Source organism: Panthera uncia, chromosome C2 (assembly GCF_023721935.1).
Source record: "Panthera uncia isolate 11264 chromosome C2, Puncia_PCG_1.0, whole genome shotgun sequence".
Lineage (NCBI taxonomy): Eukaryota > Metazoa > Chordata > Mammalia > Carnivora > Felidae > Panthera > Panthera uncia.
The window spans coordinates 78,519,805-78,663,983 of NC_064810.1; the positions used below are offsets into that span (position 1 = coordinate 78,519,805).

Sequence of the window (144,179 nt, forward strand, 5' to 3'; positions counted from 1 at the left end):
TAAATAGTATCCTAACACATGTATATCATCCTTCAACCTTCCCTTTTCACTCAGTGCTAAGTCTTGGAGATAAATTCTTGTTGCTGTACATAGATCTTTCCCATTTTCTCTCACTGGTGCTCCATACTACATCTAACCACTATTTTACCGAGGCTCATTTTTCACCTTACAAACGATGCCACAAGGAACATGCTCGCCCATGTGAGTGTTTCTCTAAGACGGATATCCTGAAGTAACATTCTTGATTTGTAAGCTATGCACATTTTTGTTTTACCGATACCCCCAGCTTGCCCTCCAAGTGGCCATGCCACTGTCTGTTCCTACAAGCAATATACGAGTGTGCCTATTTCTCCACAGTTTCGTCAACACTAACCATCTCCAACATCCTCCGGTGATTCTTTCCGAAAAGACCTGCAAGTGATAAGCTTTTAGAGCCTGAGTATGTCTGTATTTCAGCTTCACTTACATAATCCTCCGGCTAGTGTAGAATGACAGGCTCAAAGGATTTTTCTTTTGCACATTAAGATATTTTTTCCTTCCCTCTCGTTTCCAGGTGGCTGGCAGAAAATCTGGATATTAGTCTGGTTTTCATTATTTCTTTTTGGTAATTTTTAAGATTTTAACTCTACCTCTGATATACTGAAATTTCACAGCAAGGAATCGATGTATAATTTTATGTATGTATCTCACATGAGGCTCGGGAGATCCTTTCGGTCTGAGATTCATGGTTTCGTCTCAATTCTGGGAAAACTGAGACGAATGTTTCTTTCTTTCTTTCTTTTAAAATGTTTATTTATTTTTGAGAGAGAGAGACAGAGACAGAGACAAAGAGTGGAGGAGTGGGGGCAGAGAGAGAAGGAGACACAGAATCCGAAGCAGGCTCCAGGCTCTGAGCTATCAGCACAGAGCCCGACACGGGGCTTGAACTCACAGACTGAGAGATCATGACCTGAGCCGAAGTCAGGTGCTCAACCAACTGAGCCACCCAGGAGCCCCATGAGACCAATATTTCTTCAAAGATTTCTTCCTTTCCCTTCTCTTTATTCCATTTGTAATGAAAATTCCACTAGACACACATAGGATCTTCTGATTCTATACTCCCTTTACTTTTCCATACTTCTGATCTCTTTATCTGGGGAAATTCCTCAGCTGGATTCTTCAGATCATTCACTTGTGACCATTCATCCATCATATTAGTACTGCATTTTATTTTTAATTTTAATACGTGTACTTAACATAATTATATTTAATGAATACAAAATTATTGGTTTAGTTTCACTGATTATCCAATTACTTCCTTTTGTGTTTCAATCTATTCTTTTTTCAGATCTTTCTCCTCTTCTTGTTTCATAGATGATACACCCTCCTTTAGCACTCCAGAGATAGCTTACTTTAAAATGCTGCTCTTACATTTCTGTTAACCCTATTTCCTTACATAACATTCTTCTCTTATTGAATTTATGATCCTTTTTCCATATACAATCTTTAAAAAAAATATCTGTTGATGCTTGCTCGGTGCCCTTTCTGTGTTGGTGGTTTCTATTTCTTAACAAGTGACTTCATGATACAGCCTTGTCAGAATCCAGCTTCCCCATGGGACCTTGATGGCTTTCCACATGGTCAGGATGGGTTCCCACAGGATGAGTTCCCATGGTCAGGATGGGTTCCCCGGATCACTGCTACAAATTCTCATCTACAGACCTCCTTGTACAGACTTTCTCATCCACAGATCTTTCCTTTTCTTGCTTCTGAGTGCAGCCGTTCATTTATTTCTCTCATTTCTAGTCTTTCTTAGTATGTCTATGGATTGGGTACAGAAATTGGAAATTTCCATTTCTCTTGATGTCCAGGTAATATAGTCCCCCTTCTGAACCCACCAACCCTTCCTTAGCTGACGTGTACTCATTCTATTCAGCTGCCATATCACCATGACTTTGCTGACCACTTTTATAATGTAACACATGCAATAATGTAAAGTATGTATAAGGAACAAAGGTAGTATTTACTTCTCCACTGGGTGATCAGAGAAGATCTCCCAGAAAAGCTGACATTTACGCAAGATTTCGAAGGATAAATTAGAGAACGTTCTACAAGAAAATGAGGAAGAAAATAGCAGTAAAGAGCAAGAGAACCAAGTATATAAGTTCACGCATGCATGAAAGAGCGTAATGGAATCTGGAATAAACTATGAGTTTGGTACCAGTTCTAGACATTAAAGTGTGTGTGCCTAAGTGAGGGGAAGAATATAGACGTGAAAAGAGCAATTCGACATAAGAGCATCGTGTGAGTTGGGCTAGGCTAGATCATCTACAGAAACAAACAAAAACCAAAAGCTCTGTGGCTTTATACAACAGTTTTTTTTTTTCTCACTCATGCAAAGTGTGCTGTGGACCCAGCGCACTTGCCAATGCAGCTGTCCTCCACATGCTGTCTCAACACTGCAGACTATTTCAATCTCATGGCACCTCATGTCAACATGAGGCTTCAGGGTTCAAATGTTATTTTGAGACACTCTTATTTGCCTCTTTAAGCAAAGGAGGGCGTTTAGGAAAAGGTTTAACAAAGGAGAGAATTAATGAGTTTGTTTTTTTTTTTGTTTTTTTTTTTTAAGAATGGTGCTGTAGAGAGAAAAACCAATTAGGAGGTTATTGAGACAAGCCAGTGTGAATTAATGAAGCCTTCCACTAGGATGCTGGATTTGCAAAAGACTTACATGCAAATAATGGGACTTATTGATTAATGGCACATGAGGAGAAAGGAAAAAAATACATCAGAGCTGACTCTCAAATATCTGGCGTGAGTTTCTGAGCTAATGGTGGTTCACGAACATAGGTGGTGCAGGAGAAAGAGCAAACTGAGAATGGAAAGATAGTAACCTCTGCCCAGTAGAAACCTCAGATGGAGGTGTGAACAGACACTTGATCGGTGGGCGAGGAACTGTGGGGAGATAATAGACTACAGAAATAGATTTGTAAGTAATCAGTATACAACAGCATTTAAAATTGTAGTCATGAAGTGCATGAGAAATATTCAGGAAGAAGGGTTAACACTAAGCTTCTGAGTTTCAGGGCCTCAGAAAGGCCATCAAGACCCAGACATTGTATGCTAAGTTTTAAGAGTATGTGCATATTTAAATTTTTCCCTGGGAGGAAAGACCATTCCACAAATGTTTATTAAGGTCCTACTAAGTACAAATCAAAGGCAGTGGCCTGGAATTGGAAACAGAGCAGTAAACAAAAAATACAAAACTACTTGTCCACCTGGAGATTATGCTATTCCAATGGGATGGGAAGGGAGCAACAAACAAATAATAATTAAAATAAATTGTACCTTAGCTGGTGATCAGTGCCATGAAAAAAACTGGAACCAGGTCTGGGGGTTGTGAGTGTGAGTCGAAATACAAGCGATAGAATAGAGTGGTCAGGAAGGGTATCACTAAGAAGGTGACACTTTTAGAAAGAGTTGAAGGAGTTGAGGGATGGAACTATGGGGCTTTATGGGGGGTATTCCAGACAGGAGATCTAGCTTTCATTAGATTCGTAATGATTCACTAGGAAGATAAAGAATCATTCCTCTGAAGCAAGAGGAGAGCTGAGAAAACAGGGAGAGAAAGAATAGAATCATCTGGGGTCGCCTGGGTGGCTCAGTCGGTTAAGCGACTGACTTCGGCTCAGGTCATGATCTCGCGGTCCGTGGGTTCAAGCCCGGCGTCGGGCTCTGTGCTGACAGCTCAGAGCCTGGAGCCTGTTTCAGATTCTGTGTCTCCCTCTTTCTCTGACCCTTCCCTGTTCATGCTCTCTCTCTGTCTCAAAAATAAATAAATGTTAAAATTTTTTTTTAAAGAAAAGAACAGAATCATCTGCAAAAGAATGCTGGCGATTGGTTGTGGGATTCAGAAAAGATGTAAAGGCAGGAGGACCTGATAGACTGAAAATAGAGTGGTGTCGAAGAACAGTATGTCCTGATGAGATTGAAGTCTACTGTTACTGCAATCTGTAGGGTGATGGAAGGAGCAAACGACCTAGAAAGATAGGACATGGTGGTCAGAAAATGGGGCGTTTCTTATGAGCTGAGGACTTCAGAGGTGGATGTGACTATGGATGTAGTAGGTGGTTAGGGTCAAGTGGAAGAAGTCATCATTGAGGATGAGGATGTTAAAGGATGAAGGCCTAGGGTCACTCAGGATGTCAGGAGGAACGCGGAAGGAAAGGTAAGCAATGGTGCCACACGCCTAAGTTCTTAAAGAAAGGAGCAAAGGATGGGAACAAGAGATTGGAAGGTGGCAGTAACAGCGATGAGCAGTTTGCCAGAGTGATAGAAGGGCAGGGGAATTTGGAAGGAGGGTGGAAAAGTAATAGTCATGAAATAGCAGTAGAGAGTTAGGGAAGTAAGGACCCTGACTCATCCACGATCCGAGTCTGCCCCCCAACAGCACCCCACGGTCTTACCCCAACTGTCCATTTGCTTCTTATGGTCTAAACAACTCTGTCCTGTGGTTGGATCTGCTTGGTCCCTGTGGCCTTAGCATCCGGGGAACCTCTGGGAGAGGGAAGACATAATGAGTGAATAGAAACTACTGTTGATATAAAATGGACTTAGGTGAGCAAGGGTAAGGAAGGTTGGGAGGGCTTATTGGTTTCCTAGGACTTCCATAACAAAATACCACAGACTGGGTTACTTACACAGCAGAAATGTATTTTCTCACAGTTCTGGAGGCTGGAAGTCTAAGATCAATGCGTTGGCAGGTTTGGGTTCTTTTGACACCTCTCTCCTCGGCTCGCAGATGGTTACCTTTTTACTGTGTCCTCACATGGTTGTCCCTAGGTGTCATCTGTGTCCTAATCTCCATTTCTTAAAAGGACACCAGTCATGCTGGATTAGGGACCACCCAACAGCACTTTTTTAACTTTAATTACCTTTTTCTTTTAATTCGAGGGAGAGAGAGAGAGAGTGAGCACAAGCAGGGGGGAGGGGCAGAAGGAGAGAAAGAATCTTAAGCAGGCTCCACACTCAGCACTGGAGCTCAACATGGGGCTTTATCTCCCCACCCTGGGATCATGACCGGAGCCAAAATCAAGAGCCAGATGCTTAGCCAACTGAGCCACCCAGGTGCCCCAACTTTAATTACCTTTTCAAGGCCATATCTTTAGGGGCGCCTGGGTGGCTCAGTCGGTTACGTGTCCGACTTCGGCTCAGGTCATGATCTCGTGGTCCGGGAGTTCGAGCCCCACGTCGGGCTCTGTGCTGACAGCTCAGAGCCTGGAGCCTGTTTCAGATTCTGTGTCTCCCTCTCTCTCTGCTCCTCCCCTGTTCATGCTCTGTCTCTCTCTGTCTCAAAAATAAACAAACGTTAAAAATTTTTTAAAAAATAAATAAATAAATAAATAAACAAATAAATAAATAAAGGCCGTATCTTTAAATGTTATCCTATTCTGAGATATTGGGGGTTGGGACTTCAACAAATGAATTTGGGAGGGGCAAAATCTCTGCCCAAACAGATGGTGTATGTCTCAACCACTTAAGAATCCCAGGATCATTCCTGAAACGTCACCTGTCCTCCTGCAAGGTCATCAAACAGAAAACCAGGTACCCTGTGTTACCAATGAGGCTAGTTCCTGGTTCCACAGACTTGAGCCCTCCAGTAAAGCTGGGCTAGATGACAGGGCTTCCTTGAGTCAGAAGTTTCAGTAGAGCACGCCCACCCCCTGCCAGAGTTTAAATCCTAACATCCTCCCCTTATCACTCTTTGGCAAGGAGCATAAAGAAGAGTAAAGAGAGAGCCAGAAGACCTAAAGAAGGCTAGTTCTTAGTTGTTGGTTTTTTTTACTGAATAAAAGAAGGCAGGAAGCAAGAGAAGCTGATGTGTATGACCAGTTGACTCATTTCCACCCATAAACTTAGACTCCAGCCTAAAGAATAAGGAAGAAGGTGGGAATCAGGTTGGGCTGAGAGGTGGGAAAAGGGGAGGGGTATCCTCTCTGATACAGAGCCCAAAGTAGATTCTAGAATCTATAAGCCTACTGGCAACTGATGAAGATTTTGCTCTTAAAGGGAGGTCCAAACACCTCAGCATACCTCTTTGTTCAATAAAACTGTGCAATAGAGAGCCAGCTGTGCTGGCCAGGCAAGGGTCATTTGGGGTCTTCCGAAAAACAAGCAAGTTTCTTTTTAAAGTACTCAGTTTCAAATAGAGTGGCCTACAACCTAACATAAAAGAGCACTGGAGTAGGAAACTCTGACTCATATCTCAGCTCACCACCTAATTTCAGTGTGACCCTGGACAACACATTTCTCTCTCTAGGCCTCTGTTACGTCACCTCAATATTATTAATCATACACATAAAATGCCGATAATAAGGCATGCCCTTTAATGGTTATTTTCAAGAGGAAAGCGTTCTTCTCGAAAATACTTTCTTCTGTTATATCCCAGAGTACACCCTCTTTGTAAAGCCACTTTGAGATCTAAAACATTAGTCCAGGATGGATAGTAATGCATCGGGTATGGTTCCACACACTGAAACAAAGCGATCTTAAAGTGTTCGAGAAAGGATACCCTTTAAAAAAAATAAAACAAAAACGAAAACAAGACAGCTAATCCAACATCATCATTGTGAATTAGAAATCCAAAGCCTAAGGAGGACAGACAAAAAGCTCAGGACTTCTCAGTGGGTTAGGGCAGAATGTGACCTCTGTTCTCAGCATCCTGACTCATAGGCCATGCCAGGCTGCTTCTATTGTGTCCCCCCTCTAGAGCAATGCTTCCAATATTTGGCCACATTTATAATTTTTTTCATATACATGAAAACATGTTTATTGTTATTTATTTGATATTTTTATTTAAATCTACTCCAGATTTGTTTTCTTTTTTAACTGAAATCCATATATGTGAAAGTATGTTGCCGCTCTAAATATAAAAATAAAAATAATGAATAAAACGTTGCTAAACTCTAGAAGAATAATATGGCCTCTGCAAGACTATGAATTTGGGACCCACCTGTCCTTGATAAAAGGGTAATTAGCATTTATGGCATAATGGCATCACCCTCAGACTTTCTTCTCAATACTATCAGGAGTGAAAGGGAAATGAAGAAGGCAGGACTTTCTTGGCATATGGTGTGACAGACACCGAAGGTTGACTCATGCAATTTCCGTTTCCAACCCCTGTCTTCCTTGCTGCCTGTCTCGGCTATGTAAGCTGTAAAACTAAAAATTGGACTTCCCGTGTGACCCAACTCTGGTCTGTGGGACATAAGGAGAAGTCCACCAATTCCCTTTCCCTCTTCTTCCTTTTTTTCTGTTTAGAATGTAGACGTGACATGTAGAGTTACAGCAGCCTTTTTGTGACCATGAGGTGGCAAGCATGAGACTAAAAGCCCATATCCTAAGGCTGGCAGAGCAAAAAGAAAGAAAACAATGACCAGCAGCTGCCCCAGACCTATGTCCCTCCTCACTTCTTGCTATGTGAGGAAAATAACTTCTCTTTGAACATTAGTCAAGGTTTCTCTTCTTATCTACCAAACAGAATATCAGCTTCCCTGGCACTTTTGAATCCCATGTCTGTGGCATCTGAAATCGGCCTGACACCCTGCTGGCATGTGCTTCCTGCTTTTCAAGACCCTTGTGTAAGAGAACATGGGCTAGGGCTGCCGTGACAAAGTACCACATATTTGGTGGCTTAAACAGCATAAATTTATTTCCTTATAGTTTTGGAAACCAGCACTTCAAACTCGAGGTGTGGGCAGGTGTTTTCCAGTGAAAGCTCAAGGTGTTCTTTTAAGGCACCTCTCCTTGGCTTGCAGATAGCCACTTCCTCACTGTGTCCTCACATGGTCTTTTCCTCTGTGGTGTCTGTGTCCTAATCTCCTCTTATCATAAGGACGCCAGTTACCGGTAAGATCGCCCCCCCCCCACCCGCCGCAATGGTCCCATTTGAGCTTAATCACCTCTTCAAGTCTCTATCTCCAAATTGTCACATTCTGAGGTCCTGGGGGTTAGGGCTTCAACGTACGAATTTAGGAAGGACACACTTCAGCTCATAACAGAGCCTGATAGTTTATTTTTCAACAGATACACTTTTTGCCTTCCCTGAACTCTTGCAGACACGTGATAGCATGGCTCGTGGGTGTTCAAAGTCCACAGGCAGGATCGGGAGCCTGCAGGTGAAGGGAAAGAGTCCTGGATCCGGGGTCAGGGGGCCTAGACTCCACATGGCAGTTGTCCTCTTACTGGCACGGTCTCTCTGAGCCTCAGTGTCTTCCTCTATAAAAATATGTGACTACTACATGTAATAATGTATATGGAAGCATCTGGCACATGCTAAGGATACTTCATCAAATCTAAAATGCCATCAATTTCTGTTTGGATGATCCGTCCATTGTTGTAAGTAGGGTGTTTAAGTCCCCTACCAATATCGTATTGTCATCAATTTCTTCCTCTATGTTAATAGTTGCTTTATGTTTGGGTCCTCCCATGTTGGGTGCATAAATATTTACAATTGTTAAAAAATATATATACAAAACTAAAAACTAAAATAAAATGCCATCAATGATAAGATGTACCATTATGGTGTATGTACCCAGATAGGCAAAAACATGCCATGATGACTTTTATTTTTTAATGTTTTTTTTTTAATTTATTGTTGAGAGAGAACACAAGCCGGGGAGGGGCGGGGGGGGGGGCAGATAATCCAAAGCAGGCTCTGCGCTGACAGCAGCGAGCTCCATGTGGGCTTGGGCCCACGAACCATGAGATCATGACCTGAGCTGAAGTCGGCCGCTCAACCGCTGAACCGACTGAGCCACCCAGGTGCCCCTAGGAGAGCTTTTAAAATTAGAGATTCAGGCTCTCCACCCCAAATTCACTGAATTTGAATCTCCTGGGACGAAGTTTAGGGATTGGTATTTCTTTAATCCCCCCCCCCATATTATTCTGAAAATATGATAGGCTCTGAAGCAATGGCTTTCAACATAGTCAATGTATTGTATAACCCAAAATATAATTATAAGGTGCCATCTTTGGGGCTATTTACCAGTTTCTTAGATATTCTATAGGAAGCCTGGATTTCAGACTTTGCCAACAAAATCCCATTGCCCAAATACTTGACATTTTCTAGCACATTCATGGGATTCCAGAAAGTCTCGGCTCAGGAGTCGTATATAATAAATACTCGGTACAACATATAAACCAAGCCCGGTTCTAGTGGTAGGAATGCTGTCACATTTACCCTCTTAGTGCTGTATTTCTGACCCCTGTCTTGCACTCTAACCTGGGGCTGTTGAGCCCACCTCTGTTGTTCTACATTTTAGGATTCTAAATGAGGTACTGTTAGTTGATTGGATGTATATTTTAAGCATTTTGTCAAACTTTTAAAAACCTAGGTGAATCTTCTTAAAAATTATTTTTCTGAATAACCACGACAGAATCCTGAGCAATGTCATGTGCGATGATCACAGATAAAGCAAGTGTCGAGATTAGTTGGCCGCTCTAGACTCGACTCTCTTCGTAGGTCATGAGAGCAACCCTCGCAACTACCTTCACTGCAGGGTTATTCCACAGTTCTCACATCCACATTCATAGGTGTTCCATCATCTCAACGGGGTCCAATCCCTGAGTTTATAGTGGAGCAAAGAGATGACCCTCCCCTCCCTCCCCCCAGCCGGGAAAGTCGCTGCCCAAGGTCACATACACGTTAGCCTACTGACACCGAGCCTACTCCCAGACCAATCTCCCTTGTGTTCCTCCCACTTCTCATGGTCTGTTAATGATACTTCAGAGAGTGTTTTTTTTTTTTAAATCAAAAGGTCAGGACAACATCACCAATGTCTTCTAGTCTAATGGGAAACTTCCCTGAATCTCACCCAGATCATTCACTGAGCCAGCCACACACAGTTCCTGTTTTCATGCAGATTCCATCTGAGCCTTGGCGAACTCCCAGGGAAACACATATCAGATCTGCTGTCTATTGGCAGAACTTTGGCTTAGAACGTATTTCAAATGCCTCCCATTGAACATTGGCAGCCTTGAAAAAATCTGGCCAGGAAATTATTCTGGGAAACTCAAGTGCTCTATGACACTTACAAGGAGACGCTGATGGCTTTCTCTCCCAAGCTCTTCCCTCTGTGCCCAGAACAAATGATTGCATATTCCTGTATGTGCCCTAAATTAGGAGAGGGCCAGTCCTGCTGCCACATGAATAGAGGGAATGTCTGTGACGGGCAGGGCCCTCTGCATAGCACACTGTGCTTTGAGCCAAGTTCTTTCTCCTTCGGTTTAAAAACCCTGGGGTATTCCAAGAGAAATGCAATCCATGTGTTTCTGATTCATTTACACTTAAATCATTAAAATGTTGTTTTGCGAGAGTTATTTGATGTCTGAGGAGCCTATGAGGCTTCTTAATGGGACTTTTAAACGTTTTTTTCCCCCTACCCTGCCTGAAACAGAAAGCAACATTTTGCTAAAACAGTGCCTGAGTTCAAACATATTCTCTCATCTCATATATTTGCACCCACATTATCGACCACAGCCTCTCACTAATGCCAGGCCTGGCAAGACTGACATTTGAAAGTGTTAAAATAGAGAAACTGGAGAGAAAACGGAGGCAAGAAGAATTCTGGGGGGGGGGGGGATTCAAACCCCTGTTCCCCCAAATCTGCCAAGGCAGCAGTACCCGAGCGTGGAGAGTACCTGTGTCCGTGACCTGGGTTAGACCAGGTGGGGGTCCCTCTCTCAGATACACCACCAGGCAGCTAGCAAAGCACTTCCACAAACATAATCACCCTGAAGCCTCGTAGCAAGCCTCCTTTCCCTGACACAAAGCAGGATCAGAGATGTTAATAAAGTATTGGGCCCAACGGTGCACAGTCAGCTCGCACAGAAAGGAAAGATTACAGCTAAATTCGGACTCCGAGCCTACTGCTCTTTCCAGAATGCCTCAAGTCAAGCTTCCCTGTGGATGCTGTATTTGAAATGCCAGACACATTATAATATATGAGTGAGGAGCAGTTCAAGACTGTGGGTAAGGTCTCAAATTTGTCCCCTGTCGCTTTCTAACTGTGTGATCTTGGGTATACTACTTAATCTCTCTGGGCGGTTTCCTCATCTGTAAAATGGGGCTAAGCCTACTACCCAACTCTACGAGATATAAAGATGATTGAAGGAAATTAACACATTACTAGAACAGTCCCCGACACAGAGGGCTCAACAAATGTCAACTCTTGGCGGTAGTAGCAAAGGAGTAAAGAAGAGCTGGATGATCTTGGCACCGTGTAGAACCTCTCTGAGCCTCAGTTTTCTCATCTGTAAAATGAGTACAATAGGGTGACCCTTACAAATCCTCGGGAGTACTTGAGACCATGCTTATGCTTAGCGCTGTTCCTAACACAGAAAAGCTTCTCCGCAAAATCTATTTTTCACGCCCAGACGTCTCTCTCCGTATTGAGTATTGGTTGCCATTGTCGTGGGGAAGTAACTGTCTTATTCAGCTCGACTTAGATCTGGTGCTGCATTTCTCCACAATCTCAGGGTGTAGGCTGGTACACAGGCCCAGGTGTTTCTATCCCCATAGGGTGCGGGCTCTCCTGCTGTTGATGGACCCGCACTGGGCTGAATTAGATCTCCACACACTGAGCTGGTAAACAGCACAAGTTTTGCTTTTAGGTGGAGGAGAACCACTAGCCAACTGTAGGACTTGGGGCTCCCTCCCATTCCTGGCCAGTGGCTCTGTTCGCAGGAAAATCTGTTGCTGTTTGCAGGCTGTCTGAGGCTTTGGGATTTGGACCTTTTTTCTTTCCTAGTGTAGATGTCAGAATTGCCTTCTTAGTGGGTTGTTTCTGCTTCACTGGTGTCTTTTTGCCGGTGTCCTGAAGACGAGCAGAAAACTATAGCCATCTGGCAGGGGAGACTAAAGAGAAATTAGACTTTGTCCCTCTCCACCATTCACACACACACACACACACACACACACACACACACATTCTCTCTCTCTCTCTCCCTCTGTCTCTCTCACACACACACACAGATACAAATACCTTTTTGAGCTTCCCAGTTATTTTCTCTGAAGAGCTGGGGCCAGCCACACAGGATAAAGGAAGGAACTGGGAGAGCAGATCTTTTCAGGAAGAAGACAGATTCTGTTCTGTCAGGTTCCTATGAGTGTATGTAAGTGAGAGTCAGAGGAGAGAGGGAGAGAGAGGAGGGAGAGAGAGAGAGAGAGAGAGAGAGAGGGAGAGACAGAGAGGAGAGAGAGGAAAAGGCAGAGGGAGAGAGGGGGAGAGGGGATCTGTTGCAGGCAGGGGAAGGCGTGACCTGAATGGAGAATGCCAGCCAATTCCAGAGACACACAGGGACCTCAGAACAAAGATAAGGCATCGCTGACACCACACCGGGGACAAGCTCACAGGAAAGTCAGACCGGGGGGACCAAGGCCAGGCAGCTAGGAGCACCCAAGGCTGGAAAATGAGGTGAGTGCCAGGGCAGGAGTGGGCACGGGTGCCCTTTCAGGAACCAGGTATCAAGCAGCCCTGGAGAGTTTGACCTTGTCTCTAGGCAGACTCACCTGGGCGTCCTGGGGGTGTTGCAGGGGGTTCTTGTCAATCCTTGGGGCTTTGAGAAGGGAGATGCGGGCTGGGCGCTGCCCTGGGACGGCGGGGACACCCCAGCTCGAAACAGGAGACTTTGTGCAAATCCTGCTGGGACACTGCTGAAGCTCAGTTTCCCCCTCTGCCAGCACAGGGTGCTGTCTGCTGGCAGATGTGACTTTCCTCCGGTGCCCGCAAGGCTGATTTTTTGTTTTCCTCCTCTGCAAAGAGCACTGATTTATCTCTTCCAACACTTTGTGAGTTAGGTATGTGTTTGTGTGTTTATTTGTTCGGACCGGAAAAGAAACCAGCTTCCCACAGCTCAGCTCTGTGGTTTCTTAAACCTTCAGAAGTTTGCCAGTCAAAACCTCAATTTAGAAGACGAAAAACCTGTCCCCATTTTACAGTTCCTTATAAATTTCTGCATTTCTCACTGAAATCAGAGGCAGCTGGTGGTATGAATCAGGCTATGAATTGCACCGAATGGCTCTTAAAGGGATACCACAAATTAAAAAAAAAAAAAAAAAGAAAGAAAGAAAAAAAAAGGAGTCTTTGGCGTTCTAAATCTAGGACTCTAAATTCTAATTGTTTTTAAACTCTTCAAGATTTCCTATTCCTCAGCTTATACTTAAGAGTTACTTGATCCTTCTTACCAGGCATTTCTTCTAAGTTTTCCTCTGCGAGTCTCAAAACCCAGCCAGTGCAATTATTTTTACTATTTCTAAGCGTTAATGCTGTTAAAAATACAGGGGGGAAAAAGACAGAAAAAGAAAAACACCCTGCAGATGTGTTAAGTCCCCGAGCACCTCTTTTCCCATTGATTTTCTTCTCAATTGGAAAAAGAGTTTCTATTTGTTTCTCTTCTGCAAAGTCACCTAGCAACTTTTCTGGGTCTGGGGCCACTGGGGGGCTTCAGACTGTGTTAACTCTTTGGGCTCAGATTACCTGTGGTTCAGAGAAATAATCAGGTGTTTACGATTCATTCGATCTGTTCTTTTAAAATCCATTGTAGCGTTAAGCTTCCCATCGAACTTCGTTTTCCTTTATCCTGCAAAAAGATAGGATTTCTGTTCATCTACGTGGAGTGACAATTTGACTGATGTGTCACTATTCAAATCCTGCTGTACCAGCCAATGCCCCAGCATGCCAACATACAGGCTGATTTACAGTTCTGTATCATCCCTTAGTGCAGAACCTCTCTCCTCCTTATTTTCCACCTGAAGCACCCGACTGTTCAAGCCACAGCTCAAACATGATGTCCTCTGCCCTGGCCAACATCCCCAACATAAGCATCCTGTCCTTTGCACGGTCTCTGTTCCTGGGAGCTACATCTCTTTTCGTCTTTGCAATATTTCACCGCTCAATTATCTATCTCCTCGTCCAAGACTGAATGCTCCTTAAGGTATAGGATCTAGGTCTGTTTATCTTAGTGTGCCCAGCCCCTAGCATAATGTCTGTTTCCTATTAGGCATTCAAAAAATAGTAGCTGAGCAGAATTCAGTTGGCGACCAGTGGAGACGTGCTCTGTGAGAAGTCTCCAAAGGGTCTTGCCTCTCGGGGACACAGCCCTTCAGAGTTTGAGAAGCACTTTTATAGGCCTGTCTCATCTGGTCTTCAGATTTTAGATGAGATGAGGATTCACGGAGAAGTGGGGATAAAAGCAGTTAAGCAACTTGCCCGAGGCCACCCTGATGATCTTGAAAAGGCTCCGACTCATACTTGGGTCTTTGGACTCCCAGTCCAAGATTTTTTTCTGCTACATTCCACCAGACTCTCAACCAAGTGTATTATCCTATACCAAGAGCTCTTGATTCTAGCTGTACATTAGGATCATATGTGATGCTTTCAAAAGGGCCGATGACCAGACCTCACTCCAGACCAATTAAACTAGAATTTGTTGGGGAGGGGCTTTGTTATTAGTATCTTTTCTTTTAATTTCTACGTAAAGCCATGAGTTTTTTAATTATTTTTCACAGGATTAATTGCTTTGGCCAAATGCCTGGGCATGATATGGGCATGGACCCAGCAGGTTCCTCTGTTAGCTTTTGTGATTCCCTTCTTCTGTGGAAGCTAATTCACCATCTGCTGTTGGGCATTACATACCACTTCTTGGGATATCCTTTTCATCATCCGTCAAATAAGGGCATTGTCCAAGGGATCTACCTATACAGTGGCTTTCAAATCTTCTACTTAAAAAAGTTTTGGTGCAGTGTAGGTTGAAGTGAGGGGAGGGAATAAAGAGGATAGAAAGTGCTATTTCTTCTGTGATCATTGACACACACACAGGCATTTTGTGCACTCCGGAGAGCCTCCTCGTGCAGGGGGGTCCATCAAGTCCCAGCTTTATGTATTATGTTTGACATCTCAAGCAAATGTAGCTAAACTTTTTGATTAGCTCAAGAATAGGTCGCAGGTGTGGGGAATTGTACAGCCAGTGCGTGGTGTGTAAGAAGCAAAAAACATTCAGAGAGTGTCACGGGAAACAAAAGCGTCCACTTGTGTTCTTCGATCAGCAGCCCCTAAAGCAAGCAAGCATATGCTCAAACCCATTATGTGCAAGGAGGTATTTGTTTCCTATGTTTGAAACTGTCTTGAGATGCAAACAAAATAGAACAGAAAGCTTGGCAGGCCTTCCTCCCACACTGGCTGGTTACCTACCACGTGTGGGCCTTTGAGGCTGAATGGGGCTGTCAGCCGTCAACTCTTGACAAAACCAGCATTAGGAGGCTCCGAGTCTCCTCCATGCGGTCTGGAAAAAGCAGGCATGGAGAAAGTTGACCTTTCAGCCTTGCATAATCTGGGTGTCGCTATTGCAGGAAAGTCCAGCTTGGGAGCCAAAGCTCTTTCCTAACCGCTGCTTTTCGGGAAGCAGCATGATGGGAGTAATTATCACTAACATTTGCTGAGGGCTGGACGGTTAACAAAGTACTTTCTAATCCTCCTTTACTCTGATAGCAGCCCTAAGGGAAGTCGTTATTACCACTACGGGATGAGGAAACTGAGGCATTACCTGGCTTCCCCAAGATGGGGCAGAGAAATCAAGTCAAAGGCTGGACTTGAATCTAGCTCTTCTGACCCAAGACCAGTGCCCTCCCCTCCCCAGGCGGAACTGAACCAGAACTCCCCGCCCTGGTAGCATCGGTACATTTCCTCGCTTGAATGTGGGGCTGCCTGGGCCCTGAAAGATAGAGTTTCTGGACTCCACTTTCCTGTGAGCGCACTGGAGAGCTTGGACTTAGGCCTTCCCTTCTGTCTGCCTTGGAGGCCCTCCCTCCTAGATTGGTTTTTAGAAAATATTGACACTGGCAACTGGATTAAAACATTTTGTTTCCTTTGTTGAAATCTTACATGTTACTATTGTAGGGACCTTGGAAAAAATTTAAATAACTTCATTATTTTCTTTTTCTTGAAAAAACAGTACAGCGGGGCGCCTGGGTGGCTCAGTGGGTTAAGCGTCCGACTTCGCTCAGGTCATGATCTCACAGTTCGTGGGTTCGAGCCCTGCATGGGGCTTGTGCTGACAGCTCGGAGCCTGGAGCCTGCTTCAGATTCTGTGTCTCCCTCTCTGCCTGTCCCCCACTCACACTCTGTCTCTCTCTGTCTCTCAAACATAAATAAACATTAAAAAAAAAATTTTTAAAAGAAAGAAAAAACAGTACAAGGTCCTTCCTGACAAGTGTGAACATTTCATATACACAAAGATGACATTTAAAATATTTATATTCCCATTTTAGAGATAACCACTGTTAATATCCTGTTAATATCCTTCTAGGCCTTTTGCATTTACCTATTTACCTTTTATGTAAATACAATATTGAGATGGCTAGATAATCTATATTTACAGTTATCTTGTGTTACATCTTCAAAAATTCATATATGTGTATATATGCATCTGTGTGCTGTGGAGGGAGAGTTGGTAGAAAAAATTTTCTGATTAGCAATGATGGAATCATTACAACAGTACTGTTTATGCCTGGAGGATAGTTTCCTAGACCCTCCCTGGATACCTGAAACCACAGATAGCAGGGAACCCTGCTAGCAAATACAATGTATTTCCTCTATATACATACCTAGGATCAGGTTTAATTTATAAATTGGGCACAGTAAGAGGGGCCCTGGATGGTTCAGTCAGTTAAGTGATCGACTCTTGATTTCAGCTCAGGTCATGACCTCACAGTTCGTGAGTTCCATCACCTAGTCCAGCTCTGTGCTGACAATGGGGAGTCTGCTTGGAATTCTCTCTCCCTGCTCCTCTCCTGCTCTCTCGCTCTCTCCCTCTTTCTCAAAATAAATAAACTTTAAAAATTAGACACAAGAAGAGATTAACAATAGTAACTAATAATAAAATAGAACACTTACAATATACTGCAATAAAATCACCTGCATGTGATTTCTCAAAGTATCTTTAAAATTTTTTTAATGTTTATTAATTTTTGAGAGAGAGAGAGAGAGTGAACAGGGGAGGAGCAGAGAGAGAGGGAGACAGAATCCGGAGCAGGCTCCAGGCTCCGAGCTGCCAGCACAGAGCCCGACGCGGGGCTCGAACTCACAAGCCGCGAGATCATGACCTGAGCTGAAGCTGGATGCCCAACCGACTGAGTCACCCAGACGCCCCGATATAAGTCTTTCTCAAAATATCTTAACTGTACTGTACTCATCCTTCTTAGGATATGGAGATGATAAAATGCCTATGTGATGAGATGAAATGAGGAAAATGATGTAGGCACTGTGATGTAGCATTAGGTTATTACTGACCTTTGGACAATATGTCAAAAGGAGGATCATCTTGCTTCTGAACTGGGTCTGACCAAGGGTAACTGAAACCACAAAAAATAAGGTCGTAGATAAAGCGGGATTACTGTCATCCAAAGATGCTGGTATAATTTCCCAGTATTGACTTAGGCTGTAGAAGACTCAGGCACACTTTCATCCATCCATCCATCCATTCATTCATTCATTCATTTTATTCACCCATCACCTATTTTATACCAGGCTGTATACTAGGTCCTTTATATACATCATCTCTAATGCTCATGGGAGTCCTATAATTAGAGATCATACTCCCCACGTAACAGATGAAGAAACTGGGGCTCAGAGAGACTTATCTGGTATTTCACAGCCAGTGAGTAGAAGAGTTGGGATTTGAACCCAAATATCCGTCGCTCCAGGGGCTGCATCTGAAGCAGCCCAGGGTGATGCAGGCAGAAAGGAAGCATGTACGGGGAGCTGTGGGATCTGGAGGCGTGATGAGCGCACCATAGCCTGGGAAGCTGTGAGCTGGGTGGTGGAAGATAAATAAGACAAGCAGACGAAGAATGGGGATGGTACACGCAAGGGGACCGAGGCGTGGACAGGCATGGCATGCTTTCAGAATGACATGCCAGGGCACAGCTGGCCCCGAGCTGAGGCTGGACCCGCAGATCAGCCCTAGATCAGAACGGGCTAGTCCACGATCCCAGGGACAGAAGCCTGAGACCACAGCCACAGTGAAGCCTCATGGTCATGTGTGTTTTGGAAAATCAACTTCAGCAGCAAAGGGCTTAATGGTATCAAGTGGGGGACAGGGAGATTACTTAGGGTGCAATAACAATAGGTCAGATAAGAATGTGTAACGTAATTGACAGAAGAGAAGCAGATGGCCTGACATATGAAGCAGAATAAAGAGGACTTAGGCAAGACGTTCATGAGCCAGGTTTGGGGTGTTTGAGCTCAAGGTCCTCGGGTCTTGCAGAGGAACAATCTATTAGAGGCCTGCTGTGGTGCATATTGACCATTCGGGTTTTGACTAGCTGTGGACATTCTGCCTCGCCATTGCCTCCGCCACTTGGGGTGTGTTCTGTGAGTTTTACTGGGTTTTCCTTGCCCCCGAAGCAATTTTTTTTAACAGTCCGTTATCTCTGATTCCTACAGCTGGAAATAAGTTGCAGGGTTTTGATCCTTTCATCGGAACACTTACCCAAGGGGGGAACATGTTTTGCTTACTCTTTCTTAATTCCAAACTTTGCGTACCTTGACCGATTTTGTCGAATCTGTTCGAGGTCCTGCAAGATCCCATCCTGGAGCATAAATCTCCTCCCAACATTACCACGTCACTGTTACTCACTTTTGACAAAACTGAATCCAGAGTCCAAGATCCTTAAATGAAGCTGAGTTGAAGGAAGGACATCCACTTTTACCTAATCATGAAACTTAAGTTTTCAACAGTAACATGATACGTGTCAGAGTCGCGACTAGGGGACTTTCTAGGAGAGCTGGATACTGTTAACAAACCTTCAGAAGAGCACAGCTAGAAGAAACTTTAGGAATCATGGAGTTACCATCTCCCTGTTGAATAGACTGGGTAGGCAAGCCCAGAGCGGGGAAGAGTACCCACAACACGTCAGCGGCAGAGATCTGCCAACAATGTGGTCTCCTGGCTGCAGACTTAGTTAAGTGGTGAGGACCTGTGTCCATGAACGTAAGTAGATCCATTCATGTCTTTCAGGTGGCTCCTTCTCTGTCACGCTCTGTGCCTCTCCTTGTTGAAAGCTTCGGCCCACACCGTGGAACTTAACAATATGTTTGGTCAGATCCAGTCACCTGGCTATCCAGACTCCTATCCGAGTGATTCAGAGGTGACTTGGAATATCACTGTCCCAGAGGGATTTCGGATCAAGCTTTACTTCATGCACTTCAACTTGGAGTCCTCCTACCTTTGTGAATATGACTATGTGAAGGTGAGACCCCCTGATATTCCCTCACTGCGCCAGGTTCTCTACTGGGAGTCAGAGAAGAATTAAACACTGTGTTTTCCCTCCCAGGGTAGCAGTCCAGTGAGGAAGGCACACAAAGTTACAACATGATGAACGAAGGTTGGGATGATATGCTAGGTGCAGGCTGAGTGGGAGATCTAGAAAGGACCACAAGGGAAACTGAGGCAGGCAAGGTGTAACTCAGCCAAACGTAACCTCCCCTGTTTTCTTTCTGTTCTCAAAGTCCTTAACGTTTCCACTAACCTCTGCTCCAAGGTCACCTTTACAAGCAGCGAGAAAAGGGCAGAGACCCCAGAGTAAGCATAACCAGACTGACACACAGCCATAATCATGTCCAAAGCTGAGGCATTTGAAAGCCTTGCCTACTTCCCTAAGTAATGATCAGGTATTTGGGAAGGCTGGGTATACAGTAGCAGACAGTGGGAGGTGAGGTCCGGTTGGATTGGGGTGAGATTCTGAAGGGTCTTGAACGTGATGCTGAGAAGTTTAGGTTTTCTCTGCAAAGGGTGTGGGCAAGGTTGGGGGGTCAGAATCAGAAGTGCATGTAAAGATCATGTGGAAGAGGAACAGGAAATGATTACAGCATCCAAGCAATATTGCCTCAACTTTAGAGGGACCCCACAAACATTTCCATGGATGGGAAGCTGTTCTCTGAAAGTAGGGCTGAGAAAGGTTGGAGTACGTCTGGGAGATCAAGTTTATTAAGGTTGTATCTGGCTCAAAAAGATGTAGAGACCTACTAATCTACTTTCTAAGCTCTCTCTGGCTTTCTGGAAAAGTTCTCACCAAATCACTCCAGAGTAGATTTTATATATTTTCAGTCTTATCGTAGTCTCTGTTTTCTACAGCCAGGAATTCAACAAGAGTTAACCTTGTATTAACCAGAATGTTTGACAACAGCAAAGCAGTGAGTTTACAATGTACATGGATACTTGAAATCTCATTCAATCTTTAAAAAAAATTCTATAAGACAGACACTTCACAGGCAAAGAAACAAACCCAAGAAGGTGAAGCGGTGGGTCAATTTACAAACCCATGTCTTGTGACTTTCATTTCCATGTTCTTTTGGCTACACCAAACGAACGGCTCTCAGGTCACACTCCGCTGGGCCCCAGGATACTGCAGGGGCTTATAAGACCACTGTGGGGGTAGAGGAGGCTGATAAGTGGGACTATGAATCCCCACCCTGTTTAAATTTATTTTAAATGTTGTGTATTGCTTATTTTATACATTGGGTCTCCACCAACTATCTCATTTACGGCAAGGTTTCTAAGATTAAAAACTTTCCCAAATTGGTGGTCTACGACAGAGTGTCTTAGCTTCAGCGCTGTGGATATTTTGAGCCAGATCATTCTTTGCTGAGGAAAACCGTTTTGCGAATTTTAGGATTGTTAGCAGCATCCCTGGTTTCTACTCACTAGATGCCAATAGCACTCCCCCTCCAGTTGCGACAACCAAAAACACCTCTGGAAGTTGCCTATATCTCCAGAGGGACAGCATCTCCTAGTTTGAGAACCACTGCTCATTGTGATGCCGCCCCTCTGTGAATGTCCTATGCTAGGGACTATGAGAATTTAAAGATACAAAAGATCTGGTCCCTCACAGAGAGATGTGAGCCTAGAAGAGTGGCCATTGCATAAGATGGAAAAGAATAATGACAATAAAAGATTGACAGATCAAGAATGAGAAGAGGTAGATCTGGATGCTCTAGGAGATGATGTGGGTTGGCAATCTAGACTGACATATAGTTTCCCTAAATTAATTAAAAATGGAGCCAACTGGTCAGAGTCACAGGGATCCAGCAGGCAGTATTGAGCAAGACGTGAAGTGTTCATCATCCTAAATTGAAATTTCTGACAAATACATTAGTTATGTCTTCCAGGATGTAATCTAGCCTCTCCCATAGCCAGACTCCAGGAGAAGATGCATTATGGGTAGGGGACATTAGGTTGGCAGACTCTTCCAGGCCATTCCCCCAACTAATGCTGGTCATAAAACCATGGCATCCTCAAATATTTGCATTAGAAAGTGGTCTTAACCAGAAGGAAAATGACGAAACATTGGCTTAATACAACAGTAGGTTCCATAGGTTTAAACAAGGTTAGATGTGAACTTCCTAACTGCTTTCTTCTTATTTTCAAACATGTCAACCATCTAGAATTTTTTTGCAGTGGAAAAAAAGAAAAAAACTTGCTTTTGCTAGTAGCTGAGGCCTTAAGACTGTGGAAATTACAGAATTTTTTTCGTTAGCTGTAACAATGACTTACTTTCATTATCCACCCCCCTTCCTCCACCCGGAGAATTGACTCTCAATTCATATACACTGAGCAATCATTTCTCACCAGTTTTCCTCTTGTTCAGACAGATGCCAAGCTTGACCTTGTTAGGACTCCTTTATAGAGATAATAAACACACAGCAGAGGATTTAACTCATTCCTTTGTCCCAAATAAATGGAGTCTCCTGGCAAGGCAGATTAAGGAGCTGACATCAGCTGCATTTTGTAATGGGAAAAAAACGACAAGGCACTTTTCCAGTCCAACAATAGAACCCAAAGACCTCTTCTGACACTGAATTAAGGACCCTGGAGTATTCTACCCAAAGCTTGACCTTTCTAGCTGAAGACTACTTGGGAAACTAACTGATAGTTTCTATCAGGGACTGTGAGACACCTTCAAGAAAGTCCAGGCAGATGGAGGTAGGTCCTCTGGAAGGGCAGCATGGTCCTGGATGCTTGCCCGGGATCCAGGAAATGCCTGGTCTAGTCCCCAGTCTGCCACTGACTCCTGAATGAAGGAAACGTTATAGCACTCTCTTCACTCCAGAATAAGACTGTGACCCCTGGACATAGCAAGGAAGCAGTCTGCTACCTGAAGTGCCCCACAGTCCTCGCGTCTCTGGTTCAGACACCTTTTCCCAATTCGAAAAGGGATTCATGTAGTGGGCAGGGAGGGCAAGATGTATCTCTCTTCTTGTGCTGACTGCCTTCCAGAATGTTATCCCGGGCATCAGCATTAGCCTCCCTACAGAGGTTCCAACGGCCACGGGACCTGAGCAGGCCTCCCCTCGCAGGACGTTGCACCCTCGTTGGCTGGTAACTCATGCTAACATAGCAACACGCTCTGTGCCCCTGCCCACAGGCACCTGGCGGAGTTCCTGTCTGGAGTCATGAACTCCCAGAATGTCAAGTTGCCTCGGCCCTCAGGAGACTCAGTTAATCCCCCACTGTTGTTGTTATTATTGTTTTTCAAACATTTCCGCCCCGTGAAAGTTTTCATCTAACAAATTTCTGGGAGGCGCGATAGAGAAAACACAAGAGTGGCCGGTGGGTGGAAGGTGGCTCTGAAGCTCACTCATCCTCCTGGAGCACCCTGAAGGTCAGCATTTATGACTTGAATACTGCTTTAGTCCCCACCAGACAGAAGAGGAGACTGGGAGCTCCAAATTCTGGCACAAGGCTAGTACTCTGGCCTCTGAACTTCCAAACCCAGAAGCCTTCCACATACAGTTGAAATCCATTCACTTCTAACTGCCCCCCTCCCTCTGCCCTCCAGAAAAGGTGCCTTTCCTGGCTATGAATGAGAGGGAAGCTCCTTCCCTTCCATCTGAATAAAGCAGGAACATGCCATGTCACTCCTGGGTAAGTCAACATTCCTCTCCAAAGTTCTATTTTCTCATCTGTTCCACGATGGGGTGACATGAGATGATCCCTAAAGTCTCTTAAATTCCTAGACTCTAACCCTAATGCTCCTCACCAGAAATTTCCAGATGACCCCACCAAACCCTCATTGTCCTAGTTAGGATAATGCCAGAAAATGGTAATCATATGTTACAACATCCACTTCTCCAAGTTCTGTGGCCATAAGCATTCCAATGAGAGCCTACCGTCTGCGGGGGATGTCATTTAGAGAAAACTTGTAAACACGCCATGCCACCACTGTCCTTTCCCAAGCAACTTTAAATATCCCTGATGTCCCTTTGGTGGGACATTATCCCCTATTTTGAGGCTTTTACACTCTGTGACTGAATTCCCCTGGCAGGCCTAGGAGTAGATTTAAAGCACCCTCGAGCTCACAGGGACCCTTGCTGGCCCAGCCTAAACTCACAGACACAGACTGTCCTTCCCACCCAGGCCCATCAGGGTAACAATAATGGAACTGCTGACTCCATAGTTCAGAGGCTTGAAGAAGAGCAGGACCCCAAGGCTGTGGTCCGGATGCTCTCATTTTATGAAAATTCCTCTCTGGCCTGATTTCCCGCAGTCCTTGGTCTTCGAGGCGTGTGCACATCTGCACGACAGCATCTGCCTCCTTGGAATGTGGCTGCAATGTGTGGATTCCTGCAGCGCACAGATGAGGCAGATGAGTCACAGCTGGTTAGCACTGCAGGCACGGGACACAGCACGGACGCTGGCTGTGGTGGAGTCAGAAGGGTTGGACTCTTGGGGTCATTCTCCACTCACTAGCCTTGGGCAAGTGAGTATTTCTAGAGGGGATTCAACTTCCTCTTTTCTCATACAAGGCAAGTTGAAACAGACGGTCTCCAAAGCCACCCCGGCCTGGATATTCTATGCATCTAAGACCTCAGAAATCATGGTTCAACTCCACGACCAGACCAGCATGACCGAAGCCTAGGGAAGGGGCCATTCGTTGGCCAGGGCCACACTGAGAATTTGTATCTCAAGACTCTCAGTCTTTTCTTCTTTAAAAAAAAAAAAAATTGGGGCGCCTGGGCGGCTTGGTCGGTTAAGCGTCCGACTTCAGCTCAGGTCACGATCTCACAGTTCATGAGTTCGAGCCCCGCGTCGGGCTCTGTGCTGACAGCTCAGAGCCTGGAGCCTGTTTCAGATTCTGTGTCTCCCTCTCGCTGACCCTCCCACGTTCATGCTCTGTCTCTCTCTGTCTCAAAAATAAATAAACATTAAAAAAAAAAAAATTAACAGTGAAGTCCCACCGGGTGGGTGCTTAGGTTTTTAACATAATGTAAATGTAAGTAAGTGCCATGAAGGCCAACATTGTCTCTAGTCAATCCTATTTGGTCTCTTCAGTACAATAGAGCACAGAAGAACCTTTTGTCGCAGGAATACAGCAAATTAGGTCCTTTGGTTGGGCATCAGATGAAGTGGTGACTTGTGCCTAGAGAAGGTCCCCGGAGCCATGGTCACTGGAAAAGGTCCTGAGAAACCAGAACCCCCAAGGGAACACCAAAGTCACACACCCTATCTTCAAGTTCACTTCGCAACATCTGTTCACTGGAAAAAGAGACAATAACAACCTACATTTGGTTTCTATTCTCTCTCTTTTTCTCACTGAGTACATATAGCTCAGTTGGCATCTGCCAGATGCTCCTGTGACGTCTCACCAGTGTTCTCCTGTTAACCCTCTGTCCTCGACGCGCTCGGCGTTTCCTCCATTCTTCCCACTGTTGGCACCTCCATTCTAATTCTTATTCCTCTCACCACGTCTACTGCAATTGCTTCCTAAACGTCTACCAGCTGTCAGTCTTTCCCCATCCAGTCCACCTTCTGCCTGTGTCCAGAGGTATCTTTTTTTAAAACAATTTTTTTAGTGTTTATTTTTTTTTTGAGAGAGACAGAGACAGAGTGCAAGTGGGGGAGGGTCAGAGAGAGAGGGAAACACAGAATCTGAAGCAGGCTCCAGGCTCCGAGCTGTCAGCACAGAGCCTGACACAGGGCTCGAACTCACAAACCAGGAGATCATGACCCGAGCCGAAGCGGGACGCTCAACTGACTAAGCCACCCAGACGCCCTCAGAGAGATCTTCTTAAAACACCTTTTTGACTGTGACACTCTCTAATCTTTCAGTGACTCCCCATGGCCTATGGAATACAGTCCAAGAATCCCATTGAAAACCTACTGTAAGCAGGACACTGCACCAAAGACAGGGCGCACGAAGATGAGTGAGACAGTATCTGCCCTCCAGGAATTGGCAGTTTCATAGCGAGTCATGAGACAAATATCTAATTAATACATCAAAGCTGTGCAAGTAACACAAAGGGGGTGAGGCAGTATACAAGTCAGGGAGCAGTCATTTCCAGGTGTTCAGGAAAGACTGGGGAATAGGAATAATACTAAATAACAATAAATAGGAATTCACAGCGCAACTCCCTAAGCTTCTCGATCTCCCTAAGCACTGGTTTTATCGCTAGTACAACAACAACCAAAAGAAGTTTATCATGACATGATACCTTCCTGGAAGGTGGTGGGAGGGTTTAAACGAAATGTTGGCTGGAAGTAGAATTCATAGCGCAAGGGGCAAGCACACTCAGTGGTTCCGAGATCAGGCTTTAGAGCAAGTCAGACGGCGGGGGCCGGGGCTGGGGCGGGGGGGGGGGGGGAGTCCTGCCTCCACCCACCTCTTACAGCAAAATGGGGGATAATATAATGCCTACCTCATGGGCTTATCGCAAATGCCAAATGAGGCAGAATTTTTAATGACATCTGTCCAACACGTATGGAATTCACTCAGTAATGTTGTCATAGCAGTAACGATGGCAACCGTGTGCATAATAAAGTGCCTGCTGGTATCGCCAGGTGCTGCATGAGCATCGCGTTTCTCATCCACTCTGCCCGTACCACTAACTGGCTACCCATGACCTTGCTCGTGCCCCTCGGTTTCTTCAGGCAACTTATGGGGAAATATTTCGAAAGGACTGGTCAGATGCGAGAGGTCATTTCTCCTGTGTGTTTACCTTTCAGTCACGCACATTTGTGTGTTACCTTTCAGTTACCTTTCAGTAACACACATTTGTTCCCCATGTATTGCGGCATTTGATTCTTGGGGGAAGAGGGGGGATCATTACACCTACTTTACAGAAAAAGAAATCGTGCAAAGAACCCAGATGGACTTGTCCAGTCTTTACAGAAAGCCAGTTCTCAGGCCCTGGTCTGCTTACCCCCAAGTCATAATTTTGTCTCTCCATTTAGTCATTCTGTTAGAACAGGCTTTGTCCTAGAAGAGACCTTTTGGTATGCTTCCTGGCTATGTATTACTCCTAAGGCAACCCTGCCCGTCATGGTAATTTAGTAAAATTTGGTAAAACAGAAGGACTTTGAGGGTCCTGGTATTGTCTAGAATCTGTTAAATAACTTTCTCTTTTATCCTCACTTGGAGACGACATCTATTTTACAAAACTATCAGGAAATGGAGACTGAGCTGTGAGGGATGAGGGCTTGATTTATCTGTGTGTGGTACACACGCCCTAACAGTGAACTCCAGGTCGTTTCACTAGACCGTCAGCGCTGGCACCTTAGGACCCATGTCTAGATTTGTTTCCAGCGGCGAGAGCAGGCAGAGCAGGAAAAGGCCTATGTGTCCCATTAGTGAGCATAAGGAAAGGGCCCTGGCCTAGAAGGCAGCCACTGACTCCTGCTGAGATGCTGGACGAGTGAGCTCCCTGCTCTGGGCCTCAGTTTCCCCAGCTGCCCAGTGAGGGAAGAGGACTTGTGGGCGTCTCCAACCCCTCCCAGTTCTGACGGCCTACAGCTCTCAGTCCAGTGCTCCCTTCTCCAGGCCTCATAGGGTCAGTCTGCATCCTGCTGTGGAATGGCAAGATAAGTCCCTCCCATGGCCCTGCTCCAAGCCCGAATCCCCTGACCCCCGGGCTCCTAATTTCTGTGCAGTGCTCTGTGTTTACTCAGAACATGCCCTCGACCTTCAGGCTGTGGCTGACCCCAGCTACCGCAGCAGCTCTGCTAATTCTCTGGGAGTGGACAGGCGGCCTTGGCCTCTGAAGGAAACGAGAGGAGGGGAGATGTTTCTCATGAATCTCGGTTGTAGTCCCTGGGGGTATTCTTCCATTCCTGAGATAGTGGGTTCCAATGCTAGAGACATAGAACCCTGGAAGTGGAAATGAGCTTCAGAGAAGTGTGACAAACGCTCATTTTATGCAGGAAGGTCAAACAGCATAGGCTCTGGGGATGGAAAACAGAAGGAAGGTCCCAATGCTGGGGCAGGGCACACAGGCACACTCAGATGGGTGTGAAGCGGGGGTGCTCTGGGGTGCCGGGGCACCTGGTACACAAATCTGCATGCCTGTGTGTGCGCAGACCGATCTCTGCTCCACCTCGGTGAACAGCAGAGTTTGAATCTACTTTGGTGTGCTCAAAGAGGGAAAACTAGTTACTAGAGCTTGGGGTACAGCAATAATTAAAACATACTGGAATCCCTGCCTGCAGGGTGCTTATATTGCCCTGGGGGAGACAGATAATACACACCAAACATAATCCATAGATAAATTATACAGGGCGTAGTAAGGCAATAGGCAGAGACACGCAATGCAGCAGGATAAAGGTCACGGTGAGGCAGGGCAAGGGTTGTGATTTAAACGCGTTGGTCAGGGGGTGCCTGGGCAGCTCAGTTGGTTAAGTGTCACTGTGGATTTCGGCTCAGGTCATGATCTCATGGTTCGTGAGTTCGAGCCCCACGTCGGGTTCACCGTGTAGAGCCTGCTTGGGATCTCTGTCCCCCTCTCTCCGTGCCCCTCCGCCACTCGCTCACACACACTCTCTCTCTCAAAAATAAATACACACACACTTTTTTTTTTTTTCAACGTTTTTTTTTTTTTTTTTTTTTTTTTTTTTTTTGGGACAGAGAGAAACAGAGCATGAACGGGGGAGGGGCAGAGAGAGGGAGACACAGAATCGGAAACAGGCTCCAGGCTCCGGGCCATCAGCCCAGAGCCTGACGTGGGGCTCGAACTCACGGACCGTGAGATCGTGACCTGGCTGAAGTCGGACTCTTAACCGACTGCGCCACCCAGGCGCCCCAACACACACTTTTTAAAAATACAAAATTAAAATAAATAAACACGTCGGTCAGGGTAGTCCTCATTGACAGGGTGACCCTTGAGCAAAGACTTGGAGGAGTTGAGGAAGTTAGCCATGTGGCTTGCTGGGGAAAAGCCTTCCACCCAGAAGGAACAGCCAGGGCGCAGACCCTGAAGGGGGCACGTGGCCAGTCTGTCTAAAGAACAGCAAGGAAAGCAGTGTGACCGGAGCAGGAGGTACAGGGATGAGAAATGGAGACAGGTGCAGGAAGGGAGCCGGGAAGGACGGCCAGACCAGGCGGCTGGAAATAGGGTCCCTGCTCAGCGCCCACAGCAATGACAGACTTTACAAGCTGTTTTCATGCCAGTGTTTCATGACCTCTCAACTCCTAGAAGACACTATTAACATCCTGCCCCCACCTTAGATGCTTGTGAACACTGAGGCCTGATGACAGAGGTGTGCTTGTCAATGATTAACAAGTGGCTCTGGACTTGGGGGTAGGCGGGGAGGGCAGGGAGAAGAGATGCTCAGAATTCACACACCGTTCACCATTCAGGTACCCTACACACTCATTACCTCCAGGGCATAGGTAACCAGTTAAATACTGACAATGGGAGGTGATGACCTTCTGTATAAGTTGTCTCCAATATAATTTAATTAATTGCAACTTTCCGAAACGGAATTGTTAACGATGGCTGTGTTTTAACAACCGGCTGCAAAATCTCCGAAAAGTTGACCCTTTGCACTTATAAACTGGTGGCAGCCAGCTCTGCCACCCTACTGTCTGGGGAGGTTAGGGTGACACATGCCATGAGAGGCAGGGCGGGCACCCAGGTCCTTTGGTCCTTGTTCCTGTGCTCTGCAGGAGTTTTCCCGTGAAGATCTGAGGATGTTCATGAGGGCCAGGGCTGGACAGGGTCCTTGGCAGGAGCAGAATATGCCAGCTCACACATTCCTGGGAACTCTGCCTGGGGACCCTGGCCTGTGGCAGGCCCCTTCGCTGCGCTCAGCCCTTACTCAATCACGGCTTACACCCCCAGCCTGACTGTGACATACCTTGAGCCAGGCTGCCTCTGCTGCAGAACACAACCCTGCTGTGTTTTCTTGCCCTTGGACTGTTTTCGGGCTCCAAACAGTTTGAGGCCCAGCCCCCCCCACCCCCACCCCCAGTCTCTGAGAGGATTTGCATGTGAATGAGCCTGGCTCTGAAGTTCCAGAAGGCACGGGGTGGGGAGTCTTTCACAAGCTGGAGAGAGTGAATCCTTCCTGGCCCTCCTGCCCAGCCCCAGTTCCCAGACTCTCCCGCCTACCCCCTCTCTACCCCGCTCCTGCTGGGACAGTGGGCATTGCCAGTTTCCCACCTGCGGGACGCCCCGCTTCCCAGGCTCTTAGAGCCCCTCCCTGCCAGCCCTCTTTTTCTCCCCATGCTCCTGCTGCCTGGAGACCATCCCCTTTTCTGTCCAGAGCCCTTCTTGCAAAAGGGCAATCCTTCCCGGGAGCAGTGGGAGTCTTGGACTCCGAGGACCCGCCAGCCATGGCTCAGGCCCCCACGCCGTTAATGGTGTGTGCCATTTCCATGGACACAATACCTTCTTAGGGGCTTACCCAGCTCTGTTAGGAGCTTTTTACTGTGATGAACACATAAGTAAGAATACCGTACTGGGACTATGGGACACACCCCTGCCGTTATCAGGCCATGTGGCTTTGAAGGGGTTACTCCATTTCCCTGAGCCTCACTTTCCCCACGTAAGAAAGAGAAGAGATAAACTTGGTAGCCTTTCATATCCTTTCTATCTCTGACCTTCTGTGGTTCTCTGGTTCCAGTGACTGGACCAGGGCTGGAAGTCAGGATATCAGGATTTTGTCTCAGGTCTGCTACTCCTAGGCTGTGTTCCCTTGGGCACTCATGTCACCTCTCTGGGCTCAGAATCACAATGTGTGCCTGAAGTGCATTCCTTGCAAGAGAGCCAGCAGAGGCAAATATAATAAAGAAGGTGAAAATACCTGTCAGCTGGAAAGTTCCACACAGAGGACGGAAATGACTGTTACCAGTGCTATTATTACTATTATTATTATTATTATTACCTTATGACCAAATGACTTGGCTGAAACCCAAGCATCAACCTCCAGCCCCTCTTGGGTAAGGCCAACTTGAGCCTTAGACCCACCAGCTGTGCTATTTTACTTCCATGGCTTTCAAGAGCTTCCAGAATGCAATACACAAAACGCACTCATACGGACACACACACCTCCTTTCTTCTCCAGTCCCAGGCTCTTGTCTGGAATCCAGTACCCGTAATTTGCTCCTTGTCGTGATCTTTAACTGAAATCTGGGCAAGTGTGTAAAGTAGAAGATTGAGCTGTCGAGCCCTGGCCGGGTCCCTGGAGGTGATAGACTTACTGAGAGGGTGGCTTCAGGAGCACAGAGCACTCTCTTGCGAGTCAGAAGTCCTAGCCCAGGGCTGCAAGTGAATCCCCGACCTAAATTCCCACATCTAGAGCAATCCTTTGTTTTTTGTTTTTGTTGTTGTTTTTTAAATATAATTTATCATCAAATTGGCTACCATAGAGTGTGTAAACTGTCCTCTCGGTCTTTGGGGTAGATTTCCGTGGTTCATCGCTTACATACAACACCCAATGCTCATCCCAACAAGTGACCTCCTCAATGCCCATCAGCCATTTTCCCTCTCCCCACCACCCCCCCGTCCACCTTCAGTTTGTTCTCTGTATTTAAGAGTCTTTTGTGGTTTGACTCCCTCCCTCTCTGTTTGAAACTATTTATTCCCCTTCCCTTCCCCCATGGAATAGAACAGTCCTTTGAAACACAGGGAAGTGAGGAGATTCCTGGACTTATATTCCCTTGCGGGATGGAAACTTTGAGAGCTCCCTCACATTCCTCTGTGAAATCAGTGTAATATCCTCTGTCTGTCACCCACCTCCCGGGATTGCCAGGAGACACCTCGAGTGCAGAGGGCCAAAGGAACTTAAGATAGACGCCACCTGCCAAATGAAGTGGCTGGGCTGTAAGGGGTCTCAAGGTGCCCCTCCCTCTCCATCGGCCTGGGCTCTAGGGTCCTCACAGGATGAGATGTCTGTGCTGATGGCTTCAGTGAGATCGGGAATGAAGGTGTGAAATTGGAAACCAGAGGGGATACGGGGACAGTTCCAGTCTCTCCCTCTTCTTCAAACAGTGAAATTACCCATGCCCACCCAGCAGGGAGTGCAGAAGGGGGTCATCTTGGATGACCGGATCTCAGCAGTCTTGTTCTTCTCACTGATATCCTGAGAGCTGACTAGATTCCAGGTGCCCTTCTAAGTGTTCTACGCGTATTAACTCATGTCACTTTCACAACAGTCCTGTGATATTAACGCTATCGCTGTCACCATTTCCCAGATGAGAAAACCTGTATACAGAGCGTAGCCGTTTCCTAGGGCTGCCATCACAAAGCACCACAAACTAGGTGGCTTATAACAGGAATGTATTGTCTCACAGCTCTGGAGGCTTCAAGTCTGAAATCAAGGTGTTAGCAAAGCCACTCTTCCTCTGAACGCTCTAGGGAAGAATCCTTCCTTGCCCCTTCTGGCTTTTTGGTGGTTGACTGCAATCCCCGGCATTCCCTGTGTGTGGCAGAATGTCTCCAATCTTGGCCTCTGCCTTCACACTTGACTCCGTGTGTGTCTCTGTGAACAAACGTCCCCCTTATAAGGACACCAGTCTTTGAATTATGGGTCTACCCTAAGCCAGTATGAGGTCATCTTACCTTGACTACATCTGCAAAGACCTACTTCCGGATAAGGTCGAATCAAATCCAAGGGTTAAGACTTGAATATATCTTATGGGGGAGGGGGGGCCACAATTCACCTACAACACAGAGAGTTTGAATGATTTTCCCAGCATCTAATAACTGGTGAAGACTCATGTGCAACTCATGTAAAGATGAGGTCCCACATGATCCAGTGTCAGTAAGGGATTACGTTAAAAAAAAGAAGAAGAAGAAGAAAGGAAAAATTTTGGTGGCGTCTGGGTGGCTCAATTGGTTAAGAACCCAACTCTTGATTTCGGCTCCGGTCATGATCTCATGATTCATGGGATTGAGTCCCACATTGGGCTCTGCACTGACAGCACAGAGCCTGCTTGGGATTCTCTGTCCCCCCCTCCCCTGCTAGAGCTCACTCTTTCCCTCTCTAAGTAAACAAACACTTTATATATATATCTATATATCTATATATAGATAGATATATAGATATATAGATATATAGATATATATGTGTGTGTGTGTGTGTGTGTATAGAGAGAGAGAGAAATTTAAAAATTGAAAGCAATTCACAACTCAACTCACTTTCTTGAGAAACCAAACCCAAACAGAAATGCTTTTACTATACTCTTATATGCCCCCACCTCGCTTTCTCTCTCTCAATCTGTCTCTCTCTCCCCCTTCTATTTCTTCCCCCAGTCTCCAAGAACTCCACACCAAAGAACTCTTCTGTCTCCCCTCCTCCATCCACTTACACACCATCCACTGACTCCCCCTTGGACTTCATGATCACAAAAACCATTTATGCACTTCCATATGTGAATTTTAGTTATTCTGAGTTTCTTGATTGTTTAATCAGAGTTCTACTTCTTACCATATTATCTGTGTGGAATTAAAGCAAAGAGCCTCACCTCTTTTTCAGCTCTGTTGGGACCCAAGGGCTAGAAGAAAACGTTAGGAGGTGACAGAGTGGGGAGGAGTCACCATACCAGAGATTCGGGTGGTTATGAGAGACAGAGGGACTGCAAACCAACCCTGAACTTCCAGGCTGGGTTAGTTGCCGCTCTTGTGTGTTCCGTGTTTGTTGACCTAAACTGACCAATTTTATGCCACTGGTAGAATGAGAAGGAAGTAGCTTTGGGCCCAGGTTTCTTTTTAAAATACTTTTAAAATATAGAAACTGAAGAAAGAAAAATTACCTGCAGTTCAACTAGCCATTGTTAACAGTTTGCTCTAATTCTTTCTCCTTTTTATTTTCAATGCATTTCTTCGACATAATGCATTGTGGTAATTACGCCATGTATATGTTTAATATGCGTAATATAACCTACTAAGTTTCCAGATCATTGCAAATTCTTCACTAATGTGATAATTAATGCCTAATATTTATTAAGTTAAGGCTCATTTAGACTGTTTCCCCTAGAATTGGATATTTACCATTTTTTTTTTAGTTTTCTATTATTATACATGACTGCTATAAACATCTTTGTCACAAAAGGTTTTTCCACATTTAGGGTATCTTCCCCTAAGTTTTATTCCCAGATAGGAGACCAAGCAAGAACTTTGTAAGTGGAGGATAATCCAAACAGCCTGATCTGTCTTAGAAGGTAGTGAGTTTCTCATCTTTGCAATTGATCTCAAGAAGGCGGCATGATTTTTTGATAGGGGTGTGATAGGGAGATAAGGAGTCAAGCCAAGTAGCTTTCAAGGCCCCAAGAACCTATGAGATGGTAATTCTCCAAGTATCACTTCATAAATGTCACTCTTTCCCTTTGTCCCAAATCGCTTCCTACTCCCCATAGCATATCTATTCTTGTGCAACAAACCACTGTAAAACTTAGTAGCTAAAACAACATCCATTTTACTTGCTCAGATCCTTTGTTCAGAAGTCTGGGCTAGGCTCACAGGATGGTCTTTGGCTGGATTTGCCTGAGGTCATTCGAGTAGCTCTAGTCATTTAGAAGCTTAACTGAAGCTGGAAGGTCCAAGATGACCTTGCAGATGGTGGTAGCTGTCAGCTGGCTGGTCTAGAGACTTCAATTGGGATAATCCCTCTCTGGCCTGTGTGACCTTTGCTTCTCCAGTAGGCGTGACAGGGCTTCCTCACATGGAGGCACACAGGGAAAGAGCTACAAGGCCCCCTGATGCCTGCAAGAGCCACAGGGCCCCTTGGAAGTGGCACACCAGCTCCACATGTCACATGCCTTTTGTCAAGGCAAGTCACAAGGCTTGCACACTGAAGGACTACTCCTTCCAGAAGCGCCTTGCCACGTACAGCTAGAAACACATACTGACGCTTTCAACACTGTCCAGAGATCTCCTTAGCAGATCCACAAGTGCACTGTGTACATTTTTCTGCCATCTACATTGCCACGGGCAGGTTGTACCAATCGTCTCGCCACTACGTGACACAGGTTGTCTTTGTCAAGCTCCCCCCGTGGCGGTTTGCTCATAGCTCTTCTAACCTCTACTTGCTAGCCAGTCCCAAAACCCAAGCCAAGGGTCCTGTTTGCTACAGCCCCGTACTTCTGAAGCCGGTACCTGTATCAGCCAGAGTTCAGTGAGGAAAGCAGAGTGAGAAATTGCTCTGTGAGCACTGAGACGTAAGAGCTATTTGGGGCCTCAGAAATCACATGACTAGAGGAGAAGCCGGGAAAGTGAAAGCAGAACTGGGGAGCCGGAGGACCACGGTCACTAATCAGTGCTCCTGAAAACCGGACGTGGGTGGAGATGTTGGCACCTGCAGGGGAATGTGAGAATCCAAGACCTTCTAGGAAGCCAAAGTAGGCCCATGAAGGGGGGCCCATGGGGAGAGGTCTGCGAGAAGCTGTTGACTCTGAACACCTCTGAACCACCCACAGAGGTGGAAGCTGTTCAGAGTGGGTGGTGGGTCTGAGCCACTGTTGGTCAGCAGAGCCAGTAGTCGGAAAGAAGCGCTGACTGCAGAGTGGAGGAGAGTGAGGGCAAGTGGGAACCCACTGGGCGCATCTATGTCTGTTCATTCTCCGTAGCTGATCACAAAACAGCCTTCAGAGAGTAAGGACTGTTGTGTTCTAAACTCACACAAGCCTCTCTTTTGGCCCCCTCTACCCTGGAGCTATACAGAAAGGGAGATTCTGAGAAATATCGTTCCCAGATTAACTAAATTGACCGCAGAATAATCCAGCACATTTCCTGAATATCTGCCTAATTAAAATATCTGCTGGCCTGTCTTAGTTTTGCCAAGGTTTGTGCTGTTTCTACTAAGTTGAAAATTCATAGAAAACAGACCCTGGCTTCTCTTCCTTAGATCTCTCTTCCCAGCTCCCTGTCCTCAACACCTTTCCTATGGCAGGTGGTGATGGGAAAGGAGGGATGGTTGAGTCTCTGAATACCCCCAGGACTTCACTATTCCCTTAGCCTAGAAGCTCCTCCTGCTTTCCCCAACTCTACCTACTATTTCTACCTCCCTAATTCCTATTCATCTTTCAGGCCTCAGTTCAAAGAACATTCTGTTCTTCCTAAATGTTTTATGATTCCCCTCAGCTGGATGGAATTTGTTTCCTTCTTTAAACCCCTGGGGCTTCCTATCTTTCATTGCTATAACTATGCCCTGACAGTTCCTGAACACATACCCATTTGAGTACTTATCTTACTGTCCTACTAAATTTCACATTCCCAGAGGCAGGGGACTTGCTCATTAAGCTCATGCAACAAATAAGTAATTTTTGGCATCCTCCACATTACAGTCCAGACAGAATTTGGTACATAAATATTTTTTGAATTGAGTTGAAAGAAAACAAATTGAGGACATGCATCCATGTGTTGGGGCCCTAAATAACAATAGCCTGAAAGGGTATGGTTGCCATAATAAGAAATAGAAAAATGAAGAGTCTGTGATCCCTGGCCAGATGGTTCTCTATTATTATGAATTTTGTGTCTTCATTTGATAAGGTACTTCCCATCATCACATTCACATGATGACCCTAGAAATGGGACAGTCCGAACAGAAGCCAGGGCTCAATCTTTTGCCTGTGCTCAGAGGTAAATGATTTTTTGTAGAATTTTACAATTGTTAGCAGGGGCTGCAAATATTAACCAAGGTCAATGACCCCTCTGTTTAGGTTATGACTGGAGCTGTCACTGAGCCACATCCTCTCTGGGAGACAGTCCATGCCCCCAAGATAAAGTTTCAAGAGGCCCTCGAGCCAGAAAAGTTGTTTGGCAAAGTGCCTATGTCTTTTGTCATGTACTCTCTGGGCTGGTGGGTTCCTTTCTCCAGGGTCAGAATAGTTCCAAAAGCAAAAGTGCTATCAGGAAATGCTCATGGTTATCTGTCTACTCCTGAGCAAGTCACTGGCCCACTCTGGACCTCAGGTTCCTCTAGAAGGAGGGGGATTGAAATAGCTCTTACAGGTCCTTCTCTCCCAGCTCTGATATTCCAGGACTCTATTCTGAGCAGCAGGCTGAATTCCCAGGCTTCCAGAGCCTTCTATCCCCTGCTCCTAAAGATATAGATGGCTGAGATTTTCCCATGGGCCTCAGCCAGAACATGCTTACCTGTTGTCTGGAATAGTGTGGCTCTGTACATGATGACTGTTTATCTGCCATCATGAAAATGTCTTTTATCCTGCAAGTTATGAGGGAGTTTGTTATCACAGACCCTCATTATGTCTCCCCGTGATCCAAGTTATCCCTGGTTGATTTCACTTGAAAGTGTCCATGCCCCAGGCACTATAGGATCCAAGAGACTTTGGGGGATACCAAAGTACAAGCAGGAAGCTGCTGGGGCGCCTGGGTGGCTCAGTCGGTTAAGCCGCCGACTTCAGCTCAGGTCATGATCTCGCGGTCCGTGAGTTCAAGCCCCGCGTCGGGCTCTGTGCTGACAGCTCAGAGCCTGGAGCCTGTTTCAGATTCTGTGTCTCCCTCTCTCTGACCCTCCCCTGTTCATGCTCTGTCTCTCTCTGTCTCAAAAATAAATAAACGCTAAAAAAAAAAAAAAAAAAAAAAAAAAAAAAAAAAAAAAAAAAAAAAAAGGAAGCTGCTGAGTCTGGAAGTGTTAATGCTCAAGTCATATGACTACTCGTTAACTAACTGACTTTGTATGGCATGGTTATAGACCACAAACAAGTTCAAGTTCACCAAGTTCTTCAGCAGAAAACAATTGGTGTCTTGAAAATTCTGCTCACCATCCTCCAGTTGGCCTATTGAATGTGTGGATGTAACGATTTGTTAGAATACTAGTATGTCACAATTAGAAGAGAACATATATATAGCTCAGCTAGTTCAAACCCCTGTTTTATCAGGTGGATAACTGAGAGTAGAGAGGAGGCAGCCCTGTGACGGTTTATGGTAGAGTCAGGAATAGAGCTCAGGACCTTCAACTGCCAGGTCAGGATATCTTATATTATCAATATTAGAACTCAGAGTTAGAGGTCACCAAGATAGGGTCCTCCAGTTCACGCCTTTCCTAGGCCTTTACTCTGGTTTCCATTTTACAACATATTTCAGTTAATAAACTGATTTTTAAAAAGACACAAAATAAAACACTACATAAAGGAGACCTAAGAATTGCAAAGGCATTATAGTCCAGGAATATTCGATGCAGGGCATGCAACATTAAACAACTCAATATCCCCAGAATGATTGACATTCATAATAATGTCCTTGGGTCGCCAAGAAAGGGTTAGCATGTTTCACCTACAAAAGCAGGGATTTGTATAAAGCACTTTAAAAAGCATTACACTAAATAATAATGATGATGATGATGATGATGGTTATTATTAATTATGGTCAGGTAAAACTTCGGCTATCTGGAAAACTCAGATAACCAAAATAACAAACAAGCCATGGTGGTCAAGGAAGTGACTGTGTACAGATAGGTACATTCTACAGTAACAAGGCTGGTGTGAGTTTGGCTAGTATCTGCAGAGAAGAGGAATAAACAGCAAAGCCATGATCTCATCTTCTGTTTACACTTCAATTCCCAAAGTTAGTGATTAATTGTCCTTGTGTTTTGTTGCCAGGGCAAATTGTTTTTCTTTAAAACTCCCACTTATCTTAAATAAATAAATCATTAGTTTCAAAACAGAAGTGTCAAATGTCAAGATACTTCTGACATACTAGGCTAATGAACAAAACAATGAATGCATTAGAAGCTACTAGAGGTACGCAGAGCCTTTGAGAACTTTCCCTTAATGACTTTAAAAGGCATCAGAATCATTCTTGGTAAGAGATTTTCTCACGCATCTTGGCTAAAATGTCAATCTAGAGGTTGCAAACACAAATACAGCCTCAAAAGAATCCAGTCAGTGTAATGATAGAGTGGTAGGTAGGCCAAGTATTCATAGTCAAATAAACATACCAACCAGCTACCGTATTGTACTTCCCAAACCAAACTCACACAAAATCAGCTTTAGGCACCCAATTTAGGCTCTCTGCTGGGGTCTCTGAATTTACACAGGGTCTCTGGCTCCTCCAAGGAAGGGAATTCTTTTAGCAAACAGGTAATTTTTGCATCTGAGTCTTAACACAAACACAAATGTTTCAGGGATGATTCCAGTCATTTCTGAATTATTAAGACTACCTACTAAATATAGTTCTAATTATATAATTTCCCTGTTCAAAAGTTTCCAGTGTCTTTTCTTTACTCAGAATTAAGAGTCACATAGTGTTCTTATGGTATTCAAAGTCAGTCATAATCTCGTTTCAACCTTTCCTACGACTTTATGTTCCCACAGACTCCCTGGCTTCTTGTTCTCAGAAAGAGCCTCACACTTTAGTTCTTGGTAACAAACATTTGTTGGGTAATTGCTAGGTGCCAGGTCCTGCTCCATGAACTAAAAACACATCTACAAAGAAAACAAAGTCTCGTTCTCCTGTAGTTTCCATTCTGATGGGATCTTTCATCTTCTGAGTGCCAGTGCGTTCCCAGTGACCGCATTCCCGTTAAAGCACTTGTCACACCGTATAACAGCTCTGTCTGTGTTTTCATCAGTCTGAATATTGGCTCCCCAGGCACAGCTCCCATGCTTTACTCAGTGGCAGGCACACACTGAATGCTCAGTGAATGCCTCGGAGTTCGTTTCTCGTCTTTGGTAATGTGGTCAGTTTCTGTTGCATATGGAATCCATCTGTGAGGTTATCTAAGTCTGAGTTCTAATAGTGAGTTAGTTTTGACAGATGAGTCATTTTTTTGTCCATAGGATGACAAATGTTAAGCTACTTCTGATGGACCTAAACAAAGGAATGAGGCAGTGACTATGCAGCCACATGGACTTAACCTGCACTGGGTCTTTCCTCAAGTCCCAGAGTCCCAAATCCTCTTTCTCTGGGTTTCCCAGGCTGCCTGGTCTGTTCGTGGGCAGCCCCTCCCTCTTTTCGTTTAGAGACCAGCAGGGAAGCTAATTTTGGAAGCTACTCATCTTGTTCCCTTCCTCTTTGATCCCAAAGGTAGAAACCGAAGAGCAGGTGCTGGCAACCTTCTGTGGCAGGGAGACCACAGACACGGAGCAGACCCCTGGCCAGGAAGTAGTGTTCTCCCCGGGCTCCTTCATGTCCATCACTTTCCGGTCAGATTTCTCCAATGAGGAGCGATTCACGGGTTTTGATGCCCACTACATGGCTGTAGGTAAGTTGGAGAAATGGGTGGCTCACCCCAGGTCTCCCCTTCTCTCTAAAGATTAAAAGTACCTCATGCTCGTTTCTTTACAATGAACACCTACATACTCACCATAGAGATTCTGCCATTAATATCTTCCTGCATTTGCTTTATCATATATCTACCCATCTATCCATCCTCAATCTAGCTATTAATCCCCTCTTTTTGATGAATTTCAAAGTAAGTTGCAGACAGACAGTGGTACACTTTTTCCTAAATACTTACTTGTGCATTTCATTTTGCTGAAGTTCAATATCTATTCACAATTTCCTTTCTTTTAAAGTAAAATGTACAGGGGCGCCTGGGTGGCTCAGTCGGTTAAGCGTCCGACTTCAGCTCAGGTCATGATCTCGCGGTCCGTGAGTTCGAGCCCCGCATCAGGCTCTGTGCTGACAGCTCAGAGCCTGGAGCCCGTTTCAGATTCTGTGTCTCCCTCTCTCTCTGCCCCTCCTCTGTTCATGCTCTGTCTCTCTGTCTCAAAAATAAATAAACGTTAAAAAAAATTTTTTTAAATAAAGTAAAATGTACATTCAGTGAAATGCATAAACCTTCAGTACATTTGTTGAGTTTCAAAAATTTTATATTGTATGTAACCCAATCCCCTAACAAGATGTTGAGCTTTACCATTAACCCAGAAAGTTCCTTTATGCTCCTTCTCAGTCACAGTCTGGTCCCATCTACCTTAGAGGTGACAACTGTTCTGATTTTTTTTTCCACTATAGATGAGTTTTGCCTCTTCTTAAACTCCATATAAATGAACGTACACAAAATATATTTTGGAAGTGAGGATTCTTTACTCAGAATAAAGTTTTTGAGTTTCAATCATGTTGTAATGCATCGGTAACTTGCTCCTTTCCTGGCAGAGTAATTTCCCATTGTATGAATATCATACTGTCTGTTTATCCATTCTTTCATTGGTAGACACCTGCACTCTATCCGTTTTTTGACTCTCACTAATAAAGTTTCTATGCACTCTTGTACAACTCTTTTTGTAAACATATGTTTTCACTTCTGTTGGGTAAATAGGTAGGAGCAGCATTGTTGGGTCATAGGGCAGGTGTATATTTAATTTTATAAGAAATTACCAGGCCTTTCCCAAAGTGTTTTTGTACTATTTTATATTCCTTCACCAATGTACAAGAGTTTGATGTCAATTTTTTAATTTCTAAAATTTAAAATTCTGATGGGGTATGTAGTGGTACCTCATTATGGTTTTGATTTACATTTCCCTGGTGACTAGTGATGTTCAGCATCCTTTCATGTGCCTGTTGGCCATTCTTTTAGCTTTTAGGGGGAAATGTATGATCAAAATTTTTTTGATGTGTATCTATTTGTTTTGAAAGAGAAGGAGTGTGGGAGTGGTGTAGAGACAGAGAGAGAGGCGAGAGAGAATCCGAAGTAGGCTTCCAAGCTGACAGCATGGAGCCCAATGTGGGGCTTGATCTCACAACCATGAGATCGTGACCTGAGCTGAAATCAAGAGTTGGGTGCTTAACTGACTGAGCAACACAGGTGCCCTTGCATGATCAAATTTTTAAATTGGGTTGAGAACATGCCTTTCTTTAATGTCTACGTTCCCACTGCCCAGGGAAGTGGGATATATATAGAGAGAGAGGGGCTGCATGGACTAGAAAGAAAGAATGGGTTCTGGAGCTACCCTACCTGGGAGTGAATACTGACTCCACCTTTTATCATCTCTATGACTTGGAGTAAGTTCTTTAAAGGCCCCAACTGTCTGTTTCACCGTCTGTGGAAAGGGGATGGTAAGAGTTCTACCTGCTATTATCACAACTCTTACGGGGTAGTGGCACCCGTGAGAGGCAGCTTGCCTGGCCTCAAACCTGGCTTTCGACGGTCTTGGATAAGTTGCCTCCGTTCTCTGAGTTCCAGTTGCTTCATTTGTAAATGGAGACAATGGCTACTTTGGGGATTTATGTGAGGCTAACACAGGGAGTGGCCCATACTGTGTGCTCTGTACATGGCTGTTGTCTTCATCGTCCCACATGGACCAACTGACCAAAAGGCTCTACCTGCCCTGCAGATGTAGACGAGTGCACTGAGCGGGAGGACGAGGAGCTGTCCTGCGACCACTACTGCCATAACTACATCGGCGGCTACTACTGCTCCTGCCGCTTTGGCTACCTCCTCCACACGGACAACAGGACCTGCCGAGGTGGGGCCCAAGGATGACTCCGTATATCACCACTTTGTGCCATGTTTCTCGATAAGATTAGGGGAGGCTCAGAGGCGGAACAGATATGGAGTAGAAACAAGTAAAAATGAAGCCAGAGAGCTCTGCCTCAGATACCCTATGCCTGAAGATGCTGAAATGCCCGCCAGCCGGGAAGTCTGCGTTCAGGTTCTCAAAGGACCACATTTGTGAAGCCTCTAGGCCATCTTTCTTCCTGGACAGCAGGAACTTCTGCTCTCCTACTGTAGGTAACTGGCCTGGCCTCAGTTATGGGAAAAGCTGGGTTCCCAGTCCTTTTTCAGCCATGCACCCGGCCTCACCCAGCCGTTCCTTTACCTCTTCACTCCCCTGGCCTCACAAGTTCCTCTGTGATCGAGAGAACCTCAGTCCAGAGAAAAGATGAGGAAGGAGAGAGGCAAAGACAGAGACAGTGAGGAACATGCCCCATTCCTTCCATCTCTGGTTTCCTGTCTTAATCAACACGCTCACCCTGCTGCCACCTCCGGGCAGGGCGAGGATGGAGAAATGGAAGACTTCAGCCACTTTCCATGAGGGCCTCCCTGACTCGTGGGGTTATCAGCACAGAAGCAAGTGGTGAAATGTAGCAAATGCTGTGGGCTCAGCACAAGTGACCTAAGTCTGCACGGTACCGTGAGCAGACATGTCCCAGAGATGGTGGCCCTTGGCAGAGTGGGAAAAAGAAGGAAAAGGAGAGTGCTCCAGGCAGAGGGAACAAATGTTCAGAGTCCTGATAGAACTTGGCATGTTTGGGGCATTGCCATCAGATCAGTATGGCTGCAGGGTAAAGACCTGTGTTTTAGGAAGGTCACTTGGAAGCTGAGTGGGGGATCATTGGAGGAGAGAAAGGCTGGAAACAAGACTTCTTTTCCTTCCTCCTTAAAAAATTTCTACTTTCTTCTGAATAAAACCCTCATGTGATCCATCAGTATAAAGGAGGCACATACAGGAGTTTTCTTCAAGAGGGCTGTATTTTCCTTGGTTTTTATTCAGTAGGTATTTATTGAGTATCTACTACATACGAAGTCCGGTGGGGACTAAGAATGAGCAAGTCTTCTCAGTCTTTGTTTTCATTTTCTTCTCTGCCTCCAGGAGCCTTTTAAAACATTATCTTCCTAATTTCCCCTACCCATGAAATTTTAATACCACAGATAATACCGTATATATGTTTATATACTGTATGTCCCGTTTGTGTATTATGCATAAAAAGAGTAGCCCTGCCTTAAAAAAAAAAAAAAAAAAAGCCTCCATGGGCTAAATGCCACCCCCCAGAGAGTGCTTGGGGTAAGAAATGAAAAGAGGTGGGAATTCAAGAGGCCTCATCCTAACCATACTCTGCAGCTCACAGCTATAGGACTTTAGGTTAGCCATGCCCCCTCTCTGAGCCACAATTTTCTCATATTCAAATGAGCAGGATAAACAAGGGTTCAGAAAGGATTGACATCCCAGATCTGGGAGGGGTCAGCCCAAGGACAAAGGTTCAGTGGCAGATAAAGGGCCTTGGTAGGGCTAAGCCATGACCAGGGTCCCAGGACACTGGATCCTTGGTTACAGCTACAGTGGCGAACAAAGCAGAATCCCTGAGCTCAGGGAACTTACAGTCAACTGGGGGCAAGAAAATCCCCCAACAAATACATTGCACAATGTCAAGCAGTGGTCAGCTGCATGAGGAGAAACAGAACAAGGTCAGGGGCCAGAGAGTACGGATATGTGTGAGTGTCCCGTGTTGGATGAGGGATCAGGAAGGCTTTGAACAGAGACCTAATGGAGTTCTGGGCTGAGGGGAGAACAGACAAAGGAGGTCTAGAGGTTTCCCCCTACCACTCTATCTCAAAACTTTTCCTTCTCAGACCCCTCTGCCCCACACCAATACCAGAGAAGCTGATGAGGTTTATCACACTCACTGCCTTTGAGTCTTGACTCTGAATATTATGAGGTATGTGACCTTGGATACATCACTTCTCCCTGAACTTCAGTCTACCCATCCATAACATGGGGCTAATGATGCCTTCCCATTGCCTCTCAGGACCAGTGGGAAAGTCATACAGTAACCGATGAGAAAGGGGTTGCTGTGGCCATGGCTGTAGTGTGCCACTTTGCTCTGGTATGTTTCCCACAGTGGAGTGCAGTGATAACCTCTTTACCCAGAGGACCGGCGTGATCACCAGCCCCGACTTCCCCAACCCTTATCCTAAGAGCTCGGAATGTTTCTACACGATAGAGCTAGAGGAGGGTTTCATGGTCAGCCTCCAGTTTGAGGACATTTTCGACATTGAGGACCACCCTGAGGTGCCCTGCCCCTATGACTACATCAAGGTAAGCCTACAATGGACATTTGCCCTGGCCATGCTGGGAAATCTTGGCTGAATTGGGAAAATTGATATTCTTGGTCCTCCAGTTTCTCCCAGGATAGAAGACCAAGACCAAAAATTACTTAAAATAGTGTCTACCAGCTTCATCAGCTCCAGCCTAGGGATCTTCCCTGATCCAACACTAGCTCCTTGGCCACCTGTAAAATCCCTTTTGCCATGTCACGTGATATCACCATGAAGGAACACCAGAGGTGAAGGTCACGAGGACCATCTTAGACTTCTGCCTACCACGCGTAGTATCCCAGGAGCTATGCTGTAAACCTTCTCCAGGCACTTAACCTCATGGGGCTTCACTTTTCCCCCATTCACAATAAGATGACAAGATGGAGATATCACCCAAGATTGTGGAAGTCACCAGATGAAGGGTCAGGAGTCCTTGTCCTCGGAGGTGGAAGAAAACACGAGTTAGAGGCACAGGAAGGACCCATACCTGGTAGTCAGGAAATATAGATCAGCTAATAGTGCCTACTTCTTTCTCTCCATCCCCACTGACTCCATTCCAGGAAAATCCCTCTTATCTCCTGGCCTGGCAAGGCTTCTAGCTGTTTTTCTTGCTTCTAGCCTTGCCCTACACAGTCTGTTCTCCATGACATCAAGGCTGATCTTTATAAAATCCAGATCCAATTAGGATGGCTCTTGGAAGTAAACATAAACCCCTCAATATCATGTGGTGCATACCTGCCTTTCCAACCTCATGCTATGGCACTCCTTCTGTTCCAGCCACTCTGGCTTCCTTCCCTGCTCTTAATGCTGGGCTCTTTCCCACCTTCGGCCTTGACCTTTACATATACTGTTTTCTCTGCCTGAAAAGTATTCTTCCCTCTTCCTCAAGTGACAATCTTCTACTCATTCTCCATGTCTCAAATCCAGTGTCACCTCTTTGAAGAAACTTTCCCTGACCATCTATTTAAAGTTTTGTCTACAAATAAACAAATAAATATTTTATCTATTATATAAATGATGAATTATATAGGTTACATAGATTTTACTACATACATTAGAAATATATAGCATATACTTGTATTTTATATATATATATATATATATACACACACACACACCATCATGATTATTTTTTATAATTATTTTGCTTATTTATTGTTAGTCCCCCCCTCGCCTCCATCCTCGACTAGACTGCAGTTTCTTTAAGAGCAGAAGCCTTTTATATCCTATGCACCTAGACAGGACTCTGTCCCATTCTGAGACATAGTATGTTCATCTTGGAGCAGAGGACTGCCTTGTCCACTTCCAAGTCCATTGTAATCTACAAGTGAGAGAGTAGAGATGGAACTGTTTGGTGAATGCTAATGCCCGCTAAAAACATGAGTGAATACTATGGGTTCACATGGAAGCTTCCAGAAAGCCAGAGTTCAGTACAGAGATGGTCCCAGCAGCTGCCACCACAGCTCAGATGTGACCTTTTTCTCTATCTTGCCCCTCACAGATTAAAGCTGACCCAAAAGTTTGGGGGCCCTTCTGTGGAGAGAGAGCCCCAGAACCCATCAATACCCAGAGCCACAGTGTCCAGATCCTGTTCCGCAGCGACAACTCTGGCGAGAACCGGGGCTGGAGGCTCTCGTACAGGGCAACAGGTAATACAGCCTCTTCCCCCATGGGTCACACTTAGTCACCATGCTCAGCCCTCATGGGACAATAGCTGAGGGATGAGGGATGCAGGCCTGGGACTCCTCTGGGGACGTGACAGGACCCTCAGCTCCGCTATAAAGGAGGTTGGGGCCAAGTACATTCTGTCTCCTGACTCAGTTTACCATCCAGAAAATGGGGGCAAGGGCAGCAATAATGGTGGGATTAGACTAGACATAGTTTTCAAACTTGCCGCACTTCAGAATCACATAAAGAGATTTAAACAAGAACAATAATAAGCAAACTAACTAACTAACAAAAAAAACCCTTATTTCCTGAACTCTACTCTTTCACACTGATTCATTGGGCCTGGAGAGAACCCTCCCAGCTCAGCCCTCTCCAAGTCTGGGGCAGGAATTTGAGTGCGGGCCTATAGCTCAAAACGTTTCCTCATGGCGGTTTGCCTCCTGTGGCCCCCAGACTGGCAGCCTCCATAGGCCTCATTCCCTAGTACCCCAAGGCAGCCAGTCCTGGCCCAAAGCCTGATAGAGCCATGTGCCCCAGGGGTCTGCAGTAAGCCGAGGAAAAAGAGGGTACTTATTGTGGCTGATCTCATAGATCTGATATCCTGGCCTTGCCTGCATTATCACATCAATGCCTGGTTCTGGGGAGGGGAATGGAGAGTGTATTAACAGAGAGTTTGTCCAGGAAAAAATGTCAGGGGAGGAGCCAGGCTTGGGAATCCTGTCCAATTTAGGCTTCGGAAGGGCGGACTCAGAAGCATATGGTCACAGTCTCTCTCTAACACTCTGAAGAACGGTCTTGGGGAGAAAGAGCAATTAAGTCATACTAAGCTGCCCAAGAGAATAAACTTTGCCCAGTGAGTGCCAATGACAAGGATATAAATTTCAGTGAAATAGGAAAACACTGTTCCTTTCATCAGAGGAGTCCAATAGGAAAGGTACAGGTTTGGGAGGTATTAAGCTCCCTGTCACTGTAGGAATGCAAATAGATGTTTGACATCTACCACGGAAGATGTTGTAAAGGAGGCCTCAGACAAGGGTTGCACTCAATGACATTTAATATCCTTCCTACCATGTGTTGTGATTAAATCATTTGGCCAACCCACTCATTTTACCGATGAGGACATAGAGGTCCAAGTTGGAAAGTGACCTGCTCAAGGTTCCAGAATAAGTCTTCAGAACCTAGTAGGTACAGACCCCCAACACCTAGTTCTGTGGGTCTCCCCTGCACCATACCTTGCACTGCAGGGGCTCGCCACCTGATGCAGCCTTTTCCTTGTTTTCTCACCCACCGCTCTTTCATTGCTCCCCACCAGGGAATGAGTGCCCAGACCTACAACCTCCTGTCCACGGGAAAATCGAGCCCTTGCAAGCCAAGTATTCCTTCAAAGATCAGGTGCTCATCAGCTGTGACACAGGCTACAAAGTGCTAAAGGTACAGGGTCCTGCTGGGGGAGGAAGGGCCACCAGGCCAGAGAGATGCTCCTGTGCCTCCCAGGCCAGACGGGCTTCCCGGAGCTTGCCATGGCCCCTCCACAGTATTTACCAACTTCCCCATAAACCTCCAGCATGTTCCAGAAATGCCAGCCCTCTGAAAATCCAAAGCATGCATCCCAGACTCTCACTTCTAGAAATGGCACAAAAGTCATTTATCAGAGCTTGGGCTGGTTTGAATTGCAAAAACAAATCAAGATCCATTCAGCCCTACAATCAGGACAAACAACCTTAACGGAGTTCATCAGTCAGGCCGATTGGGGGAAACTGGGATGGGAAGCAGAGATTTGAGAGGTGGCACATGGCTCACTCTTCCCAGGAGCCTCCTGGCTACCTTGGAAAATAGAAACAAAAGCACCTCCTAGGCCTCACCTGAGATGAATTAAAGCGGGATCTCTGGGGCAGGGCCAGTGATTGGTTTTTCTGTTATGTTACCCAGGTGAGTCCAGCGCGAGCCAAGCTGGAGGAGCTCTCACGGAATGGGTCTCCACGTGGGGTCCCCACCACAGCATCACGTCACTCGTTAGAAATGCAAACAGCAGTCTCCAAGCCAGGCCCACTGAATCAGAAACTCCGGGGGTGGGGCCAAGCAGTTTGTGCAAAAGCCTTTAGGCATATGGATGCTTATGCACATTTGAGAGGCCCTGCTCTGGAAAGAGAGTCAAGGGTACAGATTTCCCCTCCAGGACAGTTGCCCCAGCCCTTCCTCACACACAGCCCTTGCCCCTTTCCGCGGTCAGAATGGGCACCATGAATTCAGAGTCTGTCTTTTCCATGAAGTCAAGCTTGCCCTTGGAAGCCAGTGGTTGGAAAATGTTAGTCGAGGACAACTGGGTATGGAATTTGAGCCGGTTGTACTGGGGAACAACCACCAACCCCACCCCTCCTCCCTCTTGCCACATCTTCTTCCTGTTTCTTCCTAGGATAATGTGGAGATGGACACATTCCAGATCGAGTGTCTGAAGGATGGGACATGGAGTAACAAGATTCCCACCTGTAAAAGTAAGAGAACAAAACTGGTCTATGATAAGGATAATGAGCTCCCCAGCATTGGTGGGTTCCAATCAGAGACCACACAAGGGTGAAAACCTGACGGGTGTGCTCAACGAGGGGTAGGGCCAGTAACTCAGCAGACACGTGAGGGCTGGACCGAAAGACTATTGTTTGTTTAGGGAATACGACATTAGGATTCCAAAAGAAACTTCTTGTTGGTCCCAGTTTACTTCCCAAATACTAACTTTACCTCTGCCTGCAGGCAAGTTGCCAAACTTGCTAAAGAAGTAGCTTGTCCCCAGCTCTGAAACTAGCTCTGGCAATTACTAATTCAGGAAACTATTTTAGCACCGGTGCCCAGAGCCAAATGACCTTGCCAATCTCTATGTGGTCATCAGCCATACCCACTAAGGTTTCTACAACAGCTCATGATTTAGGGCCCGTCGGGAAAGGCTGTGAGGTCAGTAGAACTGTGCGAAGCAGGGGCCAGGGGCACAGCTCTGTACTGGCTCTTGAGACCCTGAGATTTTGCATTGACTCTGCTCCTAACCCACCCCGTGATCATGGACAAAATCCTTCTCCTCAAATGTGCAATAAAAAGTTGAACTAGCTTTCATACTTTAGAATACATTGGGGCGTTTCTCAAATAATATATTCCACATAAATCACCTAGTGTGCACTGTGAAAGTATAGATTACCAGCCACCACCCTGTCCCCTACCCAGGTCGCTCCAGTTAGAGACTTGTGAAGACCACAGTTTTAGGAAACTCATTATGGCAGCATGGGGGAAGGGAGGTGTGGTGACAGGAGGGTGGGAAGGGAAGAAAGGGAAGGGGCAAAGAGAGGGTTGGCTTTAGGAGGGAGAGGTAAAAGGCAAGAGTTGGTCCTGCCCACCCCCGTTTCATGGCTTGCCATAAACAGTGGAGTAGTATCCCACTTCCCTGTAGTTAGGAGAACTAAATGGCTCAAATTCTCTAGGCAGGCAGATCCACTCCCAAAGCCCCAGGGGGGGACTCTGTCAGTAGGAGCTCTCTTGAGGCAAATCCCAGACAGAATTTTAGAAAATACACTTGCTTTTCAAATCTTTCTTTTTTATATGACAACGTGGCTGGAGTCAGAGCCCAGGGTGGGAAAAGGCAGGGCAGGGGGGTGCATTTTATGGCTTCCACTAGTTGGATGCCTATAGGAAACAGAAAATTCAGGTAGAAAAGAAAGGTCCAGAAACTGAGGAACTCAAAGGCCAGCAGACATGTCCACCACCTTCTCCAAAGCCTGGCTCATGTGTAGTGCTGCGACTAAGTTCTGTGTGAATACTGTACAAGGCAAAGCAAGGGCACATTGTGAAGGAGGAAGCAAAAGAGAATGTGGTGTGGAGAAGACAGGATGTTTGTAAAGTCAGAAAGTTCTAGATCAAACCCAGACTTGACCAGTTGAGTGTCCCTAAGCAATTTACTCAGACTTCCGGCCTCAGTTTCCTACACTCTTGATTTTTCTCAAGACCAGTTGGGCTAATGTACCTACTGTGCCAGTGGAGCACCAGGAATAAGTGAAGGTTCATAAAAGCTTCTCTCTTCCCTCCCCACCCCCCACATCCAAACTCCTCACTAGGCAGAGGTTTGGTTTCTCTCATTCATACTTTTGGAAGGTAGAAAAGTTTAATAGTAATTTTTCCCCAATGAAGCATGCACACTTCGATTACAACAGAAGTACTTCATTTGATGGTACTATTTTAAGTGACTTACTTTAGTATACAAAAGAATGGCCATCATTTTGTACTAAAGAAGAGGAATATTTTTTTTTCTCCTGAATATGGCCTGGTTCTCCCAACATAGCCCAGATTAGGGTTATTAGAATCCCAATTCAGGCATACCTGGCACCTGTACTCATTCACTGAATAGGTTTTCACCGAGCATCTCTGCGTCCCAGACATATGCTGGGTCCTAGGTGCAAAGATGAGTAGGACTAAGAAATTCCAAGTCCCTAGGGAATGTGGGGCAAGAGTTTGGGAACAGGAAGTGTGCATGTGTAGTGAAGAAACTTGCACTGGAACAGGAAGTGGAAATGATGGAGGGTTGTCCTGACCCTGCCTCCACCTTGCCATGGCCACCCAACACAAGTACTCTCCATGCTGAATGCCATATGTCAAATGAAGGTTCAAACCAGATGAAAACAAAGCTCGCTTCAGGGGCAGAATGCTGGAATCCTTGTGAGCCAGGACTTATGACCCTGCAAATTCTCAGAATGGTACAAATTCCACAATCCCAAACTGTCATCCACACTGGCTGTACCTAAACTGCATTCTTAATCAATCTGGTGGAGCGATTTCTGTATTTCCTGCATGAACTGTTTCTGCTTTGCTTGCTAATTTTTCTCTTTCTCTCCTTTCTCTCTCTCCCTCTCTTCCTCTCTCTGCTTTCTTTCTCTGCACCTCCTGACCCCTCTTTGATCTTCACCACGGTGGCAGAAACTGAAATGGATGAGGAGAACGAACTTGGGTCAGAGCAAGAGACAGAGTGAATGACGGGACCCCTCAGAGTGCAGACATCCAGGAATGGACCATACCCAAGACCCTGGGGCCCCAGAGCTACTCCACCCCTCCCTACCCCACCAACGCTCCATTTCCAATTTCTGTGCGGATTAGTGTGGATGCTGAACAAGGCAACACAGCGTCAAGCAGTCGAAACTGCTGTGTAATGGAGAACGGTTCCCTCCTGGAGGGCCCACCCATCATTCAAACATTACTCTGGAAAATAATGAAAAGCCAAGGGGGATTTTTTTTAGCACCCTCCAAGCGGACCGTACAATTCTCAAAGGAAAAATGACTTTGGTTCCAGAGACACAAGATTTCATATACAATCACATGGCCCTAGGCTGACCAGGTCAAAGTGAGCCCTGGTTCCTCATCCACTCCACACTTCAAGTTGAACTGGGCCAGAAGGCCTGTGACTTTATGACTTTAGTATTTTTATCTGTTGCTACTTTCTAACCATAAGTAGGTGTGAAACTAACCATAACTCCCAGAGCATGGCTTTTTAGGAAATCTAGACCTATTCTCATCCACAGAAGTTTTGCTTCCACCTAGACCTAACACGGGACTGAAAGCCCATTATCATTATCATTATTAGTATTCTTTCCTCTGGACCAGGGCTTACAAATTTTGCATCTCTGAAAATTCCCTGATTAAAGGTTTCAAAAGATAGGTATCACGCTTGAAAGCACAGTCTTCAGCTCTCGCGCCATGGGCCATCAATGGGTCACGATAAAGGGCTCTGTTAGTGGCAGCAGGAATCTCTGCTTCAGCCTGAACAAAATCAGAATAGACGCATCTGAGAAACCCTTCATTACTGTGACCAGTCAGTCAGTCTATGTGGTGATTAATGAGGGCAGAATCCTGCACAGGTGGACAATGGCAGGTCCGGAGACGGCAGTGCCAGCCTAGGGCAGGGGTGCCCCCGAGAGCGGAGATGAGGTGGGCAGTCAAGACGGGCATCAGTTAAGTCAATACATTTAAGCCCACAATGTGTAACAGATATTTTACTCAGTGTGATAGAGGGGATCCTAACTTAGTCAGAAGATCCGATATGGACCCAAATAATTGCAACACTGGGCAACATAAGATGCACGCATCAGAGAGATGAACAGAGGCCTCAGCAAGGGGAAATAGGGAGGCAGCCCTCTCCAAGTAGAAGATGGAGAAAAGGCTTTCAAGAAGAAGCAGCGCTTGATCAAGGCCTCAAGGGTGGCCAGAGCGTGGACCACATGGTTTCCCGTGTGGGGAAAGCAGGCGAGTGAGCAGCACAGTGAGGGTGTGTGATGCTGGAGCACAGGTGCACCGAGGGTGGGGACCAAGAGATGCTGGGGTGAGTGCCAGGGGAGCCCATGGTGCATTGTTCTGCAGGAAGCCCCAGATTGTGGCAAAGCACACTCAGGATGGCAGGTCAAGAAAGATGTGTCGAAGGAAAATCAATGGCAGCCAGTAGTGACAGCAGAGACAGGGTGTGGGGTGCGTCCCATCCCAGGGAATGATGAGAAAGGGCGTCCACGGGAATGGAAAAAAGGAAGCGCGTTTTGATTCCAGAGTGGGGAAGTGGCCAGAGGGAGTGTGAGAGAAAGGATGAGACCCCTTCCAAAGCAAAGAGGCTAGGCTAGCTGAGGAAGGAGGCTCTGGGTATAGCATCTTTGATTGCACCAGGTGGGGCTCAAGGCCCCTGGGAAAGGGAAGTTGTCTCCAGGTCCCAGAGAGGCATGGCTCTTCACCTGATACTATAGACTTGGGAGAAGTCCCAAGCTGAAGTGACCCTCTATTATATACTATTTATCACCTCCATCTGCCTAGAGGGCCAGCAAAGTTCCTTCTCTAGAGTGATGAGAAAGCAGGTACTCAAGAAATATCTCCCCACCATTGCTGGCCAAGTAACAGTCTCTCAATAGACTGAACTTCTAGCCAGGGCTTCTAGGATCTAAGCCCAACCCTGCAATTCCTCCCCCTGGAACTAGGTATTAGGTCCAGAGGATAGGTAAAATGAACCAAAGCTCAGAGACACAACAGTAATACCAAGGTCCAGGCACCAGTGAATGGTATTTCCTAAAAAAGGAAGAAAGATCTGCTTTGAGACTCAGCAGGAAAGCACATTTAAAACTGTTTTATAGCTTTAAATAATAGATGTTATCACCTCTGGTGACCCTAGTGCTGACCTTCATCATACAGAGTAGAACAGTGTCTTTAGTTTTGGGTTATCAAAATGAGTGGGAACGATTTGTCTAGGGAGACTAGAGGTCAAGACAAAACATTAGCCAGTTCTCTTGGCTTTTGCCTTCCTTGTGGATAGGAGACACCTGCTGTTACCCTCAGCTGTCACCGCTCTCCTCCACATTGAAGGGCCTTGGAGCCATCTATGTTTTAAATTAGGTAACTCTTTATTCGATCAAAATGATAAATTTAGAGTTCTAAACTTAAAAATCACAAATCCTGGGTAGCATCTCAGGGGGAAATTGCCCTCTCTCTGCTTCCCAAGGAGGGGGGATTCTGGAAGTTCTGCTCTGTGGAATGCTGTCCTCTGAAATTATCAGAAGATTAATAGTTAATGTCCATCATTACCCAGCTAATACTGATTTTAAGTCATTTTACCTAGAAAACAGATCCTTAGGAATTGTTAGTTGGTTTTCTCAAAAGAAACCTGAATTCAAAATCAGGTCTAGTTTTCTGATTGTACCTTGTTGTGTGACCTTAGGCCAGTCAAGTCTTCTCTCTGGGCTCATCTGTAAAGTAAAGATATTCTGGATTGTCCACCTTTGGGGTTCCTTATGAACTGCAAAGTTCTATCTATGACTTTTCTGTGATTCTTCAACTCTGACATAGGCTGTTAGCCCTAAAATGAAGATGCCCTTAGAAATGAGCACCACCCCCTAAAAGAAGTCCCTGAAGAGACCGTTTGATAAATTGGGTCCTCAGCCCATGACCTGGGCTTCTGACAGACTTGTACTGGACTTTGTGCTGGCAACCCCCTAAGACCACCTCTGAGGAGCAGGCATCCTACCGCCAAGCCCAACATCCAGCCCCAACAATTGGAGAACATAAGCAGGTGAACGATTCAAACTTAGCCCACCCTGGGCCCCACCTCCCGCCTTCTGTGGCCAAGATGCCCACAGAAAGCCAGCAGGGTGGGGCTGTGTGTTCATGCAGGAGCTGCTGTATTTCTGTTTGTTTTTGGTATTTTTATGCCAGGCACCAATGTGAGCACATTAACTGCTCTTGCTCAGCATGTGGTCGGGTCTGGAAGAACTGATGATTCCTTGGTTCATGTCAGCCAGAGTTTTTTCAATGAGCTACAGGCTTCATTCTTGGGCAGGAGAGACTAAGAGGATTGCACAATAGAACTGGAAGTCAAAGAAAGGACTATGTGGGGAAGAGACAGGGGTCTGCTTAAATCTCAGCAGCCCTGCCCCTGCCCTGGAGTTGACACGAGGCCAGGTGAGTTGGCCACACAGTAGTGCCACAGTAGATGGAAGAGACCCCAAAAGCACAGCTACTCATGGTGGCAAAGGCCCTGTAAAATCTCTAGGGTACCATTCTCATAGACTAGAGCACTGCTCTCTGAACTTGTGTGCAGTGCACAACCTGCACATCTATATGAGACAGATCCTTCATATGGCCCCAAGGAGAAGAGCACAGGGTAATTAAGAGGTGTTACTCTCTTCTCTCAGTTGCAGACTGTGGAGCCCCAGCAGAGCTGAAACATGGGCAAATCACCTTCTCCACCAGGAACAAACTTACCACATACAAATCTGAGATCCGATACTCCTGCCAGCAGCCCTACTACAAGATGCTCCACAATATCACAGGTGAGCCCTCCATGCTAAACCAGCCCACTCCCACCTTGTACCATTTGGGCCTCAGGGTTGGACGGGGGGATGAGGCAGCCAGTCTACTGGCCAAAGTTTGGGAGGAATTGGAAGGAGAAACACCTGGGGGCATGTCTTACCTCTCCCTGCCTCAAGCTGACATCCCACGGGTTAGGCCACATGGCACCCCCAAAACCCTCACATGCACACTCAGAGCCCCTGGCAGAGAAGGAACCCTCAGGGAGACGGTAAAGCCAATCAGTTTTGCCTCTGCCACAGACTGGTACTAAGAAAATTCTCTAAGCTTCAAAGCCCTCACTTTTCAAAAGGGGAACTCGTAGAGCTAATGTGAGACTCAGATGAGATGGCGGACACGAGTGTGGACACGAGTTTATTAAGTGGGGAGAGGAGGGCAGACAAGTGCACCACGGGGAACTGCAGGAGCAAAGGGCTGGTGACTGAGGAGGAGGAAGTGCCTTCCAGGGGCTGGGCTGGATCAAAGGAAGGGGGCAGCCCCAGACAGACAGGAGTCAGATTGTACAGAGCTTTGGACACCATGCTGAGGAGTGTGCTGTTTGTTTGTGAGGGCAATGGGGAGCTCTTGGTGATTGTGAGCAGAGGGAAGGCATAGATTCTAATTTTAGAAAGGTCCTTCAGGGTGAAGAGAGGACTGGCCTAAAGAGAATGGCATCAGAGAGACCCCTTGCAATGGCCTACTATAAAAGAATCAAGAACCCAGATCTATTTTCCATATGCTACAAATCAACAATTCTCTCCCTTTTCTCCCATCTATTTTCACTCTCCCAGGTATATATACCTGTTCTGCCCAAGGAGTCTGGATGAATGAAGTACTGGGGAGAAGCCAGCCCACATGTCTACCAGGTACCTGACCCTCAAGTCCTCTGCCTCCAGTTCTCCCATCCAAGGCTATTGTTGGAGAGTGGATGGGGAACATGATGCTTTGGTCCTTTGTTAAGGGCTACCTCAGAGAGCCCAAGATCAGGTCTTGGCAAACCATCCAGCCTCTACATTCAGCCTCTGTTATCACGCCAAGAGCCTTCCTGTCTCTTCTCTCTGCAGTTCTGCTCCATTCCCACCAGGCTTTCCCTCCAACAGTTTGTGTGTGCACTTCCTGTGCACCAGGGAAATCAAGAAAGTGGGCACTCTGTCCTCAGTACTCACTGTGTTGTAGAGATGAGCAACATAGGACAAATAACGGACAACTATAGGACAGAATAAGAAGTTCCTCCAAAGAGCAATGTATTCAAGTCTTACTGACCACTGCAGCCCCATGGCTCACCTACTCACCCCACTCTAAGATGAAAAAAGAACTTTGTGGTAACAGAAAGTGTCACTGTGCATAGAGATTTGGGAGACATTTTGTAGATAATTTGTGTTAGCATTAAAAATATAGGTGATTTGCATTGCAATCATAGTGCACACATATATTCAAATCAACTTTCTAGAAAACTGTAGCCTCAAACACACTCTGTAGGGTGAAACAAATAATCCACACCAAAAAGAAAATTAATAGTCATGGCACAGAAATATACACTCTTAATAAAAGCAAAAATAGCAGAATTGACTTAATTAATCAAGCAGAATTCATTAAAAGATACAACCATTCAGGACAGCACTGAGGAGTGATGCTGACCCCACCTACATATTTGCTGGAACAGCAGGAGTTTTGCAGTATAGTTAAATGTTGCGTGGCATTTGTATTTTACTGAATTAGAGTGTGGGGTAAACTGAGACAGTGTATTATCTGAATGGTACCTTTTAGTAACTCTCAATATCCACTCAGTAGGCTTCTATATGTTAGATATAGATGTTAAAATAGAAAGACTATAGGGTTGTCTACCATTATCTGTAAGAACCAAAGAAAATGTTAGCATTCTATGTTGGCCATCACAGTTGCTATGAGATCCTACAGAAGGAGGAATTCACTGCGTGTGGTAGTCTGGGAGTGGAGGAGTCAGGACTGGTTAGGAAGACTTCACTTGGGAGGGTTTTATACTTAAGAAAGAAGTTGGAGGAGGTGAAGCGGAGGAAAGGTCAACCCACTCATACCCTGGTGATCCCCATCATCTCATTCAGGCTTAGCCAGGAGCACACCCAAGGGCACAGAGCACACCCAATGTGAACCCTCAGAGAAGATGGGGAATGGTGGAGCTGTGGAAAACTGGAAAGCCAAATCCCCATGTTGCTAAAATACTATGTGGGCCAAAGGTAAAAGCATTGCAGGTGGATTCCATCCTGGGCAGCCATATTGCAACCTCTGGAAGGGGAAGAGGCATTGAGCTGGGAGTCAGGGGCTTGGGTCCTAGTCCTGGTGCTGTCATTTTCTTATTGTGATCTTTGGTAAGTAATCTCTGGGGCTAAGATTCTATACCTCAGAAGTGAGGGAGTAGGACCAAGTGATCCATAACATTCTATAACCTGCAATGGTTATCATCCTCTATATTTACACAAAGCATCTTGGATATAGTGAGTCATGAAATTCTTTTAACACCTGGTATTGGGAAGAACTGTGGTTTACCATTGGACCATGCCAGAGATTTCTAAATCCTTTCCTCCTAAGACACCAAAATTGAACCCAAAAGCAAACCAGAAAGGAGAAAGCCATTTTATTTAACATCATAACATCCACCTTTCCAAAGAATCTTATTAAGCAAATACTCTCTGCCCTTCATTTTACATGTGAGAAAACTGAGGATCGGTGAGGAGCACTGATTTATCCAAAGCTATTCACAAAGTTAGGGGCAGAGCTGGAAGATGAAGCCAAGAATTTTGCTGTCAACACAAGCAATGTTGAGCCATTCTTCACTCTATGTTTCATGGCATCCTCATGGACCCAGAATTCTAGAATATTATATTTTTGTTTTAAGGGCCCTCCCTCAGTACCTCCAGTGCTCTAGAGTCTGAATTTGGCTTCAGTGCAGCTGAAGCTCTAGTTTTTCAAGAAGATTCCTTTATTCCAGGAAAGATTGGATGGAAAAGGGTAGCAGCCAAAAAGAAGGTCCCATTTCAATGAGCTCGCTCAAGGCTTGTTGCATCATTCAACCTCTTGAAAGGACAAAAGCACATCAAGATGAAAAACAGACTTTAGTGCAGAAAATAAAACAAGAGTTAGAAGAAACAGGCTCTACTTCTGGCTCTGTCACTAATGACTTTGAGTATGTCACTTGCCTTCTCTGAACCTCGATTTCTCCATCTGTCAATTAGTGGTGCTCCAAGCTTCCCCAGCTCTGACATTGAAGAAAGGCACCATTCAGAGCTGGCTTTGTTGTAAGCATGAACTCAACCACAGGCATGTCCCTTACCAGATGAGGCCCTTTCAGCACTAAATGAGTTGTTGTGCAGGGCCAGTCACAGATTGCCTTGAGATGTCACCTTGTAGGCTGCTGCTTGTAATTGGGAGTCTGGCCTTCAACTCTGAAAGACCAGGCCACAGAGAATTAGCAAAGGCCAGCTCACATCTGGCCTGATGTGAAGGACAGAGTGCCTAAGGATCATGTCAGAAGCTTTTGGCATCAGGAAGAAGAGCATCTGAAAAACATTGGGTCGCTGAAAGCCTGACCTCCCAAAGTTGCCAAGAAAACACAAATATTCCTTGGTCTTTAAAGAATTGTTGAAAGTATCCAGAACCAAAGAATGTAGCCTGGCCATTTGCAACCAGGAGGAAGCCCACACTCACACCAGGCTCACCTCCCAAGCCTAAGAGCCCTGCTGGGAAGGCCCATGTGAGCTTGTTCTTGGCCAGCAGGGGACTGGTACTGAAGACCCTCTCTGCTCATGGGCCAAAGACATTTGGCTGCAGGAGGCTGGTGGTGCATGTGCATGCTCGGGGTACAACTCAGTGGAACGAAGTTTGATCAGACCTTTCTTCTTCCCCTGAAGGTACTACATGGTTCCTGGGTGCAATGATGGGTGGCTCAGAGCAGAGCCCATGCATCATTGCTTGTAGATTATGCCACTTTCCCCTAACCTTCGATGCCCTGGGCATGCATTCATAGCATGAGTCCTTTAGGCCAAAGAAGAAAAAGTTACAGAGCCCATGACCATGATCTGTATACATAATGAGGTACTGTGGGATATGGGACAAGACATTGATCTTAGAATCTAGTTAATTCCCCTACTAACTTAATGGTCATGTGTCTTGGGCTAATTGCTTAACCTCTGGAGAGTTTTACTCCCATAAAATGGGGATGGCCATGGAAAATGAAATAAAAATTGAGGGAATTTGGAATTTGAAGGATCCATGGAGATCATATTGGCCAACTGCTTCATTTAGCAGATCAAAAATTAAGAGACAAATTTACTTAGAGTCACACAGGACATAGGAGAGAGTAGCTGGGTCAAGTCCCCAGGTATCTTGACTCCCAGCCCAGTGTTTGCTGTGACCCGCTGGACAGTCTTTTAGTTTCCTTCCATCGCTCAAAGCCCATGACCTATGGTTTTCAGAACTTTTCTAAGTACCCACAGCATGGGCCTCTTCTGGAATATGAGCTGGTCAAAGCCAAAAGTGATGTTGGCTGGAAATGATTCAGGATGGTGAAGCCCCCACACATGAAATGGTCTGGTCTGTCGATAGCACTGGCTACAGAAGGGCCAGACCATACACAGGCCAGACCAGAAAGACAAGTCGAAGATGACACCTGTGCAGAACTCTCCCAGGCTAGTGTGGCCCTGTGATGTAGAGTAGGGTCCCGTGTGGCATAATCTACAGTGAATGATGTGAATTTCTTTCAGCAGCTCTTTCCATACGTCTGACCTGACCAGTCTCTGTCTCTTGTCCCCATTCCCTCCTTCTCCTTACAGTGTGTGGTCAGCCCTCCCGCTCTCTGCCCAACCTGGTCAAGAGAATCATTGGGGGTCGGAATGCCGAGCCTGGCCTCTTTCCGTGGCAGGCCCTGATAGTGGTGGAGGACACCTCAAGGGTGCCAAATGACAAGTGGTTTGGGAGTGGGGCTCTGCTCTCCGAGTCCTGGATCCTCACAGCAGCCCATGTGCTGCGCTCCCAGCGAAGAGACAACACAGTGACACCGGTCTCCAAGGAGCATGTCACCGTCTACCTGGGCCTGCACGATGTGCGGGACAAATCAGGCGCTGTCAACAGCTCAGCTGCACAAGTGGTGCTCCACCCAGACTTCAACATCCAGAACTACAACCATGACATAGCTCTGGTGCAGCTTCAGGAACCTGTGCCCCTGGGACCCCACGTCATGCCTATCTGCCTACCAAGTCCTGAGCCCGAAGGCCCGGAGCCCCACATGCTGGGCCTGGTAGCTGGGTGGGGCATCTCCAATCCTAACGTGACAGTGGATGAAATCATCAGCAGTGGCACACGGACCTTGTCCGATGTCCTACAGTACGTCAAGTTACCTGTGGTGCCACACACTGAGTGCAAAACCAGCTATGAGTCTCGATCGGGTAACTACAGTGTCACGGAGAACATGTTCTGTGCCGGCTATTATGAGGGTGGCAAGGACACGTGCCTTGGAGACAGCGGTGGAGCCTTTGTCATTCTGGATGACTTGACCCAGCGCTGGGTGGCCCAAGGCCTGGTGTCATGGGGGGGCCCTGAAGAATGCGGCAGCAAGCAGGTCTATGGGGTCTACACAAAGGTCTCCAACTACGTGGACTGGTTGTGGGAGCAGATGGGCTCCCCACAAGGCCTGGGGGCGCTCCAGGTGGAACGGTGAGCTGACTGACTTCCTCAGGGCCTGCCTGCCCCACCCCAGCCCGAGTGAGTCTGCACACGCACTTCCGACAGCACACTCCACGTTACTCACCAGACCAGATGGAATGGAACGCGCTGTTCTCATCCTCCCAAGACAGCCCAGGGGCCCTGAGAACCAGCAGTGTGGTATAGGAAAAGGCTGTATGAGAGACCTGGGTGCATGGCCCTGAGCAAGCCCCTGCCCCTCTGTAGGCCTCACTCTCCCCGGCAGCACAGTGAGGGAGACTAGACCTCTGGCCAATCCCAGCACTCCTCTTTGGGAGCACTTGACCCCGGTGGCCTTATGCACTCCTAGTCACTTACCAAACCCACTCCTCGCACTGTTGGTGTGCCCGAGCTGGGACCTGATTGTTAGAAAATCTTTCCTTATGTTGAGCTGAATGCTGAGTCCGTATGTTTTCCCTGATCAGCCCTGGCACAGACAAGTCTAGTCTCTTCTAGGGTTTTAGAAGACAGGGATCAGACCCCCGAGGCTCTGTCTCCTAGGGTGATGCCTTGGAGTACTTTTGTTCCTTAGGTTTCTCTCCCAAAAGCTTCTTGTAGTCCAAGCCATATGCCTGTGTTCTCTATTAAAGGAATTTCAAAGGACAACGAGAAAGCTGGGAAGGTGTTGTGGTGACCAGGAGGAGGAGAATATCAGTGGGAGGCCCCCCATCCCTGATAAATTCCTATTGTCAATTCTGAACACATCATTTAGACCCATATGTTACTCTCCAATATCAGCTGACAACATGGGCATCCACACCTGCCGCTCCAGACAAGCATGAAGCAAACTTCCAGCTTTGAAGTGTATCATCTGAAAGGGTGACCTGAGCCCCAGCCCTAGGCATGGAGACCCAACTGGATTGTTTAGAAAAAGAGAAGGCCCACACTGTGTCCCGTTGGGCTTCTGGGCAAGGAAATGGAAGAAGGGTGGGCTCAGCACATTAGGAGTAACCTGATCTCACCAGACTGCCCAGCGTGCCTACAGTCTGAGCTCTTCAGAGAACCCACCTGGCATGGATGTTCAGAGAGATCCACCCCTCTGGTTTCCAGGAGCCCGAGTCATGGGAAGCAGAGACTTGCCCATGAAAGGCAGGGAAGAGAGAGAGACAGCCAAGAGTGTTGGGTTCCAGTCCCCTAACTGGCTGTATAACTTCTCACAAATCACTTTCCCTTTCTGGGCCTCAGTTTCCTCATCTAGAAAAGGAAGACATCAGATCCCTCTCAGCGTTCTTCTAGTGCTAGCATTCAGTCTTCTGACTGCCAGAGCCTTTCCCTGGCTCTCACAGGGCTGACTGTGTTCCTCCTCCCCAGAGCTTGCTTTTCTGGGGATTCTCCGTCAGAGAAAGGCAGCCAGAGAAGTCTCTTGAGAAGAATTCCAAGAGAACATTGGGAAGTGTCCGCTTGTCCAATCAGTTCATGAAACACACTCCTATGTCTATGAACAGTGCACATAGAGAATGCTGTATTTTGTATATTTCATACCACAAGCTTCACTACTCTGCAAGGTGCCTCTGTGCTCTGTTTCTCCTGTCAGGGGTCTAAAGTGGAAATAAACCCTCTGTGGATAACAAACAGCCTTCATTCTGAGGTTTGGTTATTGTTGATGTTTGTGTATTTTGACCTTTTGAAGGAAACTGGCCCCTCATTAAGCTACTATCTCTCCCATTACAGAAAAGGTACAACTTTTTGTCATTTGGACATCATCCAAGAAAGGGTAAAATGAGGAATGGAGTCAGTTATGGACATGTGTCCCCCCAGGCTGTGTGCCTTCACTGAAGCACCTGTCATTTAAGTCCTTAACTTCAAAGAGGCCAAACTAGCATGCAAGACAGGGTCACGTGCATCCTTGTCTCACACAGGTGAAAGCAGTGAAGTGTCGTAAGAAGAGTAGAGATCACAGCAATGTGGGCACTTGAAGGCGGGAGAGTCACAGGGCTGAAGGGGATTTGGGGAGCTTTATAAACAGGCTGCAGAGAACACACCAGGAGACAGGAGAGAAGGGCCAGTGTGGATGAAGATCAAGCAGGGAAGCATGCCTAAGTGGAGAGGTGCATCAGGGAATCAGGGAAGGTGGAAGGAGTCTTAAAGGCCATACAATGGTTGTACTATGTCCTGTAACCAGTGACTCTCTAATTGGGAGTATATTAGAATCACCTGAAGTGCTCCTTAGAAATGCAGATTCCTGGGTCTCACTGGCAGAGGATTCTGAGGGTGGGCAGCACAGTGTGGGAAGTAGGGGGAGGGGGAAGGTGCTGGAGAAAAAGGTGCAAACCCACCAGACCTATGGCTAAGCCAGTGCAGATGTGGGAGCTGGGGGAGTTTAAAACCTTCAAATGATGTATTCAGCAGGGCTCAGTGTATAGGCCTGGTGTGAAATAGTGCAGACACGGAGCTGGTGGGGAGGGGGGGGGGCACAGCTAACCTGCTCATGAGGGCTCTCCATGGATGTGCTCATGGTTTGCCTTTGTTTGGGGTTCGTATCATAATGAAAATATCATGTTTTTTACACTATTGAGAACTAAAAGAATCCTAAATTATGCTTGACATTGTATATGTAGCTGGTCTCGAGCACTATCCTGTCTTGCGTTCTAATGTGTTTCAGATTTTTACTATCCTCTAAATATTAGGACTTTATGTTGTGACATATTGAGACACTGAGGTATCATGAGGTTACATGGAAACCACCTTGTGACATGGCAGGGAGGAGTCACATTACTCTCTACTTCCCCTGGTGATTTTTTTTTTTTACCAGCTTTAGGATGCAATCTATGCAGACCTTAACAGACATCTGGAATATCAGAGGGGAGAAGGTCACGAGCAATCCAGCTGGAGATGTAAGGAATGAATAAGCAAGAAGGGAATCACTGAGAAGTGAAGCCAGGTCAGAGATACTGATTTGGAATCCATCAGGGTACAGTAGGATGGCCACAGGAGACTGCTATTATCTACCGGAAGTGTCCAGAAGAATGGGCCAAGGACTGATCAAGGGTGCCACAGCATGGAAGGCATGGAGAAAAGAGAAACTCCAAGAAAGAGACAAAAAAGAGGGGTCAGAAACACAGGCAGAGAAGTGCTTCAGAAGCCAAGGAGGCAGTATCAGGAAGGGTACAGTAGTCAACAGTGCCAATGCCACAGGACAGTCTGAAGCTAACCTCCAGGCAGGATACTCCCCAGGGACAAGGACCCAGACTCTACTGTCCACTCAGAGGCTCTAGGAAGCAGGGCCCCTGCTGTGTTTAAATCTCCAACTCTCCCTCCTCCTCCTCCTCCTCCTCCTCCTCCTCTCTCCTCTCTCTCTTTCCTTCCTTCCTCTCTCCCTGCCTCATTTCCCCCCTCTGTCTCCAGACTTTTCCTACGTTTTATCTCTCTCTTTTGAGGCAGGCAACTATCCTTACATCCACTTTTCTCTATGACTTACAGTAAAAATTATATGATTATATGCTTAGTTCTCTGGGTTTGGATTCCTTGAAACCTACAAATCTTTTACCACAATCCTTGACTCTTCAAATGAAAGTTTAAATTTCCAACTTTGCTTTCTACTTTGCTCTTTCAAAAGTCAGAATTGTATCCAGCCTCACCTAAAACAATGGATGCTCAGCTTTAATAATAAGGAGCCAGAGGGCAAGGGGAATTCCTGGACATAGAGAATATATGACAGGAAATTTCAAATCCTGTTTTCCTACACATGAAAACATGTCTTTTGAAGTCCCATGTATGGGTCCAGAGTCATTCTACCTCCATATATTATTGTGGATCTACTAAATGTCCAAATAGCCACTTTATTTCCAAGTGTATGCACAGTCTGGCACCTTCCAAATCCACCTCCAAAGGAGAGGAGAGGATGTGGAGACTAACTGTCAATTCCTCTTTCCATAAGTTTGGCTATGGAAGGGAGGAGAAGGAGAGACTGTAGAATGAATGAGAAGCCAGGAAAGTGGAAGTGTGATTTCAGGATGAGAACACGGCCATGTTTTGGAGGTGTGGGCAAAGGAAAGATTCAAGATATCAGAGAGGGATGAGACTCTCCCAAGCCAGGTCCCCAAGAGTGTGGAAGTGAGAAGATCCAGAGTCCAGAATTAGTTCTGAAGAGAAAAAGGTTTATAGACAGGGGAAGATGGAGAGAGAATGCTTGGGAGAGTTCCCACCCAGTGGGCTCTGATATTCTGTTGGGAGTGGGGACAGGACATTAGCCTGGGACATTAGCCAAGGGCATGTAGAATGAAGCTACTGGAAGATACTGAAGATGCAGTCAAGGTTAAAGCACATCCATCTGGGATTTCCCCAGCCCTACTCAGCAGCCTGGTGACAGCTACCAAGAAGGCAAATGGCTACCTGGATCCAGGGGCTTAGGGTATGAGTGCTCTAGGAAGTCACATAGTAAGAGTTAGTGGTGCTGGATATGGTGGGAAAAGCCCTGAAGTCAGGAGACCTAGATTAGAATTTTGCCACTAACTCATAGAGTAGCTCTTTGCAAGTTAATTCCCTTCTTAAAGCCTCAGTTTCCTTAGGTGTATGATGAGAGGGATAGACTAGATGGTCTCCAAGGCTGTTCAGCTGTAAGGTGCTGTGTGTCTGTGTCTGTGAATCCAAGTCAGTGGAAACAATATGGATCAGGGAGACCCTTGGAGGGGTCTTCAACCCCCCAAGGCCCTGAGGAAGGGCTTCTCTGAAAAGAGATCCCCCTGGATAGAGCATGAAAATTCTTTATTAGTCAGGACTCTTTCATTCATGTAAAAGAAACCCAATACAAATAGCTTAGGGAAGAGAGAGAGGGCGGGGGAGGGAGGGAGGGAGAGAGTGTTTGTGTTATAGGCTCACATAGCTAAAAAGTCCAAATCACAAGACTTCAGGTATGGTTAGATCAAGGAACCCAAATATCAGGATACAATCTCTCTCTTGCTTCATCCTTCATCATCTAGACCCACTTTTTTCCATTAGTAGCATCATTATCTGAAGACTCTCAATGAAGTGATCATTGATAGATCTTGGATTATAACCAGCAGCTTAGCAACCCCAATAGAGAAAGGCCTTCTCTTTTTCTAATACGTTTAGCAAAATTCCCAAGGCCAGCTTTCATTGGGCTAGCCAGGGTTACATTCCCATCTCTGAGCAATTGTTGTCCCCAGAGGATGAGAGGATTTAATTCATTAGGTCTGGGTCACATTCCTATGTCTGGAAACAGATGTAAGATCATTCCAACTCAGGACATAATGGACTAAGAATGAGGGAAGAGTAGACCCCAGAGGAAAACTGGGGTGCTATTACTTAAAGTGCAGTGAATGCTGGGAAATCAAAAATAATAGATGTTCCTAAAAGACGATGATGAGCTCATACCTCTAGCAAAGAGCAAGATGAAGCCCAGAGTGTGATCTGTCCCTCCCTCCTTTGGCTGCAGTGTGTGGGCTCCCCAAGTTCTCCCGGAAGCTGATGGCCAGGATCTTCAATGGACGCCCAGCCCAGAAGGGCACCACCCCCTGGATTGCCATGCTGTCACACTGGAGTGAGCAGCCCTTCTGTGGGGGCTCCCTTCTAGGTAAGGAGATGTGGAAAGGGTGGGGGACCCAGGATTCGGGGACTGGGTGCAAGTGAAGGGAACCAACCTTCATTCTAGAGACTGATCAAGATTTCTTCATTGAGAATCACTGTCCACACTAGTAGCAGGACCCAGAAGGACAGTGTGGTAGGAAGAGTCCTTAACTGCAGCTAGGAGACATGTGTTCCTGCTCTAGGTTGCTCCTTCAGTCAACAAACACCTATGAAGTCCTGGTCAGTCTCTGGCACTGGGAAGGACTAAATCAAGGAGTCAGACCCTCAAACATGAATTACAAGGCACTTATGTGCAGCTCAAAGGCATGGTGACTAGGGCTGTGGGACTGGGGAGAACCAGGAAACTCACCCTGGAGAAGTCAGGGAAGGGAGATTTACAAAGGCCCTGAGTGCCATATTTAGGAATTTAGATCTCTCCTGAAGGCTGCTGCAGATTTATAAACATATTATGGAAAGTTCTTGCCGGGGTAACACAGATTGAAGGAAGAGTGAATCCAGAAGCCAGGAATTCAGTGAGGTAGCCATTGCAATTGTAGGGAGGGAAGTCATTAGCCTCAGCATGAGGACATGGGACAAGGGAAAGAAATAAGGCAGATTCGAAAGGATTAGGAAATAGGACGGTCAGGATTTTGCAAGGAGTGAACGTGGGTGGGAAGGGGAGTAAGGGTGGGAAAGAAATGGCTGGCAGCTCTTCCCATTGCAGTTTGGTCCAGATGATCAAAGATCCATTCCAGCTCTGACATCATAGGAAAAATGAATAGCAACCTAGAGTCCCTGGCCAGTTCCTGGTCTGATCTCTGAGAGATCAGAAGGCATGAATGGGTCCACATCTGCCTGGGCAGCTCCCAGGCTGCCAGCCTCGTCTCTCACTGACTCACCTTCCTGACAGTACAGTCAGGTAAGGACATGTCCGTGCTAGATCAGTGCTTTTCAAACTTTAATATGAATAGGAATTACTTGAGGGTCTTGTTAAAATCCCCAGATTTTATTATAGAATTAATAAAGATTCTATTTCAGTAAATCTGAGGCAGAGCCTGAGAGTCTGCATTTCTAAGAAGTTCCCAGTTGAGGCTGATGCCTAAAGGGTAGCCAGTAAGCACAAGGCTTTTTGCGGACCCATCTTGGGCTGTGTGGAGTTCACCAAGCCCATAGGTTTAAGGGAGCCCTAAAATCCCATTGAAGATGTTCAGTCTTGGCCTCTTGGTTAGAATAGATAGATGAAATCACAGATTTAAATCCTCATCTTCAGATTAGGGTCAAATGAGTGTCTGAATTCGGGCTGTGAAACACAATGGAAAGGGGAAAGCCTGAAGTAGTCTGAAGCTCTCACCTCAAGGCAATAGAAGGCAGGAGGGGGCAGTCTAGGGCAGTACCTATGTACAATTCTGTTCTCAGGCTCCAGCTGGATTGTGACCGCGGCTCACTGCCTCCACCAGTTACTCAATCCAGAATACCCAGCCCTACAGGACTCAGACCTGATCAGACCTTCTGACTTCAAAATCATCCTGGGTGAGTGAGGGGCAGGCTGACTCCTAAAGCCAACAGTGGTTCCGGGCATAGACTGTGTCCACTCACTCACTCATCAGGGCAGGACACCTGGGACAAAGAATGAGCTAGAACTGGAGTCCAGAGGCCTCAGTCCTAGCCCAAGGCTATGATTTGCAGGTAGTGAGACCATGAGCAAGTCGTTGAAGTCCAGCCCTCAGTTTTTATAAGTAAAATAAGGATCCCAGTCTAGATATTTTCTAAAGACACTTCAGGCTTCTATGAATCCATGGTTTCAGGTAAGTCACACACAGATGATCCAAGCTGACCCTCTCTTTTATAAAATCTAGACCATCAGCTGATTCAGTTCGGTTCAGCACATACTTACCTACTGACATTATGACGGGATCTAAGAACACAGTGTAATTAAGAGCCAGTTCCTGCACCCCAAGGAACTTACAGCCTACTATGAATATGAACACAGAGACCTCTAGTATAAGATAGGAAGCAGAGAGTCCTATAGGAGGGGAACAGATGAGGTACCATTGGAATTCACAAGAAAGAGACTTCTAACTGAAGAATCTAATGCAAGAATCGGGGAAGCTTCATGGAGGAGGGAACACCTGACTGAGGCACTGAAGTGTGATTATATAGTTTGGACATGTGGCAATGATCATCAGAATGAGGATTATAAGGCAATGGGATCAGTTCAAGAAGAAAGCCAGAGGTAGGAGCCCATGACTTTGCAGAATTCGAGTAAGGGGATGGCTGGGAAAAGAGCAGTGAGAGGCAGAAAAGGGTTAAGGCTGAAAGCAGACTGGGTGGGACAGGGGGTGACTGGGGACAAGGTGTGATCTTACCCTCCATGTCTCCATTACCCCCATGCCTCATGGGCCTTCTCTTGCCCAGGTAAGCATTGGAGGCGCCGGTCAGATGAGAATGAACAGCATCTCAGAGTCAAACGCTTCTTCCTCCATCCCCTGTATGACCCCAACACATTTGAGAATGACGTGGCTCTGGTGGAGCTGTTGGAGAGCCCGGTGCTGAACGACTATGTGATGCCCATCTGTCTGCCCAAGGGGCCCCCACAGGAAGGTACTCTGCCGCACGCCTGCTCCTGCCTCTGCAGAGCAGCAGGTGCCTTCACAGGGACTTCTTCTCCAGCCCTGGGGAGGTTCTGGTGCCAGCCGAGCCTGCTGACCATGCCTACGTGATCACTCCGCTGCCTCCCCTAAAACAGCTAAGTCAGAACCGGCTCCATGGCAGGACACAGTAATTAGGCAGGCTTGACCAGTACTGTAAATACTATGTCAGTCAGGATCCAGATGAGAAGACAGAAACCAGACTAGTTATCGCAAGAGAGAGAATTTAATACAGGGCATTGGAGGACTAGGGCAGTAAAGGGGGATACTAATGCTAATGTAACACAGGTAGTACCCACAGGAAGAACCCACCCCTCCTGGGGCTGGGGGAACAAAGGGGGGAGGGGGCAGTCACAGGACCTAGAAACTTGGAAAGGGGATTCAGAAGCCTGAGGAGAAAGCCCTGTGCTGAGGTGCTGGGGAAATAGCCAGGGCCAGCCCCCAGGGCTAGGGCAATGCCAACAGGAACAGCAAGGCTTCCTGGAAACGCCCCCTATTTCTGGGACCCCTCCTCCTCAACAAAGCACAACTCCCATTTTAGAGCCTCATCTGCAGCATCACAAAGCAGAGTAAAGAGGAAGCTTGGGCCCGAGAGACAATGGTTTCATCACCACACAGATTCAAAACCCCACCCTGCCATTTCCCAATTGGGTGACCTTGAGACGGTGTTAGACCCTCAAGGCCCTTACCTCTACACAGAGGATAATACCCCATAGGGTGGCTGTGATATTTAAGTTCAATAATACACTCAAACACACTGGCTTTCTTTTCATCTTGGTCTAAACCCAGTAGTGCCGCATCGTAGCTAACCTTCTTCGGTTTGATCAAGTTATAAAACATGGCTGAATAGAGATGAGCCAACAGGAAAGGCACAGCGATGACTCTGCTTTATCAGATGTCATGTGCCTACCATGTACCAGTTGCTTTGCTTTTGTTAATTTATTTATTACTTCTAAAAGCCTGGTGAAGTGGTATTGTAGTCCCATTTTCCAGGTGAGAAAATGAGTCCTCGCAAGGTGAAGTGACTTTACCCAAGATACGGTTTGTAAGAGGCATAGCTGGGACCAGAAGCCAGGTTTTCCCTCTTAACACCCAATGCTGTTTCCAGTGTCCAGGCTCTTTTTCAAATGAAGAAATGATTGCTCTATCAGAGCTCAACCCATTTCCACACTGTCCCAATATTTGCCAACTTCATAGACTTCTAGAATATCAGGGCTGGGAGAGGTGTTAGAGAATACCAAGTCCAGCCAATTCATTTTGTTTTATGGACAGGGAAGCCAAGCCTCAGCAAGGGAGGGAGGTGAGGGGGCTCCCCGAAGGCATCAGAGCACACTGTGGACTAGGCTGAACTTCTTAATTTCTCACCATTATTGATTGAACACCTACTATGCACCAGCACTGCTGGAGGCATGAGGATATAGCAGGGAAGAGAGAGAAAGCTGAGTCTACTAACTTAATGGAGCCTAAGTTCCATGCTAGTTGGGAGCGGGAGAAACTGGACAACAAATTAGCCAGCTAATGAGTCCTAGAAACAAATGTCCAAACCTCTATTGCAGGTAAGCTCCAACCCAGGAGTTCTCCTCTCCACCATGCTGCTGTTCTCCAAGGGGACAAATTCAGCCCTTCCTTCCCATGCAGGGAATGATGGGACAGCAAGACTCAACCCTCTGAGAACCCCACAGACAGCCTCTCTTCTCTCACTGTGTCTTCCTTCCTCCAGGCACCATGGTCATCGTCAGTGGCTGGGGGAAACAGTTCTTGCAAAGGTTCCCAGAGACACTGATGGAGGTGAGGTTCAATTTATGCCCATAGAGAATGATGCCTCTGCCCTGCATTGACCCTTTCTGCTCCATGTTCCCCTCAGGGATTTAGAGTTTTGGGTGAGAGAGACAAAAGGGGCCCAGACCCACCTCCAAAGTTCACTGGGACTTTGAACCCCAACAAGTTTGGTCTGTTTGTTCTACATGGGGCACTAGTCTCTAAACATTGTTCAGTATTTCTGTAACATATTAAAGACTCAGCTCATGGAAATTCTTCCAGAAAACAGCAGGCTTGGACACCCCAAAAGGTGACCCATCAGTATACCATAAAGATTCACATACCAGAGAATGGGCTAAAGAATGGGCTCTTGAGAGCTGCAGTTCTTGTAGTAATAAACTTGACAGTTGCATTTAGGAGTTCACATTTATATCATTTCATAAAAGAACACTGAACCAGAAGTAAGGAGCCATAGCTCCAAGTACTGGTTCCTACTAACTTGCTAGGTGATCTTAAACAAGTCATTTGCCTCTCTAGATCATTGTATAGTATCTCGAGCTGCAAAGTTAGGGGCAATGCTAGACGCCCCCCCAAGATCTGCCTGACTCTGACATGACTGGGGTTAGTGACTGCCACAGCTAATTTTTGACCTTTCAACATATGTTATTTTAACACACTTCGAAATTTCAGATTTGCAACAGCCATTCATCCTTTCCTTCACTAACTTCCAGGTACTTATTTGGTGCCTCCCATGTACCGGACATTGTACTAGTACTAGGTATGCAGGGGGGTAAAAGGACAGATCCTGTCCCTGGATCTTATAGGGACTGAATCTTCCCTTTTAGTCAAGTGAGGGGGACAGAAAGTAGTTACCAACATGATAAATGTGATGAGGAAGAAGTGCAGGAGGCTCCAGAATGTATAACAGGAAATCCAACCTCATCTTAAGGATACAGAAGGGCTCTCCAGAGAAAATAACACTTTAATACCTGAACAATGAATAGAGGTCAGTCAGGCACTTGATGGTCTGCTGAAGATATGTGCTTGTGACTACTCCATGCTTGTGACCGCTCTGCCCTAAGTTTCTCTCCCCAGTGATCTGGGAAGGCCATGGCCCAAGAGGGACCAAAATGGCAAAGGTCAACAAGAACTATACTTTGGGGTCCCATTCAGTTCTTGGTGTGGGTAAATGAGACTCATATGTTTCTTCATTTTATCCCAGACATCTGCTCCAACATTTACCCCCAAGCTGAATCCAGGGCAATAATAATCACAATACCTTACTTTTACGTATCAATTTATTGCTTCAGTTAAAAAGACTATTCCCTGAGTATTGACTCTGTCCCAAGCTATGTAAGTAGAAGTGGACAAAATACAAACCCAGTGTCCAGAAGCTCATACTACTGTGATGCCTGCTGTAAGGCAAGCAGTGGTAACCCCTATGGACTTAACATTTATCCGGTGTTTGTAATTTACAAAGTATCTGCTTATTCCTCTCCCCTTTGGACCATTCCATGTGATTCGTATGGCAAGTAGTGTGACTTCCATTTCTCAGATGAGGAAGCGATCTCAGAGGTCTGAAAAGCAGTAAGTAAACTATATGCCGCAGGTCCCACAGCCAGCAATTGTAGGGATGGGGGCGGGGGGAGAAGATTGACCATGTTTTGTATACATTCCCATATTTGAAATAATGAATGTGCTAGGCAAGTATTATTACAGATGAGAAAAATGAGGCCCAGGGAGGGCAAAAGACTTGCTCAAGGTCGCACAGCAAGTTCATGACTAAGACTGTAGCAGAACATGATCTCCCCATTCTTCAGTGTTCCTTCACCTGCACAATAGGATAGTCTCTAAGACCAGGTCTAAGGTTCGACCTAAGCTCATCCAGGAAGGAGATGGGGAGGAGCCAGCTCTAGGGGTATCAGAACAGCAAGAACTCCTCAGCCAGGGGTAGAGCCAACAATGGCCTTATGTTGCAGATTGAAATCCCAATTGTTGACCACCGCACATGCCAAGAGGCCTATGCCCCTCTGAAGAAGAAAGTGACCAGGGACATGATCTGTGCTGGGGAGAAGGAAGGTAAGTCAAGAGGATGGCATACAACAGGGCACCACCAGCAATGGAAGGACTGGAGATCGTCCAGTCTTTAAGGCTGAACAGAGGAGGACTCAGAGAGGAATGGGGGAGGTCACGAGAGGAAGGATTCCACTGGAGAATTACACTGCGTCAGAGAAACGAGTGCTAAGAAATTCCCATCATTCCCATCTCCAAGCCCAAGGATTCCCCTATGAAAGGAGAGTCCCGAACCTGCCTGCAATAACTGAAATCACTGAGCTCTCGGGAGACCGGACAGAACTGCAGAGTCCAGGTTTGGGTCACATGGTCTGTTGCGCCCCCTCGTGTTCAATTCTCTGAACTGCAAGTCAGATGTAGGGAAAAGGAGGCTCCTTTGGATTTATTTGGGGCTAGGAAGGGGAAAGCTTTAACATGCATCTCCTTTTCATTTAGGGGGAAAGGACGCTTGCTCAGGTGACTCCGGAGGCCCTATGGTGACCCTGGATAAAGCGACAGGCCAGTGGTACCTGGTGGGCACGGTGTCCTGGGGCGACGACTGTGGAAAGAAAGACCGCTATGGAGTGTATTCCTACATCTACTACAACACAGACTGGATCCAGAGGGTCACCAGGATAAGGAATTGAATTCTGTTCCTCACCCCCAACCGCCTGCCCCGGGTCACTCAGCAGCACAGGATAATTATCTGATGCAAGATGGCCACCCCTCACCTTTCACCCATTTCGTTCAGCCCACCCATTACTGGCCAATAAAGAGGTATCTCAGCCCCCTCTCCACACTCTGTAAAGGAGTAGAGTAGCTGAGTGATCAGAACACAAGGCTGAAGCCAGGCCCTATCACTTACTGACATTGCGTCATTGGGCAGGTGGCTTTACCTCTGAATGGCAGTTTCTTTGTCCATATTATAAAAATGGCATACCTTACCTACCTCAGAAGAGTCTGATGAAGATAAAATTAATTAATATATACATAGCACTTAGCACAGTGCAAACATAAGTCCTCAATAAACATGACTTAGCAAAAGTCATTGTGTTTACCAGGCAAATGAAGTTCTCCCACAAATCCCGTCGGGTCTTAGGGCTGCTCAGTGTGTACCCTTCCCCTCAACCTTGACCATCTCCTTCATCTGCCTGAAAATGTTCCATGATTCTTTGCTACCATGTACTTTTCTCAGTCCCAATCCATGTTCCCTATTAAAAAAAGAAAAAGTGACAAGTTTCTAAGTCCAATAGCATGTCCCATAGCAATGTGCTTGTGAATGTGAGCTGGACACGAAACTGAGAGAGTGCCCGAGAGAAGCAGGACAGGAGGAGGGGGGCAGACCAGGAGCAGTGGACTGGGAAGTCAGATGCCAGGTTTTACAAATAGCTCTTCCCCCAGCTCCTGTGTGGCTCTATGCCAGTCCCTTCCCCTCATCTGAAAGGACCCTCCCAGCTCTGACAGTCTAGGATCCAACAAAGACATGTTTCTCTAATGAGATGAGTTGAAGCTGAAGTAACCAAAAGGCAAAAATTACTTTAAGGTTCAACAGAGCTTTGATGCAGACCCAATACTGCATCCACTGCTCTCCCCATCCCCACCCCGTCTACCATGCCCTGGTTTCCAAGAATGTCACCTAGCAAAGTGCTAGCCAAGGGAACTTTCCACATTCCAAAGCAGAGCATCTGCTCCTACCCTTCCTGGGAACCTGAGCTGCACAAGGTCAGCCCTGGTAGGCTAGACTCAGACCCCTGAACTCTTCCTTCTTATGTCCCCAGCTAACCCCAAGCAGCAGTGCCACTGATTTCACACCCTGTCCCTCACCCTGAATGCCCTGGCACTGCAAGATCACAAGTGTTTCCCAGGCAGAATGCCTCTCCCCTCCAAGAACCACCTCCTCTCTGGGGAGACCTCATCCCCTCCAGAGCTCTGAGATTTAAGCTCTTCAAGGGTCAGAAGCCCCAGGTTCCTGTCTTCTATTTTATCAAAATTGGTCTTCGTGGGAGATTCTAGTTCTTAACCTGCACTGCGGTTGGTGGACTCAGTCAGAACCTCTTGTTGGAAGATGAAGATACCGAGGGGTGAGAACTCACAGAAACTAAGCACTAGGCTGAGTGCTCAGGGACAGCAATTCACAGCCTGCTGCTGGTTCCATGAGCAAGTCATTCTACCTCTCTGGGCCTTGTGGTCCATGCTGTAAAGGGAAGATGGCAATGGGTACCCAACTTCATCAGATATATGTCAGACGAGCTGGAGCTCTATCTCAGACACCAAAGAATTGCAATGCAAAGTTTTGGAGTTGCTGTAAGACATTCCAAAACCCCATACCTTCCTACCTCACAGCACTGCCCAGGTGTCCCCATGTGCTAGGCTGTGCCGAATACCAAGTTGAGGGAAGCATGGTTCATGCCTTCCAGGAGCTCCTACAGGTGGAACTGACACATCCACAAGTGACTACCATGAACAGAAGGAACCCAGCCAAGTGCTATGTTTGGGAGCAGCATGGAAGCAAAAGAATAGCCACTCTGATATGGAGGCGTGCAAAAGAAGAGGGGACATCAGGAAGGAATCCTAGAGGAGATGATGTTGGCACTGACCCTTGAGGAGGGTGGGCATTCCCACAGGTAAAACAGAGGGAGGCATTCCAGGTGGAAGGATCACAAGAGTAAATGTCCACTCAGGTTTTCCTCATATTACACTAGCTTCTCCCACAAAAATGGTGGGTTTACTAGGCCTGGAACAGAGAAAGGACATTGTTCTGATTCTGGGATCAGAATCACCATCTGAAATAGCCTTTCTTCTAAAAGTCAGGCAACTATAGCGTTTGAAATAGCCTCAGGATTTGTGCATAAATACTCGCTTCTTGCTGGACCCAGTTCATCCTGTTATTTCCCCTTTATCCTTATTCTGAGGAAACGTCTAAATGTGCTCTGGAACTCCAGCTTACCCTTGATCAACAAGCATTTATCAGCCGCTGCACTGCTGCTGAGTTTCAAGAAACCCAAACTTCTCACAGAGTTATAGAAGCAGAGGGTTGGAGGGTGCCTGGGTGGCTCAGTCAGTTGAGCGCCAGACTTTGGCTCAGGTCATGATCTCATGGTTTGTGGGTTCGAGCCCTGCATCAGGCTCTGTGCTGACGGCTCGGAGCCCGGAACCTGCTTCGGATTCTGTGTCTCCCTCTCTCTCTTGCCCCTCCCCTGCTTGTGCTCTCTCTCTCTCTCTCTCTCTCTCAAAAAATAAATAAACATTAAAAAAAATTTTTTTAAAAAAGAAGCAGAGGGTGGGAGTGTCTATTAGGACCATCTTATCTAGAGGTGGGAAACTCATTAGCTCCAAATGCAGCCCATTCCAAGTTCAAAATGTGCTGCCTCTTAGGGTCCCTTTTCTATGTAACAAAACTCCACCTCCCTAGAATAGAGTTTGTAGCTGTGATTCCATACCATGAATGTTCTTTGCAATAATGATCATGCCAACTTCATTAGCAACAAATGCTATTGTTTTTGTGAGTAGCTACACATTTGTTCCAATAAACATCTGCGTTGAGTCAAAGAATCCTGTTTGGCTTGTATGTTTTTCATGCACTAATGATTCTGGTAAGTCGTACTTTCATTTATCAACACTTCTCTGAATCTGATTAGTATCACTGTACTATGAACAGAGATAGTGGGGGAGATCATATTGTCAATACAATAGCAGGTCTTAGGTTTTTCAGGTCAGTTCTGATTAAACACCTTGTCCTATTATTCCTATAAATTATCAAAATATTCCAGGATGCTTATCTTTGAGCATCCAAATTACATTTCTTGATTGTCATCCACTCCCAGAATAGAAAAAAAATTTTTTTCATCATGTGTTCAATTGTTTGGTTCAGAAAATATGGCACCATGTCTATGAGTGCACTCTTTTGAATTGTAGTGTGTACTTTCCTTTTGCTATGAGTTAATCTTGTTCCGATGGCAAGAATCAGAGAATTAGCACCAACAAGAAGCCCTTCAAGCAATGATAGGTAGGATTAGGTAGAATTAGAGAAATCTATACTGATCATGTGGCAGAGATGGTGACCAATTTGGGTCTAGAATAGGTCTTGAAACCAAGAGACTTAGGTTCTAGTGCAGCATAGGTTGACTCTCTTATCCACTTAATTTCTCCATCCATTAACTGGCAGAAAAATCTTTGCTTTACCTGTCTGAGGGTTGTAGAATAAGATGAATTACCATATAGGAAAGAACTCTGGAAACTAAATGTAGCTCAAATATAAAAAGTTCTGTGGGAGATAATCACTAACATTTCTGAACATTCACTATCTGATTGAGACCACACTAAGCTCTTACATAATTCTCTCATCTATCTTCACAAAGTACTCTTACTCTCTTCTCCCCTTTTTACAGGCAAGAAAACTAAAACAGTGAGGTTAAAAATGTGGACCAACCTACAAACACCAACACCCCAGTAGCAACAAGCACACCTAATGTCCAGATTTTGGTTTCTAACACTATTCTTCAATAAAAGGAACGAGGGATCCTTAAAGAAATGGCTGATTCTAGGACTAGCACAGAAAATATACAAGATGAGCCTGGAGTATGTTGTTCCAGAGAATAAGGTAGTCACACACAGTGATGGGGGGTATGTCAAAGGGACACAGGAGCCAACTGGAAGATCTCTAATGACCAAAGCAAGAACACTTTGAGCAACAAAGCAAAACAGAATTGGATTGCAACCCAAAGTATAAAATACATATCCATAAGTGTATACTTACATGCGTAAGTTATTGAATGAATAAGTAAATGGGGGAGAATAGATAAATCTCCCATGAAGAATGCCAAATGGTTCATATAAATAATTTGCTCTAAAGGAGATGGAACATAATTCTCCCTCCCTTAAGTGTGGGGTGCAAATAGTGATTTCCTTCCAAAGTGTACAGTACGGAAATGGGGGAGCTGGGGGTGGGGGTGGCAAAGTAACTTTAGAGTGGAGAAACCTAACAAAAACATTACCCCAGCCGGGTGATCACAGTTAATATTAACAATGATAAGTCATGTTGATAGTATATGACCTTGATATGTCCTAATGAAAATAGCACTGTATCTCTGCACTCTTCCTCCATTCATCTCATAACCCCAGCCTAAAATCATGAGAAACAGATCTGAAAAATCCCAATTGAGGGATAGTCTATAGAACACTTGACCAATACTCCTTGGAATTGTTAAGGTGATCAAAACTACTGGAAGTCTGAGAAACTGTCCCAGCCAAGAGGAGTCTATAATACGCTGAACTGTATCCCTAAAAAAGATACATTGAAGTTCTCATCCTCAGGACCTCCAAATGTGACCTTATTTGAAAACTGGGTCCTTGAAGATCCAACTAGTTAAGAAAAGGTCATACTGGAGTAGGGTGGGCCTTTCACCCAATATGACTGGTGACCTTATAGGAAGAGAAGATGAGACACAGAGACAGAGACTTATGAAGGAGAACGCCATGTATGATGGACGCGGATAGAAGCCAAGGAAGGCCAAGAGTCACTAGCAACCATGCGCTGGGAATAGGCAAGGAAGGATTCTCACCCCCCAACCCTATTCCCGAGGTTTCAGAGGGAGCGTGGCCCCACCAATTCTTGATTTCAGACCGCTAGCCTCCAGAACTATGAGACAATAGATGTCTGTTGTTTTAAGCCATGCAGTTTGGGGTGCTTTGTCATGGTAGTCTCAGGAAACTAACACAGAGCCTAAGGATACTTGAAACTAAATGTGTGACATAGGACCCTAGATGGCCCCCTGGAATAGAGAAAGGAAATTAGGTAAAAATGAAGGAAATCTGAATCAAGGATGGACTTCTGTTAAGAATAACACATCAATACTGGTTTATTAATTGTGACAATTGAACCATATACTAACATAAGGTGTTAATAATAGGAGACACTGGGGAAGGGTTTATGGGAACTTTCTGTACCATCTGTACAATTTTTCTGTAATTATAAAACAATTTTAGGGACCTAGGTGGCTCAGTTTGTTAAGTGTCTGACTCTTAATTTTGGGTTAACTCATGATCGCAAGGTCATGAGATCAAACCCCGAGTCAGGCTCTGTGCTAACAGTTTGGAGCCTGCTTGGGATTCTCTCTCCCTCTCTTTCTGCCCCTGCTACTCCCTTGCTTTCTCTGAAGATAAGTAAACTTAAAAAAAGAACTATTTTAAAATTAAAAGTTTCTATTTTAAAATGTGACCCAAGGTCCCTCGGTCAGGAGATGGGGAAACTGGGATTTGAAACCAGTTCTGATGGACTCTGGGTTCCACTGGCTCTACCCCAATGGTTCTCAAGGTAGGCTGCACACAGGAGGCACCAGAAACACCAATGTCTGAGTCTCAGCCCCCAGAGACTCGAATATAACCAGGAGTAAGTCTTGAGCATTGGTGGGTGGGATTAAAAGTTCCCCAGGTAACTCTAATGTGCATACAGTTTGAGAACCACATTTCTAAGCTATCCTGCCAGTGTGTGGCTCCTGAAGAATGTTGGGAGCCTCTTTTACTCCAGCTTGGGTCTTTGACTTAGGTCATGTAGCTTTTGGGAAGCAGAGGTGAGGTAGGCACCCTGCTGCTCTAGCCCACAATCCAGAATGTTCTGACTCTCAGCCACAAAACCATCACTATGATATCTCTGCATGAGTATTTTCCTGGAAAGAACAGTCTTTTTTACTTTGCAATGGTAAACTGAAGAAGGGGAAAGTATTCCAGGCATGGGGGAACAGCATATGCAAAACAAAGGATATGAAAGGGCAGTGGATGTTTGGGGGAATCTGAATGACTTGGTGTTCCTGGAAAACCAGAAGAACTAGGAGAAAAGAGAACACCATCAGGCAGATATGAAGTGCAGGCCTTGTATGCTCAGCTTGGTTTTGGGAATGGGGAAACATTTGAGTTTTTTGAATCAAAGGGAGATATGATCACTTGACTTTTCCAATGAGGCCTTAATGCAGAGAAGTAACTAAAGGAGAAGACACCAAAGGTAGGGGATTCAAGATGGCTTCTGACATCAGGCAAGGGACCTTCTGGTCCTGAATGAGTGCAGGCCTGTATGGAGGGAGGACAGGAATCTGCTTTTCAGAGGTCTGAGAACCTAGGGCTAAGTCCAAAAGAGACACTGTTAAGAGATTCCCAGCTTCTGATAATACTTCAGGATGAATTAGCAGAGAAGCAGAGAGAAAACAGGGCATAGACCAAAACCCAAGGGCAGTAATGGTTTTCCAGGCCCTGGTCTTTCTGTGAGCTGCAGGCATGAGTGTTTATCTCCAGAAAGAAAGCCATGGGCGTCTCTAAATTTGAGGGAAGGACACAAACACGGTTTTTTTAACTGTCTCCTGCATCTGATGTGTGTTGGCCTCTCTTTGGAGACGTTAAGAAAAATTGTTTGCATGTAAAAACACGGGCTCAATTCCCAGCAATGAGCTTCTGATGCAGGAAAAAGAGCCAAGACCCTTTCAACACCTAGGCAGATCACAAAGGCTCCAAGGGGGTCCCCTCTGAAGAATGGGGTATTAGGACAAGACAGTATTATGACAAGAGGAAGGTGTGTCAAGCCCGGATGGTGCCACAGGGCAAGCATGCTGAATGAACAGATCTGCGTGTGTGGGAACGCATCTCCTCCACCAACATCTGCCAGTCCCAGTGGAAGCTTCTGCAAATGAACAGGTTATGACCCCAAGCCATACCACAGGCCAGAATCAAACAGAGCAAGCCCTGGGAATCTGGAGGGCACCGTGTAGATGTGGTCCAGACCCAAGTTTCAGAAGATGCTGACCTATTTTGAAAGAGAAGACCTACACTTCCCCCTGAGCTGTTTATCCTGTGACATTATTCCATCTAGCCCATCTCCTGACACGATCTGGTTGATTTCATCCATGCCCAAGTTTAAGTGCTCACACATGGCCCAGGCCTGCCAACGGGATCCAAGACAACAGAATCCTTCCTTTAAACAACTCCGACAACATCTTCCTTTGGTCTGAGTTTGTGTGTCCAATGCCCAAACCCATCCTGGCTGTCTAGGCCTCCCACAAAGCCTTTTTAATTTGAGTGCATTTTAAAATTATGAAACACTTCAAACACACTGAGAAGAACAGAAACAAAAATCCCTGTCCTGCTCAGACTTGACGAAACACTTCCCGCGCAAGGGAGAGGGGCAGGACTCCCATCCAGAGAGCAAGCTGGAGCCATGACAGAGAAGGTGCTTTGGGCCAGGGGGAAGAGCTCTGCACCTTGACGCTGAAGACCTGGGCTCCAGTCCAAGCCCTGCGGCTTGATGGCTCTGAAAGCTCAAGCAAATCACGTTCTCTGTGCCTCAGTTTCCACAGCCCCTGGTGGATTGCTCCTTCTTTTCAACCTCTCTACTTAGAGAGCCCCAGACTCAGTCCTTGGCCTCTTTTCTATCTAGCCTCACTCCCTGAAAAATCTCAGCGAATCTCATGACATTTCATATCACGTAGATGCTAACTGCTCCAATTATCTCTCCAGCTTGCGCCTTTCCTCTGAACTGCTGTTATGAACATTCCACTGCCACCTTGCATTTCTTACATTTAATGTCTAACAGAATGCCTACAACACATATCAAGCTTTACATGTCCATAACCAAGCTCCTGACATCGCCCCCAAATCTATTCCTCGCATAGCTTTCCTTGTCGCCGAAGGGGGTTGGCCAGGCTAAAAACCTTGGGGCCTCTTTGGCTCCTCTTTCTCTCATGTCTGAGTCATCAGCAAATCCTCTCAGCTCTACGTTTAAAATATACCCAGACTCAATCCAATTTTCCACCTCACTGGAACAGGTCATAATCACCTCTTTTCCTAGATTACTGCAAGAGCCTCCCAGGTAATCCTCCCTCTTTTATTCTTACTCCTCTATGGTCTTCTCAACATGGTGATGATAAATTAGATGACATTACTCCACTGCTCAAACCCTCTACTGACTTCTTGTCTCATTCAGATTAAAAACCAACGTTTTGACAATACCCTGTGACACATATGATCTGACCCTCATTAGTACTCTAATCTTTGTTACCCTATTAGTAATGACTACTAAGCCTGAACTGCACCCCAGCCACTTTGGTCTCCTCACAGCTGAACATTCCAGGCTGCTCCTACCCAGGGCCTTTGCACATGCCATCCCCCCCTTCCTCAGTTCACCTCTTTAGCGAGACTCTCCCTAGTTACCCAATCTAAAATGGTAACTCCAGTCCTTGCTTTTCTAACCCCTTTGCCTACTTTATTCCTCTCCTTAGTACTTAACAGCCCCTAATATATCACACATCTTACTCAGACTGTTTATTGCCTAGTTCCTCTACTAAGCATACGGTAAACTATTTGGTGGCTTTGCTTTCCCCTCTATCCACAGTGCCTCGAACAAAGCGCAACGTATAATATGTACCCAATAAACATTTGTTGAATGAATGAATAATCCTGGAAACAGGGGAAATCTTATTACATCTTCAAAACGTTACTGTAACCCCACTATGATGAAGTGAAGAATGATTGAGCTTATTTTAGAAGTGAGGGGACAACAACACAGACTGAAATTCCATGGCTACCACGCAAGTCCCTGTATAAGGCAGCACCTCTCAAGGTAACTGCCTTTTCAAATGCAAATATCACTGCAGAGAGGTCTCGTTAGGGTATGATGTCTCAAAGTTTGCCTCCAGAAAGGAAAGGGGAAAAGGATCAAACTCCAAACCCACCTGCACCTGGTCAGACTGAAGTGCTGAACTACATGACCCACCAGATGGGTCAGGGTCAGGCGCCACCCCAAACGAGTGAGGACAAAGAAGGCCAAGCTGCAGTGTATGAGCAAGGTCAAGGCTAGTAGGGGCCCTTCAGATCACCTTACTTCTTTGCTTCACAAATGAGGAAACTGAGAGCCAGGAGAGGGTAAAGACCCAAGGTCAGCAGCCTAGATGCCTCGATGACATCTAACCCAGAGGTGGGACCCATGTTGCCCAAATCCCAGGCCAATGAGTTTTCTGTAGCACAACCACCACCCACCTACCCACACAAGATTCGTCACAAAATAGCCATACAACAGGCGGATTTCATTTCCCTGGTGCATGTGGCAGTACCCACGCCGTGCCAAAAAAACGATTCCAAAGGAATTTCCTTAGCTGGGAGTCCTACAGAGAACCAGAATGGGACTTGGAATGGAACCAAATTCCTTTTGCGGTATTTCAGCCAATGGGAATAGAGCCCAGAAATCACTGGTGTTTTCTGTTTGGGGTGATTTTTATATAGCTCTCTTTGAAGAATGAAGAGTGGCTACCATGCCACTGGAAAAATGAAGTCACTGCTTTGAAATAAATTTGAGACGAAGAAAAGAAATGACTCTACATTACATTTAAATAAACCAGGTCTCAGCCTTGGGCTGGAGGAGTTAACCCTTACCTTCCTTTTTCTTTTTTCTTTCTTTGCTTTTTTTTCCCCCCCTAAAACATTTACCAGCAGAGCTGAAATCACAAAGAGAAAGAGCCCCTCAGGGAGTCAAAGGGGAGGCTGCCAGATGAAAGGCAAAGGGGAAGAAGGAAGAGGGTGAGCCTATGCTCTGTATCAGGCAAAGTTACTGCCAGTGCCTCATTTATTTCTCACAATAGCTCCGCAAGGCACGAGTGTTATTCCCATTTTGATGATAAGGGAAAGGGGGCTCAAGGAGTTTAAGTAATTTGCCCAAGGCTGTACAGCTCATAAGTAGCAGAACCTGTTTCTGAAGTTTGAATTAATCATCTTCCCTGACTCTGTGCATATAACGCTGGTCAAATTTCTTACTTTCTCTAGGCTTAAGTTCCTTACCCATGACATAAAGGCCCTAGATCGAAGCTGCCTTACAGCTCTGATGGTCTATGGACTCACTATGTTGGAAATTGTCCTGAGCTAGTGATTTCCTTTGTTCTTAGGGCTTCTGACCCCCAGGAAGTGTTCTCCCATGGAGATGGCCCTGTCCCGTGAGTGAGGGAAATGATCCAGGCTGCATTTCATGCTGACACCACACTGAGGAGTTCAGCCTCTGGAGCCACAATTCAGAGCCTGTAGGTCTGCTCCTGGCTTGAACATCAAGACTAGTACCCGGAAGCTCCAGTGGGAGAGGCTGGGATCTTGAAATGTCTCCGAGAAGTTTATTTATAATGCCTAGGGCACATCTAACAAGTTCATCATGTGGCACGGGGCAATGTGTACAAAGGAAGGATTGTCCCAGAGAAGTCTTTGCCAAGATGAGGCATAAGCCAGTGAGCAAACCTAGACCCACCCCCGCCCCCCAATCTGTAGCAACAACAATAAAGGAAACAGTGGAAGCCTCCGAGGGTTGCAGACATCTTCCTACAGAGGAGGAAGAGGCCTAATGCTTTAAAAAAGAGGCCTGAACTAAAACTAGGTAAGGGTTGGACTTCTTGCTCTGCCACTAGCTGGCAAGGGAACTTGAGGTAAGCCACTTCCACACTGTGGTCACATTCCAGGAAGGAATACAGCCATAAGCAAGTACTTGTAACAAAATTTGATAAGCATCTGGCAAGAGTGGTCGAGCTCAATGATGGAGACTCTCAGAGCAGGACAAAGCCATCATAGCAGAGGACAGGCAGGAACCAGGAGTTTTGAGGGAAAGTCAAGTTCCCAGGACAGAGAGTAGGGGGTAAGAGGGAAGCTGAGTCCTAGTCCTAGAGAATCCAAGGCGGGGCCATCAAGGGAGACCTCAGGGCTCATCATAACAAGACTGGGTGCAAAAGGAAGTCTGTTCCTCAGCGAGAAGGCCTTATACCAGGCAGCGCAGGTGGACCACCTGGGAGTCTTATTCCAATTCAGATGCTCAGGCCTCATGCCCAGAAATTTTGATTCTGTTGCACTGAAGTGGAGGCCGGGAACAGACATTTCCTTAAAAAGCTCCCCAGGATTTCGAAAGCACAGCCAGGGCCAGGAACTTCCTCAATAATAAGCAGGGCTCTCTGGGAGACAAGGCCTGTCTCAGTGCCCACTGGATCCCAGCACCCAAATCAGGGCTTGTCAGACAGAGGGTGTTTGGGGTACTTGGCCTGGATAAAGGGATGAGCACTGTGTGAATAAAGCAAAGGACGTCGGCAGCCAGGTGCTAGAATTACAGCAAGGGCAAGGGTACGACCGGCCTTAGGCTGAGTCCCCTGGATGACTGACTGAGCGCTGCCTGCATTCTTCCTGACCTTCATGATCAGCCCAGACCTTGAAGCTGGAGCTAGATAAAGCCTTATATGGGAGCCCAAGAGAGGGGAAAGAAGGAGACAGGGGGCGTCTAACATATCAGGGACCACATATCAGGGATGTTGTAGTGGGTCTCAAGCACACATTCATGACTACTAAGCCTGATTGAAGATATACAGTCTTTATTAAAGTATCCCATCTTTATATAAGTGGCCCTACTCCCTCCACCACTACAGACGGTGGTGACTTTCCATTAAAAAGGGGATCGGTAGGGGACACAGGAAGAATCAAGTTGTTAACAGAGGCGAGGTGAATGAGGACCCTAGAAAGTGCAGGGTGGCATCCCATCTCCTGCCTTCTGCCTTCCCCCACACCCCATCCATACCCATACCCTCAGAAAGTCTCTCCTCCCACCCCAAACCATACACATCCCAGTTTAAAGTGATACAAGGTTCTCTCACATATCTATGCACTTCTCTATGGGTAAAGCACTTCATGTCTTTAATGTTCCCTCTCTTGCTAATGACACCCCATCCCTGTGGTTCTAGATGGACAGTTAATGGTTGGTGAGAGGGCCTATGCATGGCCGAAGTAGGGAAGCCTCTCAACTAGCATATCAGCAAGGTGCCCAGGAAGCCAGACCCCTAGGTGTCATGACCATCAGAACTGCTGAAGAATCGGTGAGGCTGGGTCCCTGAACTCTACATACTCTTCATTATAACAGAGCATCATATATTTGTTTCCTAGGGATTTTGTGCCTTGTGTCTAACACTCTATCTTCCGAACCTCCCCTAAATTCTCTGTCAGTTCATAAGCCATGGGTAGGAAGCCTCGTCTATGGAACTCTACCCCAACCACCATCTCTGAGACAGGTAGGCCTCAGAATCCATCCTGAGTGGAGAGAGCCTGCTGGAAGCTGGGGGTCTGGGGAACATAACCAAGGAACCCTGTGCACCCAGCAGCAAAGGGACAGCCTAATGCTTCCACCTCTTCTCTTCAAGAGAAAGTTCTGCTCTGTGCAGGGAGGCAGAGTTGAGGAGGAAGCTTCTCCATAGGGGCCGGGGGTTGACAAGAGAGCACAAGAATGAGCTCATCACTGTGGAAAGGCCTTTTGAGATCACCAAGCCCTGTGATGGTCAAGCTTTTTTTTTTCTTTTGAAGCAGTTGAACCTATTTGCATCCACAACTCTTAAATGCCACTCCAAGATGTTCTGATCAAGGCGAGATGAGGAAGTAGGAGCCAGGAATGGACAGTGTGACCAGGATGGGAACCCTACTCACCGGGCCTACCTTCCAAATCCAAAAGTCCCTGAGCAACAGCTATGCAGAACTTGGGGGTCCTGGGTTTCACTTCAGAAACCCTTGATTTTATGGATGGTAAGGACGTGTGATTTGCCCAAGGTCCCCATGGAGTCCGTGGCGGCACCAGCACTAGAATTTAACCCACTCCCACCCCAGGTCTCTCTTTGCCCCCTCCCCCCAGCTGGCTGGCCCCCATGGGCCTTGGGCCGCGAAGAGTTCCCCTGCGCCCACTAAGGGAATCTTAGACAGAGCTGCGGAAGGAGAACTGCAGGTAGATGATCAGCAGCAGGACCGTGGCCCAAAACAAGCACCAGGGTATCGAGCAGAAGTTGCAGCCAGAACCTGCCTCCGCCTGTGGCTTGGTGGGGCTGGGCGCCCGCGAGAAGGTGTAGGTGGTGGCCTCTTCCTCCAGCAGCTTCTCGCTGGGCTTCCAGTGCACGATGCCCTCCTGGCAGGCCTCGCAGAACTCACCGCGGTGCCGCCGGGTGTCCTGGCGGCTGGCCACGTGAATGCGGTACTGGCCACCGGGCTCCCCGTAGCACTGCTCGCGCAGGCTGGTGATGAGGTTGTCCACCAGGCTCTCGATGTTCTCCTCCAGCATGCTCGACTCGTCCAGCCGCGCCGTGCCGCACTCGTAGCACAGCTGCTTGAAGACGCGCATGCGCACCGAGCCCGCCCGCTGCTCGCGGTCCAGGTACATGTGGAAGAGGATGACCACGTGTGGCGACTGCCAGGTGTGCCAGCACCAGGAGCAGTGGAACCTGCGGGGAGGGGTTGAGGCAGGGGGAAAGGACTGTGTGCTGCAGAGGCCCCTGCCTCCTGCATCTGGTGCCTTCAGGCCTTGCCCTTGGGGCTTTGGCTCTGGGGATATTTCCTCATCTGCAAAATGTTCAGGGGGCACCAGATGAGTCCTTCCTGCTCAGACCTGTTTTAAGCCTCACGGCGGGGATGGCCTGGACCAGCTGGGAAACGCACCATCAGTCCGCACAGTCTTACCTGTTAACACTGACTGTGAACAGGTTAGACCCAAATCAGGAGAAAAATGACACCGTTACTGCTGCTGGGCCTCCACGTGCACACAGCCAGAGTCAGAGCCAGTAGCCAGCACGTAACAAGTGCTCAATAGATTTTTCTTGAATTGAATTGGATGGACTGAACCAGGGCAGGAAGTAAGGCCTTGCTTCTGACCCCCACGCTGCACCATGGAGCCTCCCCATCTTCTGTCCCAAAGGGAAGTCCTGCATAATAGACCCATGGACAAGAGTGCTGGAAAGTCATCTCAGATATTGCTGTACATCTGAATCACTGAGAGACCTTGTTGACATGCAGGTTCTGATTCAGTAGGTCTAGAATGGGACTGGACATTCTGCATCTTTAACAAGTTCTAGATGATGCTGGTGCTGCTGGTCCATGACCCACAAGGTAGGGATCTAGTCTAACCTCTCCTTTGGCAAATGGGGAAAGTGAGGTCCAAGAAGGAAAATGAATTGCTCAAGGGCCGTGGAGCTCATAGTAGAGCCAGTTTCTAGAACACTTCATGTGTTCAGTATTTTATATTAAGTCAGGCCGAATTAAATAGATTGAAATTGAACTGTCCCAGGACCAGAGCACAGAACTCAACCTCCATAGACCTTGAGCCCCCCGTCTCTTGGTTTTCAACCCATTTAGAGGATTAAAATCTGAAAATATGTAAAATGTCGGAGGTTAGAACTAGTAAGTATGTCCCACCTCTTCGTCAGAAGCAGTAGCTAGGACTCAGAGAGGGAGAGTTACATAGGAGTGCAGAGGAAGAGCTGGAATGAAACTCCAGTATCCCACTTCCCAGTGAGGGACTCTTTCTCTGCCTCCCAGTCTATACCGGCCCAGCGAGACTGACCCTAAGCATCTGGGTTCTCTATATCTCTGTTTCTTCTTGGAAGGTGCCCCCAGCCTGCCAGGCCCCTACTGCCCGGGCCACTCACCTGCCCGAGGCATGCAATTCCAGGTACTGCTTCCAGCCAGGGGCCAGCACGTTGTGCTTGAGGTTGGGATCTATGATGAGGTCCCAGCTGTCGGCCGGCTTGGCCTCCTCCATCTTCTCATAGAAGACTTTCTTCCATTCACCTGTAGTCACGCTTTTACACATGGTCTCGTCAGTGGCAAAGGAGGGCAGGCTCCACCTGAGCGAGAACACGGAGAGCGAGGGCAGGTGTAGGGCAGGGCAGCGCAGTTTCCACGGTCTAAAAATCCTCATCGACAGGACCGGGAGGAAGCAGGACCCAGCTCCCTCCTTTGTCCGCAGTGGAACCTGTTTCCACAGCAACCAGGCAGGGCGCCAAGAGACAGAGCTTGGGGAGGAGGGACTCTCCAAAGGTGTGTTGGAAGGCCCCGAACTGAGGCTGCGGAGGCAAGGTTTGTGGGTCTAAGTGACCTGAGGCAGGTGGGGGGCCTGAAAGGAGGCTGAGCTTCAGGCCATCTCACTCTGGCCTGTGAAGGGCGCGCAGAGGCGAAGACCCGGGAGCTGGCTCAGCCTCACCTTGCTGCCCCTGGAGGCATCATCAGCATCTGGCTGCTATGGTAACCATGATGCCTTAGGGAGCCAAAGAGACCTTAGGGATGGGATGCTGTGGACCTGTTAATAGACGCAGCAATAATAATAAACTCTCTGCACTCCCACCCATTTGTGACTGGCATTGGGCCATTTACAAAAACTATTGGCAGTCCTTTGACCCACAATCGTTATTGTCACTCTACAGATCAGGAGGCGGGACTCATCTAGCTTATAAATGGCAGAGAGCTCATATTCAAATCCAAGTGATTGAGCCCATACTCATTCATTTAGGTCATTCATAAACCTTTTTTTTTTTAACGTTTTTATTTTATTTTTGAGACAGAGAGACACAGCATGAACGGGGGAGGGGCAGAGAGAGAGGGAGACACAGAATCAGAAGCAGGCTCCAGGCTCTGAGCCATCAGCCCAGAGCCCAACGCGGGGCTCGAACTTGCGGACCGCGAGATCGTGACCTGAGCTGAAGTCGGACACTTAACCGACTGAGCCACCCAGGCACCCCTAGGTCATTCATTTCAAACACACCCCTGTACCAGGCTCTACGCCAGGTGGTAACTGTGTATGTACCCAATAGCCAGAACGCAACGGATCTGTACTTGGACAGCCTTGTACAAGAGCAACTACCTTTGCACAAAGGTGGGTACCATTGCATCAGCCTGGTAGGAGGAGAAAAGATGATTTTCAACCTGATGATAGAAGACGAGAGCAATATACGTGGGGGAAAACAGCCTTTATTCCTGGTGCCTCTCCTGATATTTTTTAATAAACTATTTTCCTTTATAAAAGTCCCAGTTTTATTTAGAAAAGTTGGAAAATATAGATAAAAGCAAAAGTAAAACTCTTGCTAAAACTCGTGTTCAAAATAATCACTGTTAATATTACGATATATGCATCCTGACTGCCACTTATCTGTGTTTGTGTGTGTGTATATGTGTGTCTGTATATATATACACACATACACACACATTCTACATGCCCCACTGTGATCTATGTTTTAAATAACGATATATAGTGAATATTTTTCTAAGTAATTAATATTATTCCATCTTGTGGTCTGCCTATATTCTGTGATCTAGTGGAGCATAATTTATTTAGCTACTCCTCTATTTGGGGGTACTAAAGTGTTTTCTTCTAATCTTTTATAATTTCATTTTTGCTACCTATTTGTATACAACTTATTGATGAAGTTCATGGTCCTGCATTCTAGATCTCACAGACAGTGCCTCCTGCAGCTGTAAAACAAATCTCTTGACTCTACTCTCTGCAGAAGCTCAGAATCTGAACAGGTTCTTCAAACAGTGTGACTTATGGGCAGCCTGCAGATCCTGACGTTTGCAGACGAAAAAGAAAGGCCTAAACTTCCCATCTGGTACAGGAGCCCACCTTCCAAGTGCTCCTCCTGCCCCTGCATGAATGCTTGATACCTTGACATATTTTATCTTAGCCTCAGTTTATTCACCTTGACAACGGGATAACAAGGAAGCAATATCTGTAGAGATGAAAAGCAAGGGCTCTGCAATCACTTGCTTTGGTTGTTGTTCTTGTTTGTCTGATTTGCAATTCTCTTATATAGGTAGCAATTCTCTCTCATAGGTAGCCATTCTAATATATTTAATGTGTGTCATTTTGTTCTGGCAAAACATGTGTTTTCATGTGAACATATTTTTTAATTTGCATAGAAACAGCAATCACTATACAGCACTTACTAGGTATCAGACATTATCCTAAGTGCTTTATACATATTAATTTATTTCATCCTAATAACAACCTCCATAGGTAGGTAACAGCAGCAGCAGATCCATTTTTCAAATGTGGAAGCTAAAGCAGAGAAGCCCAAAATTCAACAGATAATCATTAATGGAACCGGGATGGGATCCTGTATGACTGTCTCCAAAGTCCCAGCTTTGATCAGCTTTGTCCAGCATGGGATCTAGAACAAAATATTCACAAAATAAACGTCTTTCTACCTTCTCATCACTCAATATGGCCATTCCAGACTCTGAGGATTGAAGTTCATGTTTTTCCAGCAAGTGGTTCACTAGAACCTACCGAGGCCACAACTCTGGGGAAGAGGGGTGAGGCGTATTTGACCCGTCAGGCTCCCTGTCACTGCTGTAGGGGTCCATGGACCCCCTGATGCCCAATGTAAATATTTTAGAGCTGAAATAGAAATTCGTCTTGAAATCTTACCAAAGAAGATCTAGTGCATGAAGCCATCTGTGTGAATACCGTTCCTGTGAAGCCTGTAACCAATTGATGACAGGCACCCAGGTGCAGTGGAAAGAGCACTGAACCCGAAGTTAGGAGATATAAATGTATATCCCAGTTCTGCAACTAGCTGGCTTTGGTTCCTTGGACACGTCACGTCTCTTGGCCTCCGTTTGTCCATTTGTTCAATGGGGTATTAAAGTATATGGCAACACTAAGGTCCCCTGTGACGATACCATGTACAGTTTCAAAGAGCTTTATACTTATAAATTGGAATCCTTCGGGTACAGGAGGGAAGATAGAGGCCACTGGATGGAGGAAGGAAGCTCTTAATGAGGCATTGTGGGTAATGCCTGGACTCAGGGTCTGTCTCCTCAGGGGCCACTACATAACTGAAGAGCTCTGGGGAGGTGTCACTCTACCAGTTTTATACTGGACACGGTAAGAAAGGCAGAATTTAAATTGTAGCCACTGAACCTTAACACTGGAAAGGATTTCTTTTTATTAAACTTTTTATCCTTCAAGTCAGTATTCTTGTCTCTGAATTAAGGCAATCAATGCCCAGAGAAGTGAACTGACTTAATCAGCCTCAGAGGTATGTTGGGAGCTGTCTCAGGTTGTAGCCATAAGCCAAGGTGAGAACGGAGGCTGAGGACATTCCCAGAAAATATGTGAGGTTGAGGGAAGCTTATAAACCTCGCCCTGGAGTCAAAGCATATCACCCAATACCAGGAATGAATCCTCTAGAAGCATTTTGCAGTTGTTGCTACAGTAAACATTATGATGAAAAACAAGAACATAGAAGGTAAGAATCACCAGAATTGTGTGTGTGTGTGTGTGTGTGTGTGTGCATGCGCACACACACACGCACCCAAGTGTGTATGTAACCAGCTGATGCAATCCCCATTGGCACAAATTAAGTTTAATTTAGAACTTGAGCTTGCTATGCAGAGGCCAATGTAATACCTCCTTGTGTATAGCAGGATGTTTTCTCCAATAAAATAGTACTTCTATCAAGATAAATAAGCCTATGGTATTCCAACTTATTCTTTATCAAATGACCTCACTGAAGGTCAGCCTGCAGGCTGTCTGGGGCACCAGTACCAGAAGCTGCATTTCTACTCTGCATTTCTCAGTTTCCAGGAGCAAAACCCCTGCTCAGGGTGTCTGACAAGCCCCACCAGAAGAGAGACGGATTTCACACCAGGTAGAAGGTCAAGGGGCCCGAAGCCCCATATCTGAGTGCCCATGGGGAACAGGTGCAGAAGGCACAAGGACATGAACACTCCAACCCAGACTGGCCAAGTCTGCACCAGAGGGAACTCATGGGTCATAGTGACTCATGCTTCCTTTTACAGTGCAGCCACCCACGCCTGGCTAGCCTTAGGACTTTGGTGTCCATAGCCTTTTCATTTTATGCAAAACCTTTGCTATTTCCTGTAGACTCTTCGCCATCATTTGACTGAATTGCGTTTCAGACATCTGGGACCCTTGCTTCTGGAAGCAACCAACATCTGGTATGATGTGGTACGACACACCTCTGCACATAGATCCACATCTTAGTTGTAAATATGATACTCAGTACATATCTACGTATAGAAACTCTCAGAAACTACAGGAGAGAAATAGTGTTAGCGAGAACTGTGCAGAAAGAATGGGAACGAGAAAGAGAAATGGTAGGTCTGCCGTTATGTCACTGACTTGCTATGTGACTTGGGCTCTCTGGTCTTCCATTTCTCTGTCTGGAAAATTGGTAGAATTGTAGCACGTGTCTGTAACTTTCGTCCTTGCCCTAATAATTTGTGGGCCCCCAATTAATAACCCACCTGTAGCTCTGGTAAAGACAGGATTTCCCTCTCCAAAACCCCCCCTAGAGCCTCGGAAACATGCAAGGAACAACTCTCTATTTTCCCAATGAGGACATGATACCATGCCTATAATTTTTCCTTACTAAAGATTTTATGAACAAATAAGGGCGGCTGGCTGTCTAGAATCCTTCTCAAATTGTTAAATGACCAAAGTTATAAAATAACCACCCTCTAACCCAGACAGCTGTAGGTTATATCTTTGCCTGGCAATGAGTGTTCCAAGTTTTTTCTGACTCCAACTAGACTCAGCAGGGTCTACAAAAGAAGGATGCATAAATGTGGAAAGCAACCCGTTTTCATACTTTAAGGCCACTTTAACCCCCCTGAGTTAATTGCTTAGTGTGGTTCTCAAGCTCCCCCATGACCGGGTCTCAATCTAATTCACCAAGCAGAGCTTCCACTACCTTACCCTTTCTCAACCCACCTGACCGATGCCTCTCTACTCCCAGAACAGGTTCTGGAATCCCACCTCTTCCTTTGTCCTTGATGTCTCTTCCCCCTGAAATGCCTGAATCCTGTCTTCATAGAGCACCACACTACTCAGCCTGGTATGCTTACTCCCCTATACTGGGTCGAGGCAGGGAGTTCCTATGCTCTCTATAGCAGCCCACATTTCCGTACAACAGCATTTATAAGGATGGCTAGCATTTATTGAGTGCTTACTATAGGCCAAGCAGGCACCCTGTTAAAGGTTTACATTTTATCCTCACATCAAATCTATAAAGTACGCTTTTGTTTTTCTGCTTTTTATAGGTGAGTCAAATAAACCTTGAAATGGTTCAACAATTTGCCCTGGGTCACTTGGGCAGCAGGTGGTACGGGAGGGATTTGAACCTGGGTAGTCTGATGGCAATTCCTGCTCTGCTAAGCACTATGACAAGTAATAGTAAATGCTGAATAAATGCTAGTCATTGTTATATCATCTCTGACTTGAAATGGGCTTTAAAGATCATCTAGATCAACTGTGAATCTCAAAGAAAGAATCTTCTCTCTAACTTTGTCTGCATTTACAGCTTCTGTTGAAATATCTTCTGTAGTCAACTTATTACTTCCTAACCTACTTGGTTTTGACAAAGCAATGTCTTTCATTAAACTTTTCCTTTCAATGAGGTAAGCCATCTCTTTCCTGTTTCATGCATATAGTAATCTCAGATTTGCCTTCTGGATCCATATTAACTAAGTGCTAGACCCCACCCCACCCCACTCCATGGCACCCTTCAGATCCTTGAAGGCAGCAGCTATTACAATCCTTAAAGTTCTCAACCTCGTCTCAAGGCACCAGCCTCAGAAATGGCTTTGTGGCTAAACTTCCATTAAATATAGGATGCTAAAGTTATGGGGTCTCCAGGGAACACCTCCATACCTGTAGCTTCCTGCCATCTTCGAGGTTTTAATTCATGCAAAACATCTCCAGGGAAAGGCCTCTTGGGTTTTCTTTCCACTCCGTTTTATGCTTTATCACAAGTCTTTAAAGATGCTTACTTTGAGAAATCAGCACTTCCTTATTCAAAATGACCTGGGGCTTGAAGACCTGCACAGACTTTAAAGTATAGGTGACCCCTGAACAACACAGGTTTCAACTGCATGGGTCCACTTACATGCAAAAAAAAAAATTTTATAAATGTAAATACTATAAATGTATCTTCTCTTGTGATTTTCTTAAAACATTTTCTCTTCCCTAGTTTACTTTATTGTAAGAATACAGCATATAATGCCTATAATATACAAAATATGTGTTAATTGACAACGTTATCAGTAATACTTCCGGTCAGTAGTAATCTATTAGCAGTTAAGTTCTGGGGGAGTCAAAAGTTGTACATGAACTTTTGACTGGGCAGGGGATAAGCACCATTAATCACCATGTTGTCCAAGGATGAACTTTACTTCAAAATGACTCCTTCTGTCTACATTTTAGCTGCCCTACACCTCACATCTACCTATCAAATCTAGTGTTTCTCTCAGGGCCAGTTCAAAGCTACTTCCCCCAGAGAGACCCAGATCCTCCTCTGAGGTTGGTATCTCCCTTCTTAATCTTTTTCTCGATCCTTTATTTTTTGGGTCATTATCACTTTGTACCTTGTATGAAGACCGAATCCGTATCTGGCCCTCTGTCTCATTCATCACTGTGATAACGAATGAAGGAGTGTATCGGGTGGATGGTTCTAAAACACCTAAATTATGTACATCCCTAGGTAGGACTCCAGATCACCCACCCAGATTCTCTCCTTTCTGTAGCTGCTCCTATCCCTCAGCTGGGAATATTAATGCTGATGGCTCACTGAGAATTGCCCTTCACAGTAGACTCCCCAAGGCCAATGACTGACTGATTCAAGGATCCAAAGGCCTGCCCCCCTTGCCTGATTTGGGACAACTCTGAAAGGCTATCTCAGTTTCCGAGTTCCCCTTAGGATCAGCTGAGTCTCATTTGCAACCATATGGTGTGACAGTATCTTGTCTATCTAACCCTCCCTTCCACACCTCCCCACAGGTGTAACTCCCGAGAGCACTTCCCAGTAAACGCTGCATGCAGCTCTCCATCTCTGCACCTGTTTCCAGAAAATTCAATCTGAGGCACCCTTAGACTCTACACAGGGTCACTGCTGCCCCACACCTGGTGCATCTTGCCTTCTTTAACAAGCCTCAACAAGGGAACATGGATCCAAGGGACTCTGATGTAAGACATGATGTCAAACGCTGCAAAGAAGCTACAGGAAGAGATTTCCCCCGGGAGGCTCAGGACTGAGAGGACCTGGAACTTCAGTCCCCAACAGTCCCTCTGTGACATGGGATGGAGAACAAGGGGAAGATCTAAAGATGCCCACCATGTCCTCGTTAGCAGGGACTTCGTAAACCGAAAGGGATAAGGGGAAATAGGAAGAGTAAGCTTCAGAAGGAGGGAGGGCAGGTGGAGGGGAAGAAAGAGAAGAGAGTCTGGAATACTGAAGGACTGAGGAGAGAAGCAAGCGAATCACAGGAAGAAAGAAAGAGATTTGGAGAAAAAAGAAGGAAAGCAGATTCTTCTAAAGCATGCTTTTGATTCCTATAGTAACTTCTTCTAAATTTGTATTTTTTTAACATCTTTAGAGTATTATTGTGTTTTGTGGCTTCTTGTTATGGATTCCATTTGGAGTGGGCTTATATTTTTCTTTGGCTTGATTTGGTTTGTTTCCCTACTTGCTCAAATTTGAAAGAAATGCATGCAGGTTCGATATTTTCCAGCAGGCAGGTAGCATGGATTCCCCTCACTCAGATAACACCCTAGATGGAGGTAGACCTACATCAGGATTGACTCACCCAGACTAAGAAGGAATCCTTCCATTTCTTCCACTGCCTCCTTGTGAAGAGGAGATGAATTTGAACCACCAAGACATCATTCATTAAACAGAGACACAATAAAGGGGCACCTGGGTGGCTCAGTCGGTTGAGCCTCAGACTTCAGCTCAGATCATGATCTCGGGGTTCGTAAGTTTGAGCCCCGCATCAGGTTCTGTGCCAACAGCTCGGAGCCTGGAGCCTGCTTCAGATTCTGTGTCTCCCTCTCTCTCTGCCCCTCCCCCACTTGCACTCTCTCTGTCTGTCTCTCAAAAATAAATAAAACGTTAAAAAAATTTAAAAAAACAGAGACATAATAAAAAGAAGCACAGTCCAAAAAGGCATTGAAAATTAATTTACATTTTTATTGACATCTTTCCGAGAGATGCCAGATGGGGAATTACATAGTGTAACACAAAACAGAGTACCCTAAACTTCCTTGCCACCATCCACTTCTGACTTATCGTAGCAGATATTCCTCTAAAACTTTTTCTTTTTCTCTCTGCAAAACCACACAGAAACCCATCTCCTGCAGGCTTTCCTAAGTATCTCCCCAATAAAACCTATTTACTTACTAGTTCCCCCTATCTTTTACTTCTGTTGGCACAACAAAGGTAAATGGTAAGAGGGAGGGGCTGGGCAGAGCTGTCTCAGGAAACCAAGCCCTTGCGTGCACTGTCCCCAGGCTCTGGTTTTCTGCCTGGCTGATTTTATATCTTGCCCCAGGAAGAAACTAACACAGACTCTTCCTCTATTTTCCTCCCCCACAAGGAATTGCATAGCCATGGCTGTGGTGACTTGGAGATGGGGAGTTTGCATGGCCTGGAGAAAGGAATTGGGGTGAGGAGTGTCAAATTTGCTCTCTGGTATCACTATGACTGCCTCGCTACTGTGTCACAGGTCAAAGTGAAAAGTTTGTCATGTTAAGCCCCTCCACATCTCACTTAGTGGGAAATTTCCCAGACATTGGCAAATGGTGCATCACCATCCTTAATTCCCGGTGCTATGGCAGTTGTGTCCTTTGTATGTCTCAGCACATTTCGGTAGGAAGTAGGGAGATGGCATATATCAGGGATGGTCAGACTGATGCTCTTAGATTGCGAGGGGCAGTCAGCTGGCAGCATGAAGGGCAGACTGAAATGCAAAACAGCCAAGTGGCCATCTCAAGGCCATGGCCATAGTCCACTCCAGTTAGGACACAAGAGGAAGCACAGTGGTTAAGAACATGCACTTTGGAATCAAAGATTCAAGGCTGAACTCAAGGCTCTACCACTTAACTGGGAGTGTAACTTTGGAGAACTTTGTATTCTTGAAAGCCTTATTTCCTCATTTGGCTGATCTGGGGTGGGGGCAAGGGGAATAATGGTTCCTACCTCATAGGGTATCAGTGAGGGTAAATGAGACGAGTGCATCTGACTCTTGAACAATGTGGGGGTTAGAAGCACCAAGGCCTACGCAGTCAAAAATCCACACATACAACGTTTGACTCTGCAAAAGCTTAACTACTAATAGCCTACTATCAATTGAAAGTCTTAGTGATAACATAAACAGTCAATTAACACATAGTTGATATGTTACTGTATTATATACTGTATCCTGACAATAAAGTAAGGTAGAAAAAAGAAAATCATAAGGAAGAGAAAATACATCTACAGTACTATACTGTATTTATTTTTTAAAAATCAGTGTATAAGTGGACCGACCATGAAGTTCAAATCCATGTTACTCAAGGGTCCACTGTATATGGAAGTTTTACATTTACTTTGAAAATGTTGAGCTGAGGGGCATCCGGGTGTCTCAGTCTGTTAAGCGTCTGACTCTTAAATTTGGCTTAGGTCATGATTCCAGGATCATGGGATCAAATCCTGAGTCAGGAGGGAAGGAAGGGTGGAAGGGAGGAAGGAAAAGAAATAAAATGTTGAGCCGAAACCAGTAGTGGGTAGAAAAAGGGAGAGTTGTCTTCAGGGTAAGTGTCAATATCAGTACAATAATAATCCGGTTCTAAACTTTGGGCAGAGAGAAAGCAGAATCGACCCAGGTTCCCAGATTAAGGCTGAGCAAACAACTCTGTGTCTGTTACTCCCCCCAGACTCCGGCAAATGGAAGTCTCGATCCTCTCTGGAAGAAAGAACCGTGAATTCAAGCCCCAGTTTTCCACAGATGGAGATGGACTGAGGAGAGGATTGCCAAGCACTGCCCTCAGTGCCCTCAGGGAACGGGTTCCCAGTTTAGCCCTCAAGGCCATCAGGGACCAGGCCAGAAGGCTGCTCTCCTACGAAAGAATCCTGTGAAGGGCATATGTAGCTGCTCCCTGGTCTCTGATCATGGGCAACTGACCTCAGTTTCTCCTTAGATGGCGGCCACACCCACCAACATTTTGACAACCTGGCCTATTCTGTGCAGCTAATGCATTGGCAGTGCTTGGAGTCAGGGTTTATTTTCTGTTGCCGTGTTTTTTCTTCTCTTTTGGAGATGTTGCCAGTGATTCATATAGTTTCATTTCAGGAGATCTGGATTCAAGCATTAGGATGTAAGCGGACGTCTGGGATGACTCAGCCTTGCCTTTAGGTCTGCTTATAATTAGAAAAATATATACCTACATGGTGGGTACGTGGATGGGCTTCCAATGCTACCTAGGTTGGTTCACATATATTAATCCTCACATAAGGGATTTCACACTGACAGCCAACTTAAATCTCAACCCAGTATTCTCTGCAAACGCATTAGGCATTTGTATCACGAAGACTCGACGCTATGGTCCACACAGGTCCATCTCAACACGGCATTATGTTCAAGATGCATGCTGCAAGAGCCAAATAAGTAACTACAGAAGAATCGTATTCACTTACTTTTCCAAAAGGAGACAAAAGTGATCAAAGTCACAAGCTACAGCAGATTTCTCACATTCCTATGTTTCTTCCCCCCACTTCCCCCCTTCCAAGTCCCCTGGCACCCCTCACTTGCTACCTCTACCTTCCCACCACATTGCCCACCTCCAGCCTCTGTGGCCTCGGCTTGCTCACCTCCCATCCCTCTACCTTTCTCCCTGGGTAGCTTCTTCACTGCCCTAAAATCCTTCTTGACCCATTCTCACAAAGGCTAGACACTGGCCCAGCAGTGACAAGTTTAGAGTGTGAAGGGTGGAAAAAGCATGGAGGGAGAGGAGGGAAAGGTTGATCTGGCAATGACGGCATTTGCTTTCATGGGGCAAGAGGGAAGTATATGGATAATCCCTGATTAATATTCATTTTCACAATAGAGACTCATGCCTGTAAATGATAGATATACAATCAAATGTATTTTATTCAGTGCCTTCTAAAGCATTATTATAATAATGAAAATAACAATTAATTCATGCCCAACTTTCTTGAAAAAGAGTTCAGAGTAGCTTTCAGATATAAACAAAATACAGTATGTTCTACATTTTAACATAACCAAAAATACGTGACAAAATAATATATGCATTTCTCTTTGACTCAGCAATTCCATGTTTAGAAATCTATGCCTTACATATACTGGCAAAATTCGAAAATGATGTGCACAAAAACCATTTATTGCACCGTTATTTGTAGCAGCCAAAGACTGAAAACAACCTAAATCCTTATTCATAGGATAGATGAATAAAATATGGAACATTATCCAATGGTAGATGTTGAACAAAGGAAGGAAGATTATCTTATGCAATCATCTCCAGTATATACCCTTATCTTTAAAAGCAGGAAGGAGGGGCACCTAGGTGGCTCAGTTGTTAAGTGTCCAACTTTGGCTCGGACAGTGGCTCATGGTTCATGGGTTTGAGCCCTATGTCAGGCTCTGTGCTGACAGCTCAGAGCCTGGAGCCTGCTTCCGATTCTGTGTCTCCCTCTCTCTCTGCCCCTCCCCCATTCATGCTGTGTCTCTCTGTCTCTCAAAAATAAATAAACATTTAAAAAAAAAAAGGCTATAAATAAATAAAAAAATAACCTGTCCAAATTTTTTAGACATGCTAAATGAAGTACGTAAGGATAAAATGGCATGGTATTTAAGACTTGTTTCAAAATTCCCCAGCCATGAACAAAAACATAAAAGGAATCAATCAATGATGCCAATGTGGCACATCTCGATAACTTTAGTCTGGAGGCTAGATCCACGGAGGCTAATTGTACTATTCTCTCTGCTTTTAAGTATGTTAGAAATTTCATCCAAAACATTGTAAATCAGTAAAAACAAAAGCAGAGGGTAAACAAGAATAGAACTGTAAATAAGATGGATCCAGAACTGGAGTCCTCCGTGCACAAATGAGTTCCAGGGACTCCTATACACGTGTTACAGGAATGGCCACAAAATTGGTAGCTGCCAATGTGAAAAAGGAAACAGGAGTAGTGAGAAGGCATTCAGTGTCTATACGGCAGAAGCAAACAAGACTTTCAGGTACAGCACTGTTCCCAATGCTGAGTCCTAAGCAAAACCTCTCCTATGGGTCTTCATTAGAGAGCCACTGAGAGGTGCCCTGAAAGGCACCATCCTCAACAACACATTCAAAACAAACCCAGGAAGGCTTCCCTGGGGTTGTGACTGACCTCCCGGGCCTGAACTTCACCATCTAGCTCTCTTAGTTGTGTGAGACTGTGACCCTCAGAAATGCAGATAGGTCAGAGGAGGGAAGTAGTGTAGACATGTCACCCGCTCAGTGTAGACATAACACCCCTTCATTTCCTTTCATTTTCTCTGAAATGCTCTGGACCGAGGACTGCTCTCTGCTCTTTCCCACTGGGGAGTCTTTGCCGAACCTGTGGTTGGTCCTCTGCGATACTCTCTGAAAGAATGTATGAGGATTGCATTGTTAAGGAGCCTCTATGAGGCAGAACTGGGATTCAGACCCCGGTCCCCCCAACTCTAAGCACAACACTCTGCATGTAACCAAGACAGAGCTGGAAAGAGAGGGCGTGAGAAGAAATAAAAGTCAGGAGGGGAAGAAATTCTATATAAGGCAGAAGAGGCTGAAGGGCATCCCATACTTTGCCAAGTCCCAAGCTATGAAAAAGCCTCAGCAGCATTCCCTGTGGATCAGGGTCAGGGATGCTTCCTGAGGGGGTCAGAAAAGGACCGGAGAAAAGAGTAGCACAAGGCTACTCCAACTCCCTAAGTTAGATCTAATGATGTCACCTACTTTGTCCACTTTTTCCCATATCAGTCCCTGAGTCCACCTGTCACTGGCATTCTGCTGGAATAGGCTGATGCAGCTGAGGGTTTGACACTTGGATGTATCTGCCACCATAGAATCCATCCACAGCATTCCCATCCTCTATAGTAGACTGAGGGTTCCAGATGGGGTATATTAGGAGGGAGAGTGTCAGGGGATAATCAGCAGTCTCTGCCAGAGTCCCTGCATGAGATCCCAGGCCATCCTCATTCTGATCAGATTTTAGATGCTATTTCACAGGTGTAATTCAAGCATGCCCTTAGAAATCCCTACCTGTTGTATTTACTTAGGGGATTGGATACCATTAGAGTCAAAGACTCCAATATTACAAGGAGCTACTCATATATTATGACCTTACGTCAATTAAATACTGTTTGGTCATCCTCAACCTCAACACCTAAAAATAAAACAGTATCTATTTATGTGACAATTAATTTTTTGTTAATTATTTGAGTGAAAATTACCTTACCCCAATGGTTAACTGAATATCCCAGTATTTGTTCAAACATTATTCTGGTGGTTTCTGTGAAGGTGCTTTTGGATGAAACCGACATTTAAATCAGAAGACTGAGTAAAGCAAATTGCTCTCCCTAATGTTGGTGGGCCTCGTCCAACTAGTTGAAGGTCTGAAAGAAACAAAAGGACTGACCCTCCCCTGAGTAACAGAAAATTCTTCTTGCCAAATAGCCTTCTAAGGCAGGCCAAACTAAGATAGGCCTTTTCATGCCTCCAGACTCCAGTGGAAACATCAACCCTTCCTGAATCTCGGGCCTACTGGCCTCCAGGCTAGAACTAAACCAGAGGCTTTCCTGGGTCTCCAGCTTTCTGACTCACCCTAAAGATCTTGGGATTTGCTGGCCTCCATAACTATTATGATCCAATTCATTGTAATTAATTAATTAATATATCTATATATAGATATAGATATATAGTTTCTGTTCCTCTGGAGTATGTGACTAACATAGCCTATAACTAAAGAATATGTATTCATAGCTTTATAATATGAAGCTATAAACATCCATATAAGTATGAAGCTTATGTATAATGCTGGAATCCATAAGGATGTGGGATAACATTTTATATGTATCAGGTATCTATGAAAGGCCATTTGGATGAAAACCTACAAATATTTCAATAACTACACTGGTCAGCTAAGATATTATTACTTGTCTTATTCCAAAAAAAATTAAAGCAGTGTTTAAGAAGAAATAATTCAATGATCAAATGGTAAAAAATTTACATCAAATAGGTGAGAAAATGTGGTCAAAGAGAAATCAAGAATAAAAAAAAAGTAAGGTGAAACAGATTTGTAAGGTTATTCAATTTGTACTTAAAAAAGGAGATCATTTGGGTGCTGGGTGTCTCAGTTGGTTGGGTGTCCGACTTGGGCTCAAGTCATGATCCCGTGGTTCAAGAGTTTGAGCCCATCAGCGGGTTCTGTGCTGACAGTTCAGAGCCTGGAGCCTGCTTTGGATTCTGTGTCTCCCTCTCTCTCTCTCTGCCCCTTCCCCACTGGTGCTCTGTTTCTCTCTCTCTCTCTCAAAAATAAATAAACATAAAAAAAAATTTTAAGAGGAAATTGTCCACACAATTGCAGCCATCTGACTCTCCTGAGCCAAGCCAGCACTTTGGATGCAATTGCAAAAGCTTGGTTAGTACTCTGCCTTCTAATGGTGCATAACCGGGGGTGGGGGAGTGGGAGGGTTCTCTTTAACTTTTAAGCCATTTAGATGCAAAAATAAGTTTCTTTAAAATTTTTCAATGATTTTCTTCCCAGCACACCAGAGAGGCATTTTTTAAACTTTTTCTTTTTTGGCCTGCCTTTCGTGTTGGCAGATATAAATTCAAAAGCCACAGAAGCCACCTGAAATATTGATCCATCTTTAATGAGCTCAACTACCTGTGAGTGTGGATTACATTTCTTGAAAACTTCCTGATTGTCTTTAGTCATGATTTCTACATCTCCCCTCCCTGGTCTTAAGGCAATCTTTCCCAACCAAACTTCCAGCCCATCCCCTCCTACTAAGATCAGTCTTGCCAAGGTCATCAATGACTTCCATCCTGGAAAAATGCAGTGGTCAATTCTCAATTCTCATCTTACTTGACTTCTCAATAGCATTTTTTTGGGAGTTTATTGCTTTCCTTCTTTAACTATTTTTAAAAATAGTCTTCTGAGGGGTGCCTGGGTGGCTCAGTCGGCTAAGCATCTGACTCTTGATTTCGGCTCAGGTCATGATCTCACAGTTCACGGAATTGAGCCCAGCAGCAGGCTCCATGCTTAGGATTCCCTCTCTCTCTCTCTCTCTCTCTCTCTCTCTCTCTCTCTGCCCCCTGTCCTTCCTGACTTGCAAGCATGTGCACACACATGCTCTCTCAATAAATAAACAAACAAACAAACAAACAAACATTAAGAAATAAAAGTATTCTGAGATGCTAAACTCTCTTGGCTTCCCTTCCATCACACAGGCCATTCCTGCTGCTTCCTTTGCTGGCCCCACCTCCTCTTCCGGCTGTCTAAATGTTGAGTGTCCCAGAATCCAGTCCTCAACCCTCTCTTCTCCTACTCACTCCTCTCACTCCTTAGGCAATCTCATTCAGTTCCATTTCTTCCAGGTATCCTACATGGATACCTCCAGCCCCAATCTCACTCCCAGACTTACATACCACTGTCCACTGGATGTGTCCACTTGGATGTGCAATAAGCATCTCAAGGTCAATGCACCCCAGTAGAACTTGTGATGGGCCCCTTCCCTGCCTACTCTGACCTCCACCCCTCCACTACCAGCTAAGCCCAAACCGGGTGTCGTCCAGGACTCCTGTTTCCCTCAATCCCCATCTGCCTGTCCTGGAGGCTCTGTCATCAAAACACAGCCTGACTATGACCACTTCCTACAATCTCCACCATTTCATCCAGTCCAAAGCTACCCCATTCCGAGGAAAGTGCGATTTTCTTACCACACCTACAGTGTCCTCCCTTATCTCTCCAGCCCTCTTCCTGCTGCTCTGTCTCTTCTGCTCTTACCACACCCACCTCCTCACTGTGCTTCAAACACACCACGATCTTTCCCACCTCAACAATTCTTCCCTTACTGTTTCTTTTACCTGTGCTCTTCCCCTGGACCTTCACATGGCTTGCTCCATTATTTCATGCATATTTTTGCCTGTCGCCAGCTCTGAGTGGCTTTCCGTGGACCAGCCCATTACCCTCTATTTCCTTACCATCTTCTTTTTAGTACTTATCACTAACTGGCAGATTATTATAATAGTTCTTTCACTCTTTGTGTATTAGATTTGCTTAGTTGTGTCATCTAGTGCCTCGAACAATCTCGGACTCAGTAAACATCAGGTGGATAAAAGAAATACGCATCGAAATGAATTACTCCAGCCTGCTTTTACAGGAGGACTTGATGTCTGAATAATAATATCGTAAAAGATATTCTTTTTAAAAACAGTCTTTTAGGCTTCTGAGACCCTCCCAACTCTATCCTGACGAATCTATTCACACAGAATTCCTTTCTGTCCTGGTGACTCAAACCTCAAGTCAGAGCTCACCCTGGTGCAGGTAAGAAAACCCTCTCCCTCTTCAGAGCCCTTTGCAGCTGAGAGGTGTGGTCTCCTCAGCGCCAGGTGTAATTTGAGCAAGCTGGACTGATGAAACTCCAGCTGGTTTTTGGAGCCCTTCTTTGGCTTGTAAGGAGTAAGAAAAGATACACCCAGTGGTGTTGTTATGGTGACAGTAAGACACCAGGGGGCAGCAAAACCAGCTATTTTTAAAGGTGGAACAGGTGTTCTGAAAACCACAACTTGTTTAACGGATAGGATAAATGGTTAAGTACGTCCATGGTTAAGTACGTCCGTATGATGAGTACTAGGAAGCACTGGCAATGAATGAACTATAACTACAAGCAGTAACACGGGGGAATCTGACACACGTGATACTCAGTGAAAGAAGCAAGACTCAGAGGAATATATATGGCGTGATTCCATGTACTTAACGTTCAAAAATAGGCAAAACTACACTATATTGTTTCAGAAGAGTACATGGGTGGTCCAGCTATAAATAAAACAAGGAAATGATAGTCACAAAAGTGAGACTCCAAGGACATGCGTGCCTGTGGTCAGAACAGCACATAACAGAGGCCATGGATCCTAGAGATGATCTATTTTCACCTTTGCAGGAGTTACATAGGTGTCCAGTTCATAATTATTTGCTAAGCCTTATAGTCATGTTTTGTGCCTTCCTCATATGTATGCTTATATTTTACATTAAACGTATTTTCAGGGGCGCCTGGGTGGCTTAGTCGGTTGGGCATCCGACTTTGGCTCAGGTCATGATCTCAGGGTCTGTGAGTTCGAGCCCTGTGTCGGGCTCTGTGCTGACAGCTTGGAGCCTGGAGCCTGCTTCGGATTCTGTCTCTCTCTCTCTCTCTCTCTCTCTCTCCCTCTCTCTCTCTCTCTGACCTTCCCCTGTTCATGCTCTGTCTCACTCTGTCTCAAAAATAAAATAAAACATTAAAAAAATTTTTTTTTAAAAGGTATTTTCAGGAAAAGGAAAGGGAAGGAAAGTGAGGGAGAACAGACAGATGCACAGAGATGGGTCAGCGATATAAAGAGATAAAGTAGCAAAGAGACACTTGGTTAGATAAGAAGAGAAGAGATATGCTGAGAAGGGAGTAAAAGAGAGAGGGGGGGACAGGTGAGAAGAAAGAGAAAGGACCAAGAGAGCCCAGAAAGAAATGTTTAAAGGAAAACAGTGTGAGGGAGAGTAACAAAAATCAGGAGGAGAGAGAAAAATAAAGAAAAAGAAGAGATCAAAGATAAGAGAGCAGCAGAGATGGTGAAGAGGGTTACAGACAGAAAAAAAAAAAAGGGAAAGATGCAGAAACAGCTATCGGGAGGATAATTCAAACAGAAAATCCAGAAGGATAGGGGACACGCAATATGGCAAGGTCAGGGCTTGGCAGTCAACCCAGGACCTCAGGGAGGCTCCATCTTGCAGTAGACAGCAACTAGGATAGGATGAAGGCCAAGAAAGATGCCAGGAGACCCTAACATGGAGGGTCTCAGGAAGGGTTTTCATGTGTCTGATACAGGGCTGTGAAAGGTGGGACCGGGGCCCAAGCAGGGATGATGATCCCCAACAGCCATCAAAAGTACAGACTCAGGACTTCACAAGTACCCTTCTTGCCGGGGACTTTCTGCTGGTACTCTAACATGTTGAAGATATTCTGGATACCCTAGAGACACCCATGGCCTCCATGCTGGGGAAACAGGTGGGACAGGTCAGGCCACATTCCATCCTACGGCTCAGAGAAAGATGTGCACTCAAAATTATACCATGAGTAGGTAAATCGATGAGTTAAACAGGAGCTTCAGCTCCCCTGCTCAGCACCTTATCACGACTTGCTTTCTCAGCAACAAAGACATCTATGGTTTGAAAAAAATTCCAAGTGTTTTCAGGAATTGGAGTCTAAAAATGCCACTTGTATCTAGCCCTGCCTCCTCCTCTTAGCCAAACCGTGCCTTCCCCACACAGGGAATTGGTCTAGAGGCACAACTCTGGGGACCCAAATCCCAACTCTGACTTGTGTTGAGAGGCCTTTCTCCTGGAGGAATCTAATCATAAATCTAGCTTAAGTTCAAACCTTGGCTTCAGTCATGAAAGAACAGATTGGCCAAGGAGTGAGAGCCTAAGTGCTCCCAGAAGGAGACAGCTGACGTGCTCTCTGGGGCCATCTGAAGCTTTGTGAGGTGCCACAGGAGGATGTGCTTCCTGAGCACGAAGTGGGGCTTCTGCTGGGAACGGGATTGTGAGAAACTTGAACCCTGCTTGAAACCGCTGGGGGCTGCACCTGGCTGAGATGCTCCTTGGAGTCCACACTTGTAGAACCCTTTCTAATCAAACTTCATAGAAACACAGAAAGGCATGTGTGTGTGTGTGTGTGTGTGTGTGTGTGTACACAGGAGAGAGAGAGAGAGAGAGAGAGAGTCTTCATCTGTAACAGCCCTGGGCCACAAGGAATGGTGTCATTAGTGGAGCAGAAATTTGAAGACAGTTTTTCAGGGAATGACATGGATAGGATGAGGTTGAACAACATCCTGACCAACTAGTCATATGTGAAAAGATGGCTGGTATGTAAACGCCAGAGACAAGTGAGTGAGTAGGAGCCCTGCCAGCACCTGCAAAGCCACCAAGTGGAGCGGAACAGCTGGGGGCAAGGGCAGGCCCCGGACAGCTGGGGTTCTGGCAAGAAAAGACGAAATAGAAAGAAGTCCGTGGCAAGCAACAAACTACTCACTGCAGATGCAGTTATAACACACTGTAAGATTCTACAATAATTCTTGAGAGACACGCTACACAATGCAAAAAAAAATGGGGGCACCTAAATGGCTCAGTGGGTTAAATGTCTGACTCTTGGTTTCTGCTTGCGTCACGATCTCACGGTTTCCAGAGTTGGAGTCCCGTGTCGGGCTCTGGCTGGGAGCACGGAGCCTGCTTGGGCTTCTCTCCCTCTCTCTCTCTCTGCCCCTTCCCCACTAGAGCTGTCTCTGTCTCTCTCAGCATGAATAAACTTTAAAAAAGTTTAATAACCCGTATAACTTAACGGTGCTAGATGAGTTTTAGTGAGTAGACATGTTCAGACTCTACACCAGGTGTAGTATGTGAATCATCTCATTCAATCCTGATATAATTCCAATATAGCGGATCCCATACTTCTATCCATTTAAAAGATTTAAAAAAAACAAAAAAAACAAGGCTCAAAGAGAACTTGACTAAAACTAGACGGCACCAAAATGTTACTCGGGCTGGTATGACCCTGAAGCCCCGGCTGTAAGTAACTACAGAATGTTTCTTCTTATGCAATCCCAACAAAACTCAAGAGCACATGACATGGGCAGAGCTACATGCTGTGAAACCTGTGTTTTATAAACTGCCCTGACTCAAACGCACCGCGTGATATTCTTGGTTTTCCCACATGAAAACGTAGTGTGGTTAGAGCACACGTTCTTTAAAATCCCTTCCAGCTCAAACGATTTGTGAAGCTGACCCCCCCTGGAGACGCTTTCAGGAGTGATATTGCGGGGTTTTGTTTTGCTTGGTTGCTTTTTTAAAAGTTCGCGTTTGATGGATGACGGCGAATGAGAAAGTGCCGTGAGGTCCTGGCCACAGATAATTCTCGCTTCGGTGTTTTCCATGCTGGGCCTTTCAGGGTACATTTACTCTCATATTTGACAGTTCCAGATAAAGGTCCAGTCCTGCGGTGGTATCTCCCTGGTGTCTCAGTCAAAGGGAAGAGGCAGGGATATGATGCGAGTCAGGTGACAAGTCAGGTGACTGGCGGCTCTCCACCCCAGGACTGGCACGATCCTCAGAGCGCCCCAGGCCAGCCCCGTCACTCGCACGTCAGCCCCAGGGCTGTGTGCTCGAGGCTAGGAGGCAGCCGGCGGCTCAGAGGCTTATGGACAAGACACAGCCTCACCAGTGAGCCCCAAGCCCTACAAACTGCTCAAGCCAAGTCACAGGTAAGCCCTGAGGACCCGCTGGTACTTCACTCCCACCTCATTCTGCACCCCTGCTTCATCTCAGGGATCTGGATTCTTCTACTCACGGAGACACTTGATTCCAAAGCCTAGAGTCTCCTGAGGAGCTTTAAAGTTATCTCTGAAAGAACTGTTGCTTTGTCTATCTTCATCTTCCAAAACAAATCCATCCCACAGGGCCTACCTCAAATGCCACCTTCTCTGGAAGCTTTCCTTGATTCTCCCAGTCACAATTTCTCTCTCCTCTGACCCCAATGTTCACTTCACGCTTTTCTCCTGTAGCCCTCATTGATAGTGAGAGGCACAGCATCCCATGATACCAGCAGCATGCACAGAGTCTACTGGGGAAAGCTGGATCAAGGTACAGGCTCAGCCCTTGGTGTGTCAATTCCTCTGGCCCAGACCTCGCCGCAGTGCCCATCCTAATGGGCTCACGTTATCGTAACACATGTTCTCTGGCTCGTTGTGTGCACCTTACCCAAGAAGCAGATATCCCAGGGAGACCTCTCAGCTGAGACATGGGCCACGTGGGACACACAGAAGAGGACCCACCCAGCGCAGAGCCTCTGCTCAGCCTCAGCTGAGGGTGCATTCTGAATGTGGGACACCCCCTGGCCACGTGCGTAGTCCATTCTCCAGATGGAGGTGCAAACAAGGGTATTCAGGGACCACTGCAGGCTGGCAGGCAGGCTCAAATCTTGTTGCCTTCCTAAAACCAGACTACAGGGTGCTTAGAAGCTGCCCTATCTATGCCAGTCCCAGGTAACCCAAAGTTCCAGAGCCCCCAAAGGACATGACCAGGGCAGCTGCCCCTCAAAGGACATGCCCCAGGATGTCACTGCTCATGAGGGTCCTGAATACATGGACAGGACAAGGGGGGAGCGGTCAAGGAAAAGTGGCTTTCTGCTCCATGCTAACACTGTGAGCTCACACAGCATGCAGGCCCTACTCTAGATGCTCAAAAAAACAACTGATCTCCCCAGGGATGGCATTCTGACTTCTTTGGCCTCTCTTAGCATTGTGTATGTGGTGGCCAAGGTCACACCTCTGCTGGCCAGGGACCTCTCAACACTGCCCAGAGGGAGCAGCAGGAATGAGAGGCTCCAGGGCAGGAAGAAGACCCAGATTCACCAACCCACAGCCAGAGAGAGGGAGGGATCAGCCACAGAGCTTCCCTCTCCTCCTGGGCTAGGACGACTGGGGGAGAAAAGGGGCCATAGCAGGGGAGAGAGTAAGAAAAGAAGTGGACAGAGTGGACAGAGTCCACTTCCACAGAAGCCAAGAGTGGACAGAGAGGAAGAAAAAATGTAGTGGGGATAAATGGGCAGCAGGGAGGAAGGAGGGGGATGGATGAGGAAGAGCAGAGAGAGGGAGGACAAAGAAAGTAGGGGAGAAAAAAGAATCTTTAGAAAGAGTTAAGCAGAGGCTAGAGGGAGAGATAGAAGATGGGATAGCAATAAACATAGAAGATGAGGAAGAGAAGCAAAGGAACAGAGTCAGACACAAGAACAACAGGAGAAATCACAGGAGGGAGAACAAAAAGAACACAGAGATGAGGCAAGAAAGGCGAAGAGGCAGAACAGCAAGGAGAAGGAAACTAGGGAAGCAGAGGTAAGAAAAGCACACAGAGACAGAGACTGACAGACAGAGAGGCAAGAGGAAGGGGGAGGGTCTGAGATGCTGAGATGAGATGAAGGAAGCCTAGAGTGAGGGAGACTGCATCAGAATGGCCAGAAAGCAGGCAGGGAGAAAGGGAGAAGGGTGGGAGATGAGGGAGCATAAACTGGGAAGAGGGGAATTGGACCAGGAAGAGAAAAGGCTGAGGAAGAGCAATAGCACAGAGAGAAAGAGTTGGGGAGGGAGGCAAAGTACAGCTAAGAGGGTGAGAAGCAGAAGAAGGAAGTGAAGGGGGTAACATAAATAGAAGAAAGACAGACACAAAAAGAAAAGGTTGGGTCAGAAACAGGACAGAAACTGTCCCAGTTTTCTCAACTGTAAAATGGAATGCTTACTTCACTAATTTTTATGAGAATTAAATACAGTGATGTGGGTAAAGCGCCTGAAATACTATAGTCACTTAATGATTTTCTTTTGTTTTGTGGATCACAGTTCCGATGCTGACAATGAACTAAGTGTCAGAAAAACTCGCCTTCTTTTATTCACCTTTATACCTTTGTCACCTAACACATGCCCTAGCACATAACACACTTGTCATGTGTGTTCGAATGAACTGAACAAACGGTCAGAGAAAGGAAGATATGGAATTAATTCTTTGAAGCAAAGAAGACAGACATAGGAAAAGAGAAATGGAGACAAGAAAGAAACAAAAGTAAGGAAATGAAACTACAAAGAAAAAATGGAGGGGTGCCTGGGGGGCTCAGTTGGTTAAGCATCCAACTTCGGCTCAGGCCATGATCTCACGGTTCATGAGTTCCAGCCCCGCATTGGGCTCTGTGCTGACAGCTCAGAACCTGGAGCCTGCTTCGGATTCTGTGTCTCCCTCTCTCTCTGCACCTCCTCCATTCATTCTCTCTCTCTCTCAAAAATAAACATTAATTTTTTTTTTTTTAAATGGAGGAAGAAGATCAATGAGGAGGAAGGAGAAAGAGAAAGCAAACTTACATTGGTAACAACCAGGCAGCTCAGGCCAGAAGCTGCCACTCAGCAGTGGGCCCAGCAGTTCCACGGACCTCAGAAGGCGTAAGCTGCCAGGCGGATGCTCCTGGCTGAGACATGGCGCTACAGTGAGTGATGGGGCAGGAGCCAACTTTGTGATCTGAAGAGCTCGTGACCATCGATCACCTTTGGGGACTTAATAGAAACCCTCCAGAGCCCAGCCTAACTCCTTTGAGCTTTATCTAATTTCAGCATCTTATTCCCGGGCAATAAACTCTGCTGCCACCACCACACCATCATACTGCTAGGGCACCAGAGATCTCAGCCCCTGGCTCCCTTCAGCCGATTATGAAAAACAAGGTTAGTGAAGGCTCAGTAACCATCCCACTGGATAAAGAAGTTCGCCTCAAGGTACAGCGTAAGCAGGTAGGATGGATTAATTGATATATCAACCAACCAGTCCCTTTCACACCCTGCCTGCTACACACCTGGCCACACCAAGGGAACCCTTGGGAGCCTACTGCCTTGATGAACAACTAAACATGGGGCTTGATGTCAGAACCTATACCTTGGATTAGTAGGTATTCGGGCACATGATGGATTGACTAAACTAGCCCATTAAAAGCAGTGAGCATGGAAAACAACTTGATGACCCAGTGACAGGAGATGGGGAGCGACTCAACAGTTGCTGGGTACAACTGCTCGTCATGTGTCCTGGGGAATGGGGTAGAGAGAAAGGTGGCATGAAAATAAGAACATGCCTTCACTAATCGTCATGTGCGACACTGAGGCACGGCACCACAGTCATGGTGGCAAATGACCAAATATAAGAAAGAGGGGGGGACGTTCTTCCCCATGGAACGCCACAGAGCTTTGGCACGTGAGACCTCCACTGCATCCTAATCACCAGTCCCAGTGGGAGTTATGGTACCCAGGAGAAGAGCAGCAACGCCCAGTGGGTCAAAGTGGTACCTAATGGGAGATGATGGTTCCTGAGAGAAGGTAGTAGAATTCAGAAGAAAGTAAGTAGCAAAGGTATCCAGAAATGAGGATAGTGTGCAGCCAAAAAGTGGCAATGCGGAATCATGAATTTAATGAAATGAACACAACTAGAGTGAGTGTCAGCAGGGTTGCCTGGGTGGCTCAGTCGGTTGAGCATCTGGCTCCTGATTTCCACTCAGGTCGTGATCTCGCGGTTCATGAGTTCGAGCCCCACGTAGGGTTCTGCGCTGATGGTGCAGAGCCTGCTTGGGATTTCCTCTCTCTGCCCCTTCTCTGCTTGCTCTCTTTCTCTCAAAATAAATCAAATAAACTTAAAAAAAAAAAATGAGTGTCAGCAGAGCTTGCGGTCAGCAGACGGAGCAACATCCCGCGGTAGAAAACCAGGACGGAAGTAGGAAAACACAGCTGCCCTGACAACTCCTAGAGATGGTTGTCGGGAAGTGGTTCCTTTATTAAGACACTGCTGCGATCCCCAAAACTGCCAGGGGTGGGAAGGGACTCTGCTAGTTGGGAGACATAGCAGACTCTATCTATGGTTCTCCACCCACTGTGTTGACCAGGAACTGGCAGGCAACTTGCAACCATGAGGGAAAGCCTGCTTCCCCTGACGTGACTGAGTCATGGCTTCCTTCCAGACTTATGTGAGAGAATTAACTCCGGTTTCTTTAAGCCAGTGCCAGACTAGTTAATGTCACAATTAAAAGCATGCTATTCGCACCCTTGAAAATAACTAGTTTATCCTTTGGAACATATAACTACTATATGTACCCCCTCTCAGAGCCCACACACCCCAACCCATTTCCATGCTTCTTTTTTTTTTAATTTATTTGTATTTATTTTGAGAGAGATAGGAAGCAAGCAAGGGAGGGGCACAGAGAGAGGGAGAGAATCCCAAGCAGGCTCCACAATGTCAGCACAGAGCCCCACATGGGGCTCCAACTCATGAACCCTGACATCATGACCTGAGCCGAAATCAAGAGTCGGACACTTAACTGACTGAGCCACCCAGGTGCCCCCCCCCATGCTTCTTTTTACTGGGTCCTCTGTCAGCTACTGAAATTATTTGTGCCAGTAGCCATCTATTAGCCATTACCCCCCAAATACCTTAAGCATAAGACTCCTTAGCGTTTAGATCTGTGAGAGAAAGAGTTAAATAAAAGAGAAGTAGACCTACATTCCAGGAACCATTTGTTTGGGGTAGGAGAGGGGGATACTAGGTTTTTAATTTACCTTATGAATTTTTAAATGTTTATTTTACATTTATTTTTGAGAGAGAGGGAGACAGAGCGTGAATGGGAGAGGGGCAGGGAAAGAGGGAAACACAAAATCCGAAGCAGGTTCCAAGCTCTGAGCTGTCAGCACAGAGCCCAACACGGGGCTTGAACTCATGAACTGTGAGATCATGACCTGAGCCAAAGTCGGATGCGTAACTGATGGAGCCAGCCAGGCGCCCCAGGATTTTTTAATTTATTTGAGAGACATGCACAAATTTCTACCACCCATAGAGAGGGAGCAGTTGAAAATACAGAATTCCAAGACAGTGAATGATGGTGTAAGATAAAGGGATTTTTTTTTCTTTTTGAACAGGAGAACAAGTTCTTTTTCCCAGAAAAAAAGGGAGGTGATCACTAAATAAAGTTTCAGATATGTGGGCAGGACATTAAAGAGATCAAGTTGAAGCGAAGGTTCTACTGGGTGGGACTTGTGTACAAAAAGGTAGGATGGAGATTTGGGGTGAAGTAATGATGTTTGGAAAGACCTTTGTCGGGAAGGGAGGAGTAGCTGTTTGAAAGGGTGAGGAGGCCACCAACAGGATTTGCCCCAAGCTTACGGATAATCAAATTAGACTTCTGGTTAGAAATGGCAACAGTCTGAATACTTGCTTTTATTTCCAGTCCCTTCCCACACCACATAAAGACAAGACAAAACAACTTTTTGAAATATGTAAATCCATAAAGACGGACGGAACGGGAAGTGAGACTGCGGATGTCAGGAGAATTTAATACAATCTTGGGAAATGGAATTAGTGGGATAAATCTTAAAAGAAATTAAATTGTCACTAGTCAGAAAACCTGAGGTAAAATGCCTGCAGATAAAAGAATGAGTCACTCACCTGCGGTATCAACGCAGCCTGGAAGTGTTCAGAAACACAGATACTTTGGCCCCACCTAAGAGTCTCTGGAGGTGGGACCCAGATCTCTGGGATTCACCAAGTTTTTCAGGTAATTTGTATACACGCTGAGTCTGAAAAGCACTGCAGTACGCAGGGCGTTAAGACCCAGAGTCTGAGGAACTGCAAGCGTCTGCTCTCTCTGAGGATAAAGGTTGAGAGGCTAACCCTCAACAGAACTACCTCAAAATGTGTTTGAAGAGAGGTGAGAACCGCAGATTTCTTCTTTTCGGTTCGAGCAGCCAGATGACTGTACGAACAAGAGGTGTGCTTTCTGAAGACGATGTAGCGGGTAGACTCGAAGCAGATGGACCAGAAATGGTGGGGAGTAAGAAAGAGTCCATATACTCGAAACAGGGAGGTTGTAGCAAAACCTACTTGTGACTTCTTCGGCCTCTTGGCTTCCAAACTGTTGGGCATCAAGATTATCATGATCTCCCTGCCCACGCAGGAAATGGGAGAATTCCTATGTAGGTGGACGGAGTAACCTACAGACACTGACATGACGGGGTAACCCCCTCCCCTTAAAAATGGCTGTGTCTCTTGCTGCCCATCTACCCTGCAGTGAAACCCACCACCCTACAAGCCCCACAGATGCACTTACAATTGCTATTGTAGTGCTCTCTTAAATGTGAAGAGGCAGCCAAAGACCACAGGACATCCGGAGAAAGAATATAACGATAATGTAACATTGTATGTCAACTATGCTTCAATTTAAAAAAAGGGGGGGGGGGGGGGGCACCTGAGTGGCTTAGTAGGTTAAGCGTCCAACTTCGGCTCAGGTCATGATCTCACGATTCGTGAGTTCAAGCCCCGCGTCAGGCTCTCTGCTGACAGCTCAGAGCCTGGAGCCTGCTTCAGATTCTGTGTCTCCCTCTGTCTGTCCTTCTACCGCTTGCACTCTGTCTCTTGCATTGTCTCAAAACCAAATAAAAACATTTTAAAAAGGTGGAGGGACATAATGCAAAAGACACAAAAGCAGACCAAAAAAAAAAAAAAAAAAAACAAACGAAAGGAACTCTAAGGAAAGAGAGATTATGCAGGAAGCAGAAAACTATAATTAATGTACAGGACCCTTTTAGGCAACAGGCTTGAGCAATGGAAACCTGAAGAAGACAAAAGGGCCCACAGTGACCACCGACCTGAATGCCAACAGGCTCATTAGGCCACCCACCTCGAAATAGCCAGCCTTAGCTGATCAATGGGCTACTTACATCCAGGCACAGGTACCAAAAAAGGAAAATGCCATACATCCCCATACCTCCTCACTCCCTCACTTAACCATAGCAGCCCCCTCACCCCACCACCACCACCACCACCTCGTGGCAGAGTCTCTCCTTTGTTGTCCTGCCCACTGCCCCCTTGCAGTGTATTCAACAAACTTCTCTCTCCTTTGTCCTTTCTTGGGTGAATTCTTTCACCTCCCGTGTCACCGGCTTCCACCCCACAGTCAATGCTCTCTGAAAGTTAAGAGCGTACATGTAACAAGAAAACTGTAGAAAAGAGTACCCAGCAGAAAGAGAAGAGTTCTTAGAAATTTTAAGAGTCCTTAGGAGAAATTAAAATTGCAAGAAAAGAACTGAATGGTAAAGTTGAGGAGATCACTATGAAATCACAACAACAAAAAGGCAAAGAGAACATAGAAGAGAAAAGACAAAGAAATCAGAGGACAAATCCAAAAGATTCAATTTCTTTTTTTTAATATGTATTTTTTAACATTTACCAATTTTTGAGAGAGAGAGAGAGAACAAGTGAGGGAGGGGCAGAGAGAGAGAGAGAGGGAGATACAGAATCTGAAGTAGGCTCCAGGCTCTGAGCTGTCCACCCCAATGCTGGGCTGGAACCCACAGACCACAAGATCATGACCTGAGCCAAAGTCGGATACTTAACCGACTGAGCCACCCAGGTGCCCCACAAAGATTCAATTTCTTGAGGAACCTCAACACTGCTTTTCACACTGGCTCTACCATTTTGCATTTCCACCAACAGTATGCAAGGGCTCTAATTTCTCACCAACACTTATTGCCTTTTGTGTTTTGTTTTTAATAACAGCCATCCTGACAGGTTTAAGATGATATCACATTGTAATTTTAATTTGCATTTCCCTGGAGATTAATGATGTTAAGTTTTTTTTTTAAAAATGTATTTGTTGGCCAACTTATGTCTTCCTTGGCAAAATATCTGTTCAAGCCCTCAGCCTATTTTTAATCAGATTAGGGGCATTATGCTAACTGAGCTATAGGTGTTCCTTATATATTTTGAATATTAACCTCTTAACCACCATATGATCCACCAGTCCCACTGCTGAGTATTTATCCAAAAGAATTGAAATCAGGATCTCAAAGGCATATTAGCACCCCTACGTTCACTGTCACACGACTCACAATAGCCAAGAAGTGAAAACAACCTTATGGCCCACTGATGGATGAATGAGTAAAGAAAATGTGGTATACACGCACAATGAAATACCACTTGGGCTTAGAAAGATGGAAAATATGCAATATGGGACAACATGGATGAACCTTGAGAACACCGTGCTGAGTGAAATAAGCCAGTTACAGAAAAACAAATAGTGCATGGTTCTACTTACCTGAGGTATCTCAAGTAGTTAAATTCATGGAATCAAAGACTGCAATGGTGTTTACCAGGAGCTGGGGAGGAGGAAGTAGGGAGTTACTAATCAACAGGCATAAAGTTTCAGTTAAGCAAGATGAATAATCTCTAGTGTTCTGATGTTAAGTGTTCTTACCACAGTAAAATAAATTCAATCTAAGATATTAAATATTCAATTAGTAGCTGTTCCAGAAAGAGAAAGCTATAAAAAGAGTTTCCCAGAACTGAAAAACATGAATTTCTTAACTTAAGCGACCCACCAAATTGTGGCTCGTTTATTTATAAAAGGAACCACAATAGACATTATTGTGAAATTTCACAATAGCCATAATAAATAAAAGGTAATAAAACTTCCCAGCCGTGGGGAAAGGAAGGTTATGGATGCAAGTTCAAGGATCAGATAGGCATCGAATTTCTCGAAGCTAGCACATGGAGTAAGACCATCAATATTCTGAGATCATGTGATTTCCAACCTAGAAGTCTATACTCAGCCAATATTCTGATTAAAATGAGGGATGAACAGAGATGTTTTCAGACATAAGATGTCTCAAAATATTTTCCTCTTCTGCACACATTCTTAGCAAGCCACTAGAGGAGGTGGGGTTACCCCAAAAGAAGAGAATAAATCAAGAAGAAATAAATAAGAAGAAATCAAAGAGGAAGGTCTGTGCATATAGTAAACAGAGGACCTGACACAGGAGAAAGACGAAGAGAATTCTTAGTTTGATGATGCAGGGAAATCTGTTGCCCTAAAAAGCAGCTGAGGATGGATGCTGAAGAGGAGACATCTCTTCACGACGAGCACATTGCTGGGCTTTGCTTCCCCTGCCACGATCTAAAGTGTCTTTGTGTCATTTCATTTCAGGTGTTTCAGGAGGTAGGAAATGTTGAAGTCCATTATTGGAAGGAGATTTGGGGTGCATCAAGTTCATTTCTGAGAACGAGGAATATTTAGGGGGCTCACAAAGGAGATGGGAACTAGGGAGACAACAAAGGTTGGGATAACATGTATCACACAGGAAACGGGGACCTGGGAAAACATCATCCTTTATCTATTTAGGCTACAAACTGGGACCATTTATCTGGCTAGAAGGGCTCATTACTAGGACAAAGGTCAAGGAAGAGTTACCATACTAAATATTCAAAAGGAGAGAGATAAATAAATCCACCACTGGAAATTCTCACTGGCCACATTTCTCCCACATACTCCTGTCTCTCCATGCATCAAAAAGAGGCTCCAGCAAGTTCTCATGGTGGGAAGTTGGAAACTGCAATTGACAAAACTCCAGTGAGGTCAGAATTCAGTTACAGGATCTCTCGTTTGAAGATGGTGCTTGAGGGGCACCTGGGTGGTTCAGTCGGTTAAGCGCCCGACTCTTGATTTCTGCTCAGGTCATGATCTCACAGTTTCATGAGTTCGAGCCCCACATCGGGCTCTGTGCTGACAGTGCAGCAGAGCCTGTTTGGGATTCCCTCTCTCTCTCTCTTTTTCTTTCCCTCTCTTTCTCTCTCTGCCCCTCCCCAGCTCACGCTATCTCAGTCTCTCTAGATAAATAAATAAATAAAGACATACATACAATAAAATGAAGGTGAGGCTCGAGGTTTCCATTTCTTCCTTTTCTTGGCAATCATCCTAAAGCCATCAGCAGAATGAGAAGCAGAAATGCGAAGTCTTCCTTCAAAGAAACAAGATTGCTGAAACCTCTAGGCACAAAACTGGAAGAAGCACGAAGGGGTAGGACAGGTGCTGGAAGTGCATGAAGAGTATGGAAGGAAGTGGAAAGGAGACTACAGAGCTCAGAAAGAGATCATAGAGTACATTGTCTAAGGACAGGAGCACACTCTGAGTGCAATACCAAAATCTTTTGTTTGTGACTGAGGGATATAGCGGTCACAAAATGGCAGGTTCCCTGGCCTTGGTTTTGATGTGAAAAGTGGAGCAGGCAAGGTTGAATTACACAGACAAGACATAATTTCAGGCAAGAGTCTACCCATGTGGTTGGGGGAGAAGAGACACTTGCAAAGCAAAAAGCACCATAGCAGCCTTTTTCCATCACTGAGATGAATGACAGGCTGTCAAAACCCATATCTAAAACTCAGATTCAAGGGGTACCTGGCTGGCTCAGTCATTGGGGCATTCAACTCTTAGAGTAGTGAGTTCGAGCTCCACATTGGGTGTATAGGTCACTTAAAACTAAAATCTTAGGGGCTCCTGGGTGGCTCAGTCAGTTAAGCGTCCAAACTCTTGATTTCAGCTCAGGTCTTGATCTCAAAGTCGTGGGATCGAGCCCCAAGTGGGGCTCTGTGCTGAGCATGGAGCCTGCCTGGGGTTCTCTCTCTTTCCCTCTCTCTCTCTCCCTCCCCCTATGCCTCTCCCCCACTCACACTCACTCTTTTTCTCTCTAAAAAGAAAATCTTTAACAAGTAACTAAAAATAAAACTCAGACTCAAAAGAAAATTTCTGCACACTTAAAACACAGGTGTGGCCCCACCTCCATGTGAACCTTCTGCAAATATCTGACACAGGAAAAACTCCCCACTGACTCAAAAATGAGGTCACAAATAGGAACTGCAAAAGATCTGTGCAAAGTTCCCATAAAAACAAATGAGAAAAAGAAAAATAAACAGAATATAAAAAACAATTTTCAAGAAAAAAAGTTGCTTTGAACAGCTTGAAAATTATGTAATTTTTAAAAATAAAAGATTTAATTTGCAAAATTGGAAGGACACACAGTTACCCAGGACAAAGTAACACAAAGACATACTGTCACAAAGCTACTAAACTTCAAAGACAAAGAGTCCTTTGGGGAGCCATGCAAAAATATTAATTCATTTACAACGGAAAAAAAATAAGGCTGACCTCCGATTCCCCCAGAGCGAATTCCCATAGCAGGAAATAGTAGACCAATGTTTATAATCTCCTCAACAAGATAAGACCAAGGACTATTTTACTCACTCAAAATTTCATTCAAGTATAAAGGCAAGAAATGAACATTTTGAATATCTGATGAGCCCTTCTTGTAGAAAACACTAGAAGATGAAGTTCACTCAGCCAAGAGATAAATGAAAAAACCGCAGGCTTGGCATTGAGATTGAATCTACTTTGCTGTAAAATAAAGATTAGAGCAAATGTAGGGATTATGGTAACGATGCAGAAAGAAAACGTAGTAATATCAAAAGCTGACCTCTGTTCTCTGGAGCTGAAATACATAATGTAAAGACAGAGTCTGGGTATAAAAAGGAAGATCATTTATTGCTTTGCCAGGCAAAGGAGACTGCAGCAGGCCACCAAGACTGCAAGGCCACCTGGGGTAAAAACCTGTGGGGTTTTATAGGAAAATGCAGGATCTGAGTAGTTTCCATTGGAATCTGGTACATGCTGCCAGCCGAGTCCCTCCTGTCTTCAAGGTGGTCTCATGACTAGCACTGGTGCCCCTTCACCAAGTATGCACTGAGGTCAGTGAGATCAATATCCATACCGAGTCCCTGGACAAAAGAGTCTACAGAAAAACAAGTGAAGGGGAAGGGGAGACCTCAAGAATGAGGAAGATAAAAATGTATTCAGTTGGAAGTCAAGCCTTGCGGAAGCACTAATGCGTCCCTCTAAATTTCCATCCAATAATTCTTACCATATGGAACGGACATATCTAACAGATTTGAGAAAGAATTTGGAGAGTAAGTAGCTAGTAGTGAATACTGAATTCACTCATCCTCTATAATACGGGGCCAAAAGATATCATTGGAAGCTGAGAAATCAAGTGGAAATAATGGAGATTTATTTAGCAATACAAAGATAAATGCTAAGAACAATAGCAATTAAAATTGAATGGAGGGGTGAAAGGAAAGAAAAAGGAAATATATTAATTTGTGGCTGCTCACAGTGGGGAGTTAATAGATTCCGAATAAACAGTGGATTAAAGGTTTTATCCTAAATTATGTTTATAACAGTAATCTCTAGATCAAAGAAATACTTTACAAAGTATTAGAATAAATACGCAAGCTCAAAAAAAGTGCAAAACATATTGCATAATAGACACTAAAACACAAAAACGTAAGATAAAACAGTATGACAGAATTAAGCTAAACATATCACTGATAGCCAGTGGTGTGCTAGCAAATGTTTAACAACTGTCCTCGGGAAAACATAACAAAACACGTTAACTTGTAGCTTTTGCTGATTTCCATGTTGTGTATACCCCTACTGTTACCAGTGGGAGAGTCTGCCTTGTGTGAATGGAGGTCTCCTTCCTTGGATTCCTCTCGTGAGGAGACTTACTGGGGATCCACACTCAAATAAAGACAGACAGAACGAGAGTAGCAAGCAAAGTTTATTATAGTGAAAAGTACACTCTCAAGGTGGGAGAGCAGGCAGGTTCCCAGAGGTAGAATGGCCCCTAGGTTGTTTTGGGATTGGGTATTTGTTGCTTCTCTCTGGGCTGAGAGGAGCTATGACATTCACTGGGGTGGTCTCTAATGGAGGTTGCTTCCAATCATGTAGGGGACTCTTCCCACAGGTTCAGAAGGAGAGTTTTTGACTCTACAAGGTTTGTTACCAGAACCATCATGGCAGTCTTTCTCCCTGGAGGAAAGGGGTGTACCATACCTGCAGGGCAAATACAGTGTAATGAATCTAGGGTTTACCCTGGGGCAGAGGTGGAGGAGGAAAGTGCAGGCTCAGCACCTGTGGCTCTGGAGCTGTTGTCCCCAGAGTTTTGGAAGCCACAAGGTCAGGATGTTGTGCCCTGGGCTTCTATTGTGTAACCTATTTACCCCTGCCCTTGCCTCCAGCTGAAGTCTCTATCATTCCCCTTCAAGGATGTGGGACTCTGCCTCAGGGCGGTCCTTCCACTGCACTGCTCTCTTCTAGGTTCTACCTAACTCTACCTTGGCCAATTTCAAGCTACAGATCTGATATCACTAAATGGGGGCTGAGAACTTATGAGAGGCTCCAGCACACCGTGGCTGGCAGTGATAAATTTAAATCAGCTAAGGAGAAAACTTTCATTTTGGATTACAAAGCTGCACCAACTTAATACTGTATACAGGAGATCTTAAAAACAAAGGGGTTTAAAACTGAAAATAAAATAATGGGAACTGTATACTAGGCAGAGACAAAAAAAGAAATGACGAGGAGAGAGATCCCGATCTTATATAAAACAAATTTAAAGAAAACAGTATCAGGATGCCTGGGTGGCATCCAACTCTTGATTTTAGCTCAGGCGATGATCACACAGTTTGTGAGATCCAGCCCTGCATCGAGCTCTGCACTGACAGCACGGAGCCTGCTTGGGATTCTCTCTCTCCCTCTGTCTCTCTCTCTGCCCCTACCCCACTCAAAATAAATAAACAAACATTTTTTAAATAAAGAAAATAGTATCAAATGATGTCTCAAAGAGTGATTTATAATGACAAGGCATACAGATAACAATGAAAAGATAATAACTATAAACATTGGCACTAGCTAACATTACATCAATATCAATAAATAAAAACTACAGGAATTACGTGAAGAAACAGATTTAAAAATGCATTAGTAAAAAGACACATTATTACTCCCAGCCTAGGAATTCCAAGTGAATAAAAAGAAGGATGCACAAGACTTATTAGCATAATAATGTATTGGTATATTTTTTATCAAATTCAAGTTCTTGGAAAAAAATACACCTCACCTTCTTTCCAAGAAACCACAAAAGGAGTCATTAAAATTGATTACATATTAGGCCACAAGAAAACATCAAGAAAAACTTTTAATGCTGCAGATAAGTTCTTTGATGACAAAGTTTAAAAACCATATATTTATAATCAAATTTAAAAACAAAATTCTCTTATATCTGGGAATATTATTTTTATAATTTTTAAACAATTCTTGAGTCAAGCAGGAACTCAAAACTGAACTTGCAGAATGTATTAAAACAAATAATAATTATCACATTTCATATTCAGAATCCACTGTATATAACTATGGCAGTGTTCAGAAGAAATTGTACACACTATATAATTACATTAACAAACAAAAAAGAATTAAAATAGTTGAAGTAACCATCCAACTTTAGAAGCTAGAAAAAGAACAATAAAAGTAAATAGAAGGAAGGTAGAGGAAGGAAATAATAAAAGACATAATAAATAATAAAAGAAAAGGTACATATTTTGAATTATGAATTATAAATTCAAGATCAGAAAAAAAAAAAAAGTCACCTGGGTGACCCTGTTGGTTAAGCATTTGACTTCGGCTCAGGTCATGATCTCACTGCTACTGCAGAGTTCAAGCCCCACGTCGGACTCCATGCTGACAGCTCAGAGCCTAGAGCCTGTTTCCGATTCTGTGTCTTCCTCTCTCTCTCTGCCCCACCCCCACTCGCACTCTGTCTCTCTCTCTCTCTTTCTCAAAAATAAACAAACATTTAAATAAATAAATAAATAAATAAACTAACATTAAAAAAAAATTTTTTTTAAGTCATAGTATTTTTTAAAGTTACCAGAGCTGGTTTCTGCAGGGTAAATGGGAAGCAATAAAATACCACATTTCATTCATATGCGGAATTAAAAAAAAAAAAAAATGAACAAGCAAAGGGAAAACAATAAAAGAGAGAGGAAGCAAGAAACAGACCTTTTTTTTTTAAGTTAATTTGTGTATTTTGAGAGAGAGGAGAATGCATGAGCTATGGAGGGGCAGAGACACGTAGAGAATCCCAAGCAGGCTCTGCACTGTCAATGCAGAGCCCAATGAGGGGCTGGAACCCAGCTCATGAACCATGAGATCATGGCCTGAGCCAAAGTCGGACGCTTACCTGACTGGGTGCCCTCAGATGCTTAACTATAGAGAACACACTCATGGTTATCAGAGTGAGGGGGGGAGGTGGGTGATGGGGATTTAGGAAGGCACCTGTTGTGATGAGCACCAGGTGATGTATGGAAGTGTTCAATTACTATATTGTACACCTGAAACTAATATAACACTGTATGTTAATTAACTGGAATTAAAATGAAAACTTTTAAAAAAGGAAAAATGCAATTATATGAGATATAAAAGAGGAAATCATTGCAGACATTGTGAACCTGACACATAAGAGACTACTTTGATAAATTGTGGGCAACTAAATTTGAAAACCTGGATGAAATCGATAATGTTCTAATAAAATTAATTTTATTAAAACATAACTCACCAAAATTGGTCTTAAATAGATCAGTTACTATATGCTTAAAATTTGTCAAAGACCTATATTCCCAAAAACACTATGTCCAGACAGTTTCACATAGGACTCTATAACTTGAAAAAGCAGGTGATCCCAATGTTATTTGTACTGTTCTAGAGTATTAAAAAAAAAAAAAAGAGGGGGTTTCCATTTTGGAACTATTCCCCCCCCCCAAAAAAAAGACACCATAGAGAAAAAAAAAACTATAGAATAATCTCACGCATGAATACAGACATAAATTCTAAATAAAATGGTAGAAAACAAAGTAGCATATTAAGAGGCTAATACAACATGACCAAACGTGGTTTATTCTAGGAATAAAAGACTGGTTCATTTAAATAAATTGCCATATCAGAAAATTCGTTTAAATAAATTGCCATGTCAGATTTCAATATATAAATACATGATCATTCCCTTAGACACTAAGAAGTGTTAGATTAAATTCAATACCTGTTCTGGACAAAAATGTTTAAACTGTAAGCAGAAGATACATCCTTAACATGATAAAACGTATTTATCTGTCTCCAAACCAATATTTATGCTAAAAGAAGATAGATCAAGATCATCACCATTAAAATCAATAATAAGATATAAATGTAAATCCCATAGTACCGGATGAAACTTCATCTTACAAACTGTACAACAGTATATTAGAATAACAATGGAAAGAAATACAGGTATTTTATTGTATTGTCTTGAGTAATTCTATTTTTTGAAAAGAACCAGTGACAGGGTGAGAGATGTCCGAAAATAAACTGTAGTCAAACTAATTTTCATTACTATGCATGAATGCATCCTGAATGACAATGCACGATAATGAAGCTTTGTTGTTCACCTATTTAAGCATTTAAGGGGTTAAAAGATAATAGATTATCTGACTCATGTTGCTATAATAATTCCATATACATCCCTTTTTGATTACTGCATAAAATAGCATTCAGAGAAGATACCTAAAACGTTACACTTTGGGGATAAGAATAAGAATATATAGATTCATTAGTATAAATAATGCTATAAAGAACATTCTCCTCCTTTTGGATTATTTACATAGGATACTTTGTAAGTGGCTCAGAAGATATCTTGATTTTTATTGAAGAAAATACCTCTTTTTCTATGGTCATACTTAATGCAAAAGGAGTATTGCTTCTTCCATAGCTAACATACTGTATTCTTAATAAAATTTAATTTCCAAATTTTTGACTAATTTTGTAGTTTTTCCAAACTTACAGTTTTTCGTTTTAAACAAGTTTTTAAAAAAAGATGATAGAAGTTTAATTGCTGCTGGAGTAATCACACATCCATAAACAAACAAACAAAAATGAATCCTGGCCTAAGTCTCACACCTTAAACAAAAAATAAAACTCAAACGGGTCAAAAACTTAAATGAAACCATAAGACTTTTAGAAAAAAATAGGAGAAAATCTTCAAGATCTAGGCTGGGCAAAAAGTTCTTAGACTTAACACAAAACATCACCATAAAAGGAAAAATTGATAAATTGGACATTAACAAAGTTAAAAACCTTTGCTCTCTGGAAGACTGTTAAGAAGAGGAAAAGACAAGCTACAGAATGGGAGAAAATATTTACAAAACACATACCTGGCAAAGAGCTAGTATTTAGAATGTATAAACAAACACCAACACAGTAAAACAGGGAGAGTTCAGTGAAAGGATACAAACTACAAGTACATATAAGGTCTGAGAATCTCATGTATAACATATATCTCTAGTTGATAACACTGTGTTGTATGTTGTATCATTGACATTTGCTATGAGAGCAGAACTTAGATGTTCTCACACACACACAAGGTAAGTATGTGATGAATGTGCTAACTGGAGGGGGGGGGATTCTTTCACAGTGTAAACATATATTAAATCATCACACTGTACAGTTTATCTTACAATTTTATTTGTCAGTTATGACACAGTAAAGCAGGGTGTGGCGGTACAAAACAGTAAAAAAACCCCACCCAATCCAATAGTTACCAGCTGGGAGGTAAGTAAATTGGGAGCCTGGAAAAAACGGAGCTCAATGAAGAGATATTTCACTGAAGCGGATATGTAGATTGAAAATCAGCACATGAAAAGATGTTCAACATCATCAGTCAACTGGGAAACGCAAATTAGAACCACAATGAGATATCAGTACATACCTATCAGAATAACTAAAATAAAAAATAGTGACAACACCAAATGCTGATGAGGATTTGGAGAGATCGGTTCACTCCTTACTTGCTGATGGGCATATAAAGTGGTACGGCCACTAGAAACCAGTTGAGCAGTTTCTGAAAAGCTTAACATGCAACTGCCATGCAATCCAGCAAATTACATTTCTGGGCATTTATCCCAGCGAAATGAAGATTTGTGATCACACATGAACCTATTCACAAAAGTCTACAGCAGTTTCATTCATAAAAGCCAAAAACTGGAATCTGCCCAGATTCCTTCAATGGATGAATAGTTAAAAGGTGGCATATCCATCATGAAATACTACTGAGCAACAAAAAGACACAAGTTACTGATGTAGGAAACAACTGGAATGAATCTTCAGAGAATTACGCAGAGTAGAAAAATGCCAGTTTTAAAGGTTACTTACTGAGTGCTTCCACTTATGTTACAAACCTGAAATGAGAATTTCAAGATGATAGAAATAGAGAACAGGTGAATAGATATCATGAATTAAGGATGGGGTGGGGAAAGGTAGAAAGTGGGTATATATTAAGGAGCAACGTGAGGTTCTTCTGGCAATAGAATGTTCTGTAATCTTGACTGTATCAATCTCACTATCCATGTCTTAATATTGTAGTATAGTTTTGTAAAATGTCACCTTTGGGAAAAACTGGGTAAAGGGCACAGATCTCTCTGTATTATTTCTTATAAATGCTCGTGAATGTACAATTATCTCAAAATCCAAAACTTAATTTTTAAAAATCTGATAGAGTGTTTTTCCCCTTGATAACTACTGACAGTGGATATAGTGGGGTTGTTCATGTTTGATGCACACATTATTTCAAGAAAACAATTTTAAAAACCCTATTCCGATACCATTATTGGAGTGTGAGCTGCTTTGGGGTAGTAATGTGTACCATCAATCGGTTGCATTATTCTTCAACAACACTAAGTAACCAAGACTTGAAAAATCACAACTAATGAGCCTCATAGAATCCAGTAATATGAATTTCCTTAAATGATATTTGTAAATCTTACATTAACAAGTAAAGTTTGGATGTTTTAGCCTGCACACAGAAATCATATAGGTCTATAAAGAAAAATGTTTTTAAAATATTTACTATTTGAATATGCTCACTATTTGAAATGACTAGGGAATGCTTTGTTTCCATCAAGGAAGTAAAAAGTGTAACTACTGTGAAATTGACATATATTTCAAATACCTTTGAAAGTTTAAGTCCTTCTTAAACTGCAAGAAAATAAAATCAATCTCCCTAAAATGAAGGAAATTACGATGCTATTTATCAGCAAATTTACATTGTTAACCCCATTTACCAACACCTTTCAAAATGTCCATCTTTGCATAAGTTAAATAACATAGGCTTAAAGATAGATTTGAATATACTGACATTGATTATGATGATTAGATTTAAAGATCTGTATGATTGTGTAAAATAGCATCAGGAAAACAGGTAGGTAAGATATTCACAGGATAATGTAGGTAGGTAAGATACACGTTTCACTGTTGCATGATTTAATCAGTGTAAATAGGAAACGTTTTAGATCTAATTCAAACTTTTATAGCCACTTATTTGGAAAGAAGATACTTTTATAATAGTATCTCCAACTACATGCTTGTTTTGAAACAGGTTTCAATCGCAGTTACTGCAAAGGTGAACAAGAGGTAAACTGCATGGGAGATTTGACTTTCCTTTCAATTTAGAACTAAATTTGCACAGATGTTGCATTAACAGGAATCTTATAGTTTGTTAATATTATTTTTAAGTAAAGTAAGTTATTTAACGTTTAGTTGCGTAAGAAATCTGCGATATGAGATATGAGATCTTCACTCAGCTAGGAGGTTAAGTAAATTGGGAGCCCTGAAAAAACAGCTCGAGAGTTGCCTAGCTCCCGGAGAGCCCGGCGGCTGTTCGTGGAGAGGGCGCCCCCTGGAGGCCTTGGCCGTTCCTCGCTCTTTGGCCCACTGGAGCCCAAGCTATGGGTGTTGGCCCGCAAGCCGCCAGAGCTAGCAAATCTTTTTCTTGTTTATCCAAAATGAGGATGACACCACGCCGTGTGCCCAGCGCCAGATCACGCACTGCAACAAGACGGAGAACTAACGATGGAAGGGGACCCCAAAGCGGGCCCAAGCACAAGCCACCCTGGAATCCGCCAGCTGGCCTGGCACACCCACAACTGCCTGGCCCTGCGCGCGGCCGGGGGCGGGGCCTGTCTCCCGGGAAACCACCCTCGGGCCAATGCGCGACGCCAGCCCCGGGTTTCGGTTGAGCGGCGGCTGTTAGAAGACCTGAACCGTTGCCACCCCCGGCCGCCAGTTGCGGGTAGAGGGGCCTCTGAGACTGGGGTACCGAGGCGCCTGCGACTCGGCGGCCGCGGCTAGGCCAGACGGGGGGCAGTGGCCGCCCTTTGCGACAGTAGACAGGGTTCGGGTTCGCGATCCGCCCTGGTGGGTCTCGGGTGCGGGTGTCCGGCCGGCCGTTGCCCTCCCCAGTCTCCTGCAGCTGGAGGCGTGCGTCCCCCAGTGGGGGAGGTGGGAGTGCGGGCGCGGGAGGGGCCGCTGCCGGGCGAGGGTGAGCCAAGTCCGCTCCCCGGGCCGTGACCCGGTCGCCCCATGCAGGTTCAGCGGCCGGAAGCCTGGCCGCAGCTCGCACCCGCTCCCCCCGCCGGAGCTCCCGGAGGTCCCTCGCCGGCAGCGCCTGTGTGTGGCTTGGAGAGGAGGAAAGTCGACTATGAAGTAGCCTCGGAGTCACTCCTGCCCAGGCCTGCAAGTCACCGTTGCGGGTGTCAGTCTGTCGTTACCCAACTTGGGGCCACAGAAGCTTGACCCTATGAATACCCGGGATAATCCGTGGTCTCATCAGCAAAGGCAAATGCCTTACCCACCTGCTTCTTCCCCTCACTGCTTTCCTCCCAAATGGTTCTCACTGGCTTCAAAACCTCTTCCTCGGTGAATTCTAGTAGACTTGATTTTGGAGCGTCCTTTAAGGTTCCATTCCTCAAGGATCGTCCAGGTAATCTCACCACTTCCTTGCTTCTTCCAGAGACCTACGCCCCACCTAGCCCCAGCTTCACGGAGGTCCAACCTGTGCAGTGCCGCAGGGCTCCACGCTCAGAGGGCCTCCTGCTTGTTTTAATGTTCTGCCCTCAACGATGAAAAATTCTTAATTTTTGAACAAAGGGCTCCATATTTTCCCTTTTCCACTGGACCCAGCAAATTATGAACCTGTTACTGGTCCCAACTCTCATCTTTTCCTGAAGGCCTTCTTTGATAAAATTCAATTATATAAAAATAGTTACAAGGGAGTCTTCTCTAGACCTCTCAGTAGCTACTAAGAGCATCAAGAGACAGAGGGGGGGGGGGATGATTCTATTGCCTGAACTCACAGTTGTTGGAATCATGAGATCTTTCTGATCCAGTGCCCACCCCCACCCCTCATTATATTTCAGGGCCTTCGGAGAATATGCAGAATGTGTAAGTGCCACACTTTTGAAGGCAACAATGTTTGGCTCCTTGCCTAAGGATAGAGGCAGGTGAGAAATCAGCTCTATTAATGGGTGTTCTGGGACTACTTTCAGAGATGCCCCAGAAGTGCTGGTGCAGGTGTAGGGGGCAGGGAGGGCAGAGAGAGGAGGCTGCCTTGTTTGACACCATGTGGAAGAACTAAGAGGCTTCCAGAAGGAAGCTGAGAGGCTGGACAGCTGTGCTGTCCAATACTGTAGCCACAACCTGCAAGTGGTTATCGTGCACTCAAAACGAGGCGTCTACAGCAAGATGCGCTTTATTCATCATCAGGGAAATGCACATCAAAACTACAATGAGGTATCACCTCACACCTGTCAGAATGGCTACAATCAACAACACACAAGAAACAACAGGTGTTGGCGAGGATGTGGGGAGGGGGAAGCTTCTCTCACTGCTGCTGGGGAGGCAAACTGGTGCAGCCACTCTGGAAAACGGTATGGAGGTTCCTCACAAAGTTAAAAATAGAATTTCCCTATGATCCAGCAATTGCACTAGTAGGTATTTACCCAGAGAATACAAAAATATTAATTCAAAGGGATACCTGCATCCCAATGTTTACAGCAGCATTATCTACAGTAGCTAAATTATGGAAACAGCCCAGGTGTCCATCGACTGATGAATGGATAAAGAAGATATGGCATATATATATAATGGAATATTAACCATAAAAAAGAATGAAGTTTTGCCATTTGCAGCAACATGGATGGAGCTAGACAGTATTATGTTAAACCAAAGTCAGAGAAAGACAAAATCATGATTTCACTTACATGTGAAATTTAAAAAACAAAACAAATGAGCAAAGGGGGGGAAAAGAGAGGCAAAACAAGAAACAGACTCTTAACTCTAGACTTAGAGAACAAGGTGATGGTCACCAGAGGGGATGTGGGTGGGCAGATGGGTGACATAGATGAAGGAGAGTAAGGAGTGCACTTATGATGAGTACTAGGTGATGTATGGAGTGTGGAATCACGAGATTGTACACCCGAAACTAATACTACACTGTATATTAACTAACTGGAATTTAAATAAAAACTTTAAAAATAGGTGTTAGTAGGCATCTTAAAAAGAAAAGAAAATGGGGCACCAGGGTGGCTCAGTTTGTTAAGCATCCGACTCTTGATTTTGGCTCAGGTCATGATCTCACAGTTTGTGGGTTCGTGTCCCACATAGGGCTCTGCACTGACAGCATGGAGCTTGCTTGGGATTCTCTCTCTCTCTCTCTCTCTCTCTCTCTCCCTTTCTCTCTCTCTCTCCCTCCTCCTCCCCTGCTCACACTCTCCCTTTCAAAATAAATAAACTTAAAAAAATAAATAAAAATAAAATAAGATGTGCTATAAGTGTAAAATGCACACCAGATTTCAATGTCTCACTTTTTAATATAAAATGTTCTATTTTTATTATGACGGCATATTGAAATGATATTTTGGATATATTGGGTTAAATAAAATATATTAAAATTCACCTATTTTTACTCCTTAATATAACTACTAGACAATTTTGAACTACATGTTCACATATTTCTTTTGGAGAGCACTGTTCTAAAGATTTCAGAGTACTGCAAACTTTATGAAACTTATGAACTTAAAATGTTCAGAAAAACTGCCTCTCCCCAAAAAACTCACATTGCCCTTCCTCTTCCAGAAAGTACCCCTGTGTGGTCTAGAACTGCAGAATTACCATCACTTGTACAGGAGAGTCTCAAACTTGTGTCAGCTCTTGCCCCTGGAACCAATTCAGATGCTGGCCGCTGCTTCTACTGATTTGGCTGTTTGTCTAGTTTTGCAAAATAAATGATAGAGTATGCAAAGAGGGGAAGGAAGAAATAAGCAAGGGAAGCTCACCTCACCAATCTTTGCTCTAAATTATTATATTGCTACAAATTATGACTCCTTTTTGTCAGCCATGCTACCTTAAAAAGTAATTAGCTTTAGTGATGAAATTGCCTGATGCATTGATCTGAAATATAAAAAGGAGCAGAAAATTATCTGCATATGCAGGCTCTCACTTGGGCATCCTCCTTTAGTTACGGAAAGTACAATGGGTGGACTCCAATATCTTAATCCAGTGTTTTGAATGTCTCTTAAAAGCAATGTGGTAAGTGAAGAGGTTAGTTCTAAATCAGTGTGTGTTGGATACTAGTCCCGACCCAGTGCTCCTAGAGCCTCTAGTTTTCTGAAAAGTGGTCCTAGTGTGGGAGTTGGTGGGAGAGGGGAGGACTGGTTTCTTGGAGGGAATAACTTGGAATTCTGGACTTCCTGCAGTTTCCAGTAGGTTGAAGCACAAGTGTTTCTCCTGACACCTAACAAGACATATGTCCAATAGATGTACACCGAGAGCTAGCTTGGTCTTGTCCTGATCTTCACTTTTGGCAGGGAGGGCATCTTGGCCTGTAGGCTTCCCTGGTGGAAGTGTTTCAACTACAAATTCAATATCTTTCATAGACATAGGACTATTCAGACGATGTACTTAAGTGAGTCTTAGTCATTTGTGTCTTATAAAGAATTTGTCTATTTCAGCCAAGTTTGGGGGCATATGGTTGTTTGTGATATTGTAGTATTCTTTTAATGTTCAAGACCAGTAGTGATGGCCCCTTTTTCATTTCACGCACTGGTACTTTATGTCTTTTTATCAGTCAGGCTACAACAATCTCTCAGTCTGGTACTGTTGACATTTTGAGGACACCTTTTAAGGATGTAGGATGTCTAGCAACATTCCTGGCCTCTATACCCCCTAGATGCCAGTAGTAGCACTACACCCCCGTCCCTACCCCCACCCCCATTGTAACAATCAAAGATGTCTTGGGGCGCCTGGGTGGCTCAGTCGGTTAAGCGTCCGACTTCGGCTCAGGTCATGATCTCACGGTCCGTGAGTCAGAGCCTGGAGCCTGTTTCGGATTCTGTGTCTCCCTCTCTCTCTGGCCCTCCCCCGTTCATGCTCTGTCTCTCTCTGTCTCAAAAATAAATAAACATTAAAAAAAATTTATATTAAAAAAAAATGTCTCAGCATTGCCAAATATCTCCTGAGAGGCAAAATTGCCTGAGGTTGAGAACCACTGCTTTAGGCTACCAATTATCTTTTGGAACAATTAAAAATATGATAAACTGTATCTTTTATATTTTACTTTAATTTTAACTATTTCTGGAGATCTTCATCTGTGTAGATGCAAGTTCTGTTTGGTATCATATCCTTTCTGTTGGAGGTTTTTTTTTTGTTTTCTTTCTTTTTTTTTTTAAGTTTATTTTGAGAGAGCTTAGAAGCAGGGGAGGGGTGTGGGGAAGGGACAGAGAGAGAGGAGAGAGAATCCCAAGCAGGCTCTCCACTGTGATGAGAGGCTTAAACCCATGAACTATGAGATCATGACCTGAGCCAAAATTAAGAGTTGGAGGCTTAACAGACTGAGCCATCCAGGTGCCCCTGGAGAAGGTTGTTTTGACCTTTATTTTAGTGCAGGTCTATTGATAATAAATTTTCTTGGTTTTTTTTTTGTTTGTTTGTTTGTTTTGTTGTTCTGTCTGTCTTTTAAAGTCTATTTTTCCATCATATCTGAAAGATGTTTTCCCTGGGCACAGTATTCTGGACTAACAGTATTTTTCATTAATGTTTTATAGGTATTAACTCCACTATATTCTGAGTTGCATAGTTTCTAAGCCAGCTGTAATTCTTTGTTTCTCTGTAATGTGTCTTTTTCTCTGGCTACCTTCAAGATTTTCTCTTGACTTTTCAGCAGTTTGAAAAAAATGTATCGGGGTGTGTATCTTTTGGTATTTATCCTACTTGGGACTCAGTGAGCTTTTTGTATCTGTGGTTTGGTATATTTTATTATTTTTGGAAGATTCAGCCATTCTTTCTTCAAATGTTTCTTCTGCTATCTCTCTCTCCTGGAATTCCAAATACACTTTTATTAGACTGTTTGGTATTACCCTACAACACTTGAACACTCTTTTGTGTTTTCTTCACACTTTTTTCTCTTTGTATTTTAGTTTGGGTAATTTCTGTTACACAGCTTCAAGTTCATGCTTTCCAAGTTCATGTTGTATCAAGTGTACTGATGGGCTTTTGAAGGTATTTTTCATCTCTGTTACTGTGTTTTCTATTAGCATTTCCATTTGACATACATAGTTTTTATCTCTACTGAAATTTTCTGTATGATCATTCCTGTTATCTACTTTTTCCACTAGACTCTTCAATATATGTGATTAATATATTAAAGTTATGTCAAATCCCTCTCATAGTTCCAACACTTAGGTTATCTCTGAGCCTCATTCTGTTGACTCTTCTCTCTTGACAATGGGTTGTTTTCCTCATGTGTCTCATAATTTTCTACCCAATGGTAGGCATCTTGTATAGAACAGTAGAAATTAAGATAGTGATGACTCAAGTAAGTATGTTTCTTCTTCTGCTCCATCAGTCATGTGGGGTGTTGAATCAGTCAGTGGTTGACCTGGGTTTGGGTTTTCTTGTTGTACCTTCAGTGCACCATTGGTTTCAATTTCCTCTAGTGTTACCTTATACTTAAGATGTGGGATGGGATGGAAGGCTAAAGGGATTTTCTCAACATTCCTTTTCCACTCTCAGCTTCTAACCTTCCTTTTAACCTGCAAAAAAAAAAAAAAAAAAAAAAAAAAAAAGGCCTGCCTCCATGCTTTTGCCTTTCTGCCTTCTTGTAACCTGCTGCTCGATAGCTTGGTAGTGGGAGCCAGAGGACCAATCATCCTGGTCCAGCCTCTCTTAGGCAAGTCTTATATGTTTAGGCCTTGCAGGTGGGGCTTCCTCAACTCCTCAGTCTCCCCATGGCAGACAGAATTCTACTTTGCATCTTTGATGAGTCATTTTTTTTGTGTACATTTATTCATTTTTGAGAGACAGAGACAGAGCACAAGCAGGGGAGGGGCAGAGAGAGAGGGAGACACAGAATCTGAAGCAGGCTCCAGGCTCTCCTGATTCCTGTAATTGTATTGGCATGAGATCTTGAGCCCAAGACCATTTCCTATCCCTCCTTATCCAGGTATAGAAGCTCTTTGTTTGTCTTCTCTTACTCTTGCCCTTACCCAATATCAAGGGTCCTCTACCTGAGCCCTGGAGACAACAGTTTGCTTCCCCTTTCCCAGTGGCTTGCAGCTATCATTCATAGGAAGGGTATGGCAGGACTTTTGTCCTTCCCATAATGGGAGCTTACTCCGCTCCAGCAAGGCCTTCACCTCCAAGGGAGGCTGTATATGGTCTCCTGCCTTGTCCCCAGTTTTTCTCATCAGCATCCAGTGAGAAGAGGCTGTAAGTGGAAATGGAAACAAGCTCCTTTTTGTCTGAGGGGTTTCTAAACATTATTGCTTGTCCTCACTTGGCCTTTAGCAATGTGTTAACAATTTTAGCTGAATTCTTACCACCCTGTATAGTAGTTGATATCTCTTCTTCAGTGCTCACATCCTATCTCTCTTTGGTGAGGCCAGTCTTTTCTTGGCTCTCAGGCTACTTGCTCGGTCTGCAACACTTGCTAGGGTGTCAAATCATCCCAATTTGCGTGGTACTGAGAGTTTTCCAAGAATAGGACTTACAGTACTAAAACCAGGAAAAGTCCAGTTGGTCACCCTAACTTCAGCTTCCCAACAGGTTCAAGAAAAGCTTTTCTATAGTTTTTCTAGGTGTTTAGGTAAGAATGGTGTTCTTTCTGGATTTATTTTAGAGAGAATGTGCGTGCCTATGCATGAGAGCAGTGGGAAGGGCAGAGAGAGAGAGCGAGAGAATCTTAAGCAGGCTCCACACTCAGCATGGATCCCATCAATCCCATGACCCTAAGATCATGACCTGAGCCACATTCAAGAGTTGGATGCTTAACTGACTAAGCCACCCAAGCGCCCCCTTCTTTCTAGATTTCTACATCCTAGGTAGAAGACGAATTAGTGAAATGCTTATGCATGTTGAATCTGAACAAAAATGGTTCTTGAGATAGTAAAAAGCCATATGGGTAAACATCTGTTTCTTACTAAGGCAGAAGGGTTTTTGTGAAATCTTCCCTAAAATAGAGAATAAACAAAATTAGTTTAGTCTCTGTCATTATTTTGTCTGTTGACAACAAATTTATCTGATAACCTAAATAAACTCTAGCTGAAGAGGTAGATTCACACATACTATTTTTCTTTATAACTCTACTCAACATTCAGCTAGCACCAGATTTGAACTTTACTTCCAGCAGGTGAGTATCTACCATAGATTTTTTAGTGACACTATAAAAAAAAAAAATCTTTATGCCCTTTTGTGGAGGAGCAGGAAGAAGGCTGAATAGGCTTTTATCAAGAATGTTGACCACCTCTGGGTAAATGTGTATGTATATGTATACATGTGTGTATAATCTTGCTATCAACTGTCTGGGAACATACCTGATTTACGTTGCCATTGGTGGTACATCTCGTCTTGTGGTTTTTATTTCAGGTATCATGGGAGCCCAGGAGTGTGTGTGACCCCTACAGCCAGCACTAATGAGTATGGTAGGGAACCTCAAAGCCATGCTGTATATTTTGTGTCATGGTGAAGGCTCTGTCATTTGCTCAGTTACTCCTTTGAGTATCCAAGAGAAATACTTATGGCCGCTAGATAAACTTGTAGGCTGTATATAGGATATCTTAATATGTCAATAGTTTGATTAGTATAATAAAAACAGCACAGAAATCGTAAGACTAGGAGCATGTGTAACCTCAACAGCTGTGGGGTTTATATGGCTGTAGATATGATAATAGCTGAGATGTACAGTGTTTATCATGTGTCAAGCGTTGTCATAGAGGTTTACATCTATAAACATATTGCATCATCACATGTAGAAACTTCCTAACAATCCTATGACTTTAGGTATTATTATCCACATATTACAGATTAGGAAAAGAGGAACAAAGAAGTTTGGTAATGTGTTCAAGATCACAATGAACAAATGATGACTTAAGCCCATGTAGTCTGTTTCCAGAGTTCTTTTAACCACTGAAAATGATCAAAGACAAAGAAGAGGTAAAGATTTCAACTTTCAGGAGGGTATATAGTAGTGGGAGCTGTGTATCTGTGGGGAAAAGAAAAAGACTTTCAAATAACACTGATTTTAGGTTGTATACAAAATAGAGATGTACAGAAAGCTAGACAAAGACATGCTAAGGAAGAAGATTCAAAAAATGATCAAGTTATGTTTTGTACTCACTGCAAGTAAACAGAAAGTGTGAATTACACTGATGAGTATGGTCAGATATTTCATGTAAACTTCATGTAATACAGGTAACCCAGTAATGGCAGAAATGCTGCAAAACCAACTTGTAGGAAGACCTCCACTTCTCTACATGAAATACTTGAATACTTTCAGTTTCAAAATGGAAAATTACTTAGATACTACTTGCCACATAGAAGAAATAGAGGCTGAAAAGTTTTCTCAGTTCCATTTATTATTAACCAATTGAGAATAAAACCAACAAATGGTATGTAAAAGAACTTTGGTTTAAAGGTGACAACGTGGACATTATTAACTCACATGAAGCACAGTGAGATTTACAAATGACTGGAAGATCCCACAATCCTCCAGACCAATCCTTGTAATCCAGAGGACTCATAGGGGAGCAGGACAATCAATAGGTGTACCCACAACTTGGGTTGAGTGTGTTGTTGGCAGGGATTCTGGCTTTCTTGAAAGAGTGGGACGCTCTGTGGGCTTGTGATTGGTTTTTCAAGTCAAGTGGTTATGAGAGAGTATTGTATATAACTGTAGATGGGGTGAAATCTTTAACCTAACCTGAGAGTAATCACTGAAGTCCTCTCTGCACCTACTGGATGAGCTGCATGACTTCATACAGCTCATAAGTGGCGCTCATCTGCATATGAATCTGATATTCTCACAAAGGCTACAACAAACTGTGAGCAAGGAGAGAGAGTACTCAGATTGTGCTGAAAGGTATAATAATGCAGAAGCTCTATAGATGTTTTCTTAACGTTAATTTTGACCGTGGTCTAAAATGTCCGGAGTGTTGGTAATCTAGTATAGCTTGTAGCCCATAATAAATGGATGCTATATTTGCATTACTATAATACTTATACTCAAGATAAGTGAAAGAATTTAATATAACCAGCTCAACTACATTATGATAATCTGGAGTTTTCTACTCAAAAGAATTGAATGAGGATGTACTTTTGAAGGGCCAGTTCAGTATTTAAGGCATTGTCAACAATGAGTAGGAAAGGGAGCATTCCTCTGCTAGGATCAGCTCTACTCCGAAACTATGGCTATGCCTTTTTTTTTTTTTAAGTAAGTATTACTTTCTAAATTGAAATGATCTCACAAAAGACTTGGCTTGAAGCTTGGTGAAGAATAACCTTGTACATAATGGACACAGAGGGCATTGGATCGGAGTGTTTGATGAATGTGGCTTCTCAGGTCTCTCCAACTCCTCCTAAGACAGGTGTTTAGGCTGGTGCTACTCAGGTTCTGCCTGCCCAGGATGGAGGAGCTTTATAAGGTTCTTATATCCCCAGCTACATTAGTCTGAAATTCCAGTATATTATATGGTTACAAAAACTGCCTTTCACAAGCCAGGTTGTCTGGATCTAACCTTCAGGATCCAGGAATGATCCTTGCTAAGCGACCAACACTGTCTTGCTACATTGCCTGTAGTTGATACAATAATGATTAGGCATCTTACACAGTCATATTGTGATGTTGTAAAGAAAGAAGAAGGGGCGCCTGGGTGGCGCAGTCGGTTAAGCGTCCGACTTCAGCCAGGTCACGATCTCGCGGTCCGTGAGTTCGAGCCCCGCGTCAGCCTCTGGGCTGATGGCTCGGAGCCTGGAGCCTGTTTCCGATTCTGTGTCTCCCTCTCTCTCTGCCCCTCCCCCGTTCATGCTCTGTCTCTCTCTGTCCCAAAAATAAATAAAAAACGTTGAAAAAAAAAATTAAAAAAAAAAAAAAAAAAGAAAGAAGAAGCTGTGAGGGGCATAAGAATTCAGGTCTGCAATGGTCAAAGGTATAGTGGGAGCTAAGCAAAGCACTCTAGTCAGTTCCTACCACATCTATGGGAAGGTATGTCTGGGTGTTGAAGGTGTTTGTGACCACACTCATGGTGCTTATGGGCATAACAAAACCCAACTGCATATGTTTTTGCCAAAGATAAATTATTACGCCCAGACCTGGCTGTGGAAACCATTTGGTTGTTCAGATATCTGTCTGGGACATCACAAGGCATAGGCAGCTACTGACTAGCTGCCAGAGTCAGAACCAGTGGTAACTGTTACAATGGTTTCCTCACAGAGTAATAGCCAGCGTTTGTGTCATATGATATGTTGATTTAGAAGCAGACATGGCAAATATTAACTCTTTGTTGATGTTTACGGAAGAATGTGGCCTCCAGAAAAAGTGTTGTATAAATACAAGAAACTTGTGTCCCCATCCCAGATTTCACTAACGCTGTTTGAGGGTTTATGAGTGGGAACTTAAAAGTACAATCTGCACTGATCAATTTAATATGGTGCTTTTTAGCCTTTTTTTGTTGTTCCCCTTCCCACAAAGAGACTTTCTAAATTTTCTCTTAAAGTGTTCACAGATTTATGACCAGTTGATGAATATTGCTTTTCCCCATAGGTAAGGATTAATGAAGAGTGTAGGATTTTAGTGTTACTGCAGCCAGTACTAGGTATTTTATTTTCATTTTGCAGTTGGGAGAGAAGCAAGCAACTTTGTCTCTTTGGAGTAGAAAGTTCAGACTGGTAAAAGTTAGGATTTCCCCTCCTTTCTTTTAACTTGGGAGAAAAAATTAAAGTACCTTTTTACATTGGGAATGTTTTCTTGGTAAAATTTTAAGATAGCTGTTGCTTATTTTTGCAGGTATTTTTACGCTGGGGACAAAGAGTTAAGACTATAAACAGTATCCTATCTCTGGGTTTTAAGCAACTTTTTAACAGGGTTTTTAGAAACTGAGACTAAACTTTTCTTGTCTTGAGTTTTAAAGCTATTTTGCGAGCTAATTACATTAGGAACTAACACAAAGGAAATTATGTCTTGGAACTTTGCAACCTTTTACACTTTCTACTTTGGTAGTTGGTTACAAATGAGGGTGGTGGATGATGGTGGGCAGGACCAGTGCAGTGGTATTTGACTTATATGACCGAATGGAAAAGGGACAACCACTGATCTCATTATGCATTAAAATATAAGCATATAATTTAATGATGACACTGTGTAACCACCACTGAGGTCAAGAAAGAAAAGACTGCCAGCCTTCCACATGTTGGTTCCAAGTTACGGCCCTTATCCCCACAGGTAACCACTATTGTGACCTGCAGAGTAATTCCTTTTTTTATACCCATGTTCCTCAAAGCATGGTCTGGCATGAGCATCATCTGGGAACTTGTTAGAAATGCAAATTCTTGGGCCCTCCCCTAGACCTAACACATGTACACATTTTTGTGTGTAGGATGCATATTTATGTGAATTAAAGTATAAAGCAGTAATTCTCAAGCTTTAGCATGTATCAGAATGACTTGGATGGCCCATTAAAACAGAGATGCTGGGGCCTACACTGACAGTTTTTGATGATCTCTTTATGGTGGTTTCATTCCCTGATTCTAATTTTCTTATGTGCTGGGTATCTTTGACTCTGTGCTAGTCATTGCACTTGACATGTTATTTTGCAGGAATAACTAACTGTGAGGCCTATAAAGAAGGTACTTTACCCCAAAGAGTATTTGCATTTGCTTCTGCCAGGCACCTGGGGGCACCATCAGTCTGGGATCGCCTGTTCAGAGTTTGATATACCCTGGACAATGCAAGGGATTTTTACCATGTTTTAATTCTCTTTAGATTATTCCAATTCTTGCTCCCTTCATTCTGAGATCCTGGAACCCAGGTTGTTGTAGGGGAAGGCCTCCTGTCAGGTCCCCCAACTTGTATGGATCTAGAGTTAGTCCTCTTCTTTACCCTGATAGGCCATAAAACAGGAGGTTCTAGTTTTCTGGGATTAGCTAGTGCTATCAGGACAAAAGTGGCTTCAGGCTTGTTCCCTTCTCTAGATCCTTGACTTCTCTTTACTTTCGGCCTGATGATTCCTTGCTATTTTATAATCTCTTTGATGCCTTTGAAAAGATTATTTAAATATATTTTATCCAGCCTTTTTAGTTGTATTCAGTTGTAGGACTGATGTGAACAATCTGAACCAAACCTTTACCAGAAGGGAAATCTGGAAAATACATTATTAATACACAGTATTTTTTCAAAATACTGTGGTTTTTCAAAACATTAAGGATCTATGGATATTTATATCCTTAAAAAAAACTTTTATCTTTAGCTGACAACTTCACCCAGACATGGGACACACAAGATGGTTTGGGTACAAAACTTTCTATATGAAAAAACTTGCATATTTACAACCTTTAACCACTCCTAAAGGCTCTGATATTTCTGGTGGGTTCCGAGGAATGCTTCCCACAAATGCAGAGCCTTCCAAAATGCAGAGATGTGCCTAGTGCAGGCTCCATTTTGCAGTTTATGGCACTTTCTATGAGGTTTAATTTTACCCTTAGCTTTAACCAGTCTGGACACACCAAATTTAGGAAACATAGATGGCTTACACATTTATCCCTAGGACAGTTTCTGTCTGGGATAGCATGTGGAATGCCCCAAATTTTTATCGGCAAGTTCTAAGCACTTGATGAATTTTAACCACCTCTCTCTCCCCCACAAAAAGTAGGTTATATCATCTTTTTCCCCCCTGATTGACTCCAATGTCATGTTGATCCCTTAAGATAGGCAAGATTCTCATGGAGAAAGTACCCCATCTCAACCCATTGCTGATGAATCAGAATACATTCTTTCTGGGTAGAGCTGAATCTTTTATAGTCATCTTTAGATATATTTTGAAGGGGATTGGAGATGGAAATACATTAATGCTACACACGTGAATTTGGGAAGGAAACTGGCAGGCTTTCCAGGTGTCAAGAGATTGTTGGGAATTTGGTAAGATACTTTATTTTGAACACTCTCACTGGGGTTGACAATTAGGATGTGTAGCAATCCGTGTAAGCTAGGCTTGAGGTAGGAATCAACAAACTCTGAGAGCTATTTGTAGAGTCCTTTAAAGATACTTGATGGTCATTTGATGAGCATCAGGATCCCCTGAAGGTGGTAAGTCTTGCTTGCAGTGGAGCCCATGACCCCTGTAAGTTGTGGGTCAGGATAAATGCCAGATTTTGATCTTCATGGTAGCAAGCATTAGCTCATCTCAGATAAAGGCCATAACCCAACTAGTTAGAGCAGAGAATGCCTTAAGGCAGTAGAGCACACGCTGCTCCCCAGTGCCTTTCTTCTCCTTCCCTAAGATGTGCCCAAAATCTATGGGCTTATGGCACGAGTGCAGGACGGGCGTCCCACTCGTGCCATAGAGGGACACTGGTCAGAGGGACACTGAGTCTCCTCAGTCTGTGTTTTTCTTTATCAGTTTATAGAAGATGATGTTCTAGCTACCTTGTTGCTGAACCTCAAGTTCATGTTTTGAGTACAGACCTTCAAACTATACCATAGGATGCAGGAACTTTATAGTTCAGAGTACAAATAATGGTTGGGGAAAGGGTGCTTTGTATATAACACGGGGCTTTCCAACCAGGGGATTTCTTAAGTTACAATACTTAAAAAAAGTCATGACCCGCCACAATCCACCCCTTAGCTCATGACTTTTGTGTGGACCAGCACATTGATCTCCAGACCAACATGATGCCATCATTATTTTCACATAACTCGTCCCTTAAAATAGAAATATTGCTTTCACAAATAATAAACTTCCTTATTATAAATTCCTACTTTACTAAATGGTATGGAGAACTAGGACCACATGGAAGTCCACTCAGTTTAATCATTTACTTATGGACATATTTTATTGAATCCCAAGTGTTTGGGCAGTGGTCTGGGATGTAGGCATTTTCCCTGTTTAATAATACATGCCCCTTCTCCCTCCCCAGCTAAAATATAATCTTAAGGACATGTGGATATAGACCACCATATATCTTATGGTTACCATTTCTTCAGCATTACTGTTGCATAGCTGGCCATCTATAGCTCTATCACTGATCTCTGAAGTAGCCCTATCAATCTGAACTTTGGAAATTATATAGTAAGTTCTGTTCCTGAGCCCAGCAGGGATTTGGGGGAACCATTTAGTGGCTCCCAGTGCTGGTCTACTTAGTTCCAAATAGCATCTCCCCCTGTATTCCTCAGGCAGTCATGGGTATACATGGGGTCCTCATATCCAGTAAGTGGGAGAATTAGGAGTAGACCTACAGTTATTGACAAAACCCAGAGTCCCAATTTTTGGTACTTAATATGGATGTTATAATATAGGACTTTTATGAGCATCCTTGATGTTACAAATGCTGGTGCCTAGTCCCTTTATCTCAGACTCAGAGAAAGCATATTTATATAGGGTTGGGACTATGCCTTAGGATGGCAGGAGCCGGGAATGTCAGGGGTTGGGGAATGGATCTTCCCTCTCATGGGTCCAGTTAAATGACTAGGTACAATCAACCCTGTTCCAGCTGATAGAGATTTGGTGAGTCTCATATGCCCTATCCCCACATATATTTTCTCTCTTAACTGCAGGAGAGCCTTCCATTTATCATCCCTTTTAAACGTAGCCTTTGTGTAGGCTATCCAGCTTCTGGACTTTGCCTGGTTTTTTATTCAGTACCATAATTTACCATCCCTCAATTGTTCTAGAATAAAGTATGTATCTCCAGCAGTTGAGCTATGTATTATTCTGTATCTGCAGCCTCTAGGCTAATTAGATAACTTGGTATATAGCCAAACGAGTGATTTAGTATCTTCTTGAGGAAATTCAATTACTACAGGTGCTCTGAATCACCTGAGATGTCTAGGGCAATGACTGTGATCATTCAAGGTAAAACTCATATAATCAGTGTTTTTTTTTTAAATGTACACACACACACACACACACACACACACACACACACTAGAATGAGGACTATTTGCTTGCTGGCTGTAACCTTATTTAAATTGGTATTATAGCTAGCCCTTCCATAATTAATCTTCACTGTCTTCAGTGCAGGTAGCAGAATCCTCTTTGTGTTTCTTTCAGAAAGTTTCCATGCAGTTAGCTCCAGCTACAGCAATATGTCATAGGCATTGAACTTTGGGGCAATGACTGGTCAGAGCTCCAAGCCAAAGAGTCTCCCGAAGAGAGCACTCTACTCACCTTCCTCACTGGGAACTAATACCTGGAATAGTACCATACACATCTTTGTTGTACTGAACTTTGTCTTACTAAAATAAAGTTTTCTTTAAGAAGACTCTTCAGTGAGGATGACTTTAAGAACATGGCCAGGACAACCAGTGTTCTCAAGGAAGGAGATGGCAGACTCATTGGTTTGGCAGCAGCCCAGACCAGCTTTTCCCCTGCAACTTTCCAAGCTTGTTTCTGTAGTGGTTGGAGCCAAATAACCACTCGTAGACTTTGTTATAGAAGGAAT

General features: G+C 44.8%; 2 protein-coding genes and 2 long non-coding RNA genes across 8 annotated transcripts; 2 read left to right on the plus strand and 2 right to left on the minus strand.

Moving 5' to 3' along the window:
* Positions 1-8,036: 8,036 nt before the first annotated feature.
* On the minus strand, positions 8,037-17,546 carry LOC125921848 (uncharacterized). Its single transcript, XR_007457519.1, has 3 exons — positions 17,331-17,546; positions 13,521-13,623; positions 8,037-8,259 (listed from the first exon to the last, which is right to left on the minus strand). It is a non-coding gene; the product is annotated as an uncharacterized LOC125921848 (long non-coding RNA).
* Positions 12,392-72,976, plus strand: MASP1 (MBL associated serine protease 1). 4 transcript variants are annotated; one of them, XM_049629508.1, is made up of 15 exons: positions 18,764-19,291; positions 39,300-39,477; positions 41,549-41,680; positions 43,836-44,032; positions 45,533-45,680; positions 47,012-47,130; positions 48,113-48,191; positions 54,387-54,524; positions 55,332-55,406; positions 65,648-65,785; positions 67,195-67,308; positions 68,194-68,379; positions 70,147-70,214; positions 72,164-72,263; positions 72,693-72,976. In XM_049629508.1, exons 1-15 carry the CDS (start codon positions 19,049-19,051, stop codon positions 72,881-72,883), a joined length of 2,106 nt encoding a protein of 701 aa, XP_049485465.1. In that variant the 5' UTR covers positions 18,764-19,048; the 3' UTR covers positions 72,884-72,976. The 4 variants fall into 4 exon arrangements, with proteins under 4 accessions (XP_049485462.1, XP_049485465.1, XP_049485461.1 ...); XM_049629505.1 differs by lacking the exons at positions 65,648-65,785; positions 67,195-67,308; positions 68,194-68,379; ... (1 more) ...; positions 72,164-72,263; positions 72,693-72,976 and adding exons at positions 12,392-12,458; positions 59,346-61,850 and having other exon boundaries at positions 19,060-19,291; XM_049629504.1 differs by lacking the exons at positions 65,648-65,785; positions 67,195-67,308; positions 68,194-68,379; ... (1 more) ...; positions 72,164-72,263; positions 72,693-72,976 and adding an exon at positions 59,346-62,299.
* A 12,989-nt stretch (positions 72,977-85,965) lies between these two features.
* RTP1 (receptor transporter protein 1) lies at positions 85,966-87,957 on the minus strand. The gene is made up of 2 exons (XM_049629542.1): positions 87,686-87,957; positions 85,966-86,485 (listed from the first exon to the last, which is right to left on the minus strand). The coding sequence occupies exons 1-2, from the start codon at positions 87,955-87,957 to the stop codon at positions 85,966-85,968; spliced, it is 792 nt and encodes a 263-aa protein (XP_049485499.1).
* A 40,399-nt stretch (positions 87,958-128,356) lies between these two features.
* Positions 128,357-136,358, plus strand: LOC125921839 (uncharacterized). 2 transcript variants are annotated; one of them, XR_007457508.1, is made up of 4 exons: positions 128,357-128,612; positions 128,784-129,177; positions 129,614-129,697; positions 136,116-136,358. It is a non-coding gene; the product is annotated as an uncharacterized LOC125921839 (long non-coding RNA). The 2 variants fall into 2 exon arrangements; XR_007457507.1 differs by having other exon boundaries at positions 128,364-129,177.
* The last annotated feature ends 7,821 nt before the right edge of the window (positions 136,359-144,179 follow it).

Bases quoted from the DNA above. Each gene is read 5' to 3' on its own strand.
- MASP1 (XM_049629504.1), top strand. From the start codon at position 19,049: ATGTCTTTCAGGTGGCTCCTTCTCTGTCACGCTCTGTGCCTCTCCTTG. The intron at 47,131-48,112 runs GTACAGGGTCCT...GTTTCTTCCTAG, and splicing joins CAGGCTACAAAGTGCTAAAG to GATAATGTGGAGATGGACAC. The intron at 54,525-55,331 runs GTGAGCCCTCCA...TCACTCTCCCAG, and splicing joins GATGCTCCACAATATCACAG to GTATATATACCTGTTCTGCC.
- RTP1 (XM_049629542.1), bottom strand. From the start codon at position 87,957: ATGAGGATTTTTAGACCGTGGAAACTGCGCTGCCCTGCCCTACACCTG. The intron at 86,486-87,685 runs GTGAGTGGCCCG...CCCTCCCCGCAG, and splicing joins GAATTGCATGCCTCGGGCAG to GTTCCACTGCTCCTGGTGCT.